The sequence below is a fragment of the Chenopodium quinoa genome, unplaced genomic scaffold (assembly GCF_001683475.1).
Source record: "Chenopodium quinoa cultivar QQ74 unplaced genomic scaffold, ASM168347v1, whole genome shotgun sequence".
NCBI lineage: Eukaryota > Viridiplantae > Streptophyta > Magnoliopsida > Caryophyllales > Amaranthaceae > Chenopodium > Chenopodium quinoa.
In genome coordinates, this window is record NW_018742589.1 from 201,075 (window position 1) to 335,625 (window position 134,551).

General features: G+C 36.1%; 3 protein-coding genes and 1 pseudogene across 8 annotated transcripts; 2 read left to right on the forward strand and 2 right to left on the reverse strand.

Annotated features, from left to right (window-relative positions):
* Nucleotides 1-69,482: 69,482 nt before the first annotated feature.
* Nucleotides 69,483-72,074, reverse strand: LOC110721065 (annotated as a pseudogene).
* A 1,436-nt stretch (nt 72,075-73,510) lies between these two features.
* Nucleotides 73,511-79,223, reverse strand: LOC110721078. Of its 5 annotated transcripts, none has more exons than XM_021900195.1 (11): nt 78,928-79,223; nt 78,634-78,765; nt 78,353-78,470; nt 78,187-78,273; nt 77,950-78,074; nt 76,524-76,620; nt 76,338-76,415; nt 76,041-76,260; nt 75,433-75,656; nt 74,966-75,026; nt 73,511-73,697 (listed from the first exon to the last, which is right to left on the reverse strand). In XM_021900195.1, exons 2-10 carry the CDS (start codon nt 78,744-78,746, stop codon nt 75,003-75,005), a joined length of 1,086 nt encoding a protein of 361 aa, XP_021755887.1. In that variant the 5' UTR covers nt 78,747-78,765; nt 78,928-79,223; the 3' UTR covers nt 73,511-73,697; nt 74,966-75,002. The 5 variants fall into 5 exon arrangements, with proteins under 5 accessions (XP_021755887.1, XP_021755888.1, XP_021755886.1 ...); XM_021900196.1 differs by lacking the exon at nt 73,511-73,697 and adding an exon at nt 74,234-74,750 and having other exon boundaries at nt 78,353-78,467; XM_021900194.1 differs by lacking the exon at nt 73,511-73,697 and adding an exon at nt 74,235-74,750.
* Nucleotides 79,224-80,197: 974 nt separating this feature from the next.
* LOC110721079 lies at nt 80,198-90,552 on the forward strand. Of its 2 annotated transcripts, XR_002511392.1 has the most exons (10): nt 80,198-80,323; nt 80,403-80,527; nt 81,310-81,410; nt 81,747-81,942; nt 82,051-82,143; nt 82,574-82,633; nt 82,742-82,816; nt 83,676-83,756; nt 83,859-89,197; nt 90,035-90,172. XR_002511392.1 is itself a non-coding variant. In XM_021900199.1 (9 exons), the coding sequence occupies exons 1-9, from the start codon at nt 80,248-80,250 to the stop codon at nt 90,404-90,406; spliced, it is 1,179 nt and encodes a 392-aa protein (XP_021755891.1). In that variant the 5' UTR covers nt 80,198-80,247; the 3' UTR covers nt 90,407-90,552. The 2 variants fall into 2 exon arrangements, 1 of the variants encoding a protein (XP_021755891.1); XM_021900199.1 differs by lacking the exon at nt 83,859-89,197 and having other exon boundaries at nt 90,035-90,552.
* Nucleotides 90,553-99,796: 9,244 nt separating this feature from the next.
* Nucleotides 99,797-110,904, forward strand: LOC110721080 (diacylglycerol kinase 4-like). Its single transcript, XM_021900200.1, has 12 exons — nt 99,797-100,470; nt 102,531-102,653; nt 103,374-103,511; nt 103,696-103,781; nt 104,934-105,021; nt 105,260-105,335; nt 106,025-106,107; nt 106,819-106,889; nt 107,322-107,399; nt 107,572-107,659; nt 108,639-108,755; nt 109,949-110,904. The coding sequence occupies exons 1-12, from the start codon at nt 100,057-100,059 to the stop codon at nt 110,105-110,107; spliced, it is 1,521 nt and encodes a 506-aa protein (XP_021755892.1). The 5' UTR covers nt 99,797-100,056; the 3' UTR covers nt 110,108-110,904.
* Nucleotides 110,905-134,551: the final 23,647 nt, after the last annotated feature.

The following is a 134,551-nucleotide window of genomic DNA, read 5'->3' on the forward strand; positions in this document are numbered from 1 at the left end:
TTAAATACTTATTGACCCAAATATAAATACTTGCTTTATCTATAATTCAATAATTAAAATAGTTTGACCCAAAATATATTTTATAATTAAATAAATAATTTATAAAATACATTAAAAATACGGGGTATTACAGTCTACCCCCTTAAAAGAAGTTTCGTCCCCGAAACTTAGGTACGAAAACAAGAAAAAGCTCGCTTAAAAGAAGTTTCGTCCCCGAAACTTAGGTACGAAAACAAGAAAAAGCTCGCTTGAAAACGAATAAATGTTTGTAAAATCTGAAAATTTCCGATACTTCCTTTCTACCTCATCTATTCATTCACACACAAACTAGTGTGTAAAGTAACCAACTTGCTAACCTACTTACACAAAATAATGTATAAGATAACAACTTTACTAACAAACTTACACGAAATAATGTGTAAACTATTAGACTATCTAACAAACTCACACTAGCATTAGTGTAAGAATCAACTTTGGTAATAAATTTACACATCTTAGTGTGTAAAATAATCAAACTTATCAACTAAATCAGTGTAAAACTGACGGAAAAGCATTTTAAAATGCCGAAATTAAGGAAAAAGCGCGTAATTCTATCGCACTCTACCCCCCTTAAAGAAAACGAGTTACGCCCCCGTAACTCCACTTAACTCAACTTTAGAATCATGTTGATCTTTTCTCATTCCATCTTTGGTAAGGTCATAACACTCCTCTGTATGCATCCTTTGTTACGAACCAAAATTCTTATTAATTCTTACTCATTATACCAAAAATAATAAATTTCCATCTATACTATCTTTCACCCATCCTCTAGTAAAATTATGAAGCACTTTGATATTCAAAACTTTGATTTGTCTAGCTTTTTCATGATCAAATTGGTTGAACTCAATAGATCTCTTTGCAACTCATACCTGTAGTTAATGTTCTTTCACAATGACTTATGAAAATTGTCTTATACTTTACCAAGGTCCGATAATATGCCAAGTTCTTTGCCACTTTACCAATTCTATGCAAATTCATATATATTTCTATATACTTTGGCTCAAATTTTCTTTCATACCAAAATTCATCTTTTGTCTTATGGGTTACACTTTCAATAACACTTGTGCCTTGTCCGTTGTTTAACTTGCACTACTCAGATCAAATCCATTCATGTATACTTTTCTTGCTTCGGTCACTAATGTTTCCCAACATAGTGAACTTTCATGGTTCTTCTATTCCAACCTCAAAATGTTGCCATATCAATGCTGGCTTGTATGGTGACTTTGTTACATCCTTTTCTGAAATTGAATACGCTTGTTTTCTGCATAAATTCCCCTGTCAAATATTATTTCGCTATTATACCAATGGTGGAGGTTGTAATCGTCTCCAATGTATTACCAAAGTTCTCATGTATACCTTTTTCTAGGATTTTGAAAGAAACTAGGAATTTTTATTTGACATGATATTTTCAGGAGCTCCATGTAATCTCACAACTAATTTTATGTAAGCCTTCGCAAGTTACTCCATCTTCGAAGTCTCCTTCGTCGGGTTTTAAACATTGCGGACTTAGACAATCTATCCACCACAATCCGAATAAATTAATCACTCTAAACCCTGAATACACCCTCACCAAATTATTTTTGCAGCTTGTCCTTTCCTGGTTGTATTTCACTTTCCTTCTGTTATATTTCCTTTAAACTTCGTACTCTTACAAAGTATACTCAATCTTTTATCTCCATGAATATTTAAATGACATATCCTCTTACAAATTCGATCAAATTCACACTCTCTACTTGATTTTTTTTTTTCACTTCCTCGAATATTGTTGGTCTCATGCTGTAGTTACCCCAACATTTTTTTTAACTTTCCTTTTCCAACACTTTCGAGGAGATTAATTTCCTTATTTTCCCTTAAATTTAACATTATTATCAACGTATTTGCCCAATACATTACTTCCCCTTTCAATGACATTGAATGTCTCTTCCACGGCCCTTTATCAACTCCAATAATTTCTTGTTACATATTTAAATCCTTATGTGTGAGAGTCTATCTCAAACTTTAAACTTTAAAATTCATTCGCAAATAATCATTAATTTATACAAAGTTATTTCACACTTATTACTTTCCATGAACTTCCAATTACTCTTCGCCAGGGCATTCACTTGTTAATAATCCTTTCGAATCTATCAAAATCTTCCACACCGTTGTCCAACTTAAACCTCAAGTACAATTGTTTTATCACGGAGTCCATAATTCACCGCTTCTATCCCTGTTACATCAACTTTTCCTCTTATTGTGAGGTTTCCCAAAATGGTCCTTTCTTAATCACAACTCACACTCGTGAAAAACTTGCGTGCATTTGCTTCTCTCTAAGAATCAACACGTTTTATTACAGATGTTCACATCGTCCTTTCCTTCCCATTCTTAGAATTCACAAAAATACTTTCAACGAAAATACTGAATTCCATAAGTCCATGGAAATTTTTATAATCCCAAAAGGCAAAAATGAAAACTCGAATCGTCCAAACCTTGTCATAAGCGCCAAATTCTAAATATCCTCTTTCGAATATTTTTACTGAGTAGTTCTATCCTTAAGTCTAATCTCGAAATTATATTTGCTCCTTTCATTTGATCAAACAAATCGTCGCTTTACAACAAAGGATAATTATACTTCTTAGTCACATTGATCAATCCCCCATAGGCACTTTACAGACACTTCAATCCCTTTCTTTAACAATTACATGCGCTCTCCAGGGTGATGTAACCTTCTTTCAATGACTTCAATAGTATCTTTCAACCCCCTTTAAGCAACGCAACATTAACCCTTTATCTACACGCAAATATGTCCATATAATACCTCCAACTTCACTTAACCTTTATATCCTTGCTTATATTTCCCATGCTTACATCTTTCCTCCAATTAAATCCATAATCTTTCTTCTAGCATCCCTTGAATAAATCTCGTGACCCCTAAATAATCTCAACTTCAATCACCTCATATACAATCCTTACTCAAGTTATTTCAAGACATCTCAATCAAATTCATAAATCTTGTCATAAACTCTTTCTCCTTTATGACATTTTTACATCCATAGTTCAATATTCTCGACACTTTCAAGTATACATCGTCTTCATAATTCAAATTTCCTTAAGTTTCAAGAGTTACTCATGCCGCCTTTAAACTTTTTATCATTTCCAAAATATTCCTTTAAAGCTCTTTAGCCATTTTGTTGAACTTTCGCCTACTACCTTCTTTCTTGATTTGATTCCTTATCTTTATTTTTGATCTCACCTTTCTTTTAGCTAATATATGAATTGATTATTTATAATTCAATTCAATCAAACTCCCAAAGACTTTATGTCTTGAAAAACACCCTTAAACTCATAGTTCACCATCCTTCAACTCATTCCCTTAAGTTTAAAGCAATATCATTTCCTTGAATACCGAGATATCTTAACAACTTAGAGTACTTCTCGAAACCAAGTAATCTTTTCATTTCCACTTAATTAAACCTCACTATCTTTTCTTTCTATCTGCATGAAAAACTGGTAAAACTTATTTCGGGTTTGTTATCTCAAACATCTCCAAATAAGATCGGATGTTTTTATAACTTGTTCGTTCCCACTGACATGGTAAAAATTAACTCTCTCCAGTACTTACCATACAAACTTTATTCACTCTCAAATTCTCAAGACACAAATTGTTTTTAAACAACTTGTATAACTCTTTAACTCAACCGCCAAAACTTCAGGAATTGATCTCCCTTTGGTATATATATAGTTTTCACTTCTTAACACCATCTTGTTTCACCCTTTTCCCACTATGGGATTGTTGGTGGTTATATCATCCTTGCCTCCTTGGCATTCTGTCAAGCTTGCCTTACTACCTTGTTCAAATAATTCCATTACTAAAATTGCTTCTTGTTACCATACTTTCTTGATGATAAAACTGGTTGCTATATAGGTTGGGTTGAAACACTTAGCTTCCTCTTATTCTAATCAACTAACACCAACCACTAAATTAAACTCAATCAAGAAACAATTATCATTTAATTCGAATTAAGGTTTGAGGTAAAAAAAAAAAAAATTTATGTCCTCATTCCCAATAATTCGAATACATAAAATCTTGATTGATAAACAACCAAAATCCATATACTTAAACAATAAAAAAAATAAAAAAATATCCCCATTAAATGCTACTCACAAAGGGAAGAAAGAAATGAGTAGCACTTGGAAAACAATAGAAATCATAAGGTTGTTGAACAACTCTATAAGATTAGGTGAATAAATTCAAGAATTTTCTCCAAAATGATAGCATTGCTACCCATAATGACTCCTTGAAGTAAAATAATTATCCTCATATCCCAAGTGAAATAATAAATACTCATAACTCCTAAATAACATATGTCAATATTCTCAAGGTTGAAATGTGACAATGTATTTAAGGTCCAACATAACAAGAGTCCTCAATATTCCAACAAGATCATAACTTCTCAAAACTCCAACCATATATTAAAATGTATATGCTCAATTCTCCATCCCAAATTAAATAACTTTAATCATAAGAAATGATAAGTCACTAAGCATAAAATGTCAAACTTCAATTGATCCGCATTAATTGAGTATCCCTCAACTCGTATAATAAATTTCATCATTACTCATCTCTAATCAATTCCTATGCTCACCTCATTTGGGCTCTTGTTCAATTTCGATTCCAATTCAAACTCATACTCAAAGACAAAACATATTCCTCAAAATAGATAATATCCCAAATGATTTCATCCTTAAGCTCCTTAACCATATGCATTAAAATCAATCTCTTTATCCTTATAACTTGGTGTCTCCATACACAAGTGTACAAAACTCAAATTACTCATTTTTAATACCTAGACAATGTATCTTAACAACAAATTATCCCAAAAACAATACTCACATCCATGTGATGATGTGCATCCAAAATTTCTTCGAAAATATATCTCAAATAAGACCATCGAAGCGAACCATCCTAACATAAGCAATTGAACTCTCAAAATCCTTAACATTCCTCAAAATTCTCATCATAGAAACTCACAGGGTATAGGTTTAGGGATCCTACAAGAAAACGGGATTAAATACCAATAGCAAACCCTTCCCATAACCATATAATATAGTTCTTGCAGAAAATTAAGTTCGATATTCAATCAAACAATCTTGATAGCTCACATATAATGATTCACATATTACATGTTGTCATCAATAAACATTTAGTCATACAACATGCTTGAACACCTCTTAAAAATATATATATATATATGCACATAGGAAAGAAATTAAATTCTAGCCTATATGCCCTTTCTTCTCCTACCCAATCTCACCAACATGCTTACAAAAGCTTTTAACACATATTTCTTACCTCAATCTTTGCTTTCCTGCAACATGAACAAACTAAAAATATTTTGACTCCTTTTTTTTTCTTTTAAAGAAATTCAAAAATAAGCTTTGAAAAAGACCGAAAAATTTTCGGCTTTCTTAAAAAAAAATTCGGACATCCTTAATAAAAAAAAAATTTGGTCATTCCTAAAATAAAAACAAAAATAAAATTCAAAACAATTTAGTTTAACACCGTTTAATTAAATAAGCACTTGGCCAAGTTTTAAAACAAAACACTTTAAAATACCTTTTTTTTTTTTTTGCTTTAGTGGTAATAAAATCTCAACCAAAGCTCCCAGATACCACTTTGTAACACCCTAGAAATTCCTTTATTTTAAAATACCTGTTTTGCCCTGTATAAAACTTTGAATAGGAATATCTAAGACATTACCGCCACCGTGAAAACGGTTAAGGCAAATATCAAAGATACACAGCGGAAGACTAATTTTAAAAACCTTTCCAAAACAAACCAACTTGAAAAGCTAACCAAACGAAAGTAAAGTTAAAACCAAAATGAGCGAAGTAAAATGAAAATCAACCTACAAGTTGGAACCATTAAAGGCCCTTATTAAAAACCAAACCAAATCCAAACTTGATGTTAGCTTCACATATAAATATTAGCATAAATAATTAAAGTAGAAACACATTGTAACTAATATAAACTAGCATGATTTGCTCTTCACTCGTTCCCCATCATGAATATGCCTCAATACCTGAAAAGCTTATCTCTACTTGTCTCCACTACTCTCCATTAAAAATGGGTCATAATAGGGCCAAGATAAAGACATGGCCAAAACACACAAACACACACAATCAGCAAAGCTGAGTACATAAGCGTAATTAAACACACTAACATGTTTTCACCTATCAACACACAATTACCTCATTGCACCTGTTCACAAGCACACACACCAATCAACAAGACACAATGACTAGACACTAATTAATTCATTTTGCATTGATTACGCATCGAACGGGTTTCCACCTATTAACCTCCCCCAAATAAATTTGAGGTTAACTGACACGGGAGCTAACCGTGCCAGCGACAAAACCACACAAAGGTGGCGGAATTCCTGCGCATAATAATAAATAATAAAAAAAGAATATACAGCGTCCTGTACTCTAGTAGAAGTTATGGTTAAATATAAAACCCCATAACTCCCCCCATTGTTCAAACTCAAGGTATATACGTTCCAAGAGTTTTGGTGCGTAATCTCTTTCACTTTACGTTATTTACATATTATTAGACTTGGTGATGACTCTCAAAGCATAATAAGTCAATCAACAATAATTATACAATCAAACAAACATACCTATTTAATTCTTGAATAATTAGTGACCACATATTATTTATTGTTGAACCCTTTTAAATTCTACCTCAGTGTCAAAGACACCTTAAACGCATAATGCGCCAAAAATCCTATCCCTCGGTGTTAAAAACACCTTAAGTGCACAAAGGCACCAACATACAATTTATTCCTTGTGTACATAGACACTTATATAGCTCCTTCCTCATGCTTAAAGCATCAATAAAAATTATTTGAACCATAATAAAATTCCTTTTCAATATTCCAAACATAATTAAACATGTAGTTTAATTAATCATGCCTTCTAACATGCCATAAATAAAAATGTGGTTCAAACACAACATGCCCAAAATATAATCTTCCAATCTATAACCATCACAAATAATTCATGCTTCCCAATTCAACCACAAACATCATAAATTCACAATTCCATACATAAACCTTAGCATGATACTACTTGTAATTAATTGAAATCAAGCCTAGCATGATTCGACATCATCAAAATATGCTAAGTACGCGAACATACCTCAAATAAGCTCTTAAAATAATCGAGTACTCTGTAACAATTCTCGATCCAAGTCTCCTACATAAAGGGACAATAATACTATATTAATTACCCTTGTATACACAATTTCCAGCAACTTAAACTCACTTTAAATAACTTATAATAATCTGAAAATTATTTAAAAACCCCTAATTAAACTCCTTTTTAATGGATAATCACAACCTTTTATTAAAAATCACAATTATACTATTTTAAATAAAATTCCAACATTTTAAACTAATCAAAAATCCTTTAAAACTTCATCAAAATATATCTTTATACTTAAATTATCCACAGAAACAATAAATTATCTCTTACCCCTTTTAAACTCAAAGATAAAATTTAAAGCATAAAAAAAAACTTCATTAAAAATCAAAAACTGCTCGAAAATCGTATTTAGAGGCTGAATTTGGCCACGAGAGGGTAGTGAGTCTTTCTCAAAACGTTATTTCCACTCGAAAAACACTATTTTTTTTTATCAAAATCGGAGGAGTTTAGAACCTGATCGGGATTAAAATGAGATTAATATTTAACGAACGGAAATCTAATTATTAAAACATGAATTTGCGTGTTCAAAATAAATCTGGAATTAAGTTAAACTAATAAGTAGTTATAATCACCAAAATTTCAAAACATCATTACTATAAAAGCCCTAAATCAATTATTCATAAAAACCCTAAAATCATGATTTTCAATAAATAAAAACCCTAGGTTATAAAATTTACAAAATCTGAAAATTATAAAGTTTAATCATCAAAATACAATTTGATACTAATTAAATTAATTTCAAACAATAAAATTAAAACCAATAAATCAATAATTATAATTACACAAATTAATAAAACAAAGGAGAGAGAAAATAAGACTAACCTTTTTGTGTGGGAAATTTTTGGGGATTCATGGGGTATTTCTAGGGTAGAGTAGGTTAGGGTAGGTTTGGGTTTCATAAAAATAATGGACTTAAATGATGAAGTAGTTGGCCCAAAAGTAAAAATAAGATGGGCTACGTTTGGATTAAATACTTATTGACCCAAATATAAATACTTGCTTTATCTATAATTCAATAATTAAAATAGTTTGACCCAAAATATATTTTATGACTAAATAATAATTTATAAAATACATTAAAAATACGGGGTATTACATAAAAGGTGTGATCAAGCAATAAATATAAATATCGTCAAGCAACATAATAATCATAATAATTAAAACAATCATAATTAACATAATCATGTTAAAGCATAATATTAATAGCAAGATCCTAGGCATGATACTAACAAGATTAATAACAAACCCTAGCATGTCACTAAACATTTAAGATCAAATGTTAACCCTAACATGAATATTAGGAAAGAAATAGGAAGCATCGCAGGAATCATAATAAGCATATTTAATATTATAATCTTTTCCCTAAACATGATACTAGGAAGATCAAAACACCCTAACATGACATTAGGAATCATAATAACAACCTAGACATGATTTCTATATCATAATAACAATGCAAACAATTAAAGCACTTACTTGGATGTCTCGTACCTCTTTCTAATAACAAAAGACACACGTTAGTAACTTCAAGGAAAATAATAAAATCAAACAATTAAATAAAATAAAGATTAAGAAAGTTTAGACTAGATTTGGGACCAAACCCTCAGAAATCAAAACCTTTCAAGTCTAGGGTGAAGGCAACTTCGAATTATGCTAGGTGTTTCTTGGTCTTGTGATTGCAGAATTTTGTATGTAAAAAAGTTGGTTTAGAAAAGAGAGAGAGAGAAAGCTTTAGCTTAGAGAGAGAAGATCATTAGAGAGTTGTTGATGAAAAACAGAGGTTTTAGGAGGCTATTTATAGAGAAAAATCAGCCAAACGGATAGAAAATCAAAACCGAGTTTCGACGAGGATAAAAGAAGTTAGCGCCAGAAGCTGAACATTAGTGCCAGGCGCCAAAGCTAGCGCCAGGCGCTAATGTCTGTTGTCAGGCGCTAATCATTATTTTCACGCGTTTTCTTAATTCAAATAATATTTAGCCATACAGGAGGGCAAAATCGTATTTTCTATAAAAACACTCTTTTATTCTGATTAAAACTCTAAAAAGTCAACCAAAGTCAATTTTTCAATGCTAATTGAATAAGGAATGAAAATAACCTTCTAGAAGACTAAAATCAATTCTAATTGCATTAGGAATGATAAATCCATATTAGGCCCTCCTCTAGATCATTGGGCCGCATATAAGGATCAAACCGGGCCCAATTTAGTAATTTAACCATAACTTCCTCATTATTCATCGGAATTGAGCTTATAATATATCGTTGGAAAGTTCTTCTCAAGTCCCATCCAACTACACCATTATTGGACCCATACTTTGGACCAAACCAAACTGGACTGGCTGTTTTCAAAAAATAGGGTAACAAAAGAAATATTTTCAAAAACAGAAAGAAAAGATATTTTAATAAAAACATCCTCATCACTAGACTTTTCACACTTTCTCTTTATTCGATAATTAAATGACGTGAAAGGTATTCATCACTGGGTTTGGTTTTGGGGAGACACATTTGGGTGTCTACATAAGCCCCCACTTTGACTAAGATTGGAGAAGCGAGAGTTTCGAAAACGAAAGTCAAAGTAGCGATAGGGACAGATGGTTCCACCCACCTAATTGGACTCCGTTGTAAGGCAAATAGGATGGTTCCACCCACCTAATTGGACTCCCGAAGGGTATTAGGGACCATGGTAAATATCTCGGTAATTTTTATTTCTAGGCAAAAAAAGGTCAAAAAATTCCAAAATTGAAGACTATTATCCACGTTTTTCGAGGAATTTTTGAGGTTATTGGGGCCGGTGGCGAAAAGTGTTGAGACCCTAGGGGATACATCTTAGGGTCATATAATGCTGTTTGGAACCATATATGACCATTAAATGATGTCATAAATGTCCGTGGTATGCTTGAGTTCACAAAATCGGTGCAAGTTGCAAATTGGTAAATTGAACGTTTTAAGGCAAATTGGATGGTTCAACCCACATAATTGGACTACCAGAGGGTATAAGAGACCATGGTAAAAATCTCGACAATTTTTATTTCCGGGCAAAAAAAGGTCAAAAAATTCCAAAATTGAAGGCTATTATCCACGCTTTTTGAGAAATTTTTGATGTTACAGGGCCCGGTGGCGAAAAGTGTTGAGACTCTAGGGAGTACATATTAGGGTCATATAATGTCGTTTGAAACCATATATGACCATTAAATGATGTCTTAAATGTCCTTGGTAGGCTTAAGTTCACAAAATCGGTGCAAGTTGCGAATTGGTAAATTGACTGTTTTAAGGCAAATTGGATGGTTCCACCCACCTAATTTAACTCCTGGAGGGTATTAGGGACCATGGTAAACATCTCAGCAATTTTTGATTCCGGGCGAAAAGAGTCAAAAAATTCCAAAATTGAAGGGAATAATTTCAAGCTTTTAATCCAATTTGCCTTAAAACAGTTTTTGACGTTACGGGCCCTGTGGCAAAAAGTTTTGAGACCCTATGGGATACATCATTGGCTCATGTAATTCCGTTTGGAACAATATATGACCATTAATGTAGGGAATAATTTCAAGCTTTTAATCTCACTAGCTCGAACCCCATTGTGATCATACACTAAAGTACGGTGGCGTCCAAAAGGGAAGAAGATAGAGAAAAAGAGTCGCCAACAAGTTTTTTAGGAACTTGTAAACCATTCACGAGGAGAAGGTTACACCCTTTAACGATCCAAGAGATCGTCAACTCCATAAGGTCATGAACCAAATAAGGGTTCGGGGATGAAGGTACAAATCCAACCTAAAAGAGATTGAACCTTCCCTAATAATAGGTCTCTACTTTATTCTGATCGTATTCATGTGCGCTTTCTAACTAACATGCAATCAATAGGATTAACCCTAAACCTGTTTAATCTATGTTGGTTGAATTTAATGCACAAACAAACTATTATTGGCGATCACTTGAATTATAATCATAATTAACCCTAAACAAGATTATTAATTATCTTATTAAGCATGATTACAAGTACCAATTCCCTTTAAACATGCAATAAAAGGTGTGATCAAGCAATAACAATATAAATATCAAGCAACATAATAATAACCATAACAACAATCATATTAACCATAATAATAATCATGTTAATATTAAAGCATAATGATAGCAAGATCCTAGGCATGATACTAACAAGATTAATAACAAACCCTAGCATGTCACTAAGCAATAAAAATCAAATCTTTAGCCCTAACATGATACTAACAATCATAAATATTAGGAAGAACATAGGAAGCATCATAACAATCATATTTAATATTAAAACTACCCTAGACATGATACTAGGAATATCATAATAGCAATATAAACATGATTTCTACATCATAACATCAATAAAACAATAAAAACACTTACTTTGATGCCTCGTACCTCTTTCTAATAACAAAATACACACGTTAGTAACTTCAAGGAAAATAATAAACAAAACAATTAAATTAAATAATTGAAATAGAGATTTGGGACCAAACCCTCAGAAATTAAAACCTTTCACGTCTAGGGCGAAGGCAACTTCGAATATGGCTAGGTGTTTCTAGATCTTGTGAATGCAGAATTTTGTATGAAAAAGCAAAGTAAGAAGAAAGAATTGAAAGATTAAAGAATGCTAATTAAAACTGATTGTAGATGAATGTAGATGTAGATGATCGTGAGAATTAATGAATGAATGTAGATGATGGTAATTGGTGATGAATGGTGTATGAAAACGGAGTTTTTAATATGATATTTATAGAGAAAATTAGCCAAAAAAGATAAATTAACAAAACAGAGTCTGACGCTCAGGAAACAGAGCTGGCGCCAACCCTGGCTAGCTGGCGCCAGGCACCAGCACTAGCGCCAGGCGCCAAGGTCTGGGGTTGGACGCCAAGCTTGATTTCAACGCGTTTTCGAAAATCCGATAAGTTCACCGTACTGGAGGATAAAATAATATAATTTCTTCGAAAATGCTATTTGATCTTGATTAAAACTCTGAAAAGTCAACAAAGTTAACTTATTAATGCTAATTGAATTAGGAATGAAAAGAATCTTCTAGAAGAATCTAGAAGACTAAAACCATTCCTAATTGTATTAGGAATGATAAATCATATTAGGCCCTCCCCAAGATCAATTGGCCGTACATAAAGCTCAAACCGGGCCCAGTTTAGTAAATTGGCCATAACTTCCTCAATATTCATCGGAATCGGGCTTATAATATATCGTTGGAAAGGTCTTTGCAAGCCCCATCCAACTACACTACTATTGGACCCATATCATGGACCAACCAAACTTGATTGGCTGTTTTATTAAAATAAGCTTTCAAAAAACAGAGAGAAGAGAAAAGAAATAAAAAAAACTATCCGCAACACTAGACCTTTCCACACTTTCGTTTCATTCGATTATGATTCGACGTGAAAGGTACTCATCATTGGGTTTGTTTTTGGGGAGACACAAATGGGTGTCTACAGAAGCCCCCACTTTGACTGAGTTTGGAGAAACGCAAGTTTCGAAAACAAAAGTCAAAGTATCGATAGGGACGGAGAATGATTCAGAACGTTCTGCGATCCTAAATTAATCTTGTAACGCCGATACCTGCAAAACTAGCGTTAGTTAAACAGATAAAAGAGTTAAGAAACGCGTATCTTGCACCGTCGAGCACACGTCTCTGAAAGTAACCGATTGTTTTGATGACCTCCTGCAAGCTAGAGAATGCCATCCCGCTTGAAAACTGCTACGCCCGTAACTGCTTCCGAATTTGGAAGATTGCTTCTCCTGAAACGATCCTCCTCCGCATTGATAATACTCCACATCCTAGGGAATACCATCGAAGATTATTTCTCTTGAAACAATCCTCATCCGCATTGATAATATTCCACATCCTAGGGAATACCATCAAAGATTATTTCTCTTGAAACAATCCTCATCCGCATTGATAATATTCCACATCCTAGGGAACACTATCGAAAATTATTTCTCTTGAAACAATCTCCAGTTGTTCGTGACAACTCTCCGCAAGCTAGGGAATGATGTCGAAGACATCTTCTCTTGAAGTCATCCTCATTTGATGCGACAATTTCCCAAAGAAAATTACCGAAGATCCACGCCTGTCGATCTTTAAAAGTTCTCCTGAACTTTGCTCCCGCTATGCCTGTACATCGGCGTTTCCGTTGCTTTGAACCTGTATGTTGGTGCTCTCTTGCTCTTGAACCTATATGTCGGTGCCTCTTGCGCTTTTGAACCTATATGTCGGTGCTTTTTGCTAATGAGCCAATGCCTAGGCGCTTTAAGTTAAGTGAGACGATCTCTTATCAGGTCGATCACTTTATGTAATCAAGCCGATTACTAAATCATGTCAAATCGCTTAGAGGGGCTAATTGGCGTACCAAGGAACCAAAAATTATGTTGTAGAAGGCTAGCTCAACCTCATCAGATGGCTGGTGCTTTGGCGTCGCTGAAAAACCATCAGCGCCACACAGCTGACCTTAGCGTCAGGCGCTGAAATTGGCGTCAGGCGCCAAGCCTAACTTGTGACGCCAATGCATAGGGACTGGCGCCAGCACGGGAATTTCTTTAAATACCCATTTTCTCTTCATTTCGCTGCTTTGTTCCTCGCGAAACTGCTCGAGGAAACCGAAAGCTTCAATTACTCATTGCTTGCTCGTTTCTCAACCAATTCGCTCAAATTTCATGCAAATCAAAGATCTTTTCATCTATTTTCCTGATCTATGTAAGTTTTCTTCAAACTCACATTAGTTTTTATGAATTCTTGGCATGAATATTCACGAATTTCATGAAAATTCTAAATTTATAATGCTCAATTTGCTTTGTTTATCACGTTTTATGCCATGAAATTGCTTGATTATGTTTGTATATTGCCTTAGGAAAAATTTGAGACTTGTTTGACTCAATTTGGTGAAGAAATTAGCAATTTGCCATTGTTGGACCTCTTAAGATCGTGAAGAACAATGTGACTTGTTCTTGATGTTTTTTGCTAGAAATTCTTGTCCAATTTGTCACAATAATCACTATAGTGTTGCAAGAAATTGTTTGATTGCTTGAAAATGCTGTCATGCTCAATTTGAATTTGTGCTCTGTTTTAGTACTACGTACTCTGTTTTTACGAACATAGTATCATGCGGCTAGGCGAACCTTAGATACTATATAACCTTAATTTATGATGATTCTGCACAATGTAGCATGGCTAGACGACGAGGCTCGGGTTCACGGTCCCGAAACACTAGACGGGAGCATGAGCCCGTAGAGGACGACGCCACGCCGTCCACTTCGCTTGGTCGACTTCCGGAGTGGGATGAGCGGACCTTGTTTTTCGCCCCTGTCCACCACATTTCTGAGAGGGTAAGACAGGGCACCGAGCCTAGGAGGACGCGGCATCACCGCTCTGGCTGTGACGGTTTAGATGATTCGTACAGGATGTACATCGCTAGGGATCTTGAGACGAGACTCCTATGGGAGTCTTGCGGGCTTGCTACTCTGTTTGAGACCTCCGAGGCTATGATTGCCTCCAGCGGGGGTCATCACGTAGTACGCACTTTGGTGGAGTTTTTCTGGGACACGACCAACACTTTTCATTTCCCCTAGGGTGAGATGATGGTCACCCCTACGGACTTCAGTCTCATCACAGGACTGGAGTTCACCTCTGTGCCACTGCCGTTTGACGGTGGGATCGACGTCTTTTCTTCGGAGGTCGAGGAGCTATTGGAGCCGATTGCTATTCGGGCCCGAGCTGAGGTCGAGACGACTCAGTTCAGTGCTAGAGGAATTCGCCGCTCGACGCTGGCAGCGGCTCTTGATGACGATGCGACCACCCGAGAGCAATGGGTGCGCATCTTTGTGCTGATGTTGTTTTCAGGGACATTCTCCCCTGACAGAGGTAGTAGAGCGTTGCTTTACTATCTTCCTGCCGTCCGTGATCTCCATCGGATCGGGACTTACGACTGGGCCAGCTTGGCCTATGCTGACTTCGTTCGTGCGCTGAGGGACTCGTGGCGCCACCGGTCTTTCGGGACGAACGTTGCTTTGTCTACCTTTTGGAAGGTCGTAGAGTTAAACATTTAATCCCTATAAAGTTTAGCTCTGTATATTAGTTAGCATTTGCTCACACTTTTAGCTCCTTGTAGATTTGGTTCTACGAGTACTTTCCTTTCGTTGCGCCGGCAAGACCATCGCCGCGGGGATTTCCAGTGATCGCCTCTTGGGGAGGCCACCATGTGGACATGTCGACCAAAATGACTTAATTAAAGGGTTCAGCAAGTCCTGTTGTCCAACTTTAGCCCTCAAATGCCCTTACGGGGACATCGGGCTCGCTCGAACCCCCCTCCCCACTCCCCCGAGAGGCCCAACGAGCAACATCGTACCACGAGTTGCGTCCGTCCTCGTCATCCGACGCACGGCACACAATGGAAGATATTAAAGAGTTGAGGAAGAAAAAAAAATTATCAATTGGGTCACAACTGGCTATTCCACTTAGGATTTTCCCATCAGTAAGGAATCACCTTGTTAGAGACAAGGTAATAACCCAGGTTATTACCTTTTATAGTCAGTCGGGAATTTGCAAACACATTGGAGGAAAATTGAGTTTGATCTTATAGCTGGGATCACCATCTAAAGTGAAAAATTTAGGAAGGTTTCGAGGAAGAGTACCTAAGCTGAAGTTCCAAACTCTGCCAGATTGTCTCCCCAGTAGCATTTGAAAGAAGAATAAGATTTCCAATATCTAAAAGCTGAGCTACTATGCACATCAACGTGCATTGATGGCAACAATGAGTGTGAAGGATGTTCCAAACTCTGCTAGATTGTCTCCCCAATAGCATTTGAAAGCAGAATATCTAAAAGCTGTGTGAAGGATGTTCCAAACTCTGCTAGATTGTCTCCCCAATAGCATTTGAAAGCATAATATCTAAAAGTTGAGCTACTAAATTATCTGCCTGATCATTAGATATAGTTGATGACAAAAAGATATTGTTCTGTTCATTAAGGGCATGAAGATTACTATCCTCGAAAACTTTGAGCACCCCAAAAGAAGTATTGCGTAGGGTCCCTCTATGAGCGTGGGGTCCCTCTATCAGCGTGGGGTTTCCTTGGGCGTTGACCCCGCCCCTATATAAGCGTGGTGTCCCTCGGGCATGGGGTCCTCCCTAAGGCGTGGGGCTTATTAGTTGGGCGTGGGGTTGGTCTAAGGGCGTGGGGTTGGTTCGTTTAGGGTTTCTCCTTAGGCGTAAGGTTCTTCCTTGGGCGTGGGGTTTCAAGATGGGCGTGGGGTTTCTTCCTTGGGAGTGGGGTTCTTCCTTGGTCGTGAGGTCCCTCTCTAAGCGTGGGTTTTGAGCTTAGGCGTGGGTTTCAGGATGGGCGTAGGGTTGATACATTAGGCGTGGGGTATCAGGATGGGCGTGGGGTTATTCCTTGGGCGTGGGGGTTTGAGTTTAGGCGTGGGTTTCTTCCTTGGGCGTGGGGTCCTCTCTTTAGGCTTGGGGTTTGAGTAACGGCGTAGGGTTTCTTCCCAGAGCGTGGGGTATGAGATTAGGCGTGGGGTTGGAGTTTGGGTGTGGGGTTTCATCTTGGGCGTGGGGTTTGACCTTGGGCGTGGAGTTTCTTCATTGGGCGTGGGGTTTCTTTCTAGGGCGTGGTGTTCTTCATTGGGTGTGGGGTTGATACAGTAGGTGTTGGGTTTGAGTTTTGGGCGTAGGGTTGATACAGTAGGCGTAGGGTTTCTCCTAGGGTGTGGGGTTTCATGATGGGCGTGGGGTTCTTCCTTGGGCGTGGGGTTTGAGCTTTGGCGTGGGGTTTCTTCCTATGGCGTGGGGTTTGAGCTTTGGCGTGGGGTTTCTTCCTATGGCGTGGGGTGAGCTTCGGCGTGGGGTTCTAGTTTTGGGCGTAGGGTTAATACATTAGGTGTGGGGTTTCATGATGGGCCGTGAAAGCTTATAGCCAATACTGGAGGAGTGTACGAAAACATGTAAATTGATCGTTTTAAGGCAAATTGGATGGTCCACCCTCCCAATTGGATTCCCAGAAGGTGTTAGGGACCATTATAAACATCTCAGTAATTTTTATTTTCAGGCAAAAAAATGTCAAAAATTTTCAAAATTGAAAGCTATTATCCACTTTTTTAAGGAATTTTTAAGGTTACGGGCCCGGTGTCAAAAAGTGTTGAGACCCTAGGGGATACATCTTAGGGTCATATAATGGCGTTTGGGACCATATATAACCATTAAATGATGTAATAAATGTCCGTGGTAGGCTTGAGTTCACAAAATCGGTGCAAGTTGCGAATTAATAAATTGATCGTTTTAAAGCAAATTGGATGGTTCCACCCACTAAATTGGACTCCCAGAGAGTATTAGGGACCATGGTAAATAACTCGGAAATTTTTATTTCCGGGCAAAAAAAGGTCAAAAAATTCCAAAATTGAAGGCTCCACGCTTTTTGAGGAATTTTTGAGGTTACGGGGCCCGGTGGCGAAAAGTATTAAGATCCTAGACAATACATCTTAGGATCATATAATGCCGTTTGGAATCATATATGACCATTATATAATGTCATAAATGTCCGTGGTAGGCTTGAGTTCACAAAATCAGTGCAAGTTGCGAATTAGTAAAATTGATCGTTTTAAGGCAAATTGGATGGTTCCACCCACTCAATTGGAATCCCGGAGAATACTATAAACCATGGTAAACATCTCGGCAATTTTTATTTTTAGGCGAAAAATGGTCAAAAATCCCAAAATTGAAGGCTATTACCCATGCTTTTTGAGGAATTTTTAAGGTTACGGGGCCCAGTGGCGAAAAGTGTTGAGACCCTAGCAGATACATCTTAGGGTCATATAATGCCGTTTGGAACCATATATGACCATTAATTGTGTCATAAATGTCTGTAGTAGGCTTGAGTTCACAAAATTGGTGCAAGTTGCGGATTAGTAAATTAATCGTTTTAAGGCAAATTGGATGGTTCCGCCCACCTAATTGGACTCCCGGAGGGTATTAGGGACCATGGTAAAAATCTCGGAAATTTTTATTTCCGGGCAAAAAAAAGTTAAAAAATTCCAAAATTGTAGGCTATTATCCACGCTTTTTGAGGAATTTTTGAGGTTAAGGGGCCTGGTGGCGAAAAGTGTTAAGACCCTAGGGGATACATCTTAGGGACATATAATGCCAATTGGAACCATATATGACCATTATATGATGTCTTAAATGTCCGTGGTAGGCTTGAATTGAGTTCACAAAATTGGTGAGAGTTGCGAATTAGTAAATTAATCGTTTTAAGGAAAATTGGATGGTTCCACCCACTCAATTGGACTCCCATAGGATATTAGGGACCATAGTAAACATTTCGACAATTTTAATTTCAGGGCTTATTCATTGTATTTATTACAAACAAATTGACTTACAAGAGAAAAATATGATGTCGTCTAGTAACAACTAGTAAGTCAATTTGTTTTAAAAAGCAACAAATCAAAAATATGTAGCCATTGTTTATTAAAAACTAAAGCATAAAATGTCGCTTTTAATTAGGCAATGAAAAAATTTAGATTCATTTGCTATTTAGTAACATTTTAAAAATCTGTTACCAAACTTAGTTGCTAAAAAGCTTTTACTTTTGTAGTGGTTGCGAATTGGTAAATTGACCGTTTAAAGGCAAATTGGATGGTTCCACCCACCTAATTGGAGTCCCGGAGGGTATTAGGGACCATGATAAACATCTCGGCAATTTTTATTTCCAAGCAAAAAAAGGTCAAAAAATTCCAAAATTGAAAGTTTATTATCCACGCTTTTTGAGGAATTTTTGAGGTTTCGGGGGCCAGTGGCGAAAAGTGTTGAGACTCTAGGGAATACATGTTAGGATCATATAATGTCGTTTGGAACCATATATGACCATTAAATGATGTCATAAATGTCCATGTAAGCTTGAGTTCACAAAATCAGTGCAAGTTGTGAATTGGTAAATTGACTGTTTTAAGGCAAATTGGATGGTTTCACCCACCTAATTGGACTCTCGGAGGGTATTAGGGACCATCGTAAACATCTCAGCAATTTTTTATTCCAGGCGAAAAAAGTCAAAAAATTCCAAAATTGAAAGCTATTATCCACGTTTTTTGTGGAATTTTTGACGTTACGGGCCTGGTGGCGAAAAGTTTTGAGACCCTATGGGATACATCATTGGGTCATGTAATGTCGTTTGGAACCATATATGACCATTAATTAATATCATAAATGTCCGTGGTAGGCTTGAGTTCACAAAATCGGTGCAAGTTGCGAATTGGTAAATGATCGTTTTAAGGAAAATTGGATGGTTCCACCCACCCAATTGGACTCCCGGAGGGTATTAGGGACCATGTTAACATCTCGGCAATTTTTATTTCCCGGCGAAAAAAAAGTCAAAAAATTCCAAAATTGAAGGCTATCAACCCTTTTTGAAAAAATTTTGAGGTTACGGGCCCGGTGGCGAAAAGTGTTGAGACCCTATGGGATACATTTTAGGGTCATATATGTTGTTTGGAACCATATATGACCATTAAATGATCTCATAAATGTCCGTGGTAGGCTTGAGTTCACAAAATCGGTACAAGTTGCGAATTGGTAAATTGACCGTTTCAAGGCAAATTGGATTATTCCACCCACCCAATTGGACTCCCCGAGGGTATTAAGGACCATGGTAAACATCTAGGCAATTTTTATTTCCGAAAGAAAAAAGTCAAAAAAATTCCAAAATTGAAGGCTATTATCAAGCTTTTTGAGGAATTTTTGAAGTAACGGCGTCTGGTGGCAAAAAGTGTTGAGACCCTAGGGGATACATCTTTTAGGGTCATATAATGTCGTTTGGAACCTTATATGACCATTAAATGATGTCATAATTGTCTGTGGTAGGCTTGAGTTCACAAATTCGGTGTAGGTTGCGGATTGGTAAATTGACCATTTTAAGGCAAATTGGATGGTTCCACCCACCCAATTGGACTCCCGGTGGGTATTAGGGACCATGGTAAACATCTTGACAATTCTGATTTTCGGGCGAAAAAAAGTCAAAAAGTTTTAAAATTGAAGGCTATTATCGACGCTTTTTGAGGAATTTGTGAGGTTACCGGGCCTGGTGGCGAAAAGTGTTGAGACCCTAAGGTATACTCTTAGGGTCATATAATGCCGTTTGAAACCATATATGACCATTATATGATGTCTTAAATGTCCATGGTAGGCTTGAGTTCACAAAATCGTTGCAAGTTGCAAATTGGTAAATTGATCGTTTTAAGGCCAATTGTGTGGTTCCACCCACCTAATTGGACTCCCACAGGGTATTAGGGACCATGGTTAACATCTCGATAATTTTTTATTCCAGGCGAAAAAAGTAAAAAAATTCCAAAATTGAAGGCTATTATATATCCACGTTTTTTTTTTTGGAAATTTTGACGTTACGGGCCTGGTGGGGAAAAGTTTTGAGATCTTAAGGGATACATCATTGGGTCATATAATGTCGTTTGGAACCGTATATGACCATTTATTGATTTCATAAATCAAGCTAATTAATTTTTTTTTACTATAATATATTTGGTAATATACTAGGGAACTATAATTTATAATTTAGGAAGACAATTATCTCCTTTAACGATACAACAAATATATACTATATTTAACTCTTAAATTTGAAGATGATGCTCCTTTCTTTTGCTGGCCTAGACTGACTTAGTCTCCCTAGACAAAATGCTTTGATCAACAATAATAAGGTGGTCTAAATTGCATTTAAGGTGGTTTGAAATCAGATTTGGAACAATTTGGGTTAAATTTATGTCGGGTCAATAACAAGTCGTGTTGATTTTGAGTCGAGTTAGTAACAAATCGGGTTGAATTTTTGGGTCGGGTTAGTAATAGGTCTGGTAAAATTTGAGTCGGGTCAATAACAAGTCGAGTTGAATTCGAGTCTATAACAAGTCGGGTTGATTTCGGGTCAGGTTTGTAACAGGTTGGGTTAAATTCGTGTCGGGTTAGGAACAGGTCGGATTGAATTCAGGTCAGCTTAGTAACAAGTCGAGTATAATTCGGGTTTTGACGGGTTAAAAGGGGTTTGGGACAATTTTGGTTCAAGTTGGGTTCGGTTCAGGTCAATAATTTACGGGTTACATTCGGGTCGGATTATCTCCAGGTCAGTTCATGTTCGGGTTCGGGTCTCACATACTCGGGTCAAATCGGGTCTAGGGTTCGTTTCAGGTTGGGTTTAGGTCACCATTTTTTCGGGTTCTGATGGGTCGGTTCGAATTTGAGTCGGGTCAACTTTTGACAGCTCTATATAAGGACACAAATAAATATTCTAATAGAGAACAATAAATTGCTAAAGAAACACTGCCAATTCAAACATGCCTATATTAGAAAATAACACCCATGACAAGATTTTTTTTTTTTTTTGACAGGCATGACAAGGTGATTTTAGAATCCATAAATATTTCCTAGTAATAGGTCGTGATTTCTTCAAATTATATACTCGTATATAATTAAAAAAAAAAAACATCTACATTCTCTACAAAGTTTACTATGTGTATCTAATTATATTAGTAACTAGGGTATCCTGCGCGCGCGATGCGCGTCAAAGAGTTAGCTTTTGCATAGAAGTTGTATTAGTGAGTAATTACACCTTTGGTTTGGGTGGTAGATCTGGTAGTTTTAATACGTACTATTTGGTTTATGTGCCTATATAGTGATTTTGTAGAAATATAAAAAAGCCACCAAAATCTTTAATGATAATTATTTTTTAAAACCCTCAAAGTTTGACAGTGTTATTTCAAAATTATTATTAAATAATATTTAATTTATTTGCATCCCTTCATATCTTAAGCTAGTTTATAACACTTAATTGATTTGCATGATTCAATAATACTTAACATATTTTTCTTCAAACGAATTTTTGTGATCTTTGTCATACGGAGTAATAATATGTGAAATGTTCGTTGTAGCTAAAAACTTAATAATATAAGTTCAATGTTCTACGACCATCTAATATTTATATCTATATCTAATACTAAAGCAATAACCACTTAGGGTCTGTTCTCTTACGTTGAAATTCAATTCAGTTCAGTTCAGCTCAGTTCAGCTCAGTTCAGTTCACTTCAGTTCAGTTCAGTTCAGCTCCTAATTTCCTTCTCTTATAAAATATTCAATTCATTTCAGTTCAGTTCAATTCAGTTTAGCTCAGTTCAGTTTAGTTCAGTTCAGTTAGCTCCTGCTGTACCGGCAGGAGAGGCTACCTCGTCTTTCAGAGGTGGTGGGATGTACGAGGTCGGCTCGTCATCGCAGCAGCCTCCGCGGCCTCAGCCTCAGGTTGATCCTGGCTGGATTGGTCCTATCTTGAGTCTTCCTCCTCCCACGGAGATTGGAGCTGGAGCTGGTGGAGAGGTAACTCCTCGTACGGCGCAATTTTATGACATGATGGGGCTACGTCCTACGGCACCGTAGCTTGTTCCTGTGTATATTTTATTTTGACTTTTTTTTTTAGAACTTTGCCTTTGACTCATCATTTAGAGACACATCTTGTATATTTATGCCATTATGAGTTTATTCGATTGTTATTATTATGTGTGTGTTAGTGTGTGCAAGAAAAGTGTGACAACAATTTTGCGCAAAAATTCCGTCATTTTTATTATTGATGGAGGATATTATCCGACTCTCTACCCCAAAAAAGAGAAAACAAAAATCAAATGAAATGTCGGGTGTTTGGAAATTAAAATAAAGTCCAAAAGGAATAATATAAATTAAAAATAATAGCTATATTTAATTAATTAAGAAAAAAGGATAGAAAAGATGTTTAGGAGAATTAAACGGAGCCATAAAATCATTAACCGACTCAAGTCTAATAATAAAAACATAAGTTGAGCACACGCGGTTGGTCTGGCAACTTGGCGCCAGCTGGCGTCACATTATGGCGCGTGGCGCCAGGCGCTACACTTAGCGTGTAGCGCCAAGCGCTGGCGGTTGGCGCCAATCACGGGGTTTTGACGCCAATTGACGCTGACTCCGTGTTTTATTCTGATTAAAATTCTTCGCAATTTGCGTATAAATAGCCCCCTGCCCAGCCGATTCTTCTCATAATTCCAACGAATAAACAATTCTCTTCTTTAGAAAAAATAATAATAATGTATTTAGTCACCAAGACCTTCACCCAATACACTCATGAATGGTGTCGATCTCTTAATGCGAGGGAGAGAAAAGAATTAGATTTATTTCACCTGAGGGGAATTTATGGCATCAAAGGGGTAGATCTTGACCTAGACTTCATACATACCGCTTTAGAATTTTGGAATGTTGATACTCATTGTTTCAGAATAGGGTATGATGGGATTAGCCCTTTGCCGGAGGAATTTGGTGCTATCTTAGGCTTCCCTGCGATAGACCTTATAGAAATTCCTAGAATAGATGCATACTATTATAAGGATTTTGAGCGCTTCTTTAATTTAAAGGAAAGGGATTTATCAAAAATAGTAGATGGCAATATAGTGAGTTTGAAAGAATTTGCGCGCTATTATTTTGATAAACCTCTTTCTGAATCTTTTCATATATATAGAAGAAGGTCGTTCTTATTTTGCATGCTTAACCAATTTTTTCTTAGTAGTGGTAAAAATAACGAGGGTCAATCAATTATAACCACTGTACTAGAACAAATTGAATCAAGGAGAAATCCAATGCCATTAATAGTTGGAGAGACTATGATTAGTCTAGACGAATTGAAAAGGGACCCAAAAGCGCCTCTTCGCGGCTCTCCAATTTTATTACAGGTAGAAAAATAATATTTTTAATTACAGAAATCAAAAAATATATTTTTGTATTGTAATAATAATTTATTTGCATTGCAATTTTTTACAAATGTGGCTAATGGAGAGGCTAGGATTAATTAGCCCTCCGGATAGCATTGAAAAATATACTCCTAATTGCTTCGTGAGAAGGAAGAAGCGCATCCCTAAAATTGGGCGTCATGGGTGGAGAAAAGTATTTGAATCACGTGATTTTGCTATCAAGTGGGTCATCCCATGGTGGAAAAATAGAAAGGGTGGTTGGTGTTAACAAGCAACCTTTCTGCCGTCTTCCAAGCTTGTCTCGTGTAACCTATTATTATCCCTGCAGGGTAAAAAGACAATACGGCTTGCTTCAGAATATTCCTCCCGGAGATCTTCGTCCTCCCTTTGAATACCCTATTTCTCAAGAAGTAGAGATTCGATGCTTACTAGGGCGCTAGACCTTTATGGGAAGTGATTACCCAAAAGGTTCCTCCTTCTTTGCCTAATGATGTAAAGAAGTGGTTGCTGGAGAAATCTTCGATAAATCAGGGTAGAACCGACGTGAAGAATCGTCTAGGTGACAGGGTGACTCCTGCCAAAGAACGCTTAGGTGCAAGAATTGAATTCAAAACACCTACAATGCCTAGGAAGAAAAATACTACCAAAGACAAAGAAAAAAGGAAAGCTAACACCACAGACAAAAAAGTTTGGGTGGAAAAGAAGCATGGAGTGCTAGCTGAAGGGGAGACTATCTACTCCAAAATTGAATGTAGGTCCTCTAAAGGATGCCTACTAGATAAATTAATGGATGAAGAGGAGGAAGAAGAAAAGAATTGGAAAAGGGCTAAAAAAGAAAAGAAAGATTAAGAGCATTGCTTAGCTTTAGATTTATTAGACTTAGATTGTTATTTCATTTAAAGTTAATTTATTTCAGCTTTTATTTAAATTCCATCAATAATGTAATTTTATTTTATTAATGAAATTTCAGCTTTCAGTGAAATTGTTTACTTTAAATTTATTTTATTAAAGCAATGAAAATCGAAAAAAATTAATTTTCCAGAAATTCTTCGAGTACGGAAGTCGAAAATTTTCCGAAAAACACCGAAATTCGCCCAGATTTTTATTCCCAAATTGGCGCCAGTAATTGGCGTTTGGCGCCAGCTATTGAGGTCTGGCGCCAGGCGCCAATTCCATCGGCTGGCGCTGATGACTTCTGGCTGGCGCCAGGCTCTGTTCTGCGACGCCAACAATTCGCCGATTTTCTGTTGAATTTTTAATTAAATCTGGAACGCGGAGATGTCGAAAAATAAAGTGGCCGCACCCGTAAAGAGTTGCCTACGTATCCTTTCTTAAGGAATCAGGCCGAACGTAGCTCTCTTGAGTATCCTACTCAAGTAATTATGGGTAGTATTTCTTAAGTTGGTCAAGATTTGTCATGTTTGAGAATTCATTGCCATCCATATCAGTTAGTTTTGCTGCACCTCCTGATAGGATTGTCTTGACAATGTAGGGTCCAGACCAGTTAGGTCTAAATTTTCTCCTTGGGTCTAAAACATTTTTCTTTAGTGCTTTTAATACCAAATCTCCTACTTTGATATTTCTTGCCTTGACCTTCTTATTAAAATGCCTAGCCATACGAGTTTCATAACACTGAGTGTGATGTAGAGCCTCTAGTCGTTTTTCGTCGAGTAGAATTAATTCTTCATATCTTGCCCTAGTCCATTCAACTTCATCGATTTTACTCTCTAACGCGATGCGAAGAGATGGTATTTCTAGTTCGACAGGTTGTACGGCATCCATTCCATATACCAAGGAAAATGGCGTTTTTCCTGTTGATGTACGGATTGACGTGCGATAACCCCACAATGCGAAGTGAAGCTTGTCAGGCCAATCTTTATAATTTTCAGTCATTTTCTCGATGATAGTCTTTAAATTTTTATTAGCTGCCTCGACTGCTCCGTTTGCTTGAGGTCTATATGGGGAATAATGATGATGTTGAATGCCGTATTTTTGTAGCAATTCTTCACATTCGGCTTGAAAGTGAGTTCCATTGTCACTTATCATCTCATGTGGGACTCCATATCGACAGATAATATTTCTTTCGATAAAGAGTGCGACATGTTTTGCAGTGAGTTTAACGTATGATTGCGCTTCGACCCACTTTGTAAAGTAATCGATTGCTACTAGAATAAATTCGTGGCCTCCCGTTCCTAGGGGAGTGATTTTGCCGATTATGTCAATTCCCCATGTAGAGAATGGCCATGGCGATGTGTAGGTGTAGAGAAAAGATGGAGGGACATGTTGTAAGTTGGCGTAAATTTGGCACTTAGGGCATCTTTTTACGTATTGATGGAAATCCCTATTCATTGTAGTCCAATAATATCCTTTTTGCATGATTTTCTGGACTAACATTTTGCCGTTTACATTAGTGCCACAGATTCCTTCGTGAACTATTCTCATTACTCTTTTCGCATCCACTTTTCCTACACATAGGAGAGCTCGACCTTTAGGTACCCTTTTATGTAGCTCGTCGTCTATGAGTACATATTGAGAAGCCAAAAGTCTCAACGCTCGCTTTGCTCTTTTGTCAGCATAAGGAGGGTATTCTCCATTGGTGACATAATTGAGTATGTCCGTGTACCACGGTTCTTCTTCTTCTTCTTCTTGGACTAAGTCGTCGTCTTCTATAGCTTGGATGTATACTGGTTTGTGCCTTTTTCTATAGTTAGAGGCATTTGCTCAATCTCCGTGGCAATCCTAACCATTGAAGCTAATCTTGCCAAGGAATCAGCAAATTGGTTTTCTTCTCTGGGTACATATGTATATTCTACCTTCTCTAACTGATCGGTAAGAGTTTCCAGATAGGATTGGTAAGGGGCTAAGCTTTCGGTCCTTACTTTCCACCTTTTAGATATCTGATTGATGATCAAAGAAGAGTCTCTGAATATTCTTAACTTCTTTACTCCCAATGCCAAAGCCGTTTCAAGGCCTACTACGCATGCTTCATATTCAGCAGCGTTGTTGGTAACATCGAAATCAAGCTTTATTGAGATTGGAACGTGTTCTTCTTTAGGTGATACTAGTAGCACTCCGACGCCACATCCCTTTTGGTTTGAGGATCCGTCGAAATACAAGGTCCACGTATCATCTTCAGTGACCATTAGGTCTTCATCTGGAAATTCATTGTCTTGTATTGGCGTCGAGTCTTCTATTGGAAAATTTGCTAGGAAGTCTGACACCACGGATCCTTTAATAGCTTTTTGTGGCATAAACCGTACATCAAACTGGGCTAAATTGACTATCCATCTTGATATGCGTCCATTGAGTGTAGATTTTTCGAATAGATATTTGAGTGGATCTAATCGGGAGACTATGAAAACGGTATGCACCAACATGTAATGTCTTAACTTAGTTGTGGCCCACACCAAGGCGAGGCACAATTTCTCGAGCGGTGTATAGTGTGTTTCATATTCGAGCATCTTTTTACTTAAGTAATAGATTGCGTTCTCTTTTCTTTCTACTTCTTGTGCTAGCATGGCTCCCATTGTCTCTTTGGTAACCGTCAAATATATAGCCTAAGAGGTATTCCGGGGAGTGCTGGTGCTAATACGGGAGGATTTGCGAGATAGGCTTTGATCTTTTCAAAGGCTTTTTGACACTCGTCATCCCATGTTACTGGTACATTCTTTTTTAGCTTATTGAAGATTGGTACACATATCGTCGTCAGTTTTGATATGAACCTACTTATGTATTGCAACCGGCCAATAAATCCTCGAATCTGTTTCTCAGTCTTGGGCGGTGGCATTGACATGATTTCTTTAATCTTAGTTGGATCTACCTCTATTCCTCTAGAGCTTATGACGTATCCCAAGAGCTTGCCTGAGGTGACTCCAAAAGCACATTTCGGTGGGTTCAACCTCATGTTATACTTTCTTAGCCTTTCGAAAAATTTCCTTAAGGCTACTTGATGGCCTGGACGGTCTTTTGATTTTACAATCATGTCGTCGACATATACTTCGACTTCTTTGTGCATCATGTCATGGAGTAAGGCAGTTGCTGCACGTTGGTAAGTAGCACCCGCGTTTTTCAACCCGAATGGCATTACCGTGTAGCAGTAAGTGCCCCATGGTGTTATAAAGGTTGTTTTCTCCATGTCTTCTTCTGCCATGAGAATCTGATTGTACCCTGCGTATCCATCCATGAATGAGAGAAGCGCGTGATTTGCCGTGTTGTCTACCAGAATATCGATGTGTGGAAAAGGGAAGTCGTCCTTTGGACTTGCCTTATTTAGATCTCAATAGTCGACACACATCCTTACCCTTCCGTCTTTCTTTGGAACTGGGACGACGTTGGCGACCCATTCGGGTATTTGGATACCTTGATGAAACCTGCAGTTATTTATTTTTGAACTTCTTCTTTTATTTTAAGTGCTACGTCGGGTTTCATTCGACGCAACTTTTGTTTTACAGGTTTCATTCCTGGAATTAGTGGTATAGTGTGTTGAGCTATTTCTCTGTTAATGCCTGGCATATCTTCATATGACCAAGCAAATACATCGATAAATTCTGTAAGTAAGTTAATTAAATCGGTTCTTTCTTGTTTATTCAATGTTAATCCAATTTTAACTTCTCTTTTATGGGTTGAATCATTCGAGATGTCAACTGTTTCATTTTCTTCGATTACTGGTGTTTTCTTTTCGAGTGTTTCCATTGCTTTAATAATTTCTTTGCCTTTTTCATCGTTAGCTAAGCAATGCTCGTCATCTTGGGTTAGAGAAGAACATAAGAAGTAAGGAGACTGAGAAATATTATTATACTTTGAGATCATTACATCAAAGGGTGATATGTCCTCAGGGAATGGATCACTAACTATCCTAGGAGAAGAAGTAGGAGGAGGAGGTGCTACTACTAAAGACTTAGAAGACTCTAAAGGGAAAGACTCTGACTCAGATGACTCTTCAAACATCGGTCCCTGCCCTATCGTGATTGATATCTTCCTTCCGCTTGGAGTAGTCACTTTTTTAGTCTTGCGCCATCCATGTAGTGATCCTTCTGCTGGAGTAATTAGCTTCGAGGGGTCGAAGCTTTCACTTTATAGGAGCATTTGAATGAGCGAGGAGTTATCTTCTTCATAAGTTGGCTCATTCTTCTCTCGCCCAAACAGTAATCCCATGACGTTAAAGTCAAAGCATGGGGGTGCTTTCTCCTTATGGACGGGAGTTGGGATTTCATCAGTGAAGTAGCAATCCAAGAAAATCTCGAATCCCGGTTGTCTTATGCCGTTTACAACAAATGGCTCGGGAAATTCATGGCATGGATAGTCCTCTCCTTCTTTTATGAACTGACCATTAAGTGTAAGAGGGTACTGATCCATTGGAATTGCTTTCTTTTGAATGTGAGCGTCCCTACGTGCTTTCAACTTGTCCTGGGCTCGCTTGAGATCTTTCCGAGTTGGTTTGAAACCAAGTCCAAAAGTATCTAATTTAGGGAGGCCAGGTGACTCCAGCGATTTCGCTATTCCTTTCTTCTTTCCTAAAGTCATTCCAGGAAAGTGTCCTTGTTTCTTCAACATGGTGTTGACAATCATGTTGGAATGGGGTTCGTAGCAAAGAGATGTCCTTTCATCCTCTTGGATTAAGGAGACTTCTTTGTTAAAGCCCCATAGGTCTTCATCATCCTCGTCGTGCTCCACATTAATGATTGGATTCTCTATGGATTTGATTCTCATAGGCGAAGCATCGATGGTGATTGGAATCCTCCAACTATGGCTTTCACTTGTTGGTGGAGAGATGAAGGGACGGCCTTTAGATCATGAAGCCAAGGGCGTCCCAACAACAAGTTGAATGAGGCTTTGATGTCTACTACTTGAAAAGTAGTAGCATATTCTATTGCCCCTGCTGTTACACTTAGGGTTATTTTTCCAAGAGCTTGAAGACGAGTATTATCATAGGCTCTTATTCCTTGTGTGGACGGAGTTAAATCTTCGTCCTTTATGCCGAGCATCCTCGCAGTTCTAAGTGGACAAACATTGATAGCCGATCCGTTGTCTACAAGAGTCATAGGAACATTCATCCTTTTGCAGACTACCGTGAGGTTTAATGCTTTGTAATGTTTGTCACCTTCTGGGGGTAAATATTTGTCAGAAAAGGTGATCAAATTAATCGGACTAGGAAGGTCACTTGTGAGGAAGTTGGCTAGTCCCTCAGGAGTAGTGTCAGAATCTATCCCGATTTTATCCAAGGCATTCATTACCGCCAACCTATGCTCTTGAGATGTTGCCAGAAGTTTCCACACATTCATCTCAACTTTTGTCTTCTTAAACTGTTTAACAATATCATTGTCTTCGATGATAGGTATGGGAATTTGTTGTACGGTGGGCATAGGTTGCGATGAAACGGGAGGTTGCATTCTCCCAGATCTTGTGAGGACATCTATTGATGAATCTTCTTCAGCCCAAATGTCATCTGTGGTGTATGATACAGAAGGTGAAGGTCCTACTATGTCCTTTAGGTAGACATCTTCTTCATCACTGTCCCAAACTCCATTGATGGTTATATCCTCTTCTTGTTGGGTTTGGACTAGTTTCTTTTCATCAATCATTTTCTGTACCAAATCCTTGAATTTGAAACAGATTTCTATAGTGTGACCCCCTGATTGATGATACTGACAGTAATACCTATCTGTCCTTTTCAATGAATCGAATGGTCTCGATTCGAGAGGTTTGACCTCACCACTCTCGGAGAGAATTTCGAACATTTGCGCATATGGGATCCCAATTGGAGTGTAGATTCTATTGCTCTTCTTGGGTTTTTCAGTGACTTGTAAGGGAAAATACTTTGCCTCATAAGTCGTTCTCACTAGCGTGAATTCTCTTTTAGGTTCTTCTTTTGGAAGTGGAAGCTCATCGTATTTCTTATGGAGTTCGTTCATAACCTTGAGAGCTTCACGTAGTAATTGCGATGCCTCCTTCATAGACAGTGTGAGCAATTGTATATCTTCCTTATTTTCTGGTTCTGGAAGACTATCTTTGACATCAAAAAAGATCTCCTCTTCTTTTTCTATGGCATTGATTTCTTTGATAGGTTTAATGAGAGAGGAGGGGTCAACCTCGCTTTCCTCATCGGAGATAGCTAGAGTATGAGCTAGAGATGCATTGTCGATGCTTGGCTTCTTACTGGCAGGGGGCAATGGCAGTTTGTTATTGTCGATTAGGTCTTGGATAGCCTCTTTAAGCTTCCAACAGCTTTCAGTGGAATGGCCCCTACCTTGGTGATACTTGCAGTGTGCATTGGGGTTCCAGTTAATCGACCTCTTCTCAACTGGTGGGTCCCCAAATGGTCCAATGGGAGTTATAAGACCTTTTGCATTTAATCGATCAAATGCAGTGTCATAACTCATGCCAATAGGAGTGAAGTTCCTCCTAAATGGTTTAAACTGTCCTTGGTTGTTCATGGCAAGAAATTCTCCTAAATTAAAGGTGCTAACATTATTTGAGTGGGCGGTTTTGGAAGAAGAAGGATTGTCGTTCTTCTTTCCTTTCCAGCCACTGTTGGAGTTATTGTTGGCAGCTTTTGACTTAGCCAAGTCATCTTCAATATTGATCCCAATGTCATAAACAGCCTTAAAGGTATGGAGGTTATTTTGATATTTAAGATGCTTGGAATATTTTTCTTGGAGATTCTTGATAAACAGTCTCACAGACTCTTTTTCACTTGGCACCTCAATCATTTTAGCTGAGGTTTCTCTCCACTAGTTAAAGAAAGAGGTGAAGCCTTCATTCTCTTTCTATTTGAGGATTTCAAGTTCTCTATGGTCAGTATCGACTTGAATGTTGCACTTGTACCTATCAACGAAAGCGTTTGCTATAGACTCCCAGGTAGAGGTCTTTTCTTTTTCGAGAGAAAAGAACCATTGTTGGAAAACGGTCTCGAGAGATAGTGAGAAAAGAGAAGGGAAGACCTTCTTATCAATACCCTTGATACTCATTATTGTTTCGAATGCTCTTAAATGGAAGTAAGGGTTGTCAATTGCTCTTAATTTTGGGATGTCGTTGGCGTTAAACTTCTGCGGAAGAAGATCTTTGTCCACCGAGACCCCTTGTGATGTAAGCTCTTGAAACTTGTAGTCACTAGACAACTTGCTTAAACTCTCTTGCATGAGGTCCATTTGTTGTTTCTTCACGGGATCGTCGATCCTAAGTGCGAGAAGCTTCAGTGTCTCAGTCACAGTAGCCAGTTGGTTCTTAAGATCATTGACTTCTTCTTGAGTTTCCATTATAACCCTAGCTTTTCTCTTGCGAGCTATAGGTTTATCGAAAAGTTGGACTTGTACGAAGAGGTTATCTTTGATTAATCGTCCTTCTTTTCTTGACCACGCGCTGTAAATTAAACCATTTTACGTTTTAATTACTTGACTCGAATCATCTTGACTTTATGGTTTATTTTAAGGGAAAAAAGAAAAAAGAAAAAGGGTGCATATTTTAGGCAAAAATAATGTACATATTTTTAGGGAATTAGGTATTATTATTTTTGTTGGAGGATTAATATCCGACTTACCCCCTTAAAAAAAATGACAGAAAAACGCGCACACAAGACTCTCTTAATCATGGTCAAAGTATGTGTATTGGTGTGTGCGTTGAGTGTAAGTGACATGTTTGGACTCTTGTGTAAGACCATGGGACTTAGTGCCTAAACTCGATCATTAATTCAATTAAACATTATTGACAGCAAAATTAACCGAATTAAACAAAAAACTGATTAATTAGACCTTAGGTGATGACTCGACAAATAATCTGAACTGTCGGCCAAGCAAAGGACTGGCGTCACACTGTGGTGCTTGGCGCCAGACAACATAGCTGTCGTCAGGCGCTACACTCCACCGTGTGGCACTACAGTTCATACCTTGGCGCCAATATTGGAACTTCGGTCTAGGACTGTTTTCGGTGTTATTAGTCAACTGGGGTATGCCTAAAGTCGTACTAGGTCAATTCCGATTAAAATATTAGACTTTATAGACTCAAATTAATTAATTAATTAAATAATCAATTAGGCAAAGTTCTTTAAGTCATTAATTTATTTAATCTCAACACAAGTCAACAAACGGTTAAGAGAAACATAGAATATATATGCACAACAAATAATGCACGATTAGTTAAGTAGGCACGATATGATGCAATGCGTTCGCAACCTAACCATGGCTCTAGTTCTCTAAAGTTCGGGATATGGTTTAGTCAAAGAGGGTCCATGGTTAATTGTCCGAATGCACCGCGCGGAAGCCTAACCGTGAAGGGTTGGCGCGAGTGGATGGGACACCGCAAGCTTTAGAAAAAACTCCCTTCCATGGTTTGGTGAATTCAACATCTCGGATGGAGCATGAATTCCCAGAGGGTTATGTCCATATGTAGAACACATATGGGTTTCAGAAAAGTGAGAAAAAATTCAATCAGGAAGTAGGATCGAGCAAACAATACGAAAAACCGGTCGAAATTAGAACGCATATTTCTGGCTCGGTATTGGGGGAAATTGGCGCCAGCAATCAGAGACTGGCCTCAGTTTTTAACTGTAGCGCCTGGCGCCAATACTAGCGTCTGGCGCTACGGCTAAAAGTCTGGCGCCAAGCTCTGGCCCCTGACGCTACTTCCCACAGGCCTCAACAGCTTTCTGTGCTCGATAAAATTTTCCAGTTTCGCGCGGTGTTATTTCAGTCCTAGTTGTGAAAGACGTTTCTCAAATTTCCTACGTGTAAAATCCTATGTTTTTAACTCATTACGGATGGTCTTTCCAATGAGATCTTTTTTATGCATATGACAATAATGTTAATCAAAATTACGCACATGAAATACTTAGAACTTTTCGAGTCTCATCCACTCATTCTAAATCATTGGCGAAACAAATTAAGGAATTAAAATAGAAATCGTCCCCAGTGGAGTCGCCAAAAACTGTAGGGAATAATTTCAAGCTTTTAATCCCACTAGCTTGAACCCCACTGTGATCATACACTAAAGTACGGTGGCGTCCAAAAGGGAAGAAGATAGAGCAAAAGAGTTGCCAATAAGTTTTTTAGGAACTTGTAAACCGTTCACGAGGTGAAGTTTACACCCTTTAACGATCCAAGAGATCGTCAACTCCATAAGGTCATGACCCAAATAAGTGTTCGGGGATGAAGGTACAAATCCAACCTAAACGAGATTGAACCTGCCCTAATAATAGGCCTCTACTTTATTCTGATCGTATTCATGTGCGCTTTCTAACTAACATGCAATCAATAGGATTAACCCTAAACCTGTTAAATCTATGTTGGTTGAATTTAATGCACAAACAAACTATTATTGGCGATCACTTGAATTATAATCACAATTAACCCTAAACAAGATTATTAATTATCTTATTAAGCATGATTACAAGTACCAATTCCCTTTAAACATGCAATAAAAGGTGTGATCAAGCAATAACAATATAAATATCAAGCAACATAATAATAATCATAACAACAATCATATTAACCATAATAATAATCATGTTAATATTAAAGCATAATGATAGCAAGATCCTAGGCATGATACTAACAAGATTAATAACAAACCCTAGCATGTCACTAAGCAATAAAAATCAAATCTTTAGCCCTAACATGATACTAACAATCATAAATATTAGGAAGAACATAGGAAGCATCATAACAATCATATTTAATATTAAAACTACCCTAGACATGATACTAGGAATATCATAATAACAATATAAACATGATTTCTACATCATAACAGCAATAAAACAATAAAAACACTTACTTTGATGCCTCGTACCTCTTTCTAATAACAAAATACACACGTTAGTAACTTCAAGGAAAATAATAAACAAAACAATTAAATTAAATAATTGAAATAGAGATTTGGGACCAAACCCTCAGAAATTAAAACCTTTCACGTCTAGGGCGAAGGCAACTTCGAATATGGATAGGTGTTTCTAGATCTTGTGAATGCGGAATTTTGTATGAAAAAGCAAAGTAAGAAGAAAGAATTGAAAGACTAAAGAATGCTAATTGAAACTGATTGTAGATGAATGTAGATGTAGATGATTGTGAGAATTGGTGAATGAATGTAGATGATGATAACTGGTGATAAATGGTGTATGAAAACGGAGTTTTTAATACGATTTTATAGAGAAAATCAGCCAAAAAAGATAAATTAACAAAACAGAGTCTGACGCTCAGGAAACAGAGCTGGCGCCAACCCTGGCTAGCTGGCGCCAGGCACCAGCACTAGCGTCAGGCGCCAAGCCTGGTTCTAGGCGCCAAGGCCTGGGGTTGGACGCCAAGCTTTATTTCAACGCGTTTTTGAAAATCCGATAAGTTTACCGTACTGGAGGATAAAATAATATAATTTCTTCGAAAATGCTATTTGATCTTGATTAAAACTCTGAAAAGTCAACAAAGTCAACTTATCAATGCTAATTGAACTAGGAATGAAAAGAACCTTCTAGAAGAATCTAGAAGACTAAAATCATTCCTAATTGTATTAGGAATGATAAATCATATTAGGCCCTCCCCAAGATCATTGGGCCGTACATAAAGCTCAAACCGGGCCCAGTTTAGTAAATTGGCTATAACTTCCTCAATATTCATCGGAATCGGGCTTATAATATATCGTTGGAAAGGTCTTTGCAAGCCCCATCCAACTAAACTACTATTGGACCCATATCATGGACCAACCAAACTGGATTGGCTGTTTTCTTAAAATAAGTTTTCAAAAAACAGAGAGAAGGGAAAAGAAATAAAAAAAAACTATCCGTAACACTAGACCTTTCCACACTTTCGTTTCATTCGATTATGATTCGTCGTGAAAGGTACTCATCACTGGGTTTGGTTTTGGTGAGACACAAATGGGTGTCTACAAGTAAATGATGTCATAAATGTCCGTGGTAGGCTTGAGTTCACAAAATCGGTGCAAGTTGCGAATTGGTAAATTGATCGTTTTAAGGCTAATTGGATGGTTCCACCCACCCAATTGGACTCCCGGAGGATATTAGGGACCATGTTAAACATCTCGGAAATTTTTATTTCCGGGCAAAAATAAAGTCAAAAAATTCCAAAATTGAAGGCTATCTACCCTTTTTGAGGAATTTTTTAGGTTACGGGGCCAGGTGGCGAAAAGTGTTGAGACCCTAAGGGATACATTTTAGGGTCAAATAATGTTGTTTGGAACTTTATATGACCATTAAATGATCTAATAAACGGTCGTGGTAGGCTTGATTTCACAAAATCGATGCAAGTTAAGAATTGATAAATTGAACGTTTCAAGTTGCGAATTGATAAATTGACCGTTTCAGGTCTAATTCTAACACATAAAACATCATATAATTAGGAGTACTATGATTTTTGTTTAGATTATAGGTTAGAAATCATCATTAGGATCCTCGTTAGGGTCAATTTTGATTTTTGTTTATAATTCTTATGTCTGATTTTTTGTGAAATATATGATGTTTTATGTGTTAGAAATTACAAAATGTTGTTGGTCATGTTTGATTAATGAAAACTAAGTGAGACTTCAGGAACCAAAATCACTCAAACACATGTTTAGAAAAGAACCACAAGCTGCATAATTGCTTCCACCGTAGCACAACATCAAAACAAGCATCACATAAAGCATGACAGTAAACCGGAGCTCAACTGCAGACCTGAAATTCAAAAGAAAGCCCACAAGGCTCTGAAAGCTTAACATTTCAAAAACCCACAGCTAATTGAACCTGGATCAACATCAAAATCCAAGCTGCTATAGTCTAACTCACCTCCACCAATCTGACCACAACCTGTGTAGCACCTGCCAACACAACCACTTTAGCTCAACCACTGATGCCATTAGCTTGATGCCTACCCCTGCTGCTGCTACACCACCTAGCAGCAGAAAACAACAACCCCATCTGCAGATTTAAACCCCAGTCTGCACACCCCCCCCCCCCAAAAAAAAAAAAAAAAAAAAAAAACTACCTGCTGCAGGTCATTAGACCACAACAAAAAACACAGGCATCAGTTGAATCCACTGACTTGACCAGCAGCCCCCTACATAAAGAAACCAACCCCCTTTGGGAACCCTGTTTATGACTCCCAAGGGCCTTTGGGAACCCAAGGAAGTACTTAGATGCATAATCTCGCCGGGTGGAAAAATGATGTACGGATGCATCCCGGAGATGATATTATTTCGACAAATATATGACCATTATTCGACTACGTACAAGCCCCGTGAAAGCTTATAGCCAATATAGGAGGAGTGTACGAAAACTTGTAAATTGATCGTTTTAAGGAAAATTGGATGGTTCCACCCACCCAATTGGACTCCCGGGGGGTATTAGGGACCGTAGTAAACATTTCGACAATTTTTATTTCCATGCGAAAAAAGGTCAAAAAATTCCAAAATTGAAGGCTATTTATCCATGCTTTTTGAGGAATTTTTTAGGTTATTGGGACTGGTGGCGAAAAGTGTGGAGACCCAAGGGGATACATCTTAGGGCCATATAATGCCGTTTGGAACCATATATGACCATTAAATGAAGTCATAAATGTCTGTGGTAGGCTTGAGTTCACAAAATCGGTGCAAGTTGCGAATTGGTAAATTGATCGTTAAAAGGAAAATTGGATTGTTCCACCCACCCAGTTGGACTCCTGGAGGGTATTAGGGACCATGTTAAACACCTCGGCAATTTTTATTTCCAGGCGAAAAAAAAGTCAAAAAATTCCAAAATTGAAGGCTATCTACCCTTTTTGAGGAATTTTTGAGGTTACGGGGCCCGGTGGCGAAAAGTTTTGAGACCCTAAGGGATACATTTTAGGGTCATATAATGCTGTTTGGAACCATATATTACCATTAAATGATCTCATAAATGTCCGTGGTAGGCTTGAGTTCACAAAATCGGTGCAAGATGTGAATTGGTAAATTGACCGTTTCAAGGCAAATTGGATGATTCCACCCACCCAACTGGACTCCCGTAGGGTATTAGGGCCCATGGTAAACATCTTGGCAATTTTTATTTCCGAAAGAAAAAAGTCAAAAAAAATTCCAAAATTGAAGGCTATTATCCATGCTTTTTTAGGAATTTTTGAAGTAATGGTACCCGGTGGCGAAAAGTGTTGAGACCCTAGGGGATACATCTTAGGGTCATATAATGCCATTTGGAACCATATATTACCATTAAATTAAGTCATAAATGTCCGTGGTAGGCTGGAGTTCACAAAATCGGTGCAAGTTGCGAATTGGTAAATTGACCGTTTTAAGGAAAATTGGATGGTTCCACCCACCCAATTGGACTCCCAGTGGATAATAGGGACCATGGTAAACATCTCGGGACTTTTTATTTTCGGACGAAAAAAGTCAAAAAAATTCCAAAATTGAAGGTTATTATCCAAGCTTTTTGAGGAATTTTTGAGGTTACGGGGCCCGGTGGCGAAAAGTGTGGAGACCTTAGCAGATACATCTTAAGGTCATATAATGTCGTTTGGAACCATATGTGACCATTAATTGATGTCATAAATGTTTGTGGTAGGCTTGAGTTCACAAATTCGGTGTAGGTTGCGAATTGGTAAATTGACCGTTTTAAGGCAAATTGGAGGGTTCCACCCACCCAGTTGGACTCTCGGTGGGTATTGGAGACCATGGTAAACTTCTTGGCAATTTTTATTTCCGGACGAAAAAAAGTCAAAAAATTTTAAAATTGAAAGCTATTATCCACGCTTTTTGAGGAATTTTTGAGGTTACGGGGCCTGGTGGTGAAAAGTGTTGAGACGCTAGGGTATACATCTTAAGGTCATATAATGCCGTTTGAAACCATATATGACCATTATATGATGTCATAAATATCCATGGTAGGCTTGGGTTCAAAAAAATCGGTGCAAGTTGCGAATCGGTAAATTGATCGTTTTAAGGCCAATTGGGTGGTTCCACCCACCTAATTGGAGTCCCGGAGGGTATTAAGAGTACTATGGTTTTTGTTTAGATTATAGGTTAGAAATCATTATAAGGGTCCTCGTTAGGGTCAATATTGATTTTTGTTTATGATTCTTATGTCTGATTTTATGTGAAATATATGATGTTTTATGTGTTAGAAATTACAAAATGTTGATGGTCATATTTGATTAATGAAAACTAAGTGAGACTTCAGGAACCAAAATCACTCAAACACATGTTTAGAAAAGAACCACAGGCTACATAATTGCTTCCACTGTAGCACAACATCAAAACAAGCATCACATCAAGCATGACAGTAAACCGGAGCTCAACTGCAAACCTGAAATTCAAAAGAAATCCCACAAGGCTCTGAAATTCCGAACCTTTCAAAAACCCACAGCTAATTGAACCTGGATCAACAGCCAAATCCAAGCTGCTATAGTCTAACTCACCTCCACCAAGCTGACCACAACCTGTGTAGCACCTGCCAACACAACCACTGCAGCTCAACCACTGATGCCATTAGCATCATGCCTACCCCTTCTGCTGCTGCTACACTACCCAGCAGCAGAAAACAATAAGCCCATCTGCAGATTTAAACCCCAGTCTGCAGACCCCCCAAAAAAAACACCTATTGCAGGTCATTAGACCACAACCAAAACCACAGGCATCAGTTGAATCCACTGACTTGACCAGTAGTCCCCTGCATAGAGAAACCAAACCTCTTTGATTTGGAATAGAAGAAGCAAGCAAGGTCCAAACAAAGTATGGACCCAACTCTCTACATTTCATGATTCTTTTGAGCACCCAACTGTTATTTCTAGGTGCCTTATTGTTCCACCAATCTTCTCCATGGCACATTAGGGGATTGAGGTCTCATGTGATTATACAGGGATTTGATACTCCATTTGCAGATCCATTTGTTACATTTCATTCATAACCCACAATAATTTGTTTTTAAAGTTCTAAATTGTTTGAAATTGAGGATCAATTAATCTTGATTAACGTTCTTGTAAGCCTGAATTCTTAGGCATCATGGTTATCATAACTAATCATGATCATGGTTATTTTAAGATGATGATGCTTGCTGAGGATGCTGTTGCTGATGATGATGACGATAATGATGTATGATGATGGTGATGTATGGATTTTATAGCGGATACTTTTTTTTAAAAAAAAATGTTTTATGTGGATATCTTGTTATGTTTTATGCGCAAAATGGATCAAATTATTTTCAGGGAAATTGGATCAATTTATTTTATGAAAATTGGAACAAGTTGTTTCTTACAACTTTGCCTGGCCTCTTTAACTTTGTCTCTCACTAAGTAATGGCTTTTCAAGTTGAGGTTTTGAACACATAACTTTTTCATTTTTTTTAGAAATAAAATACGGTATGTTAATTGGAGTGTTTAATAATGTAATGATATAGTTTCATAACCAATGGCGCCAAGTAAGTTTAGAATGAACGCTTAAGTAAAATAGTTTTTGAATGTGTGTTTGTATATGTCATTAACAATTAATAGTTTTCTATTCATAAATTTTCCGAAAAACACCGAAATTCGCCCAGATTTTTATTCCCAAATTGGCGCCAGTAATTGGCGTTTGGCGCCAGCTATTGAGGTCTGGCGCCAGGCGCCAATTCCATCGGCTGGTGCTGATGACTTCTGGCTGGCGCCAGGCTCTGTTCTGCGACGCCAACAATTCGCCGATTTTCTGTTGAATTTTTAATTAAATCTGGAACGCGGAGATGTCGAAAAATAAAGTGGCCGCACCCGTAAAGAGTTGCCTACGTATCCTTTCTTAAGGAATCAGGCCGAACGTAGCTCTCTTGAGTATCCTACTCAAGTAATTATGGGTAGTATTTCTTAAGTTGGTCAAGATTTGTCATGTTTGAGAATTCATTGCCATCCATATCAGTTAGTTTTGTTGCACCTCCTGATAGGATTGTCTTGACAATGTAGGGTCCAGACCAGTTAGGTCTAAATTTTCCCCTTGGGTCTAAAACATTTTTCTTTAGTGCTTTTAATACCAAATCTCCTACTTTGATATTTCTTGCCTTGACCTTCTTATTAAAATGCCTAGCCATACGAGTTTCATAACACTGAGTGTGATGTAGAGCCTCTAGTCGTTTTTCGTCGAGTAGAATTAATTCTTCATATCTTGCCCTAGTCCATTCAACTTCATCGATTTTACTCTCTAACGCGATGCGAAGAGATGGTATTTCTAGTTCGACAGGTTGTACGGCATCCATTCCATATACCAAGGAAAATGGCGTTTTTCCTGTTGATGTACGGATTGACGTGCGATAACCCCACAATGCGAAGTGAAGCTTGTCAGGCCAATCTTTATAATTTTCAGTCATTTTCTCGATGATAGTCTTTAAATTTTTATTAGCTGCCTCGACTGCTCCGTTTGCTTGAGGTCTATATGGGGAATAATGATGATGTTGAATGCCGTATTTTTGTAGCAATTCTTCACATTCGGCTTGAAAGTGAGTTCCATTGTCACTTATCATCTCATGTGGGACTCCATATCGACAGATAATATTTCTTTCGATAAAGAGTGCGACATGTTTTGCAGTGAGTTTAACGTATGATTGCGCTTCGACCCACTTTGTAAAGTAATCGATTGCTACTAGAATAAATTCGTGGCCTCCCGTTCCTAGGGGAGTGATTTTGCCGATTATGTCAATTCCCCATGTAGAGAATGGCCATGGCGATGTGTAGGTGTAGAGAAAAGATGGAGGGACATGTTGTAAGTTGGCGTAAATTTGGCACTTAGGGCATCTTTTTACGTATTGATGGAAATCCCTATTCATTGTAGTCCAATAATATCCTTTTTGCATGATTTTCTGGACTAACATTTTGCCGTTTACATTAGTGCCACAGATTCCTTCGTGAACTATTCTCATTACTCTTTTCGCATCCACTTTTCCTACACATAGGAGAGCTCGACCTTTAGGTACCCTTTTATGTAGCTCGTCGTCTATGAGTACATATTGAGAAGCCAAAAGTCTCAACGCTCGCTTTGCTCTTTTGTCAGCATAAGGAGGGTATTCTCCATTGGTGACATAATTGAGTATGTCCGTGTACCACGGTTCTTCTTCTTCTTCTTCTTGGACTAAGTCGTCGTCTTCTATAGCTTGGATGTATACTGGTTTGTGCCTTTTTCTATAGTTAGAGGCATTTGCTCAATCTCCGTGGCAATCCTAACCATTGAAGCTAATCTTGCCAAGGAATCAGCAAATTGGTTTTCTTCTCTGGGTAGATATGTATATTCTACCTTCTCTAACTGATCGGTAAGAGTTTCCAGATAGGATTGGTAAGGGGCTAAGCTTTCGGTCCTTACTTTCCACCTTTTAGATATCTGATTGATGATCAAAGAAGAGTCTCTGAATATTCTTAACTTCTTTACTCCCAATGCCAAAGCCGTTTCAAGGCCTACTACGCATGCTTCATATTCAGCAGCGTTGTTGGTAACATCGAAATCAAGCTTTATTGAGATTGGAACGTGTTCTTCTTTAGGTGATACTAGTAGCACTCCGACGCCACATCCCTTTTGGTTTGAGGATCCGTCGAAATACAAGGTCCACGTATCATCTTCAGTGACCATTAGGTCTTCATCTGGAAATTCATTGTCTTGTATTGGCGTCGAGTCTTCTATTGGAAAATTTGCTAGGAAGTCTGACACCACGGATCCTTTAATAGCTTTTTGTGGCATAAACCGTACATCAAACTGGGCTAAATTGACTATCCATCTTGATATGCGTCCATTGAGTGTAGATTTTTCGAATAGATATTTGAGTGGATCTAATCGGGAGACTATGAAAACGGTATGCACCAACATGTAATGTCTTAACTTAGTTGTGGCCCACACCAAGGCGAGGCACAATTTCTCGAGCGGTGTATAGTGTGTTTCATATTCGAGCATCTTTTTACTTAGGTAATAGATTGCGTTCTCTTTTCTTTCTACTTCTTGTGCTAGCATGGCTCCCATTGTCTCTTTGGTAACCGTCAAATATATAGCCTAAGAGGTATTCCGGGGAGTGCTGGTGCTAATACGGGAGGATTTGCGAGATAGGCTTTGATCTTTTCAAAGGCTTTTTGACACTCGTCATCCCATGTTACTGGTACATTCTTTTTTAGCTTATTGAAGATTGGTACACATATCGTCGTCAGTTTTGATATGAACCTACTTATGTATTGCAACCGGCCAATAAATCCTCGAATCTGTTTCTCAGTCTTGGGCGGTGGCATTGACATGATTTCTTTAATCTTAGTTGGATCTACCTCTATTCCTCTAGAGCTTATGACGTATCCCAAGAGCTTGCCTGAGGTGACTCCAAAAGCACATTTCGGTGGGTTCAACCTCATGTTATACTTTCTTAGCCTTTCGAAAAATTTCCTTAAGGCTACTTGATGGCCTGGACGGTCTTTTGATTTTACAATCATGTCGTCGACATATACTTCGACTTCTTTGTGCATCATGTCATGGAGTAAGGCAGTTGCTGCACGTTGGTAAGTAGCACCCGCGTTTTTCAACCCGAATGGCATTACCGTGTAGCAGTAAGTGCCCCATGGTGTTATAAAGGTTGTTTTCTCCATGTCTTCTTCTGCCATGAGAATCTGATTGTACCCTGCGTATCCATCCATGAATGAGAGAAGCGCGTGATTTGCCGTGTTGTCTACCAGAATATCGATGTGTGGAAAAGGGAAGTCGTCCTTTGGACTTGCCTTATTTAGATCTCAATAGTCGACACACATCCTTACCCTTCCGTCTTTCTTTGGAACTGGGACGACGTTGGCGACCCATTCGGGTATTTGGATACCTTGATGAAACCTGCAGTTATTTATTTTTGAACTTCTTCTTTTATTTTAAGTGCTACGTCGGGTTTCATTCGACGCAACTTTTGTTTTACAGGTTTCATTCCTGGAATTAGTGGTATAGTGTGTTGAGCTATTTCTCTGTTAATGCCTGGCATATCTTCATATGACCAAGCAAATACATCGATAAATTCTGTAAGTAAGTTAATTAAATCGGTTCTTTCTTGTTTATTCAATGTTAATCCAATTTTAACTTCTCTTTTATGGGTTGAATCATTCGAGATGTCAACTGTTTCATTTTCTTCGATTACTGGTGTTTTCTTTTCGAGTGTTTCCATTGCTTTAATAATTTCTTTGCCTTTTTCATCGTTAGCTAAGCAATGCTCGTCATCTTGGGTTAGAGAAGAACATAAGAAGTAAGGAGACTGAGAAATATTATTATACTTTGAGATCATTACATCAAAGGGTGATATGTCCTCAGGGACTGGATCACTAACTATCCTAGGAGAAGAAGTAGGAGGAGGAGGTGCTACTACTAAAGACTTAGAAGACTCTAAAGGGAAAGACTCTGACTCAGATGACTCTTCAAACATCGGTCCCTGCCCTATCGTGATTGATATCTTCCTTCCGCTTGGAGTAGTCACTTTTTTAGTCTTGCGCCATCCATGTAGTGATCCTTCTGCTGGAGTAATTAGCTTCGAGGGGTCGAAGCTTTCACTTTATAGGAGCATTTGAATGAGCGAGGAGTTATCTTCTTCATAAGTTGGCTCATTCTTCTCTCGCCCAAACAGTAATCCCATGACGTTAAAGTCAAAGCATGGGGGTGCTTTCTCCTTATGGACGGGAGTTGGGATTTCATCAGTGAAGTAGCAATCCAAGAAAATCTCGAATCCCGGTTGTCTTATGCCGTTTACAACAAATGGCTCGGGAAATTCATGGCATGGATAGTCCTCTCCTTCTTTTATGAACTGACCATTAAGTGTAAGAGGGTACTGATCCATTGGAATTGCTTTCTTTTGAATGTGAGCGTCCCTACGTGCTTTCAACTTGTCCTGGGCTCGCTTGAGATCTTTCCGAGTTGGTTTGAAACCAAGTCCAAAAGTATCTAATTTAGGGAGGCCAGGTGACTCCAGCGATTTCGCTATTCCTTTCTTCTTTCCTAAAGTCATTCCAGGAAAGTGTCCTTGTTTCTTCAACATGGTGTTGACAATCATGTTGGAATGGGGTTCGTAGCAAAGAGATGTCCTTTCATCCTCTTGGATTAAGGAGACTTCTTTGTTAAAGCCCCATAGGTCTTCATCATCCTCGTCGTGCTCCACATTAATGATTGGATTCTCTATGGATTTGATTCTCATAGGCGAAGCATCGATGGTGATTGGAATCCTCCAACTATGGCTTTCACTTGTTGGTGGAGAGATGAAGGGACGGCCTTTAGATCATGAAGCCAAGGGCGTCCCAACAACAAGTTGAATGAGGCTTTGATGTCTACTACTTGAAAAGTAGTAGCATATTCTATTGCCCCTGCTGTTACACTTAGGGTTATTTTTCCAAGAGCTTGAAGACGAGTATTATCATAGGCTCTTATTCCTTGTGTGGACGGAGTTAAATCTTCGTCCTTTATGCCGAGCATCCTCGCAGTTCTAAGTGGACAAACATTGATAGCCGATCCGTTGTCTACAAGAGTCATAGGAACATTCATCCTTTTGCAGACTACCGTGAGGTTTAATGCTTTGTAATGTTTGTCACCTTCTGGGGGTAAATATTTGTCAGAAAAGGTGATCAAATTAATCGGACTAGGAAGGTCACTTGTGAGGAAGTTGGCTAGTCCCTCAGGAGTAGTGTCAGAATCTATCCCGATTTTATCCAAGGCATTCATTACCGCCAACCTATGCTCTTGAGATGTTGCCAGAAGTTTCCACACATTCATCTCAACTTTTGTCTTCTTAAACTGTTTAACAATATCATTGTCTTCGATGATAGGTATGGGAATTTGTTGTACGGTGGGCATAGGTTGCGATGAAACGGGAGGTTGCATTCTCCCAGATCTTGTGAGGACATCTATTGATGAATCTTCTTCAGCCCAAATGTCATCTGTGGTGTATGATACAGAAGGTGAAGGTCCTACTATGTCCTTTAGGTAGACATCTTCTTCATCACTGTCCCAAACTCCATTGATGGTTATATCCTCTTCTTGTTGGGTTTGGACTAGTTTCTTTTCATCAATCATTTTCTGTACCAAATCCTTGAATTTGAAACAGATTTCTATAGTGTGACCCCCTGATTGATGATACTGACAGTAATACCTATCTGTCCTTTTCAATGAATCGAATGGTCTCGATTCGAGAGGTTTGACCTCACCACTCTCGGAGAGAATTTCGAACATTTGCGCATATGGGATCCCAATTGGAGTGTAGATTCTATTGCTCTTCTTGGGTTTTTCAGTGACTTGTAAGGGAAAATACTTTGCCTCATAAGTCGTTCTCACTAGCGTGAATTCTCTTTTAGGTTCTTCTTTTGGAAGTGGAAGCTCATCGTATTTCTTATGGAGTTCGTTCATAACCTTGAGAGCTTCACGTAGTAATTGCGATGCCTCCTTCATAGACAGTGTGAGCAATTGTATATCTTCCTTATTTTCTGGTTCTGGAAGACTATCTTTGACATCAAAAAAGATCTCCTCTTCTTTTTCTATGGAATTGATTTCTTTGATAGGTTTAATGAGAGAGGAGGGGTCAACCTCGCTTTCCTCATCGGAGATAGCTAGAGTATGAGCTAGAGATGCATTGTCGATGCTTGGCTTCTTACTGGCAGGGGGCAATGGCAGTTTGTTATTGTCGATTAGGTCTTGGATAGCCTCTTTAAGCTTCCAACAGCTTTCAGTGGAATGGCCCCTACCTTGGTGATACTTGCAGTGTGCATTGGGGTTCCAGTTAATCGACCTCTTCTCAACTGGTGGGTCCCCAAATGGTCCAATGGGAGTTATAAGACCTTTTGCATTTAATCGATCAAATGCAGTGTCATAACTCATGCCAATAGGAGTGAAGTTCCTCCTAAATGGTTTAAACTGTCCTTGGTTGTTCATGGCAAGAAATTCTCCTAAATTAAAGGTGCTAACATTATTTGAGTGGGCGGTTTTGGAAGAAGAAGGATTGTCGTTCTTCTTTCCTTTCCAGCCACTGTTGGAGTTATTGTTGGCAGCTTTTGACTTAGCCAAGTCATCTTCAATATTGATCCCAATGTCATAAACAGCCTTAAAGGTATGGAGGTTATTTTGATATTTAAGATGCTTGGAATATTTTTCTTGGAGATTCTTGATAAACAGTCTCACAGACTCTTTTTCACTTGGCACCTCAATCATTTTAGCTGAGGTTTCTCTCCACTAGTTAAAGAAAGAGGTGAAGCCTTCATTCTCTTTCTATTTGAGGATTTCAAGTTCTCTATGGTCAGTATCGACTTGAATGTTGCACTTGTACCTATCAACGAAAGCGTTTGCTATAGACTCCCAGGTAGAGGTCTTTTCTTTTTCGAGAGAAAAGAACCATTGTTGGAAAACGGTCTCGAGAGATAGTGAGAAAAGAGAAGGGAAGACCTTCTTATCAATACCCTTGATACTCATTATTGTTTCGAATGCTCTTAAATGGAAGTAAGGGTTGTCAATTGCTCTTAATTTTGGGATGTCGTTGGCGTTAAACTTCTGCGGAAGAAGATCTTTGTCCACCGAGACCCCTTGTGATGTAAGCTCTTGAAACTTGTAGTCACTAGACAACTTGCTTAAACTCTCTTGCATGAGGTCCATTTGTTGTTTCTTCACGGGATCGTCGATCCTAAGTGCGAGAAGCTTCAGTGTCTCAGTCACAGTAGCCAGTTGGTTCTTAAGATCATTGACTTCTTCTTGAGTTTCCATTATAACCCTAGCTTTTCTCTTGCGAGCTATAGGTTTATCGAAAAGTTGGACTTGTACGAAGAGGTTATCTTTGATTAATCGTCCTTCTTTTCTTGACCACGCGCTGTAAATTAAACCATTTTACGTTTTAATTACTTGACTCGAATCATCTTGACTTTATGGTTTATTTTAAGGGAAAAAAGAAAAAAGAAAAAGGGTGCATATTTTAGGCAAAAATAATGTACATATTTTTAGGGAATTAGGTATTATTATTTTTGTTGGAGGATTAATATCCGACTTACCCCCTTAAAAAAAAATGACAGAAAAACGCGCACACAAGACTCTCTTAATCATGGTCAAAGTATGTGTATTGGTGTGTGCGTTGAGTGTAAGTGACATGTTTGGACTCTTGTGTAAGACCATGGGACTTAGTGCCTAAACTCGATCATTAATTCAATTAAACATTATTGACAGCAAAATTAACCGAATTAAACAAAAAACTGATTAATTAGACCTTAGGTGATGACTCGACAAATAATCTGAACTGTCGGCCAAGCAAAGGACTGGCGTCACACTGTGGTGCTTGGCGCCAGACAACATAGCTGTCGTCAGGCGCTACACTCCACCGTGTGGCACTACAGTTCATACCTTGGCGCCAATATTGGAACTTCGGTCTAGGACTGTTTTCGGTGTTATTAGTCAACTGGGGTATGCCTAAAGTCGTACTAGGTCAATTCCGATTAAAATATTAGACTTTATAGACTCAAATTAATTAATTAATTAATTAATCAATTAGGCAAAGTTCTTTAAGTCATTAATTTATTTAATCTCAACACAAGTCAACAAACGGTTAAGAGAAACATAGAATATATATGCACAACAAATAATGCACGATTAGTCAAGTAGGCACGATATGATGCAATGCGTTCGCAACCTAACCATGGCTCTAGTTCTCTAAAGTTCGGGATATGGTTTAGTCAAAGAGGGTCCATGGTTAATTGTCCGAATGCACCGCGCGGAAGCCTAACCGTGAAGGGTTGGCGCGAGTGGATGGGACACCGCAAGCTTTAGAAAAAACTCCCTTCCATGGTTTGGTGAATTCAACATCTCGGATGGAGCATGAATTCCCAGAGGGTTATGTCCATATGTAGAACACATATGGGTTTCAGAAAAGTGAGAAAAAATTCAATCAGGAAGTAGGATCGAGCAAACAATACGAAAAACCGGTCGAAATTAGAACGCATATTTCTGGCTCGGTATTGGGGGAAATTGGCGCCAGCAATCAGAGACTGGCCTCAGTTTTTAACTGTAGCGCCTGGCGCCAATACTAGCGTCTGGCGCTACGGCTAAAAGTCTGGCGCCAAGCTCTGGCCCCTGACGCTACTTCCCACAGGCCTCAGCAGCTTTCTGTGCTCGATAAAATTTTCCAGTTTCGCGCGGTGTTATTTCAGTCCTAGTTGTGAAAGACGTTTCTCAAATTTCCTACGTGTAAAATCCTATGTTTTTAACTCATTACGGATGGTCTTTCCAATGAGATCTTTTTTATGCATATGACAATAATGTTAATCAAAATTACGCACATGAAATACTTAGAACTTTTCGAGTCTCATCCACTCATTCTAAATCATTGGCGAAACAAATTAAGGAATTAAAATAGAAATCGTCCCCAGTGGAGTCGCCAAAAACTGTAGGGAATAATTTCAAGCTTTTAATCCCACTAGCTTGAACCCCACTGTGATCATACACTAAAGTACGGTGGCGTCCAAAAGGGAAGAAGATAGAGCAAAAGAGTTGCCAATAAGTTTTTTAGGAACTTGTAAACCGTTCACGAGGTGAAGTTTACACCCTTTAACGATCCAAGAGATCGTCAACTCCATAAGGTCATGACCCAAATAAGTGTTCGGGGATGAAGGTACAAATCCAACCTAAAAGAGATTGTACCTGCCCTAATAATAGGCCTCTACTTTATTCTCATCGTATTCATGTGCGCTTTCTAACTAACATGCAATCAATAGGATTAACCCTAAACCTGTTAAATCTATGTTGGTTGAATTTAATGCACAAACAAACTATTATTGGCGATCACTTGAATTATAATCACAATTAACCCTAAACAAGATTATTAATTATCTTATTAAGCATGATTACAAGTACCAATTCCCTTTAAACATGCAATAAAAGGTGTGATCAAGCAATAACAATATAAATATCAAGCAACATAATAATAATCATAACAACAATCATATTAACCATAATAATAATCATGTTAATATTAAAGCATAATGATAGCAAGATCCTAGGCATGATACTAACAAGATTAATAACAAACCCTAGCATGTCACTAAGCAATAAAAATCAAATCTTTAGCCCTAACATGATACTAACAATCATAAATATTAGGAAGAACATAGGAAGCATCATAACAATCATATTTAATATTAAAACTACCCTAGACATGATACTAGGAATATCATAATAACAATATAAACATGATTTCTACATCATAACAGCAATAAAACAATAAAAACACTTACTTTGATGCCTCGTACCTCTTTCTAATAACAAAATACACACGTTAGTAACTTCAAGGAAAATAATAAACAAAACAATTAAATTAAATAATTGAAATAGAGATTTGGGACCAAACCCTCAGAAATTAAAACCTTTCACGTCTAGGGCGAAGGCAACTTCGAATATGGATAGGTGTTTCTAGATCTTGTGAATGCGGAATTTTGTATGAAAAAGCAAAGTAAGAAGAAAGAATTGAAAGACTAAAGAATGCTAATTGAAACTGATTGTAGATGAATGTAGATGTAGATGATTGTGAGAATTGGTGAATGAATGTAGATGATGATAACTGGTGATAAATGGTGTATGAAAACGGAGTTTTTAATACGATTTTATAGAGAAAATCAGCCAAAAAAGATAAATTAACAAAACAGAGTCTGACGCTCAGGAAACAGAGCTGGCGCCAACCCTGGCTAGCTGGCGCCAGGCACCAGCACTAGCGCCAGGCGCCAAGCCTGGTTCTAGGCGCCAAGGCCTGGGGTTGGACGCCAAGCTTTATTTCAACGCGTTTTTGAAAATCCGATAAGTTTACCGTACTGGAGGATAAAATAATATAATTTCTTCGAAAATGCTATTTGATCTTGATTAAAACTCTGAAAAGTCAACAAAGTCAACTTATCAATGCTAATTGAACTAGGAATGAAAAGAACCTTCTAGAAGAATCTAGAAGACTAAAATCATTCCTAATTGTATTAGGAATGATAAATCATATTAGGCCCTCCCCAAGATCATTGGGCCGTACATAAAGCTCAAACCGGGCCCAGTTTAGTAAATTGGCTATAACTTCCTCAATATTCATCGGAATCGGGCTTATAATATATCGTTGGAAAGGTCTTTGCAAGCCCCATCCAACTAAACTACTATTGGACCCATATCATGGACCAACCAAACTGGATTGGCTGTTTTCTTAAAATAAGTTTTCAAAAAACAGAGAGAAGGGAAAAGAAATAAAAAAAAACTATCCGTAACACTAGACCTTTCCACACTTTCGTTTCATTCGATTATGATTCGTCGTGAAAGGTACTCATCACTGGGTTTGGTTTTGGCGAGACACAAATGGGGGTCTACAAGTAAATGATGTCATAAATGTCCGTGGTAGGCTTGAGTTCACAAAATCGGTGCAAGTTGCGAATTGGTAAATTGATCGTTTTAAGGCTAATTGGATGGTTCCACCCACCCAATTGGACTCCCGGAGGATATTAGGGACCATGTTAAACATCTCGGAAATTTTTATTTCCGGGCAAAAATAAAGTCAAAAAATTCCAAAATTGAAGGCTATCTACCCTTTTTGAGGAATTTTTTAGGTTACGGGGCCAGGTGGCGAAAAGTGTTGAGACCCTAAGGGATACATTTTAGGGTCAAATAATGCTGTTTGGAACTTTATATGACCATTAAATGATCTAATAAACGGTCGTGGTAGGCTTGATTTCACAAAATCGATGCAAGTTAAGAATTGATAAATTGAACGTTTCAAGTTGCGAATTGATAAATTGACCGTTTCAGGTCTAATTCTAACACATAAAACATCATATAATTAGGAGTACTATGATTTTTGTTTAGATTATAGGTTAGAAATCATCATTAGGATCCTCGTTAGGGTCAATTTTGATTTTTGTTTATAATTCTTATGTCTGATTTTTTGTGAAATATATGATGTTTTATGTGTTAGAAATTACAAAATGTTGTTGGTCATGTTTGATTAATGAAAACTAAGTGAGACTTCAGGAACCAAAATCACTCAAACACATGTTTAGAAAAGAACCACAAGCTGCATAATTGCTTCCACCGTAGCACAACATCAAAACAAGCATCACATAAAGCATGACAGTAAACCGGAGCTCAACTGCAGACCTGAAATTCAAAAGAAAGCCCACAAGGCTCTGAAAGCTTAACATTTCAAAAACCCACAGCTAATTGAACCTGGATCAACATCAAAATCCAAGCTGCTATAGTCTAACTCACCTCCACCAATCTGACCACAACCTGTGTAGCACCTGCCAACACAACCACTTTAGCTCAACCACTGATGCCATTAGCTTGATGCCTACCCCTGCTGCTGCTACACCACCTAGCAGCAGAAAACAACAACCCCATCTGCAGATTTAAACCCCAGTCTGCACACCCCCCCCCCCAAAAAAAAAAAAAAAAAAAAAAAAAAACTACCTGCTGCAGGTCATTAGACCACAACAAAAAACACAGGCATCAGTTGAATCCACTGACTTGACCAGCAGCCCCCTACATAAAGAAACCAACCCCCTTTGGGAACCCTGTTTATGACTCCCAAGGGCCTTTGGGAACCCAAGGAAGTACTTAGATGCATAATCTCGCCGGGTGGAAAAATGATGTACGGATGCATCCCGGAGATGATATTATTTCGACAAATATATGACCATTATTCGACTACGTACAAGCCCCGTGAAAGCTTATAGCCAATATAGGAGGAGTGTACGAAAACTTGTAAATTGATCGTTTTAAGGAAAATTGGATGGTTCCACCCACCCAATTGGACTCCCGGGGGGTATTAGGGACCGTAGTAAACATTTCGACAATTTTTATTTCCATGCGAAAAAAGGTCAAAAAATTCCAAAATTGAAGGCTATTTATCCATGCTTTTTGAGGAATTTTTTAGGTTATTGGGACTGGTGGCGAAAAGTGTGGAGACCCAAGGGGATACATCTTAGGGCCATATAATGCCGTTTGGAACCATATATGACCATTAAATGAAGTCATAAATGTCTGTGGTAGGCTTGAGTTCACAAAATCGGTGCAAGTTGCGAATTGGTAAATTGATCGTTAAAAGGAAAATTGGATTGTTCCACCCACCCAGTTGGACTCCTGGAGGGTATTAGGGACCATGTTAAACACCTCGGCAATTTTTATTTCCAGGCGAAAAAAAAGTCAAAAAATTCCAAAATTGAAGGCTATCTACCCTTTTTGAGGAATTTTTGAGGTTACGGGGCCCGGTGGCGAAAAGTTTTGAGACCCTAAGGGATACATTTTAGGGTCATATAATGCTGTTTGGAACCATATATTACCATTAAATGATCTCATAAATGTCCGTGGTAGGCTTGAGTTCACAAAATCGGTGCAAGATGTGAATTGGTAAATTGACCGTTTCAAGGCAAATTGGATGATTCCACCCACCCAACTGGACTCCCGTAGGGTATTAGGGCCCATGGTAAACATCTTGGCAATTTTTATTTCCGAAAGAAAAAAGTCAAAAAAAATTCCAAAATTGAAGGCTATTATCCATGCTTTTTTAGGAATTTTTGAAGTAATGGTACCCGGTGGCGAAAAGTGTTGAGACCCTAGGGGATACATCTTAGGGTCATATAATGCCATTTGGAACCATATATTACCATTAAATTAAGTCATAAATGTCCGTGGTAGGCTGGAGTTCACAAAATCGGTGCAAGTTGCGAATTGGTAAATTGACCGTTTTAAGGAAAATTGGATGGTTCCACCCACCCAATTGGACTCCCAGTGGATAATAGGGACCATGGTAAACATCTCGGGACTTTTTATTTTCGGACGAAAAAAGTCAAAAAAATTCCAAAATTGAAGGTTATTATCCAAGCTTTTTGAGGAATTTTTGAGGTTACGGGGCCCGGTGGCGAAAAGTGTGGAGACCTTAGCAGATACATCTTAAGGTCATATAATGTCGTTTGGAACCATATGTGACCATTAATTGATGTCATAAATGTTTGTGGTAGGCTTGAGTTCACAAATTCGGTGTAGGTTGCGAATTGGTAAATTGACCGTTTTAAGGCAAATTGGAGGGTTCCACCCACCCAGTTGGACTCTCGGTGGGTATTGGAGACCATGGTAAACTTCTTGGCAATTTTTATTTCCGGACGAAAAAAAGTCAAAAAATTTTAAAATTGAAAGCTATTATCCACGCTTTTTGAGGAATTTTTGAGGTTACGGGGCCTGGTGGTGAAAAGTGTTGAGACGCTAGGGTATACATCTTAAGGTCATATAATGCCGTTTGAAACCATATATGACCATTATATGATGTCATAAATATCCATGGTAGGCTTGGGTTCAAAAAAATCGGTGCAAGTTGCGAATCGGTAAATTGATCGTTTTAAGGCCAATTGGGTGGTTCCACCCACCTAATTGGAGTCCCGGAGGGTATTAAGAGTACTATGGTTTTTGTTTAGATTATAGGTTAGAAATCATTATAAGGGTCCTCGTTAGGGTCAATATTGATTTTTGTTTATGATTCTTATGTCTGATTTTATGTGAAATATATGATGTTTTATGTGTTAGAAATTACAAAATGTTGATGGTCATATTTGATTAATGAAAACTAAGTGAGACTTCAGGAACCAAAATCACTCAAACACATGTTTAGAAAAGAACCACAGGCTACATAATTGCTTCCACTGTAGCACAACATCAAAACAAGCATCACATCAAGCATGACAGTAAACCGGAGCTCAACTGCAAACCTGAAATTCAAAAGAAATCCCACAAGGCTCTGAAATTCCGAACCTTTCAAAAACCCACAGCTAATTGAACCTGGATCAACAGCCAAATCCAAGCTGCTATAGTCTAACTCACCTCCACCAAGCTGACCACAACCTGTGTAGCACCTGCCAACACAACCACTGCAGCTCAACCACTGATGCCATTAGCATCATGCCTACCCCTTCTGCTGCTGCTACACTACCCAGCAGCAGAAAACAATAAGCCCATCTGCAGATTTAAACCCCAGTCTGCAGACCCCCCAAAAAAAAACACCTATTGCAGGTCATTAGACCACAACCAAAACCACAGGCATCAGTTGAATCCACTGACTTGACCAGTAGTCCCCTGCATAGAGAAACCAAACCTCTTTGATTTGGAATAGAAGAAGCAAGCAAGGTCCAAACAAAGTATGGACCCAACTCTCTACATTTCATGATTCTTTTGAGCACCCAACTGTTATTTCTAGGTGCCTTATTGTTCCACCAATCTTCTCCATGGCACATTAGGGGATTGAGGTCTCATGTGATTATACAGGGATTTGATACTCCATTTGCAGATCCATTTGTTACATTTCATTCATAACCCACAATAATTTGTTTTTAAAGTTCTAAATTGTTTGAAATTGAGGATCAATTAATCTTGATTAACGTTCTTGTAAGCCTGAATTCTTAGGCATCATGGTTATCATAACTAATCATGATCATGGTTATTTTAAGATGATGATGCTTGCTGAGGATGCTGTTGCTGATGATGATGACGATAATGATGTATGATGATGGTGATGTATGATGATGATGATGTATGGATTTTATAGCGGATACTTTTTTTTTAAAAAAAATGTTTTATGTGGATATCTTGTTATGTTTTATGCGCAAAATGGATCAAATTATTTTCAGGGAAATTGGATCAATTTATTTTATGAAAATTGGAACAAGTTGTTTCTTACAACTTTGCCTGGCCTCTTTAACTTTGTCTCTCACTAAGTAATGGCTTTTCACGTTGAGGTTTTGAACACATAACTTTTTCATTTTTTTTTAGAAATAAAATACGGTATGTTAATTGGAGTGTTTAATAATGTAATGATAAAGTTTCATAACCAATGGCGCCAAGTAAGTTTAGAATGAACGCTTAAGTAAAATAGTTTTTGAATGTGTGTTTGTATATGTCATTAACAATTAATAGTTTTCTATTCATAAAGAAGTTTATTAGGACCAAGTAGCTTTCCATTATAGTGCTTCAAAATGAATCAGGCCCATTTAGTGTTTATTAATTTTATAGCTATGATGTCTCAAATTCCCAAAATATAAGCCAATGTATTATGCACATTATATATTGTGGCATTTACATTTTACTACTTGAATGCAGTGCGAGGATTAGACATGTGAGACACCCATAATGTGGGTGAAGACTTTGGCGAGCGGGTGGCAACAATAATATTATAGTGTGTTGGACAGGCGAGCGGCAGTGCGAGGTCCGCACCGACAAGTTCGGGACCTCGTGAACGGCTGCCAAAGCCAACGACAAGGGACCGAGGGTTAGACATGTAAGACACCTTCTCGGGACTTAGGCTAGTTGATCACAAGGGATCCTCGAGCACCTATCCTCGAAATTTGCCCAATCAGAGTCTCCGTCATTCAACGAGTACCCGCACACTCAAAAGGATTCATCGACCAAAATGACTTAATTAAAGGGTTCAGCAAGTCCTGTTGTCCAACGTTAGCCCTCAAATGCCCTTACGGGGACATCGGGCTCGCTCGAACCCCCCTCCCCACTCCCCCGAGAGGCCCAACGAGCAACATCGTACCACGAGTTGCGTCCGTCCTCGTCATCCGACGCACGGCACACAATGGAAGATATTAAAGAGTTGAGGAAGAAAAAAAATTATCAATTGGGTCACAACTGGCTATTCCACTTAGGATTTTCCCATCAGTAAGGAATCACCTTGTTAGAGACAAGGTAATAACCTAGGTTATTGCCTTTTATAGTCAGTCAGGATTTTGCAGACACATTGGAGGAAAATTGAGTTTGATCTTATAGCTGGGATCACCATCTAAAGTGAAAAATTTAGGAAGGTTTCGAGGAAGAGTACCTAAGCTGAAGTTCCAAACTCTGCCAGATTGTCTCCCCAGTAGCATTTGAAAGAAGAATAAGATTTCCAATATCTAAAAGCTGAGCTACTATGCACATCAACGTGCATTGATGGCAACAATGAGTGTGAAGGATGTTCCAAACTCTGATAGATTGTCTCCCCAATAGCATTTGAAAGCAGAATATCTAAAAGCTGTGTGAAGGATGTTCCAAACTCTGCTAGATTGTCTCCCCAATAGCATTTGAAAGCATAATATCTAAAAGTTGAGCTACTAAATTATCTGCCTGATCATTAAATATAGTTGATGACAAAAAGATATTGTTCTGTTCATTAAGGGCATGAAGATTACTATCCTCGAAAACTTTGAGCACCCCAAAAGAAGTAATGCGTAGGGTCCCTCTATGAGCGTGGGGTTTCCTTAGGCGTGGGGTCCCTCTATCAGCGTGGGGTTTCCTTGGGCGTTGACCCCGCCCCTATATAAGCGTGGTGTCCCTCGGGCATGGGGTCCTCCCTAAGGCGTGGGGCTTATTAGTTGGGCGTGGGGTTGGTCCAAGGGCGTGGGGTTGGTTCGTTTAGGGTTTCTCCTTAGGCGTAAGGTTCTTCCTTGGGCGTGGGGTTTCAAGATGGGCGTGGGGTTTCTTCCTTGGGAGTGGGGTTCTTCCTTGGTCGTGAGGTCCCTCTCTAAGCGTGGGTTTTGAGCTTAGGCGTGGGTTTCAGGATGGGCGTAGGGTTGATACATTAGGCGTGGGGTATCAGGATGGGCGTGGGGTTATTCCTTGGGCGTGGGGGTTTGAGATTAGGCGTGGGTTTCTTCCTTGGGCGTGGGGTCCTCTCTTTAGGCTTGGGGTTTGAGTAACGGCGTAGGGTTTCTTCCCAGAGCGTGGGGTATGAGATTAGGCGTGGGGTTGGAGTTTGGGTGTGGGGTTTCATCTTGGGCGTGGGGTTTGACCTTGGGCGTGGAGTTTCTTCATTGGGCGTGGGGTTTCTTTCTAGGGCGTGGTGTTCTTCATTGGGTGTGGGGTTGATACAGTAGGTGTTGGGTTTGAGTTTTGGGCGTAGGGTTGATACAGTAGGCGTAGGGTTTCTCCTAGGGTGTGGGGTTTCATGATGGGCGTGGGGTTCTTCCTTGGGCGTGGGGTTTGAGCTTTGGCGTGGGGTTTCTTCCTATGGCGTGGGGTTTGAGCTTTGGCGTGGGGTTTCTTCCTATGGCGTGGGGTGAGCTTCGGCGTGGGGTTCTAGTTTTGGGCGTAGGGTTAATACATTAGGTGTGGGGTTTCATGATGGGCCGTGAAAGCTTATAGCCAATACTGGAGGAGTGTACGAAAACATGTAAATTGATCGTTTTAAGGCAAATTGGATGGTCCACCCTCCCAATTGGATTCCCAGAAGGTGTTAGGGACCATTATAAACATCTCAGTAATTTTTATTTTCAGGCAAAAAAATGTCAAAAATTTTCAAAATTGAAAGCTATTATCCACTTTTTTAATTAATTTTTAAGGTTACGGGCCCGGTGTCAAAAAGTGTTGAGACCCTAGGGGATACATCTTAGGGTCATATAATGGCGTTTGGGACCATATATAACCATTAAATGATGTAATAAATGTCCGTGGTAGGCTTGAGTTCACAAAATCGGTGCAAGTTGCGAATTAATAAATTGATCGTTTTAAAGCAAATTGGATGGTTCCACCCACTAAATTGGACTCCCAGAGAGTATTAGGGACCATGGTAAATAACTCGGAAATTTTTATTTCCGGGCAAAAAAAGGTCAAAAAATTCCAAAATTGAAGGCTCCACGCTTTTTGAGGAATTTTTGAGGTTACGGGGCCCGGTGGCGAAAAGTATTAAGATCCTAGACAATACATCTTAGGATCATATAATGCCGTTTGGAATCATATATGACCATTATATAATGTCATAAATGTCCGTGGTAGGCTTGAGTTCACAAAATCAGTGCAAGTTGCGAATTAGTAAAATTGATCGTTTTAAGGCAAATTGGATGGTTCCACCCACTCAATTGGAATCCCGGAGAATACTATAAACCATGGTAAACATCTCGGCAATTTTTATTTTTAGGCGAAAAATGGTCAAAAATCCCAAAATTGAAGGCTATTACCCATGCTTTTTGAGGAATTTTTAAGGTTACGGGGCCCAGTGGCGAAAAGTGTTGAGACCCTAGCAGATACATCTTAGGGTCATATGATGCCGTTTGGAATCATATATGACCATTAATTGATGTCATAAATGTATGTAGTAGGCTTGAGTTCACAAAATTGGTGCAAGTTGCGGATTGGTAAATTAATTGTTTTAAGGCAAATTGGATGGTTCCGCCCACCTAATTGGACTCCCGGAGGGTATTAGGGACCATGGTAAAAATCTCGGAAATTTTTATTTCCGGGCAAAAAAAAGTTAAAAAATTCCAAAATTGTAGGCTATTATCCACGCTTTTTGAGGAATTTTTGAGGTTAAGGGGCCTGATGGCGAAAAGTGTTAAGACCCTAGGGGATACATCTTAGGGACATATAATGCCAATTGGAACCATATATGACCATTATATGATGTCTTAAATGTCCGTGGTAGGCTTGAATTGAGTTCACAAAATTGGTGAGAGTTGCGAATTAGTAAATTGATCGTTTTAAGGAAAATTGGATGGTTCCACCCACTCAATTGGACTCCCATAGGATATTAGGGACCATAGTAAACATTTCGACAATTTTTATTTCAGGGCTTATTCATTGTATTTATTACAAACAAATTGACTTACAAGAGAAAAATATGATGTCGTCTAGTAACAACTAGTAAGTCAATTTGTTTTAAAAAGCAACAAATCAAAAATATGTAGCCATTGTTTATTAAAAACTAAAGCATAAAATGTCGCTTTTAATTAGGCAATGAAAAAATTTAGATTCATTGCTATTTAGTAACATTTTAAAAATCTGTTACCAAACTTAGTTGTTAAAAAGCTTTTATTTTTGTAGTGGTTGCGAATTGGTAAATTGACCGTTTAAAGGCAAATTGGATGGTTTCACCCACCTAATTGGAGTCCCGGAGGGTATTAGGGACCATGATAAACATCTCGGCAATTTTTATTTCCGAGCAAAAAAAGGTCAAAAAATTCCAAAATTGAAAGTTTATTATCCACGCTTTTTGAGGAATTTTTGAGGTTTCGGGGGCCAGTGGCGAAAAGTGTTGAGACTCTAGGGAATACATGTTAGGATCATATAATGTCGTTTGGAACCATATATGACCATTAAATGATGTCATAAATGTCCATGTAAGCTTGAGTTCACAAAATCAGTGCAAGTTGTGAATTGGTAAATTGACTGTTTTAAGGCAAATTGGATGGTTCCACCCACCTAATTGGACTCTCGGAGGGTATTAGGGACCATCGTAAACATCTCAGCAATTTTTTATTCCAGGCGAAAAAAGTCAAAAAATTCCAAAATTGAAAGCTATTATCCACGTTTTTTGTGGAATTTTTGACGTTACGGGCCTGGTGGCGAAAAGTTTTGAGACCCTATGGGATACATCATTGGGTCATGTAATGCCGTTTGGAACCATATATGACCATTAATTAATATCATAAATGTCCGTGGTAGGCTTGAGTTCACAAAATCGGTGCAAGTTGCGAATTGGTAAATGATCGTTTTAAGGAAAATTGGATGGTTCCACCCACCCAATTGGACTCCCGGAGGGTATTAGGGACCATGTTAACATCTCGGCAATTTTTATTTCCCGGCGAAAAAAAAGTCAAAAAATTCCAAAATTGAAGGCTATCAACCTTTTTTGAAAAAATTTTGAGGTTACGGGCCCGGTGGCGAAAAGTGTTGAGACCCTAAGGGATACATTTTAGGGTCATATATGTTGTTTGGAACCATATATGACCATTAAATGATCTCATAAATGTCCGTGGTAGGCTTGAGTTCACAAAATCGGTACAAGTTGCGAATTGGTAAATTGACCGTTTCAAGGCAAATTGGATTATTCCACCCACCCAATTGGACTCCCCGGGGGTATTAAGGACCATGGTAAACATCTAGGCAATTTTTATTTCCGAAAGAAAAAAGTCAAAAAAATTCCAAAATTGAAGGCTATTATCCAGCTTTTTGAGGAATTTTTGAAGTAACGGCGCCTGGTGGCAAAAAGTGTTGAGACCCTAGGGGATACATCTTTTAGGGTCATATAATGTCGTTTGGAACCTTATATGACCATTAAATGATGTCATAATTGTCTGTGGTAGGCTTGAGTTCACAAATTCGGTGTAGGTTGCGGATTGGTAAATTGACCATTTTAAGGCAAATTGGATGGTTCCACCCACCCAATTGGACTCCCGGTGGGTATTAGGGACCATGGTAAACATCTTGACAATTCTGATTTTCGGGCGAAAAAAAGTCAAAAAGTTTTAAAATTGAAGGCTATTATCCACGCTTTTTGAGGAATTTGTGAGGTTACTGGGCCTGGTGGCGAAAAGTGTTGAGACCCTAAGGTATACTCTTAGGGTCATATAATGCCGTTTGAAACCATATATGACCATTATATGATGTCTTAAATGTCCATGGTAGGCTTGAATTCACAAAATCGTTGCAAGTTGCAAATTGGTAAATTGATCGTTTTAAGGCTAATTGGGTGGTTCCACCCACCTAATTGGACTCCCACAGGGTATTAGGGACCATGGTTAACATCTCGATAATTTTTTATTCCAGGCGAAAAAAGTAAAAAAATTCCAAAATTGAAGGCTATTATATATCCACGTTTTTTTTTGGAAATTTTGACGTTACGGGCCTGGTGGAGAAAAGTTTTGAGATCTTAAGGGATACATCATTGGGTCATATAATGCCGTTTGGAACCGTATATGACCATTTATTGATTTCATAAATCAAGCTAATTATTTTTTTTTTACTATAATATATTTGGTAATATACTAGGGAACTATAATTTATAATTTAGGAAGACAATTATCTCCTTTAACGATACAACAAATATATACTATATTTAACTCTTAAATTTGAGGATGATGCTCCTTTCTTTTGCTGGCCTAGACTGACTTAGTCTCCCTAGACAAAATGCTTTGATCAACAATAATAAGGTGGTCTAAATTGCATTTAAGGTGGTTTGAAATCAGATTTGGAACAATTTGGGTTAAATTTATGTCGGGTCAATAACAAGTCGTGTTGATTTTGAGTCGAGTTAGTAACAAATCGGGTTGAATTTTTGGGTCGGGTTAGTAATAGGTCTGGTAAAATTCGAGTCGGGTCAATAACAAGTCGAGTTGAATTCGAGTCAGGTCTATAACAAGTCGGGTTGATTTCGGGTCAGGTTTGTAACAGGTTGGATTAAATTCGTGTCGGGTTAGGAACAAGTCGGATTGAATTCAGGTCAGCTTAGTAACAAGTCGAGTATAATTCGGGTTTTGACGGGTTAAAAGGGGTTTGGGATAATTTTGGTTCAAGTTGGGTTCGGTTCAGGTCAATAATTTACGGGTTACATTCGGGTCGGATTATCTCCAGGTCAGTTCATGTTCGGGTTCGGGTCTCACATACTCGGGTCAAATCAGGTCTAGGGTTCGTTTCAGGTTGGGTTTAGGTCACCATTTTTTCGGGTTTTGATGGGTCGGTTCGAATTTGAGTCGGGTCAACTTTTGACAGCTCTATATAAGGACACAAATAAATATTCTAATAGAGAACAATAAATTGCTAAAGAAACACTGCCAATTCAAACATGCCTATATTAGAAAATAACACCCATGACAAGATTTTTTTTTTTTTGACAGGCATGACAAGGTGATTTTAGAATCCATAAATATTTCCTAGTAATAGGTCGTGATTTCTTCAAATTATATACTCGTATATAATTAAAAAAAAAACATCTACATTCTCTACAAAGTTTACTATGTGTATCTAATTATATTAGTAACTAGGGTATCCTGCGCGCGCGATGCGCGTCAAAGAGTTAGCTTTTGCATAGAAGTTGTATTAATGAGTAATTACACCTTTGGTTTGGGTGGTAGATCTGATAGTTTTAATACGTACTATTTGGTTTATGTGCCTATATAGTGATTTTGTAGAAATATAAAAAAGCCACCAAAATCTTTAATGATAATTATTTTTTAAAACCCTCAAAGTTTGACAGTGTTATTTCAAAATTATTATTAAATAATATTTAATTAATTTGCATCCCTTCATATCTTAAGCTAGTTTAGAACACTTAATTGATTTGCATGATTCAATAATACTTAACATATTTTTTTTCAAACGGATTTTTTGTGATCTTTGTCATAAGGAGTAATAATATGTGAAATGTTCGCTGTAGCTAAAAACTTAATAATGTAAGTTCAATGTTCTACGACCATCTAATATCTATATCTATATCTAATACTAAAGCAATAACCACTTAGGGTTTGTTCTCTTACGTTGAAATTCAATTCAGTTCAGTTCAGCTCAGTTCAGCTCAGTTCAGTTCACTTCAGTTCAGTTCAGTTCAGCTCCTAATTTCCTTCTCTTATAAAATATTCAATTCATTTCAGTTCAGTTCAATTCAGTTTAGCTCAGTTCAGTTTAGTTCAGTTCAGTTTAGTTCAGTTCAGTCAATGAGAACAGACCCTTAGTTATATTTTTCCTCTTAAATTCTCTCCATATTTAATACATTTTTTTTTCTATCATCGATTTCCTTCGATTTTAGGATTTTAAAGTTATTTATACTTCTTGATAACATCTGCTCAAATATCATTGTTTAATATGAATGTCATTTAAATTCCACGGTGTTTATGTGTGTGCCATCAAATAATGTACAATTAAAAAGCTAATAAACCTTAACAATATTTGTAATAATTAAAGGACAACAAAATTGTAAATAAGAAGAGAAACCACGAAGGAGTAAAAATAAATCATCTCGTGATAATAAACAAAGTCTTCGTACATACATTTTTTTTTCCTTTTTAAATAACGATAATAACATATGAAGTACAAAACATTATAATTTTTTTATTTAAAAAAAAGGCATTACAAGTTTTTGTTAAAAAAAATTTGTATTAATTGATGGTATGTTTAATGAAAAAAAAAAACCCAATTAAATATATTAATGAGAGTAAACATATTAATGAGGATAAAAAAGTAAATATACATTTTTGTACACGATTTTGTACATATTTTTGAGGGTATAGTTGGTAGCACGCTATTCCTAAGAGTTATTTTATACTTTTTATAAGGTAGGGAAGCTAGCCAACTTGATCGATATAAGCAGATTTTGCGAAGTATATATACATAACTAAATTACTTGCCATCTAATGTCAATTTTGAACAATTTAAATCAATAGCTATTAATAAAAAAATATTTTTAATCATTAATTTTTTATTCACTATATACAATCAAAATAAGTTGATGATAAACAATTGATAGATCATGTTCTTTAAAGAACTGACTAGAGCAGGTGTCAGTAAAAAATAGCAACTTATTTATGCTTAGAAATAGACCAGACTACAGCAGCTTAAAAGAACAAGACTTAGGGTCTGTTTACATTTAGTGAACTAATTGGAGCTGAACTGAAATAATTGAAGCTAAACTGAATAGAGCTAATATGAATATTTTATAAGAGAAGCAAATTACAAGCTAAAATGAACTGAATGGAGTGAAGCTCAAGTAAAAAGGCCACTAAACTACTGTGTCATCAAAAAATAAAGTTGTACCAATTCATAAAAGGAAACACACAAAGGAAAATAGTGGAGCACAAAAGAAGAGAAATGCAACAAATTACAAATAGATAGAAGTGAGTGCACAATAACCTAAACAGAAAAAGCTGGTCTGCCTTCAGAGATTCCTACTGAAAGTTTCATATACTGAACCAAAAAACATTTAGCATGCCAACAACAACATGCCCATGCAAAGGTAAGAATGAAAATCTACCCTCAGATTTAGACATAGAAAGAGAAAGATACTACTCACTCACTTTTTTAAACTTTGCTTTTAATGAAAAAAGTAATCACTTTGCATTGATATTTGTGCCTTAGGCTTACCAAAAAGCCTGTCTCATCCACAAACTTTCATTCACATCATAAAAACATCAAAACAAAAAACAAAATTTGCCCACTATTTCTAAATTTACTTGCATTAACCGTATTACTCCCGAGTCTCGGCTATGGTGACTGGTGAGGACGGGCTAAGCCTTTAGTGCAGGCGTGACTCGTGTTTAAGTGGATCATATTTAAAATTGGTTAAATAAGTACTCGTATTTCATTATGATTAGAATTGTGTCAATCATAAAAAATCAGAATCTATGTATCAACCGATTATGTATACTTTGTTATGTTGGGTTGGGTTGTGCTAGCATGGTGCCTGCCTGACCAGTCGTTTAGGCGTTTAGTAATATCTTAAATTTATATATTTGGGAATAAATCAGTACTCGTATGTTATAAAAGCAGGCCAACATGAAAGTCGTCTCATTGTGAATTGTGATCATGTCAATTTTTAAAAATGATATTTATACGCCATTTATATCCTATTGGTATGCCTCTCATACTGCATAGTTTGCATTAGATTTTTGGTAGGTTGCTTGGCTCAGACCATTCTCATATCGGCTTGCTTGACCCTTATATATGTTGGCCTAAATTTTATTTTAAAATGGCACACACAGTCAAATAGAGTCAAATGTAATATTAACCGAAAATAATTAAAATAGAAAACTGCAATCATTATTTTAAAATGTAAAACATCCAACAACCAACTACTTACATAGTTACATACAATGAATAACCAACAACAACCAATTGTTAATCAAGAACTTAAATCCTAGGGCTATCAATAATTCAATATCGTATATAGTATAGCAAAACGGGGAATATTTATTAAAAAGTAATAATTTCTTTAAATATAAAAAGTTATTGAAAGAAGGGAAGTAGAAGTACACCCAAAAGAAAGCTTTAAGTTGGAAAACAATAAACAAAAAACACCCATATTTGTGTATCTGTAACAACTTTATGGCAGAATAAAGAAGGGTTTATTGACCTGTTACTTGTCCTTGTTACCTTTTGAAATGAATGTCATCACCAAACAAAAAACCAATACAATACCATTTTGCAGACTCACTACTTCTCATTTAATGCTAAAAGTTGAACCTTGTGTGCCCATTTTTCACTACCAACTTGCAAAAGTTGCGCACATTCTTTTTTACTCATTTTTTTTAAATAATAATAATAAGAAGAAGAAATTCTTATACGTGGCTGATGGTAGTGTGTGGCCAGCTAAGCAATTATCAGGGTTATTTTGTTAGTGTTGGTACTTGATTAGTTTTAGATGGATTACTTTGTCAATGTTACAGACTTACAGGGGTTAGATCCTGTTCTTTTGAGCTGTTTGCTCTACTCTTCTTTGCTGACTCAATCTACTTTGCTTTGCTTTGCTGGCATCTGTTCTGCTTTGCTGAAATCTGTTTTACTTGCCCATAAGCTCACAAGAATAGGGCCTCATAGATCACTCTGCTTTCCTAAAAGCTCAAAAGAACAACGCCTTAATCTGTTAAGTGTTACAGGGATTACTCGATCGGTATTATAAGAGTTACTCGTCCAGTGTTATAGGGATTACTTTATTTATTTTACAAGCGGTCACATAATTTGACCAGGTGCACAAACGTGCTTATAGAAATAATGTTACCGAATTGTTTTGATTTTAAGAAATAGAATTAATGTTATGCGGACTGATTTTTTTAATGTTGAATGTGCTGTTCTATATAGTTTTTGTTAAGTATGACTTTTTGCAAAAGCCTCTAATCACTCCCACAAATTTATAATGAAGCAACATCAACCCTTTTAAAAGTCATGCATTATTGCATTGTAAAGAGACTAACCTGGTTTTAAAGGTAGTCAAAGCATCCCCCTTTTATTTTCGGGTTATAAGACTTCCATACTTCTTAAATTTAATCTTTAAAAAGGATGCTAAATATTAATCTGAAAGAAAAAAAAAAAAAAAAACTAAGTTTAGACAGTGTTTAAACTTAGCGCCTGTTCTCATATATTGAACTCAGCTGAACTGAACTGAAATGAATGTTTTATAAGAGAAGGAAATTAGGAGCTAAATTGAACTAAACTGAATTGAGCTGAACTGAACTGAACTGAACTAAAAATAAACATATGAGAACATGCCCTTAGCTTGTAAAAAGCGAAATTCCTTTGTTCATTTTTACATTTTTTAAATGAATGTCTCAATCTATCGATCCTTTATCTTATTTATTCCCTCTATTTTGGTAAAAAGTGTTACACTGTGTTCAACATATAATTTCATGTAATTTAGCTGACTTTAATGTATTAAGATAAAATATGTACTTTGTATCAACTAATCAGGTTATTAATCAAAGTTACTCCATCCGTTTCATAATGTTAGTCCCATATGGAATCTATCACATAAAATAAGAAAACAAATATATTTGGAATCTAACATTAAAGTACAACATATTTCATAATTACTTTACCTTATTTAACTTTTTTTTTTATTTTTCATTAGGAAAGCACAAGTCATAATTGCACAATTTAAGGTAAAAATTTTCTTACTTAGAGTCATGTCATCAATCCACAATCAATAAATTAAAAAAAAATCAAGTCATAAATGAAATATATTCAATATGGATAGAACTTTTTGAAACTCTCAAAATAGTATATGGGACTAACATTATGAAACGGAGGGAGTATAATTTATTAATCAAGAAATCATAAAAATATAAACATTTGAAAATCAAGAAATCAGGGCCACATATAAGCATTAAATTTACACTTAAAAATAGTAAAAAGTTAATAAATCATAAAAATATAACAATTACTTTTGTATACACCCGTTTTTCAGTAATTTACTGTACATCAAGTTCACTTTTGTCAAATTTAGTGTCACTTTTGTCAAATTTAGTATCACTTTTGTCAAATTTATCAATGAATCATAAATAACTCTTATATATGTCACAGTAACCTTTGTGCGTTTTAGTGTAACTTTTGCGCCTTTTATAGTCACTTTATAACGGATGTTCAGTAATTTACTGAACATCCGTTTTATTTACAAGTTTGTGAAAACCTAAACACTAATTACACTGATTTACTCGTGTGTTTTGTCATGAATTTCTAATTTTATATAATTTTCAAGAATGTATTTAATGCTTATTTTTTTCTTTCAAAAACACTACCCGTCTTGTAAAATAAACTTAAAACACCCTTTAACAAAAAAAGAATAGAAAAGGGAAGAAAATTTCTAAAAATATTGAACTCAAAATATAAATCAAAAGTGAAGCCCAAAGAAAAAACGAACAAAAGCCTCATATTACAGTCTTACTGTACTGGGCCACTTCTTGGAGTAAAGCCAATCAAAGTACAATTTCACACACTACCCATGAATCCATGATACGAAGTATATCATATCCCATTTATGGCCTTAATAGTTGTACTAATTTATAGTTTTATACAAGTCTTATTAGCTGAATTTATTTGAGTTAATTAGTTCCTATCCTTCTTAATCAAAATTGATATAGAGTAAAACATAGTCTTGTGTCTCAATTCTCAACCGTCCGCTTAAGTTTTTTATTAATTTAATTTTTTGTTTTTTTTTTTTTTTTTTGAACGGTAATTTTTTTTTATTTGATCCTTTAATATGATACCTCTCAAATCTAGTTGTTGTAGATAAACATGAGAGCTCCATGAACCATGCTTAAAGAAGTTTAAGCTTATCAAATTAAATGTAAAAGCCAGAAATCATAAATTCTCAAACCGACAATATATTTTCCTCTTTAATCACAACATTTCGCAACATTTTTATTAAGTGGCTAATTTTCTCTCCATCTATTGTATCATTACACAGGTCATTTTTTTAATCTATAATCTCTTCCTAAAATAAATTTGGATTTCCACATCGCAATTAAACGAACTTGAAATAGGTACATTATCATATAATGTATTATGGTGTTTATTAGGGCTTGTTCTCATACATTGAAATTCAGTTCAGTTTAGTTTAGTTCAATTCAGTTCAGTTCAGTTTAGTTTAGTTCAATTCAGTTCAGTTCACTTCAGCTCTTAATTTCCTTCTCTTATAAAATATTCATTTCAGCTCAACTCAGTTCAGCTCAGCTCAGTTCAGTTCAGTTCAGCTGAGTTCAGTCAATAAGAACATGCCCTTAGTTATTATTCATGCAATCAAAAAAAGAAACTAAAAGTTAAATGCAACAAACAAGTTCCAAATGCCAACTTTTTGGGGGATGTGTGTCACCTAAAAACAAAGTTCAACTACTCATTTTATTTTCATTCAATTCTTAGGGCTTATTCTCATAGGCTGAACTGAACTGAACTGAAAATAAACGTATGAGAACAGGTCTTTAATCTACACAATCAAACAATTGAATCAGGGCCTGTTCTCATACGTTTATTTTCAATTCAGTTCATTTCAGCTCCTAATTTCCTTCTCTTATAAAATATTCATTTCAGTTGAGTTCAGTCTATGAGAACATACCCTTACTTTTTCTTTCTATTTTTGTTAAAATTTGTGTCGATTATTAAGTGCTGCAATTATTATGAATCATAAACAATTTCTACCTTTTAAGCTCAAACTAAGGTAGATGACCAAACACAATATAAAAGACCGATTTATTATAAAGATTTATGTATTCACCTTAATAGATCTCGACATGGTACCAATTATTAATAATTATCGATCGTCAAATATTAGATATCACGTATTCATGTGAGATCCATCATTAAAGTCAAACACTTTTGAATATAAAATGTACTTGATCATCAAATACCCAAGACTATATACAAATAATTGTTACATAATTAAACAAGAATATAACATACATTTTGTGCATAATAAATTATGCCTTTTATCCTCATCAGTCATCACAATACAAGTGTCGAGGGTCCTCAAGGCTGAAGAACAACATGCTGCAAGAAAAATCACCTTAATTTGTCCTTTTATCAATAGAAATTAATTTGTATAAATTGATTGACAAAATTAACTAAATGAAAAGCAAAAGTTACCTTAATTTGTGTCCTCTTGTAAGTGTAAGTAATGTGAATTAGTCCATTGTTGGCTTGAATAATGGCTGGGTATGAGAATTCCATTCCTTGAGTGTCTTCAAGTGTCAAGACTTCAAGCCATGAATCGCCATCATTGTAAGAGATGGCAACCTTGAGAATTCCCCTTGAAGTTGTGTTGTAAACGATCACTAGACACCCATCACGTAACTTGATTGCATCGATTGCTGATCATGGAAGTAAATCAAGTCAGTAAGAAACTATATATCCCAAGATATAATTATAGAGCATTTTTTGTAATTTGGCAGCAAAATTGTCGAACAGAAATTATATGGCGTTCGTAGAGGTTAGCATGTGCCTATAGACACACCTTAGACAAACTGTACCACTTAATTTATGACTAAGAGTCAAAATTCGATCTCAAAATTGAATACGAATCAATTTTGCTAAAGTGCTAATAGTAAAGTCTTTAGCCAGTACACTAGTACCTGAATTAGGATCTGGGAGTTAAGTAGGCACAGCATCGCTCCAAGTACGACCGCCATCTCAAGATTCAGCTAGGCAAACTCTACCAATGCTCGAGTGAGATTTCATAAGAATGCGTATATGTCCCTTCTTTGTGAGATAAGGTACTGGTTGAAGCACACTCATATTATGATTTGGAACCACTATGGGTCCATATTTCTTCCATGTTGTTCCCAAATCCGGAGTCACCTAAAAGTGCATATTAAATTTAAAGCCATAACGCATTCTCTCAAAGACAAACCATAACGTAAGTTCACTGGTGTATGTAAGAAAGTCACAAAGTTATGATTATAAACAAAATTCGATCCCGTGTCTTTAGGATACCGTCTCAAAAACTTCACGAAGTAAACAATATTTGATCCATGAACGTAATTACCTCCACCCAAGATGCCCAAGCATTCCATGTTTGCACAGAGGATCCACAAATCAATTCTCCATTTTCCATTAAAAGAGGCTGAATATGTATGAAGAAACAAAAGTACATGTACATTAAGAACCTTGCATTACAAATTCAAATTACACAACTATAACGTAACATTAATGAAATTAGGAAGATGAATTAATAGTAAGAATTTATCATAATATGATCCTAACCTTAACTTTGACTGGTCCGATTATACCAGCAGGGAGCTGTACTCGCGATGACCAAGTGACTCCTCCATCAATTGAACGCCTCATAGCTCCGGTCCAACTGCACAAATAACAAAGACTCTTATTACTCCGTACTAATATATTCACAAAGTTAAGACATAACTAAACTTTCATATGTCAGATTGTTTATTATTAGTTGAAATAAAATAAGTTAAGTTGATATTCTATTGATGATTGGTATGTCTGAGTTCATTTTAATTGTCCTTCGATCTCCTAGGTAAGGAGGAGGGGGGTGCAACGATGGAGTATTGCGCAAATTTTTATTAGAATGTACAACAGAACAGAACAGAACAAATTACGAAAGTTTGAAAGGTTGGACCAACTCTGAAAAACAGGAGCAACTCATCAAGTGCTTTAACCAACACAGGACTCCAGACTGAAGCTTCAGGTTCTTGTTCGATAGCGATAGGAGAGCTCCATAAACCATCCTGCACAATAACATGCTCTATGTCTCAATTTATGTATGTAACTACAATAATATGTAGTTCAAATGATAAGAACATATTTGTTTCAATGAATAAATTCATTGGACTGTATTATTACCCTCACTTACCTTATATCTTTGTGTATAAATTTTAACATCAGGTGCACCCTCACCGGAGCCTCCAAAATAAGCAACCAAAAAATGACCCTTTTCAACCTACAAAAGCTAATAAACATATATAAATCTTGCAGAGATGATGAATGAGCAAGTTACACACAATTATTTCTCACAAGTACCTCGACGATTGTAGAAGCATGGCACATGTTGAAAGAGCGCGAAAGTTCAGCAAATGTGAACTCCTCTTGTACTACCTTTAACATGGAAGATTCTGTTTTGCCTCCCTCAATCAAAAGAAAGAAAAGGATAAGTAATACAATGGTGAAGATGCAACTCTTTTTACCATCCCAAAGCCTAATAACGAACTGCATACTGTATGTAAGTTCAAACCAAATATCTGCAAGACTGCAATGGCCGAACTATATTAGAAAATGAACATGCATTTCATATAAAAAAAATCGATAAAATCATCAAAACGAATCGAATGGACACACAAAAGAACAGCCATTAGTTCATCATTACCTTAATAATGCAGTAATCTAGGTGCAAATGATAAAAGAAGCTAAGACAAGCTGTTCTTCTAACTTGATCTAAAACTTCTTCATTTATTTGGCAAATGGAGTGTATTAAATGTGTAAACATGGCAAACATTATTATCTTTGACTTTGTGATTAGTCAGGCCAAATTTCATTATAAAAAGCCTCCATCTCTTAGTTTTATATATATTTTTGGTAACAAATTGTAATATAATACTCTTATACCATGTTGCTAATCACAAAACAATTGCAGATTAGCTAATTAATTATAGTAATTTAGTGGCATAAATTGCAGCAATTTTATCACAACATAGAATCTTTTTTAAATAGCAAAAGGTATTGAGTATGGTATCTAAACTTCAAGAACCATCAATAAACTTTGAAATTCCAAATTCTTAAGCTTTACTCTTTGTTTAACTTACAAATTTATAATTTCTATCTATTTGTAATTGATTTATACAATTCAGAAATTTGTGAACGGTGTAAACCCGAATATTAGCCATTGGGTTAATGCTATTTACAGGTAAGGTAACTTCTCTTAAAATGTTATAGTATATAGTTGTGTTACATAGTATATATCTAAGGAAAAATTAACATAAATAATCCCAACTTCTTTTGTCCTCATTTTAACCCATACATTTATTTAACTCAGTATGTCATATTCTCAAAGCACAAACTGTGTAACATTACAACCAACCACAATATGGTTTAACTAAAATGACAGCAATATACTAGGAACTTTAACAATAACACTTAGGGCATGTTCTCTTCCGTTGAAATTCAGTTCAGTTCAGTTCAACTCTTAATTTATGTCTAATGATATTGCTAATGATATAAAGTCAAATTTCATTCAGCAGCAGCAGCAGCAGCAGCAGGCAAGCAGCAGCAGCAGCAGCAGGCAAGCAGCAGGCAAGCAGCAGCAGCAGCAGCAGCAAGCAGCAGCAGGCAAGCAGCAAGCAGCAGCAGGCAAGCAGCAAGCAGCAGCAGCAGCAAGCAGCAGCAGCAGCAGCAGCAAGCAGCAGCAGGCAAGCAGCAAGCAGCAGCAGCAGCAGCAGCAGCAGGCAAGTAGCAAGCAGCAGCAGCAGGCAAGCAGCAAGCAGCAGCAACAACAACAACAATAATAATATTAACAATAATAATAATAATCAATAAGTAATAAATAATAATAATAATAATAATCATCAATAAATAATAACAATAATAATTGAAATAATAATACTAATAATAATAATCAATAAATAATAATAATAATAACAATAATAATAATGCTAATAATAATAATAATCAATAAATAATAATAATAATAATCATCAATAATTAATAATAATAATAATAATAATAATGATACAATTCATTGTTATAGTATATTTTCGTAAATATTTTAATATGTACATTTGTATATACACATATGTATAGTAATAAATAATCAATAAATAATCAAAGATCACTAATCCGTAGTTAAAAAAACACTAATTAATAAGTTCAGTTCAGTTCAGCTCAGTTCAGTCAATCGGAACAGGCCCTTACTGGGAACTTTCTAATTGCGTAGAACCTCTTCCCTGTATACGCTCCACCATTGTCGAGTTATCGACAACCCTCAATCTAGCATCAACATATCACCTTAGCTTCAAATTTCCCTTGATTGCCACTGGAAGCCATGAAAATTTGTTAGATAAAGAGATGAGCTTCACAGTTCTTACTCTACCCACTACAATATTATACTTCCCTTGAAACAGAACAATGGAACAAGTTATGCCACGTGATGGGTCATGTTAGGTGAGAGTTATAGTCATCCTCAGACTAATTTGAGAATGTGACATAAATAATTAGGATTGAACCGAGTTATTATTAAAATAAAAGTAAAAATTAAAATGAAATCTGCAAACAAAGTTGAGATTATTTATGCTAATTTTTTCCTATTTCTAATAGTTAACTACTTAACACTGTTATTTAAGGGTGAAAATATAACAATGAGATCTTAGTCTAATGGTTAAAATAGACGGCTTGTATGTGATAGGTCATACGAAGTACATAATAAGTTCAAATATCTCAACTTGCCCTTGTAGCTCATTCGGATTTCGGACCAACAAAAAGACCAAATTATTCTAATACAATGTTCAAGCCTGTTATTTCGTTTATTACTTCAAATTTCAGATGTCAACCTCAAACATTATTTTCAGATAATATCTTACATGCACAGGTTGTTTGCCTCAGGCCACTTCAACATCATCGAAGAGTCGGTTAATTGAGTACTTAATTGGCAGAATATACTGGGAGGCCCTTAAGGCCTTAACAAAACCTTGACACAGCTACAATAACCGCGACTTCAAACTTAGCTTACGACATAGAGTACAGACATGTCTACTCGTTCAGAGTGACAATCCACTGGTGTGATACAAGCTACAGCGCTACATTGCTGCTACAGCTTAGGTATATAATAAGATCATGAAGACCTTAAACCACACATTAATGTCACAAGTATCATACTCAAACACCAATACACATAGCCGATGTAGGATGTATAGAAGCATAAATAATACGTAACTAGTTTATTTCTGAATAGTTAGTTTATTACACATTATTATTGAATTCCTGCTAGTATCTATGTCCATTTGTGTGTCAATGCAACACAGCTTAAAATCAGCAACAATCCAGCAGTCTGAGTAGAGGGAGAAGTCTACAAGCACTCACTGAGCATCAACTGTCAAGAAAAAGAATAGTTTCTTAACAGAATAAGATGTCACTCGACCTCAACTTATTACATATTTGGATATGAAATGCCAGAGGAAAACAAAAAAAAAAAACAAACAAACAAAAAAAACAAAAAACAAAAACAAAAACACACAAGCTGCAGTTAAAACCATTAGAACCTGAGAAGCAAAAATATCAGATCTATCAAGCAAACACTATTCATACCTCAGCAGGCTTGCCACGGAATTTAAGGTTCACCGTGTCAATTGAGCTGTAGTACAACATGCTGGACCAAAAGCAAGACAAAGGTTTAGCTAAATGCCCAATCAAGAGACTTCACACTAATGTGTGATAATTTTCATATAGTTATTGCAATTTTTAATCAGGCATCTGACAAACAAGAATGAATGCAACACTTCTAAAAGGATAGATCGGATATTTGGTTGATGAGGAAGTCAAGAACAAATTGTTATAGTCAAAACTTGAAAGTGACAGTTATAAAAAATTATGACAGTTATTATTAGATATTGAGCAATCAATCAATCCATCAAAGCCTTAATCCCATATTAGATACACTTCAATCGATCATTCACTGTAAACCCAACATTATGACAGTTTTTATTAGATATTGAGCACAATAGTTAATTAGCTAGAAGTCCATATAGAGGGCGTGGGGAGAAAGTTGAATGCACCTTAATTTGTTCCCTTTTGTAAGTGTAAGTGATGTGCACTGATCCATCGCTGGCCTGGATGACAGCTGGATAAGAGAATTCCATGTCTGAAGTATCCTCAAGTGTCAAAGCATCAATCCACGAGTCACCATCATCACACGACACAGCAACCTTGAGTAATCCCCGCGTTTCAATGTTGTAAGCAAGCACAAGACGGCCATCCTTTAACTTCACCCCATCAATTCCTAATTAAAAACAATTTGTGGTTTAAGTTAGTGGACTGTAAACCAAAAATTCTTAACGAAAGAGTTGGGGAAATGGGGAATCTGGCCAAAGAAGTAACAATTTACAAGTGCAAAAATAGATAGAAATCAAGTTAAGATGTAAATGTATAGTTTGATGTGTGCAACCAAACTTAATATCTTCTATTACTAAATGCAAGGTGTAATCTTAGTAAGTTAGTATATATTTTTTTATCAAGGGTTGAGCAATTGCAGCCCTTGCAGGTATAGCTTTGTCACTCAAGTACACATTAGGTTGAAATGACGACAATAATTCACACTGTCCACATAAACTACTGCTAAAAGATTTAATAAAAATCACTACTTGAAATGTGTCCTGGCAAAAACCTGAATTAGGATTGGGGAGTGCAGTCGGCTGTGCGTAGCTCCAGGTGTGACCACCATCTAAGGATTCGGACATACAAACTCTACCAATAGCAGACCTTAGAAGGACCCGTAACCTCCCATTTGCTGTCTGGTAAGGTACGGGTTGAATCACACTCAGACCTTCGCCAGGGATGTATATTGGTCCATTTTTTCTCCAAGTTTTACCTAAATCTGACGTTACCTAGAAAAGGGAAAAGGAGTCAAAATCAAAGCAGAGCAAGGACGATCAAATTTTTTTATGATCTTAGAATGCCATACCTCCACCCAAGCCCCCCAAGAGTTCCAGCTTTCAACAGAAGACCCACAGATCATCTGCCCATTGTCCAACAGAATAGGCTGAACAGGAACAAAACACAATATTCGAGTGTGAATGTATGATTGGCAAACTAATGATTACAAAATAGAAAAGGTGAAAAAATATAAGGGCAATCTGAAGTTCTGAACCTTATTTTTTATAGGACCTAATACACCAGGAGGAAGTTGTTCTCTATTTGTCCAAGTATGACCTCCATCAAATGAACGCATCATGCATCCGGTCCAACTGAAGTTCATTGACCAAACAATGAGAACAAGTAAACACTAACAATAAGCAATTATCCAGCTGATTTCTACAGCCCTTGACTCCATTAAAATTAAAGTACTCAACATTATTATTCACAGTGCAGAAAGCCAGATAACACGTGATAGACGCTTTCCACCAGCTTAGGTTAGGTAATTTAGTACTCATGCTGGATCCTCCATTATTATTTAAGAAGCCAACAAAAAAAATATGTCAAGGGAACAATCCTTGGTCAGAAAGAGCTGTAGCTATCGAAGTTAGCTTAGATGCTAAAGGAAGCCGAAAGCGCTGGGTTAAACTGTTAAAGCTATGCAGTAGTAATGACAATTTGTGTCTTCTATCAGAAGTTATGACACTCACTTATCTATACAAAAGACATTTAGAAAAATGACAATCTATGTCAAATGAAATAGGTGAGCAAGTCTTGCACAAGATAGGTGTACAATGAGTCAATGTGAGTATGAGACTTAAGTAGATTTGTAAAGGGAATGGGGATGCATACCCCGGTCATTATATAGCCTGTTTAGAGATGAGTCTTAAGTAAAATCTTTCAAAATAAACATAAGGATAGAAATAATCTATAGGAACACCTTACAGGAATTTTAATTCAACTCTATGCGAAAAAAGGATCAACGATAAATTTCGAATTATTTGAATGAATGTTTTTTGGTTAAGTTGGTTGTATTCAGGTATGTTAACTATCCTCTAGGAATGATCTAGCCTATTACTTTTTGAGCTATAAGTTTTTCACTTAGAAGTGAATAAAGCAAGGATATTAAAACAAATAAGATTCTGAGAACTCTGATCTACTACTTCAAAATAATTATAGGAGAGGAAAGAGTAACTGAACATTTGAAAACAAATTTGATTTTGAAACACATAAAACGATATTTTTCCAAAGTTTAATGTGTGTGCGTGTAGCAAAGAAAACATTTAGGCTGTTTGATGGAAAAACATTCCAGCTCAAGAGCTAAACACAGAGAAACAGCTACTTCATTGCAGCATTGTCGATAATTTCAACTCATCCATCACATTATTGAGAATAACCAAGCTTAAGGCTGTCAGAACACCAGAATACATTAACAAATTAATTCAAAAATTACCAACTGCTCTGTACATACCAGACCTTACAGCTGAGCAAGACATTTAAGTTACATTAAGTTTTCTTCAAACATTCTACTAAATTACTTGGGTTAAGATAGACTTAATTCACTTAAGATTTCCATGAATCAAAGAAGTTCTAACATTTTCATTCCAAGCAAGAACAATAAGGATCCAACAAGAGGTCAAGAGCAAAGATATAGAATTTACTTCTGAACGCCTTGACCAACCCTATAAAACAGAAGCAGCTGATCACATGCCTTAAACAGTACAGGATTCCACATTGGAATCAAAGGTTCTTCATCGGCAACAATAGGTGAACTCCAAGAGCCATCCTACATACAACAGATGAAATTGCTCGCAGCAATCAAACTTATGCCCTACGCAATAAAAATTGAAACAAATTCACAATGTATAAGTTCACATTGCTGACTACAATTATACTACCTTATATCTTTGCAACCATATCTTAACATCCGGCGCGCCTTCCTCAGTTCCCCCAAAATAAGCAACCAAAAAATGATCCTTCTCAACCTACAAAACTCTAATCTTCAGCTACAAACACTACAACAATGCCAAGTAACCAAATCATTAATTCATCTAAATTAGTCACCTCAACAATGGTAGAAGCATGACAGTTTTTAAATGGGGGCGAATCGACAGGAAATGTGAACTCCTCTTTCAAAACTGTTAACATGGTATCGTTTCTTAGTGCTTCAACTTCTTTCCTGCTGTAATTACTATTAATTAGTGCATATATGATGAGCATATCATAAACCACCACACCAAAATTTTAATCACTCACATTTAATTCAAAACAGTCAATTCCCATAAACCCTAAACCCTAGAAAACCAAAAATAAATGCTGAAATAATTGAAACTAAAAATACCCACCTGCTAAAATTGGAATGCAAATATAAATGGGCATTGATAGAATCAACATCAACCTCAGAGAAGTAAAAAGAAAACAAAATGTATGGAAGTAGAAATTGAGCTGATTTCAACATTCTTTTTTATGTGATAAATCTGCATTAAAATCAAAAGGGAATACACATGTATATCAGATGAACAGATATATTGTATGTGCTAACTAATCAATTAACACCCACATTATTGAAAGAGCTATAAATTGATATGTTTGAAACAAAAAATTGAATCTTGAAAATAGCAGAACATCTCTTCTCTTACCTTCAATTCTGTGACTTCAGGTGTACTTTAATTTCTGAAGAAAAGAGTAATTGGATAAAGAGTTGAATTTTTTATCTATTTCCCATTTGTTTATGTTTGATGCATTATTTTAATTGGTTTGTCGTGTGCTGCTTAATTAAATCAAATTAATCAGTTACGAAGTACAACTTGTAATTAGTTTACTAATGTGTTTTGCACTTTTGTTTATCGTTCTATCCTTTTTTAAAAAAAAAAATTAAAAATAAAAGAAAATTGATCAGTTATGGTGAACTTTCCAATCTCCTACTACCTTGGACTTTCATTGAACATTTGAACTATGAACTGATAAGAAGGCATGGATTTAAAATGTTAACCATCTCAATATGATTTGTCTCTTCATTTTCAATTGAAATTCAGGTTAACTCTATAATTTACACTACTTGTCGTCTATACAAATTGCCCAATTTCTAATTGTGATGCTTTTATAAAATTTATTAAAAGTCAACTTGGTAAATGTACACTTTTCACTCATTTTGATACCACATAACTACGTAAGTTTAGCTTAGTATTAAGAAAACTTACTTTTAGTACCCTATACAACCTTTTTTTTTTTTTTAACAATATAACAGTTTTGTTAATATCAACAAAATTTTAAGGAGTATGTCATTTGGTATCATGTAAGGTTTACTTTGGTACCAAATAATCGGCGTTTTAGTATTGCACGACTTTGTTAATACCAAATAGAATTTGTTGTTACAAAAAGTTCTTGCTTTCAACTAGGAATGAGGAATTTCCCTCTTAGTATGTATCACAACAATTAGCTTAACCATTGATTTTGACTTAACATCACCAATCCTGGTGGCAAAACCCGAATAACAAAGTGAAAATAAAGGACATGTTTAATCCTAAAAGGGAGTCGTAGTGAAAAGGTGTACTTTCCACCATTGAAATTGAAGGTTGAAGGAGAAGAGAGAAAGTTAAGGAAAGAGAGAAAATAGTAGTTAACTAAAGTTAGCTATAATTTACGTATGTACTTCTTGTTGTTCATCAGTTTTAAACTTGTATTTTCTCGTAGTCAAGTTGTTACTTTTTAATTGACAATCTTACACCAATAAAGTATTGGTTCACTTAATAAGACTCTTACCTCGTATCCCTTGTGTGTAGAAATTCCCTTATTGTCCCTTCTATTCTCAATGTTCCAAGTACCAGACCCGCAAATACTAGAACAAACAAGCCACGAGTGTTGAGGCTCTCTAAACACATATGGCCATATAACATAACTTACATAAGTACATAACTATTCTCTTTACGCAAAACCCTGAACCCACTTTTCTTAAGTTCATGGGCGACTCCACAGCAACATCACAATGGCTACCCACCACCTTCACCTTAACTTTCTCTGTTGCAGCCATTACTGGTGCTTCTCTATCTTACTCTCTTTCAAGATTGCATCTTTAATGTCTTCTTATATGTATTTGTTTTTATATTTTGAGCAGCTTTTTTTATACTGGGAAAAAAATGGAGAGCCATGGAATCAAATGTCAAAGAATTGGAGGCATCTCTTAAATCTTCTGTTGATAAATGTGCTGCTGAACGACAAGGCCGAATTAGAGCTCAACAGGTTGATCTTACATTGAAGTTTTGATTGATAATTTCAATTATGAATATTTTGATTATAAATTTCTTGTCTTTTTGAGGTTTTGATTGATAATTTCAATTATGAATGTATTGATGGGTTTGAAAACTTTGAATGATATTGTTTATGATTGCATACGAGACCGAACCGGAATCCGAATCCGAACCCCACATTTTGAACTGATACATAGGGTCTGACTGTCTGAGAAGTTCATTTATATTTGCAGCTACCCATTTGAATGCTCTTGGATGGTTTTTTTTTTTTTTTTGTACTCCCTTCGTCCCTAAATTACATTCCTACTCCTCTCTATTGTGTGAGGAATAAATGCTAGAAGTAGGAATGTAATTTAGGGACGGAGGGAGTAGTTTTACAAGTGACTTGTGAATGAAAAACAAGAAAAGAAAGCTACTGAATGAACTGATTTTATGTACAATGATGACTCCAATGATACAGTTGTTCAATTCAATGGGATGTAATGTAAATAGTCTAATGGAAGAGGGCAAACCAATTTGTATGATATGGCCCCTTTCATTCTTGAGTTGAATTCTTGCTGAAGAACATTGACTCATTTAATTAATGTTTCTGGTACTCAGAAATCCGTAGCATATGTTTTTGAAGTGTAATGATTAGAAATGTTGGCTTGTATCATTGATATTTGCATTATAATATGACATTGTTGTATGATGGTTGATGCATAGAATGTTGACGATTTCTTTTGGTTTTATTGATTCGTGAGGCCCCTGATGTTTCATTGGATATTTCTCTAGGAATTGAGGAAGGCACTTCTGCAACAGAAGACAGAGAATATGGATCCAACATCTTATCCCATGATTCCGATTGGTACAGTCCAATCTTGCTTCTCAACCAGGTACTTAATGATTTTGTGGGCCAGAACTTGAAGCAATTTTGAGGAGGTGATAAGTGTAAAGTAAATGTTAATATTCAACTAGCTTATGGCTAAAAACTAAATATTGGATGAGTGCAAATGATAAGGGATTGTGTAACCAGGCTTGCCTAATTATTTCCTTGTAATAACTGCTGTAGAAACTATTAAGTTGCAAGTATGAGTTATGCGTAGGATTTGGTGATCAAGTATCGGCAAAACTCAAATGATCTTTTAAGGTGTACTGGTGTAGCGAAATTGTGAGATATGCTTCTAGTTTACCATTAACTTAAATAACAGTACCAATCATATTTACTGTAGGAATGGTACGCCTAGACAACCTTTGCTGGTGCCACTTGCTCGAGCATGTTTGATGTTTGACCCAATGAGGGTTCCTCCGGCATCTTTGGAAGGTCTTGAAGAGTATTCTCATATTTGGATTATATATGTGTTCCACTTAAATACTGATTTGGATAAGTTGTGGTTAGAGCCTTCCAGATCGAAGATCAAAGCCAAGGTTCGCACTATATATATTACCAGCACCACGTTAGTTATGGCTCCAACCCCCCCCCCTCCCCCCCCCCCCCCTCTCTCAGTATTTAACAATTGTTATATGAACGATTAGGTGAGGGTGCCACGATTAAAAGGAGGCAAAAAAGGAGTATATGCAACAAGAACCCCCCATCGTCCCAGTCCAATTGGTCTAACTGTTGCTAAGGCAAGTATCCTCCCTTTTTAATGTAGTTCTTTTTGTTTAAGAGGAACATTTAGGATAGATGCATGAATAATGTTCAAAGAGAGTATCTACAAAATTGTTAGGGAACAAAACATATAGGGATTGGTTGCAAACTATTTTAAGAGTATAAGTTTCATTAGCCAAAGAGGTGTCAAAGACATTGTGAAGGAAATTTGAATGATTGTATCCTCCCTGAGGAAAATGTTACATAGTCTCTGCATCCCCTGCTAGGTCCAAGAACTTTCTAAATGTTCTAGAAACATTAAGCAAGTCAACAAACATGATTTTATTGGTAGAGTGAGAAGGATAGGTTAAATATTTATGTCCTTAGGCCTTAATACGATTCAATTCTGCAAGTAACTGAACTGAGTAGCACATGCTAACTTAGGTAGCAATTGTTTTCATTCTCCAGATCGAGGCTGTACAAGGACACATGATTTTACTTTCTGGTGTTGATTTGGTAGATGGAACAGTAAGTGCTACAATCCTTGCATTTTCTGCTAGGGCTGAGGGCCTGAGGTGGTGGTTAAAGTTTTTGGTGGCTTTAAGTGGCATTTGAGTTTATGTAAAATTGTGACAGCCAGTACTGGATGTGAAGCCCTATCTTCCATATTGTGACAGCATCCAAGATTCAATGGTGCCAGAATGGGTTAAGGTAAATTTTCTCTGATGGTTTACTTACATATTTTTGAAAATGTTAATCTTCTTGACTCTCAGAGAGGAATTAGAAATTTTATATATGATCATCTGGTCCTGCTTTGGTTCTTTGTTTGGTTTCAAGGCTAAATCTTGAAAGACAATATTTCTGTCCTTAGTCACTGTCGGATTTTATCTTTAGACCTAAGTGAGGATAGTTATCTTATAGGCTGATTAGTCTGGAAGGAGTTTTTAGGAATTGAGGCATTTTAATATTAGTTAAACTGACAGGTCTGACAATCTCTCTTCTCCTGGTGCCCCTGAAATGAGATTACTGTTTTCATCTCTCAAGTTTCAACCCTGCTACTCCATGCTAATTGTTATGCTTGTTGACTGTTCATGAGTTCAAGCTACACATGGCTGGCATGCAAGATATGAGATTCTTGACTCCTGAAAATTTTCTGGTTTACATAGAAAGGCTACCATCCCCTTTACTAGTCCCTTATTGGTTCCTTTTATGTCCTAGTCATTCTTCTGATTATAAGCGTGCTAGAGAGTAAACAATTGAATTTTGCATGTTACCAATTAGCTGGATGAATGTTATAATCTTTTTCCAAAGTTTGCTGTCACTAGTTCTCCTTGTTTTAGATTAAATGTGCTTTGGTTACTAAAATGTTGGCATTGCATCTATGAGATCCTTGACTGTATTGATGTAAGCACCTTTTCTCTGACTGTAATCTCTGATATGACTTTGAGATATCAGAGGCATACTGAAAATATGAGTTTATTTTGTTTAAGTTGTGTGTCCTTCCATCTTCATAATATATATGTCAATGATTTGAATTAAAACCATCCTAATTCTCTCCTTGATCTTGCAGGAAGACAGCTTATTAGCTGTGGCTTCTGTTATTTTCTCTGAGAGCTTCCACTCTGCTCTTGCAGATTGTTGGGAATCAGTGGTATGTATATCCATCATCTCTACAAAAATACTATTTCTATGCTGGTAACCTTGTCAGCTTTATATGTTGGTAAAATACCTGTCGATTCCAATAACAAAATAGAGAAGATGAAAGGGAAAAAATACTTGATTGAAGATCTCAACTCACAGTCGCGTCGTGGAACAATAATCCACTGCCTTAGAAGAGAAATACGCCACCACCGGTACAAGTTTCCTAGTGACGCACACCCCCCAAGTTTAACGCAACTCTCCCCGTAATTCGTGCACCCGAACCCGAAGAGTGGAATTGCTCAAGAACTGTTCAGATCTCAAAGGGTAGGTTTTTTGTTTATGTGTTAAGGGTTCAATAATATTAAAATTATGAATACAGGAAAGGCAATGCTCGTATTTATATGTGTCCCAAAATTAGGAAACAAATAAACAAATCGACCTAAGGAAAAAAGGCGGGTCCGATCGGGCAACCAGCCGCCCAATCGGGCGCGAGATGAAGTTTTCCAGACCTGGTGTCGCGCCCGGTCGGGCGAACCACTGCCCGATCGGGCGATCTAGAAAACCCACCTCGGGCGAGCCATTCGGGCGAGAGCCGCCCGATCGGGCTCTTCATAAACTCGAGTCCGTCGCCTGGTCGGCCGAGGGCCGCCTGATCGGGCGCGAGAGTTCTCCTATTTTCCTTAGCCACCTCCGCCCGGTCAGGCGAACCACCGCCCGATCGGGTGCGAGAATCCGTTTGCATTACCTATTTCCAACAATCCCCCACTAATGCGAGCGGATCTTCAACATGAAATCTGAACAGTAAATGAAAGTCTTAGTACTTAAATGCTAGTATCCAAAGGTTTGAACTAACACATCAGTGCACAAGGTTTTCAACACTTCCCTAGTGAGTATCTTAAGATTTGAACTCCTAGGAGCGAGGAAGGGACCTTGAATACACATACCTTGACTTTAGAGCTTAAGCAACTCCGCCAATCTTGGCCTACACCTTGGGCTCTCATGAGTAATTCAGGAAAACTACACCACAATTTTCCTTTGAAGGAGGCCACCCCTCGTACTCACGTAGGTGTTCTGTCTGTGTATAAATACACATTCCCAGCACATCTAGGGTCTTTCCTTGCAGGCTTAAAACACATTCAAGCACCTTGCAAACCCAAGATTTTTCTGTGCAATAGAATAAGAACATTAAGAACGAAAAGTTCAACCCTATCAACTCGACGGTGCATCTATCAATCCACTGCTCAATGAGCTCTTAGGCTAGATGCATTAAGGGATACTCCCAACCTCAGTCATTCGGTACCACTATCGTTCCCTACTCGAGAAGTATCAGGGCTAGTGATTCTAATGCATTTAAGGATCACTGTCGTTTCCTACTCTCAAGCAACTGGGCTAGTAGTATTAAGAGCAAGCAATGCTCAACCTTCCACCTTCGGTGTCATTTTCAATCCTACTCTAAGAGCCACTGGGCAAATAAATTAAGAGCCAGACTCAACCTTACTAAATAGAAAAAAAAATTATAGATTCAATAAACATAAATGGTGTAAATCCAACAATGAGTTAACCAAAACAAGGCTCTAGACCCATTCAGAACAAAAGTTCAATAAATTACAACACTTCGGTGTGTCCATGTAAGCCGTCTCAATTGACCACCCAACCTGGGTTATGGACATATTAAGAGCACTTAAAGCTCAACCTGTAAACATCAAGCAAAAAGTCTATCAAAGTATCTCATAACCATATAAATTAGAGGGTTATCAAGATAACTTCCAAACGTAGACTCATCTTTTAAACTTCGTCACTAGAATAATTTAAAATACCCCACAGGTTCTTAAATATATTCTCTTAGACAATCAAGCACTTACCTGTGCTTCATCCTAGTATAAGGACCTGCTTGATTCTTCTTTACTTTCACGTACTCTAACATGAGTATCACCTCCACAAGATCTGTCTAATTTTGTCACTACATCTGTAGTTCCTGACAACATACATAGACACTTGTGAAAAATAATGTAGAGAACATGAGGATCACCTTACCCCCACAATGGACAAACTTCCAGAGATTAATTTTATCAACAATCATCTTCTTGACACACGTCATCCAATCTAATGAACCTTTGCTTCATAGTGGATAGTGTACAACAATTTGTTTTGCAGCTCACTCGAAACAGAGCACTGCCCTTCATCATGTAAAAGCCATACACTGAAGAGGTTCAACTAATCATCGTTGTTCATTCAATCATTGTCTCTTAGAATTTACTGGATAGGTACTTGAGAAACTTTCTCACTTTAACCTTCATCCCTAAACTATCTGAAACTCAGACAATAATTGAGTAATTCTCTCTTAACAAACAGAATGAACAATATAGTTCACAACAAAAACACTACACGTCAAGAATAGTTTGTTCATCATTTAGATTGCAAAACATTAACACATTTGTATTAAACACCAAGGCCAAATAATAAAAATAAAAATAACTCTGGCTTAGGCATGATAAATATAAATTACCAAACCACTTTCTCTACATCACAATAATGAGATTGATGCGTATCTTTATTAGTTCATTGGTATACTGCCTAGAACTATTCTGCTCATCTCATTATCTTGTACTTGTTTCTTGGCTTAGAGACACATATACATCTTTATCTCAATAAACAACATGCATGTGAAGTTAGTAACTTATGATCATTCTAGCAAATGAACTCTATCAATGCGAACCATAGTAACATCACACATGCATCGAGAATTTCAACTCACATGCCAAGAAAAACTTAACATAACAAGTTAGAGTACTCAAATCTAACCCCCACTCACCATACATATCACAAAGGATATAACATCATGAGCAAAAATACCTCATCTTCTAAGTTGTCACCTGTGTATGCGTTTTAAATACACACCCTTGATTTACAATCAATCATGCTAGGAAGCTTAAGCAACCTTACTGCAAATCAAACAAGCTTAGAACAAACCAGGTGAGTAATAAGAGCTGAAGCACCAAACTTACAAAATAAATCCTAAAAACATAGTATCTTACCTTTAGCCCATTTCCAATCAACCACCTTTCAACTCACCTTGAAAGATACTTACAACAGATGGATTTCTAATAGCAAGGAAAGATATACTCTTCTCAAACATATCAGACTCAAAGAGAGTGCACAACTCGCGTTTACATGCTTCTTTCCACAACTAGTCAATCAGGTTTATCCATATGGTTCAGAATTTTTCCATTCACCACTACATGAATATATACCACACAACAAACATCTACATACAACTCGATTAAGAAAGTAAAACCAAGATGATATAACACTAGTTTAAGCTTTAATCCAATACACCTTAGATGATGAACTCATCAACTTTACTGGCAGAATAAAGCTTAGGAAGCAAGAACAAATCCTATGAACGAGCAAAACTAACATGTCATGTCACAGGAAAACATATAACTTGAGACATTTCAAGGATTTAACATAACAAGCTCGTACATGATAAACGTAGCAGATATTCAGCATACATATCACCCACAGTCCCACAAGCCTTCATACTTTACGTGAAACATATCTAGAAGTCAATTCTTTATTATTGGAAACCCCCACATCACAGATACCACATGAAAATAATCATAAATCAGGTAACAAATTAGGGAGTATAAACCAAATTCTTGGGTGAAATACTTACTAAACAAATAAACAACTGATACATATCTGCAACCCCCACAATACTAACATTCACAAAAGATTAATAGTTTGTAAAGACATAGAATGTTAATTCCCATCCTTACCTCATGTGGGGCACTTACACTTCAAACTTGCACGACCATTCTAGCTTTACTTAGTCAAGCCTTTTTTATTCTGCTAATAAGTACGGAAATCAACTTGGTCTCATCTAGACCATCAACAAGAAAAATAATTGCTACACCTCTAGCAAATTAAATACATTTCAAGTTCGTGAACAAAATTAAGATCACAAGAATTAAAAGAAACAATAATTCTAAATCCCTTTTTAATCTAAAAAGGGACACTTACAAGCTTATCACATACTCTGTGCTCAACAAAACATTGTCCATGATTGGGAATAAGGTCAACAAAACACTATCGTAAGATTAAACACATGTCATCCCTAATCTACTAGGACAAAACATACATTAGCAGAAATAAATTACTTGCAAACCAACAAGCAAAAAGCTATAGATAAATGTCACTTTCGGAGACCTTCCTCCTCAATACCACTCATCAACAAGAGTACAAACTAACTTACTAGTTAGTCACAAAAATCTAACTCAAAACACCCCCACATTGCTAAACAATAGCTCATAATAATTAAATTATGCATATATAACAGAGGCACATAATAATAGACACAAATATTATATGGAGTTAGAAATTACTTAAATAAATTGAGAAGGATAACTTATCTGATATCTTGATTATAATCATATGCCATAATATCTCGCCACTAGCTGCGTCACTGATGAATTGTCATCGAGGCTTTATCTCAAACAATATTGAAATCAATCCACTTTATTGCAATTTTGATTATAGATTTATATAGCAAATAAATCTCCCATAACCGACTTGATCGCAACAAATTAATCATGACATTAAACCTTGAGGAGATTAAGCCCAACTTGACAGCAACTTTACCAAATCATGGTATATGATTTTGACGACAGATGCGCATAGCATGATCATAATCGCACACTTTAATTATATTCCAAATTAAAACCTTTAGAATTCCATTACTTCCACCGATACTCTTCAATGGAAATTGCATCCTTTCCATTTTATTTTTTCTTTAATTCTTTAGAGAATTATGGTCCAAAATGGAGACAAGACTTGATGATACCACATGGAGAATTTTTTATTCATTTTTTGATTAGGAGTACAGCAAAATCAAAAGATTATGATTCCCAAATTCGCAATACAACGTTACGGAAATTCGACAATAAACCTTTGCCGATCCCGAAATTAATTGCTCTTGTGAATTTCTCACTCCGAATCCATTATCTGATCACTAATTAAATATTCCCTAAAAAATTAGGGTTCTTTGAACTTCAAATAATATGAACGTTGACTTAACAATCCCAAATTAATTTCGAAAAAATAATGATCATCTGAATCGTAAATATCCCGATCATACTAGTTATAATTGAAAAATCTAGGAATCAACAGTATAATAAATTAATACTATTTCGCTTCTAAATTGTTGGTAAAATACCTGTCGATTCCAATAACAAAATAGAGAAGATGAAAGGGAAAAAATACTTGATTGAAGATCTCAACTCACAGTCGCGCCGTGGAACAATAATCCACTGCCTTAGAAGCGAAATACGCCACCACCGGTACAAGTTTCCTAGTGACGCACGCCCCTCAAGTTTAACGCAACTCTCCCCGTAATTCGTGCACCCGAACCCGAAGAGTGGAATTGCTCAAGAACTGTTCAGATCTCAAAGGGTAGGTTTTTTGTTTATGTGTTTAGGGTTCAATAATATTAAAATTATGAATACAGGAAAGGCAATGCTCGTATTTATATGTGTCCCAAAATTAGGAAACAAATAAACAAACCGATCTAAGGAAAAAAGGCGGGCCCGATCGGGCAACCAGCCGCCCGATCGGGCACGAGATGAAGTTTTCCAGACTTGGTGTCGCGCCCGGTCGGGCGAACCACCGCCCGATCGGGCGATCTAGAAAACCCACCTCGGGCGAGCCATTCGGGCGAGAGCCGCCCGATCGGGCTCGTCAAAAACTCGAGTCCGTCGCCCGGTGGGCGAGGGCCGCCCGATCGTGCGCGAGAGTTCTCCTATTTTCCTTAGCCACCTCCGCCCGGTCGGGCGAACCACCGCCCGATCGGGCGCGAGAATCCGTTTGCATTACCTATTTCCAACATTATAGTCCTAAAAGATAAGAAAAGCTTCTTGCATTATGAGAACAGCTTAGTTGATTACAACTTTACAAGTACTTAATATAAAAGATGTTGATTATTTTAAATATTCCTGGGGTTTCTCCATTTATGAACTCGCAAAATGGATTACGAGTATTAGATTATCTCCAAAATTGCTCTTAGGTACCTCGTGTTTATTGGGATTAGAATGTGCCTGTCTTTATTTTGGCAACGCTGTAGGCCCAACGGAAACTGAGTGTTGACAACTTTTTGCCTTTTCGGAAACTGAGTAATTTACTCCAGTTATAGATAAGAGTGCTTGTCAATGCCAGAATTGTAATGTTCTTGTCTGCATGATCTTGAGTTGCATAGTCTTCCAATGTAATTGACTTTTTCTAATCTATTTTCAGAAGAGAAGCAGTTTGTATTCATCACAAAGTGAGATGAAGAAATTGATTGAGCAGGTTCTTTCATGGGACATACGATCATCATCACAGAGACACCGACCTCATAAATCCATATTGACAGTAGGAAACGTAGAACCAGCCAAAATTTCTCCAAATGGAGAAGACGGTGAAGGTGAAGAAACCCCCAATCCTGTAAGCGAAATATGTGATCCTAGTCTTATTGTTTATCATCTTAATTTGGAAAGCTTAGAAATATCCTATACGATAGACTGTGAGGGCAATGTTCTAGTAGACAGTGTGGCGCCTGCATCCAATGTTCCTAGAAGTAATCAAAACCGGTGCAATTATACAATGTGGAAGGACAAACTTGGATAATTAGTCATGCTTTCCAGTCTTCATTAGTTTTTCCTATTATACTAACACAATGGTTGGACAACTTTGCAAGGATACTGCAGAAACAGGTCGTAGGCTGTTGTTTATCCTTTAGTCTGTTTTCCTATAAATTGTTGTGATGTTGGAAATATTATGATATTTTGATTGCAGGTCTGGACAGTATAAGATTCTCGAGAAAGATTTTCCCTTGCTCTGGACCATCTTACCGAAAATATATATATATATATATATATATATATATATATATATATATATATATATATATATATATACGAAAAAAAAAAAGAAATTCAACCATACCTTTCTTAGATAAAATTAAAATGCACACAAATAATAGGATAAAAAATTAGAAATATGAGAAAAGATAAGAAACATGGTTTTTTTTTTTTTTTTTTTTTAGGGAAGATAAGAAACATGCTTAACGTTTCATATTTAGATTATGAGAAATTAAAAACATGAGAAAAGATAAAAAGGGGGAGAAAGAATTAATTTAGTCAAAAGTGATAAAAAAAACATATATACATACTAGTGGGTTCTTGATATGCCTTTTGCCCCAAATTAACAGTAACTTTGATAGGATTTATTTGTCAGAAGAAATTTTGATGGAATGTTGATTGATGTCCATTAATGGAATTTTATGTTTGACAAGACCATATAATGGAAACTGAAGGGATGCAAAATTTTAATAGAATATGGCGCCAAATTTTCCCCCTTTTTATTAGCCAAAACTTAGTGTTATTAAATATTTTATTTGGAATCATAAAATTAGTTAATTGAGAACTGTATTTATATTATTGGAAATATAAGGGCATCTTATATCTAATTAATGCTTATATGCAGCCCTAAGGGCTGCATATAGCATTTGCCTAATAAGAAAAAGAGCCTTTTTAATTAATAAGCTCAAAATGAATGATGTTTGTTAATCTTTCTACTTGGGCCGCTGGAGGAAAAATTGGCATCTTTTCTGAAAGAAAGAAATGCACTTTTAACCTCTTGCTTGTTCCTCTCTTTGATGATAGATACACCGCAACTTCTTTATTGTTTATGACAATTGAGCAAAAAAGTAGTCTTTGTAATAGAAAGATTTACACCAAATTTGTAGTCATTGAATAACTTATGCATACACAATCCTTTCCTAAGGCGACGGTTAGATAAACTCTTAGGAAAGAATCAACTACAATTTCCTTGTCTTTCATCAGGATTGAAAACTCGTCGAGAAGCAGTTACTCCTACCCTGATCTAGTGTGGAAGAGGTTGAAGCATCACAAGTTGATTGTGTTTGAAAGCTTCGAGATGGCTGCTTCTTTCTAATACCGAAAGGCTAAGCCAAACATAGTAAGGGTCGGGGATAAGTTTCAGTCTTAGATCAAAATCAATCAGTATACTAAATTTCAAGGTTGAATTTCATAGTAAATCGATACAAAGTTATTAACCAAACATATCTATACGTCTCTTAAAAGTATCTACAAGTTAGCCGGGTAGAATAATGTTCTCATAAGTGATGTGTCTCATTTTGTGAATTGTTTTACTTCTCCCCTTATTTTTGATGAATCAAAAGTTACTTCGCAATCTAGTTTAGAATTTTTCCTATATTCTAGAAATTTAGCTTGCTAAAACTAGAGATATAAAACACCTATTGTCAATTGCCTTCTAAGTTCCAAGTCTTCTAACCCCTGCCCCCAAGTTAGGAAAAATATTATTTTCAAAGTCTTAAAGAAAAAAATCAAGTACAAAAAGGGAGAGGAAAATGGCATTAGAAATATATAACTAGATTACAAAAATGTAATACAAATTATCTTGAAATGAACAAGAATATTCTTTTGGCCCCTTTTTTTAAGGTGGCCATATTCTTTGTCAAGAAAACATCAAGTCATTAACTTATTATTTCAATAGCCAGCCAACTATGATGACCAACTGCAAATTTTGTTTTATTTAATTACAAGACTAATCATGATTGCGAAATAATAATCTCTCTGTTCTAAATTACTTGTCTTTACATAATGATAGAGCAACTTAATTACTATTCCGTAATTTAGAGTTAAAACTCTTTGTGTGAAAATACTAGTCATCACAAAATTATGGTACTCGATGATTTAAATTACTAATTGTGAACCAATACTCTTTTTTTTTCGAGAGTTAAAACTCTTTATTTGAAAATACTTATCATCACAAAAGTATGGTACTAGTATGATTTAAATTACTGATTGTGAACCAATGCTCTCTTTTTTTGAGAGTTAAAACTCTTTGTTTGAAAATTCTTGTCATTACAAAATTATGGTACTCGTATGATTTAGGGTCTGTTCTCTTCAGTTTATTTTCAGTTCAATTCAGTTCTTAATTTTCTTCTCTCATAAAATATTTAGTTCTGTTCAGTTCTTAAAAATTCAGTTTAGTTCAGTTCAGTTCAGCTCAATTCAGTTAATCGAAATAGGCCCTAAAACTACTGATTATGAACCAATACTCTCTTTTTCCGAGAGTTAAAACTCTTTGTTTGAAAATAATTGTCATCACAAAATTATGGTACTCGTATGATTTAAACTATTCATTGTGAACCAATACTCCTTTTTTTTTCGAAAATACTTATCATCACACAATGATAGTGTAATCTAAACTACTAGTACTAATTTAGTCTGCAAGTCGGTTGGATCTGGCTGAAGGTTGTAATTAATAAAGCTAAACTTTGAGGAATTTCAAAGAAAGAATCATACTGCTATACTCCGAATTTATTTTTGCGTACCATCATCAAGTCATCAACCATACAATGTTGTAACTTGTACCTGTTTCACTGTTTGTGACAATATTAAGTGATCTTTTCAAGTTTCAACACATTTGATCATGTGCCCTATTATCATCTTTTTTTAGGAAAATTTGCAAATTGCAGCCATTTAAATTTTTTTTTGCAAATTGCAGCCCAAAAGTTCGTATAAATTGTAAATTGCAACCCGATTTAATTTTTTCATCGGTTTACATGTTGAAAAATCTTTGGCTAAGGTTTTAGGGGTCATTTTAGCCCTTAAGGGCCCGAATTGAGCTCGGAATTAGCAAAAAAATAACGTAAGTATCTCGTTTTGCGTAACAAAAATGTATCGATTTGTGGGAAACTATAAATATGAGACACTTACGTTATTTTTTTGCTGATTCCGAGCTCAATTCGGTTCACTAAGACCTAAAATGACCCCTAAAACCTTAACCGAAGATTTTTCAACATGTAAACCGATGAAAAAATTGAATCGGGCTGCAATTTACAATTTATACGAATTTTTGGGCTGCAATTTGAAAAAAAAAATTTAATGGCTGCAATTTGCAAAATACGAACTTTAAATAACTGCAATTTACAAATTTTCCCTCTTTTTATGATGTTTCTTTTTCTTAAGTATTGAGTTTCCACAATGCACTTCATTAGGTAGATTTTATCAAAGTTGTGGAGTAATAATTATGCGTTAGTTGTTTGCTAAAAAGAGTTTTGATCAATTTAGTTGGTTAACTACATGCAATTACACTGCAAAACAATTATTTATTTTGAACGTTTATCGGACGTTTGGTTTGCAGAGTGGTATGAGTATGTAATCAGGAACGAGGTTAAGATTGTATTGCAAAATGAGTATTTTATGTAGGTCGAGATCAAGAATTGAATATTTAATTCAAGGAAATTTGAAAGATTGTAAATGTTGAGAAGACTAGGTGGGTAAGGTATCAAATGCAATGGTATCAAAATTGAAAACCCGAGATACGGTTGCCGGGCATGCTATTATGCTACTACCCACCCAACTTCTCACGTGGGACCAAAAATTAATTTTTATTTTATTTTTTTAAAACCCATATTGCACTCTATTGCATTATGCCTCCATATTTATCAATGGAGTAAGACCCTGTTTGATTTACCTTAATTTTGCTGAACTGAAATTATTTTTACTGTACTGATCTTATTTTTACTGAACTGAAATTATTTTTACTGAACTGAAATTATTTTTACTGAAATTAAATTATTTTTACTGATTTTCTATTATAATTCTTCTTTAAGAAAACTGAATTTTGCTGAACTGAACTTATTTTTACTGAACTGAAATTAATTTTACTGAACTGAACTTATTTTTACTGAACTGAAATTATTTTTACTTAATATTATTTTTTTAAGATGAAGAGAACATGGCCTAAATAATATACAAAGTGGTCTTAAATGTACTAACAAACCACATGGCGGCTTCATCATTGGTCAAGTCAATAATAATAGCCAAAGTTGATCCTAATTCCTCATAAGGCCAACATAATTTATTTTAAATGGTCATTTTGATAATTGTTTTAAATCTTCTAGACTAAATTAGTCGTTTTTTGTCAAAAAAAAAGGACTAAATTAGTCGTTAATGATGACACTAATTTAGTCTAAAATACAAGTATTAAAGAACAATTGGGTAGTTATATAGTACTAATTACATCATTTGGCCTCGTGGGACCCCAAGCTAATCTCCGATGACACAAAGGGTCACCTTAAAATACATATACTTGCTGTACAGGGAAAGACGTCCCACAAGTAATACGAGTACCAATTACTACAACTCATTATATTAGGCATAAAATGCATGAAATGCTGAATAACTGTATTATATTAATAATGAAAATATAATAAGTAATAAAAAATCAAGATAAACGTGAATAATTAACAATAAAATCACTATCATTGGAGTAATAATTTTGGCTATTTGGGACCAATATAATAGGCCAATAGCTGCAAATTGCAATGCTCCATTTAAACCGTCACTGTCCTTAATAGGGACCTTCGAGAAGAAAAGGGAATTCATGCAACAAAGACTATTCTAAAATTCCCTCAAAAAAAAAAAAAAAAAAAAAAAAAAAAAAAAAATGTCTCTTTTTTGTAAACACAAAATTTCCAATATTCAACATGGGAAACATGTTGTAAGTAGTCCCTTATTACGAATTGTTCGTGATTACACCATAAAGGATACAAGTATAGATCATTAAGACTATTAGAATATTAGATGTACGTATGATAAAATAAATGTGAAAAATATTGTCTCATACATGAAATAGTTTAAAGTATAAAGAAAATATTTGTAATTATCCAATCAATTAATGGAGAATTGAATGTAATTGGAGATAATAAGTGTTTGGACGCCCTTGTGGGCCCATGCCCATAAAATACAGAAATTCCCGAAATACCCTTACTAAACCCTAAACGAGAACACTCCATAATCATGCACAACATGCACCCCGAGAAACCCTAATATAGCCCAACAGAGCGTAATACAGCCCACAACGGCCAGAAACCCTAATCCTAACCCTAATCAAGTTAGTTAATCATCTCCTATAAATACTAATCTTCACAAATTAGCGAGGTAATTAATTTTATCGACTCTCTCTACAAACTTTCTCTCTAAATACCGTTGACTGACTTGAACGTCAGAGGGGCTTTCTCGGGAACACCCCCCGAGGCAATTGACTTTCATTGTTTTGCAGGACTCAGTTTGACCAGGCGAGCAGGCTCCCCCACAACTCAGATCCCGTAATTATATAGTTGAACAAAAATCGACAATAATTAAGTTGAATAAAATAAAAGTGCGTATAGTAAAATTGCTCATACGCTTATTATCATAATATACAAGAAAAATTGGTTTTAATAATCCCAATTTTAATCGATTTTCTTCAAATGATCCCAACTTTTGATTATTTTGGAATAATCTCAACTTATAGGTATCTTCCTTAAATAATCCGAAATGTTATTTTTGTTGCTTTTATTAATTTCTTTTGGGACTATTAACATTATGTATAACAAAAATAAATGTTCGGAGTATTATAAGAAGATATCTATAATTTATAGAGTTGAGATTATTCCAGAATAATCAGCAAAAGTTGGGTCCATTTAAAGAAAATCAGTCAAAATTAAAATTATTAAAATCAATTTTTCCTATAAACAATTACGTGGTACTCTGTATTGTTTATACATTATCACTAGTATTGTATGGGAAATACATCATTTCCCAAAATATACCAAAATTATATTGCATAGAATATTTATGATGTATATATATTCATATTCTAAGTTGTCTTCACATTAAATGTTTTAGGTAAAATCTAATTAAATGTAGCTAATGATACACACTAGTGACACCACACTAGAATTTGTTATTGAAGTAAGAGTGATATATAGTAGATGATGATGTAGATACACTCTAAATAAGCCGTCTTTTTTTAGTATATTTGTAGTTAAATTTCAATTATAAGGTAGATTCACTCTAAATAAGTTGTCCTTGTTGAGTATTTGTAGCTAAACTTCAAGTATTAATGTCTCGAGTTATCCTTTTAGATTGATCACTTCACAATAATAGTACCGAGTACTAAATTAAAGTACTCTACTTTGTAATGTACATGATTTGACACTTACAAGACAGATCTAACCTTTCATTAGATACCACCTTGTTATGACAAAATATTATTTTTCCAAGCAATATCTCACACAAATCTAATATACTACCTCCGTTACAGGTTATGTGCAACGATTAGACATTTTTCCTCTCTGCTTTATGTCAAATCGTTACACATAACCTGTAACGGAGATAATATATATATATATATATATATATATATATATATATATATATATATATAGAGAGAGAGTTTTTCCTGAGTTTTTAAAAAGGCAAGTATTTACGTAGTAGATTCTTTTGTATGGGAGACTCATAGCATCATCATTATATATAACCAAATAAAACAGCATATTGATTATCTTATGTTGATCCACAACTCTTAATTTTCTAACATGATACACCATTGTTCCTCTCCAGAAAAGGACCTCTTAAATCCTACGGACTAATTGTATAATTTATCCGTTCTATTAATATTGCAACAACAAGAATTTAGATGGAAAGAGAGATAGAGAGAATTAAAGATAGAGGCTAGGGGTGCTACCGGACTTGGTCAACGCTCGGTCAAAACTCGACTCGAATTTGCTCGTGCTCGCTCGAATCTGCTTGAAACTCGGTAAGTGTACAAAAAATTCAATATTCTTCTATTCTCTTATCTTTTAAAAACAAAAATTTATCTTAACACTTTATAATTTTAAAATAATATGCTTAAGTAGGAAAAATTATATAAATATAATAATATATAATCCAAAAATATTTGAAATTCAAGAGACCTAAACCTTAAAACAAGCAACTCGTGATCGATTCAGCTGGACCCATGAGTTGAGCTGAACATGAGTTGAGCAACCCTCTACTCATGATTGACTCACCGAATTAGCACTCTTAAAGGAATTAGGAAGTAAGGATCCATGTGGGAAGGAGAGAGATACACATGTGCATATATATAAACATATATACTACCCCCGTTTTTATTTAGTTGACACGTATTGACTTTTGCACTATTCACACACCTCTCTTTGACTGTGTTTTGTGCTTTATACATAATGAAAAATATAGTCAAGTGTGATCTTGTTAGATTCGTCACGTTATGTACTTTTAAAATATCAACTTTTAATAATTTTTGTTTATCGATAATTAAAGATATTAATGATTGAATAAGTATATTGACAAACGTGACTAAAGAAACGTGTCAACTAAAAAGAAACAGAGGAAGTATATTAGTATTGTTGAATTGTACTCCCTCCGTTTTTTAAATTCTTGCTCCATTTCTCTTGGACACACATGCCGATGCTAATCTTTGATCACTAGCTAATATCTTTAATCATCAATAAGTATAAATTCTAACAATTGAAAATTAATAATCTATTCATTGAGATGATTCCAACTAGTACCCACAAGACTATATCTTTTCTTACGTATAAATCGCAAACATTAGGGCCTGTTCCGATTGACTGAACTGAACTTATTAATTAGTGATTTTTAACTACGTATTAATGATCTTTGATTATTTATTGATAATTTATTACTATACATATGTGTATATACAAATGTACATATTAAAATATTTACGAAAAATATACTATATAATTATAAAATTTATGGAAAATATATTAAAAATATACTATAGAACCATTTGAACAATGAATTGTATCAATATTATTATTATTAATAATAATATTATTATTATTAATGTTTATTATTATTATTATTATTATTATTTATTATTTATTGATTATTATTATTAGTATTATTATTATTGTTATTATTATTTATTGATTATTATTATTATTATTATTATTTATCGATGATTATTATTATTATTTATTGATGATTATTATTATTATTATTAATAATTACTTATTGATTATTATTATTATTATTATTATTGTTGTTGTTGTTGTTGTTGTTGTTATTATTATTATTTTTATTGTTGTTGTCGTCGTCGTCGTTGTAATAAGAGCTTAAAAGAATGAAATTTGACTTTATATCATTAGCAATATCATTAGACATAAATTAAGAGATGAATTGAACTGAACTGATCTGAGTTTCAACGGAAGAGAACATACCCTTAGTCAAAGTAGGACAAATAAATAGTGTAAAAAATAGAAATGAAACAAGTATTTAAAAACGGAGGGATAGGGATGTCAATGGGGCGGGGCGGGGCGGATGTTGGCATTTCCATCCCCATCCCCATCCCCATCCCCACCTAATAATTTCATCCCCATCCCCGCGGCGGGTCCAATTTTCATCCCCATCCCCGCCCCACCGGGTACAACTCCAAAACCATCCCCGCCCCACCCCCCACTTGGATATCCATTCCACCTAATCCCCACCAAAGACCCGCCTAATCCCCACCCAAGATCCACCTAATATCCGTACCTCAAATACACAATCTTACATAATTAATACGAATTATAAAATAACATTCTATACACATTTTTGTGTTATAATATAAGTGTCGTACAAAGTATTATAATTAATATTGTATTTCATGTAATTATTTTATAAATAGAATAAAAGTATGTAATTTTGCTTTAAAAGATATATAGATGTGGGTATGAGGTGGGGATGGGGCGGGTACGAAGTGGGGCGGGTGGGGCGGGGCGGAGATGGGGCGGGTACAACTTAAAATCCACCTCCGCCCCATCACCTATGGCGGGTATGGTTTTTATCCCAATCCCCGCCCCACCACCCGCCAAACCGAAACCCATCCCCGCCCCAATGGGGCGGGTCTCCTACTTGATCCGCCCCACTGACATCCCTACAGAGGGAGTAATATTTGTAAAACTTTGTTAAATAGTACGAGTAACTATTACAATATCAAGGGGAATGTGAAAGTATTTCTCAAAAAATTTAAAAAATAAATATGAATCGAATTATTTTTAAATCAAAGAATTTTAAGCAAAAATGGCCCCACAAGCCACAACCACACCACACTGTAGCTGGATTCGCTTCCATATAAATGTTCAACGGTACTAATCAATTTTCCATTGTAATAACTTCCAACTACCAAGGGCAAAACAGTAAATTCATCACCAAAAACATTAAATATAACTTCTAAAATTATAGATTATAATAATAATATCCATAAAAAAAAAAAACTGAAAGTGAAAACCACCATTACCATCTTCATCCCCTCTCTCTCTCACCGGGCTGTCACCAATCCTCCATCACAACCCAATCAAAAACCCCATTTCAACCCCCCATTTTCTCTCTCCTCATTCCCCCAAAACGACGACGTTTGGAGGAGAGAGAATGGACCCCACAACCACCACCACCACCTCCTCCTCCGCCACCAACTCAGTGGTTTCCGGCGAAGGTGGGTCAGTAACAGATTCAAGCGGCAAAACATCATCATCATCATCATCAACAACAACAACCGCAGCAAGATCATCAATGATTGATTCATTAAGAGGTTGCGGATTATCTGGAATTAGAATTGATAAAGAGGAGCTTCGTTGTCGGATTTTGATCCCCGAATATATAAGGTTAGCAATGCGTCGTGCGATTAATTCGAAGGATGTTTCTGCTGGGGTTGAATCAGCGGCGGCGCAAGAAGTTCATACGCCGCCGGTTGCTCCGATGGTTGTGTTTATCAATTCCAGAAGTGGTGGGAGACATGGTCCTGAACTTATGTTACGGCTTCAACAATTAATGAGTGAAGAACAGGTCTAATTTTCTCTCTCCTCACTTTTTTTTTTAATTTTTTTTTTGTGGGGTTTTGATTAAGTTTTGATTTTTTGAGTTGGGTTTTGTTTAAATTTGGTTTTTGTGTTGGTTTTGATAAATGAGTGAATTGGGTTGGTTTTTTTTTTTTTTTTTTTTTTTTTTTAAAAAATAAAATAAAATAAAATTTGATTGAATTACTTGTACATCGTGTTCCAATTATTCTGGGATGAAGGGAGTATTTCTTGTTTGTTTTCCAATTATAATGGGACAGAGGGAGTATATTTTTAATAGGGGTATTAAGTATGGATTGGACTTTGGAGTTGATATGTGGAGAAAGAGAGGGAAGTAAGGTTTTTTGAAGTGTGATTGAAATTTTAAGATTGGAGGGAAGAGAAAGTTTTAATTTTTAATTTTTTTTTTAAACTACTGGTATTTGGTTGGTGGGTGTCGGTGGTGCTGTAAGATGATGGTTGATGACATGTGTGAATTTATGGATTAATTTTGATATGATATGAAGTGTTTTTCATGAGCTTTTCGGTGTTCATGTGTTGTGTTATCAGTGAGTAATATTGGTTTTTGTAATTTTTCCTTTTTTTTTTTTTTTTTTTTGAGAGGTTTATTTTATAATGCTTTTTTTTTTGAGAGAAAACTACTGGTATTTTTGTAATGATTTAATTCTTGGATTCCTATAGATTTATGAGTTTGTAAAGTTTGTGGGGGGTCTTTGTGAGTCTTCTTGGGAGGAAGTTGCTGCAAGTTGGATCAGGTTTTCGAGGTGAATGGAACTATGATCATGGGTTTTATCAGAGGATTATATAGTGTTTTTATGGTTAGATTCCTGGAAGAGTTTAGTTGGTGAACCACTAGCTACCTAACTTGACATGGATTTGTGGGTTTTTGATTGATGAATTTGTTACTCCTTTGTGAATGAGATACATTCATCCATTATGTTTGGCATTCAGAGTGCATATTTTGGGTTTCAAAGGAACCAATTAGATCTTACTAATTAGGTGAAAGAGATGATCGGACACTACGTCGACTTACAATTTTGTTTTGAGTTGGCATTTAAGATAACCTGTAAAGAGTATGCAGTACATAGAAGTCAAGATCTTGGAGATTGGATAGTTATATGGTTCTGCAGGCTAGTGGAGAATCTGTGGTTATGTTGGATAGTTATCGTCTCTACCTGTTACCTTTAACCCTGGTTCAGGTTGAAGTTAATCTATCTGAATCATTTAATCACTGTGCCTCTTTCAAGGCTGTAAAGCAGCTCACTGTGATATATTGTGGTGCACCATGGTTCTTGAGAATTAATGGAGCCTGAAAGGTTTGTTTTTCTGAAAAGATACTGGCTAGGTTTGTGTTGTATTAGTGGATATATGTTTGCTTGAAGTTAAGATATCATATTTGATGAATTGATGCTTTATTATCTTACTCTTTCCGTCCCTTAATTAGATTCCTACTTCTCTCTATTATGTGAGGAATAAATGCTAGAAGTAGGAATCTAATCAAGGGGCGGATATCTATCACTTTGAGTGCCTAGAAAAAAAGTTTCATTATGACAACATTTATTAGGTTTTGTTGGATTTATCTGCAACGCTGTAAGATTTGAGTGGCTGATGAAATGCTGAAGTCAGGCTGTAACGACTGATATTGTAATGATTTGCCTCTAAACTGTGCTGGCAAGATTACTAAAAAGCTCAACAATTCGTAGTTTTGTTCATCAGAATGTTAGATTTTTAGATTTTATTTACTACGTAATTCTCTAGATTACCCAGCTAGATTTTGAGCAGACAAAGTTATCTATTGGTTTGATGTACTTGTTGGCACTATTTACTCTTTGGCCTTTTGTGCTGTATACTTGTTTGGATTTGCTAGCTAAGAATATACTTGGTAAGTGATTGTCGTGAATTGTGATGGTTTTAAGCATCTTTTTTTTATTTTTTATTTTTTAAAAAAAGTACATATATATGGAGGTGCTTTTGGTTGGCTCTTTTGGTGATTAAGATTGTTTCTATAATAGTAACCTTTTTCTATTTGTTGGTTATTGGTTATTTCAGGTATTTGACCTTTCAGATGTTAAGCCTAACGAGTTCGTGCGGTATGGATTGGCTTGTCTTGAGCAATTGGCCAGCGTGGGTGATTCCTGTGTGAAAGAGATTCGTGATAGGTTGAGAGTCGTGGTATGTTTACCTTTGAAGCTTTCCAGCTGTTCTCAAATCATCAATCTATGTTTCTTTTGTGGAAGAATGTATACGCTTTTTTTTTTTTTTTTTTTTTGAGGCAAGAATGTATACTCTTTTGTTATCTGCACATAGTGGCTAAGATGTGGCTCACAGGTTTTAGCTGCACAGGCAGAAATTCAAACGTGTGACTGTGATGTGAGAGTGTGTATGTGTGTCAGGGAGAATGGTTAACATTAAAGTGTCTTACCAAGTTACCATATGGTGTTAATTAGTTACAAGTTGACTGATTGATGCAAATTAGGATTCTCAAAAGACATATGACTCCTCACATGTATCTGATTTTGGTAATAAGAGCTTCGTCTATAGTCCTAATAATTTTGGGTTACATAGTAGTTTATGTGTTAGCTTCTTATCTGGTTTCAAATTTTCCATTTTCTGAGGATGACTTGTCTAGATAATTAAAGAGACATGCTCAGTGAGTGACATGTCTCAATTTTCACTGAAACCTGGTTCTTGTTGTGAAATAGCTGAAGCAAGTAAATGATAAGCAAAGGGTATAAGAGAGATTGCTTTAAGTGGTTTGCATTTTACACTATTTTGGGATGTTGTTTCCATGGATGCATTGATCATTGATTCCTCATTTCTATTGTAAACAATGATGCATTAATGGCACCTGTCTGTATTACGGTAACTAATTTGGCTTTGTTTGTTCGGCAGGTTGCTGGGGGAGATGGTTCAGTTGGTTGGGTACTTGGATGCCTGGGTGAACTTCACAAAGAGTCTAGAACTCCGGTTCCTCCAGTGGCAGTCATTCCCCTTGGCACAGGGAATGATCTGTCCAGAAGTTTTGGCTGGGTAAATCCTCTTTTCTTTCCCATCTTCCAGTTCATGATGGAGCCTTTTTTTTTTTTTTTTTAATTTTTATTATTATTATTTTTTTAATAAATTTTATCCTTTTTATAAAAGTTGTTTAATAATATTAAGAAGAGCATCTTGTTGATTGTGCCCCCTATTTTGGTTTCGGATCAATTATTAACAGGGTGGTTCATTTCCATTTGCTTGGAAGTCAGCTGTCAAAAGGTCTCTTCAAAAGGCTAGCATTGGCACTGTTTCTCGTTTAGACAGGTAATTGTTTTCCACTTTGAATTTCTTGCTTACGGTTTGATTTATATTTATTATGCAATTTCTCGCCTATGTTTGGAATCAACTTGTAAGTTGTAACTATGGTTGTGCTTGGCTGCAACTCAGTTAGAAATGAAAATTTAACTTCCTTATGAGTGTGACACCGTCATTGGGTCTATTGTTTGGTTTGTTAGTGGACATGCACATTTCGGAAGTTAATAAAATTTTCTAACATTGCTCTGTATGAATCATACATTATAGTTTGACCTTTTGTAACTACTGCCGGTGTCCTTGGAATGCCAGTAGCTGTTCTATTGAAATAATCATTTCATTCTTACCAAACATTTGTCATGCTATTGAAAGTCATAGCAAGCTTGTAGAATCATGAGGACCAGACATCATGGCTTTGTTCTCTTCACCCAGAAATAAAATATTAAAGCTTAAATCAGCAAGTAAAAGTTTTTATATGTATTCATCAGTAAAAATAAATTTTATTTAGTGAAATTTAGTTTTATTAAGTAGAAAATAAGTAACTTCAAAGAGCAAAGTCAACAGTGAATCAGTAAAATTTCAGTTCTAGCCAGTAAATTACAAGTTAAGGCCAGTACTATAAAAGTTCAGTATTAATAAGATGAAGAGAATAGGACCTAATTGCCAAATTGCATCTTGATTTCTTACTTTCTTCGCAGTTATGCTTGAGGTATAGTGATTGATTAACGCCTGATAGTATTGGTATGTCTGCCGCTGTTCAGTACTAGAGGATGTATCTGTCCTTGTTGATTACTGGTTAATACTTGATGACTTATTGGTATACCTGAAATAAGAGATTAACTCGCTGGCTGTCTTTGTGCTTGATTACTTGGAAATATACTGTTAAAGGAACATGGGTGATCTTAGGGTTGTGAGAGAGAGAGAGGGCAACAGAGAAGAGAGAGGAGGGTGGGGGGGGGGGGGTTTGAATTGGTTGGCATTGTACCCTTGTAACCTTTAAGATGCAATGATTTGTGACGAAGGTATGGCTGTTTTGGTTATATTAATGCTTGCAAATAAGGAAGGTCCAATGGACTTATGTTACAAGTGATCAGCATTTTTGTTTATCTCCTGCTATCATTTTATGTATGTGTGTATTTATTATTATTTTTTATTATTCTGCAGTTGGCATGTGTCAATAACAATGCCTGCTGGAGAAGCTATGGAGCTTCCTCATTCGTTGAAGTCAACAGGAGAATGCACTCTGGATCAGGTTTTAAATCCAGCTATCTTTGCATTATTAGTCTCTTGCACACTTCTTTTTTCATTTCCATGACTTTCCTGTCTCTTCAATACACTTCAATGTCTTAAGTGCTGCCTACCTTGAAGAAAAAAATAAATAATGGAAAGCCCAAAAAGCAATGGACTACATGCATAGATTCCTATTGTAATAATTGGGCCTGTTGGAGTGTTTTCATATTCTTCCCGAGTTGAAGTTTGGGATTTTGCAGGGTTTTTTGCTTGCTGGCCGTCTTCCTGAGAAAGTGACTTGTTATGATGGAGTGTTCTACAACTATTTTAGCATTGGTAAATTCCTTTAGCTATAATTTGTGCAGTTATTAGTTGTTTTTCATTAGCATTTATGTAGTCATTTTAAGCTGTTCATAGAACCACTGTACCCCAATTTGTTCAAGCTTGCTGCTTGGTTTTATATTCCTCTTTAGTTTCATTTTGCCAATAATGCAACAATTGTTCCCAATTTGACAGTTGAGTACAAGCCTACTTGATCAATTATGCTGTGAATCTTTGTAATTTCTGTTAATGAAGCACTTTTAGTTAGAATTCTTAATTACTAGTGAAATTGCAGAAAGTGGCAATGAAATGTGAAAGATATTTCAAAAATCATGAAATTAGTTTCTTAGTATGTAAAAATAGAAAAGTGATAGGATAAATTTACAAAAAAGTTGTAGCATTATCTGGATTAGTGGATTGGTCTGCTTGCTTGACAGACTGAAATATTCTCTTTTAACTAAATTTGTAATGAAATAGAATGTTTCACAAGATAGTTATAAAGGATTAATCACTCTTTTTTTTAGTTTGCTTCCAACATTATACTTACTAGGGTTGCTGAAATTTATCAATTATGGATCACCTTGCATAAACTTGTCTGCTACTTGGAAAAAAGGCTTTTAGATTCTATCAAGTGTTGTGCATTTTTGGATAAATTTTGTGAAAAATTTTCGGCAGATCTTAGTTACTCTTGTTTGTCTTTACAGGTATGGATGCACAAGTTGCTTATGGTTTCCATACCTTGCGTAATGAAAAGCCGTATCTTGCACAGGGTCCGGTTGCAAATAAGGTATGACTAATATATTGATGTCGTATCAACTGTTTTCTTTCTCAATTTCTCTTTATTGTGTTTTGATCATCATGTTTAAAATAAATGGTTTCTCTAATTGCTTAGGCACATATCCTGTCTGCCTGTCATATCTGTATAACTCAATTTCTGAACCCAGTTCTGTGATTTTAGATCTTGTTGTTTCATCATAAAGAAAGAGGAGAATAAGTTCTTTTATAAGATATGTCTGCAAACTTTCTGAAATCTGAAGAGTATCATGAAAGTAATTGCATTCTTGGTTCCTCGTCATTATTGCAAACAGTAGTAATTTTTTTTCCCCCCCTGGACTCATGGCTCATTTTTTGTTGCTATTGATAATATATACCTACCTGGCTTGCATACAGCATAGCCTTACATGTGTCTGACGTGGGTGTAATGATTCAAAACTAGGAATAATTTGAAAATACATGAAAACCTTAGAAAAACTAGACGTCACAAACAATTGTTGGTCCAATTTGATCATGCTGAAACATCAGTTCACCTTTGGTTTGAAATTTGGTATCTACAAAACTGAAAATATACAGACATTATCGCAGTTTAATCTTTGTAGTTGATGTATCACCCACAACTTAAATAATTATTAGTTGAAGTATTCTTGATTGCCTTAATGTAGATTGATGTTGACACTGTCTTCTTTTGTCTTTTGTTTAATTAAATTTCATCATGTTGCAGCTGATATATTCTGGATACAGCTGTACCCAGGGCTGGTTCTTCACACCATGTGTTAGTGATCCAAGCTTAAGGTACGACTTTCTTTGTATTGCTGATTTTCATTATCAGTATGCTGATGTTAGTCTGCTGCTGTTTTTTTAGTTTAGCCCTTCCTATCTGTAGTGCACACTATCCTTGACTTTTACCATGCCTTTTGAATGCTTTAGATATTTTGTAAGCTACTATAAGCTATATACTTTCTACTGCTGCCTTTGAATGTCATTTCAACTCAAGTTATCTGACACAGTCTTCAAGTTTATATTATATGCTTTTGATAGGTCCGCTTTCAAAGTGTGGCTTTGCCTTAAATGCCAAGTTTTTTTTGGAATTTTTCTCTGATTAATTTTGTTTCTGAAGTTGTATTTTACCATTGCTGATATTAGATCATAAATATACGAGGTGGCATCATATCATGCTTTTTCCATGTAGACTTTTCTTATGTGGGAGTACTTGTATGTTTGCAGGGGACTCAATAACATCTTGAGGATTCATATAAAAAAGATCAACAGTTCAGAATGGGAGCAAATTCGGGTTCCATCAAAGTAATTATCTGAGATATTGTAACCTTGACTGGTTTATATGACTCTTTTGTTTGTCAAGCTATTTAGTTTACAGTATGTTTCAATCTGCCGTGTTAGTCGTTTAGTGATAGCATGTGGCTTGTTTGTGTCTAAAGGTTCTATTTTGTGCTCATATTTGTCCTCTATTTTCCAGTGTAAGGTCAATAGTTGCATTGAATCTTCATAGTTATGCAAGTGGAAGACATCCATGGGGTAATTTGAGACCAGAATACTTGGAAAAGGTAATTTCCCCTCTTCCTTTATCCTTCATTTCTCCTTGGTTAAAAAAAAGGTAATAATAGTTATATCATTAGCATGGCTGACACGAGTTGGTCAGTTGCATATTAAGACACGTAGTTAGATTATAGGATAATCTTGATATGTTACAAAATCAATAAAAATAAATAAATTTGAATTCATCATATGCCATTGTTGCTGTGATGCTTTTTCTTTATGGCTAAATATTAATTACTTTCTCCTTTTGGAATAATTTGTTAGTCTCCTAAACCCTATAGTATTAGGACTCACATGATATCACCTTTATGTCCTACATAGTAATCATTTCATTCGCATTTTCTCTCCACATTAGCAGGGTTACCTAATATGTAGTACGCTTTAATGCGCAGAACGAGTTTGAATTCGCAATATGCTAGGTGGGAGTATTGTAATACGTTTGAGGTTTTTTTGTAATACGCTTTTTGGGGTTATAATACGATATAAATAATACGCCCTAATAAATATTAAGGTTTATTGAAATCGGGAGTTCACGGATGGGAGGGGAGTATTAGCCTATTAGGTAACCCTGCAAAGAAGCAAACTCAAAAAGGGAAGCAAATGAACGAAACCCCCAAGCCAAGCCGCTATGGTGTTTGGTTGGAGTAATGGTGACAAATAAAGAAACCCCACCCTTGCTGATCTATTCTTACTCTCCACTACCCCTCCTTGTTAATGTATTTTTGGGAGTATTAATATGCAAAACGGCTAAAGTATCGAGTATTGGAACAAAAATATTAATAAGTTAATACAGAATAGGTAACCCTGACTATTAGAAAATATGATCGTTTTTCTGGACTTTCTGAAACAGTATGTGACTGACTGTTAATTTCTGGACTGACTGTTAATTTCTAACAGTATGATGACTGAATGTTTTTTTTTTCTACATTGTAATTTATGTCTTATTCTAATATGTGGCCACTTGCGAATGCTTTCTTAATTCTGCAGAAAGGATTTGTTGAGGCCAATGCTGATGATGGTCTTCTTGAAATATTTGGTTTAAAACATGGATGGCATGCTTCTTTTGTTATGGTAGAACTAATATCTGCCAAGCACATTGCCCAGGTTAGTGTTTTTTTTTTTTTTTTTTTTGAAATTTTATTATTATTATTATTGTTATTGTTATTATTATTATTATTGTTATTGTTATTATTGTTATTGTTATTGTTATTGTTATTATTATTATTATTATTATTATTATTATTGTTGTTGTTATTGTTATTGTTATTGTATTATTGTTATTATTATTATTGTTGTTGTTATTGTTATTGTTATTGTTATTGTTATTGTTATTATTATTGTTATTATTATTGTTATTATTATTATTATTATTATTGTTATTGTTATTGTTATTGTTATTGTTATTGTTATTGTTATTGTTATTGTTATTGTTATTGTTATTGTTATTGTTATTGTTATTGTTATTGTTATTGTTATTATTATTATTATTTAAATTTTTTTTTCTTTTTTTATAATTTTTTTAAAATGAATCTTAACTTATTTTTTGTTGAAGAACTAGTGGGGCGACTCATGTAAATGAATTTAGCTTAGCCTGACCAAAATAGCTGCTGAAAGCTTATCGAACTAAGCTCAGGCTTCCCTTGAGGCTCAATTTTGTTTTTTCAATTTTTTGGTTGGAACAAATAGGGCTCCTAGGATTATTTATGTTCCATGTGTCACTGTTTAAGCGCTATAAACATGTCATGTAAACCATTTAGTAACATGTATTACCTATGACAGTAATATAACATTTATACAAAGACCTGAACTTGAGGTCAAGTAATATTGAATAAGCCTTGCCATTTTAGTTACCTATTCTTTGTGTCAGTAGTTATGATTTAAATTTAATAGCTTTAGAACATTTTTGGATCATAGCTTACAAGAAATTGAGCATTCCAAAATACGAAGTATAAACAACCCGAAAACAAAGAGAACATAATTACTCAAAAGATGCACCAGATAAGTATTTTTTTTCCTGACATATGACACTTTCAAGCTAATTAGTAATTACCGAAACAAGAGTTGAGGCCACTTATTCTTGTTAAAACACCGTACTTAAAGAATTAAAAAGTAGTTGAGCAGAAAAATACTATCAAAAGGATTGGAAAAGGCATATAGGCTTGGTCCAAGACTGGTGATTTCCGAATGCCTAGCTTTTGTTCTTTTGGCGGAGACAGTGCTGTTGACTAATTGAGGTGTTTAAGTTGCCTGAGAAGAAATTACAACAATGTGTTAAAAATTTTATTGTTGTATCTCAGGCTGCTGCGATTAGATTTGAAGTTAGAGGTGGTGAGTGGAAACAATCGTTTATGCAGACAGATGGGGAGCCATGGAGACAGCCACTAGACAAAGAGTATTCAACATTTGTGGAGATTAAGCGGGTGCCATTTCAGTCCCTAATGATACGAGGCGAATAATACTTTTTATCCACTGAAGCTAGTGATTGATCTTCAATTTTTTTTCTCTTGCAAATCAGTTCTTTGTAAAGTGTTAGTAGTTGTAATTTATATGAGAGATGTGATAGTTGTACCCTGTAACGATTGTTGTAAATGTAAATTACTTTGCCAGTGTAGTTCTCAATTGACGTGGGGAGCCAGAGTATAAAACCAAGCGTGATATTCAGCATCAGATGTTGAGGAATTTGAATGAAAAGTTGTAAAAACACTATGAAGGAGGCATATATATATGGGTGACAATAAATGGATTGATTCTAGCTTCATTTCTGCCTGTTGAGCTTGAATCTTTGAGTGTAGATCATCGGCTTGGAGAAAATCTGAACTATGTTTTGTTATAATGCAGTCATTGAAAGAATGTAGAAATGGTGGGCATTGCTTGGAGAAAATCTGAAGTGTGTTTTGTTGTAATGCAGTCATTGAAAGAACGTAGATATGGTGGATGAGTTGGGATGCAATTGACTTTATAATGCAGTCCACGGAATGGCACCAATGGTGGATGAGATGGGCGTCCTAGCCGTGCAGCCTGCCAACCCCGGCACGACAGGTGATCTGCATGGATTGTTGCGGGGATTGTCATCTAAAGGCCGTGACACACTATCATGGCTCATTGGACTCATGGCTTGATGTGCAAAGACTGGCATTGTGATCCTAGATTCCTATCTGGACTTGACTTCGGTAATTAAGAAGACAATTAGTATGGTCTTGTATGTGCTTCAAAAAAAAAGTATGATCTTGTATGTCATTGTATTACTTGTTTAGGTCCTGTGCCTGCACGGTTATTTTAAAGTTATTCGTAATTAATTTAGATAACATTTAACAACACATACTCCCACAATTTTAAGTGCACCACTTTAACCGCCATATTTGCTAAATACACAACTTTGACCATCAATAATATCTTCTAAATTCATTAGTAAAAACATGAATAAAAAAAATGATTTTTTTTATAAAAGAAATTGACTAATACAATAGCATTTACATAATTAAATCATATTTATATGTTATTAATGTTACTTAATCAAAGTTAGTACAATTATATCTATATTGCGAAAGTCAAAGTAATGCACTTTCCAAAAAAAGGAATATTATTTATATTAAAGCTGTCAATTCGGGTAAATGGGTTAGGTTTGGGTTGGGTAAGAGTGGGTCGGGTCAACTCGGGTCGGGTCAATTCAGATTAATTTAGAACTGGCAATCATGTCCAGACCCGATGACCCGACCCGAATAACCCGACCCATGACCCGAAATCGACCCGAAATTAGTGACCCGAAATTGACCCAAAACCCGAATTAACCCGACCCGAAGTGGAAATGACCCGACCTTGACCCAAAACCCGAAATGACCCAACCCGAAGTTGACCCGAGACCCGAAACGACCCGACCCGAAGTTGACCCGAGACCCGAAGTTGATCCGACCCGAAAATGACTCGACCTTTAACTTCTTTTAGTAAATAATTGTATAAGTTATAAAAAGTTTATATTAGAAAATTATACATTAAAATAGACCCAACAAAATCTTACATGACTGCATTGACTTTCATATAATAGCTAAAAAGATGGTCAAAGTGAGATGTGTAAATAGTGCAAAATGTCAAATCGTTATGAGTAATTTGAGACGGAGAGAGTATAAGAATAATTCAAAGAAATTATTACAACAATGACAATGATAATAAGAGTACGTATTAAAACTAAGATCAATAAGAGAGTGAGTTATAACTCAATTAGTTAGAGCATCCCTCATAGTTTCAGGAGATCCTGAAAGTGATTCTCAATCTAAACACACACAAAAAAAAAAAAAAGGTTAATATAAATCAATCAATTACTATATTCCATGAAAAAAAAGCTTTAATAAATATAGTGAGTTTTTTGTCAATAAATAAATAAATATATATATATATATATAGAGTTGAATTTAGCCCAATGAATCACCCGAATATGACTCGACTCGAAGTTGACCCGACCCAAAGCTAACCTGAAAATTGACCCGACCCTAACTGACCCGACCCGAAAATTGACCCGACCCAAACTGACCCGACCCGAAAATTGACTCGACCCGAAGTCTTGACCCGATACCCGACCGACCCGATTATTAGTCGACCCAAAATCAACCCGAAATGACCCGATCCGACCCGAACTTGACCCGAAAACCTTTTGACCCGAAATGACCCATTTACCAGGTCTAGATTAATTCCATAACCTATGCGGGTCGGGTTTGGGTTGGGTCATGCTTGAGTCGGGTCAAGTCGGGTAATACTTCTTATCATGTTTGGGTTGAGTTAATAACAGGTCGGGTTACATTCGGGTTGGGTGAACAATAGGTCGGGTTTAATTCGGGTTTTCAGGGGTTAAAACGGGTTAGGGTAATTCTCAGGTGAGATTCGGGTTCGGTTAAAGATAATTATTTTCTTTGACTATAATATATATGGCAATAAACTACGGAACTATAGTCTATAATTTAGGAAGATAGTTATCTCCTTTGACCATACAACAAATATATATACTATATCTAACTCTTAAATTTGAGAATGATGCTCCTTTCTTTTGCTGGCCTGGACCGACTTGGTCCCCCAAGAAAAAATGCTATGACCAATAATAATAATGTGGTCTAAATTACATTTAAGGTGATTTAAAATCGGGTCAGGAACAATTTGGGTTGAATTTAGGTCGGGTCAATAACAAGTCGTGTTAATTTCGAGTTGGGTTAGTAACAGATCGGGTTGAATTTTTGGGTTGGGTAAGTAATATGTATGGAAAAATTTGGGTCGGGTAAATAATAAGTCGGGTTGAATTTGGGTCAGGTCAATAACAAGTCGGGTTGATTTCAGGTCGGGTTTGAAACAGGTTGGGTTAAATTTGGGTCGGGTTAGGAACGTGTCAGGTTGAATTCAGATCAGATTAGTAACAACTCGGGTAAAATTTGGGTTTTGACGGGTTAAAACGGGTTAGGGTCAATATTGGTTCAAGTCGGGATCCGTACAAGTTAATTAAATTGGCCGTTGTAAACCGGTAAATCGGTGCAAGTTGTAAACAAGTAAATTGGTAGTTTAAAAGAAAATTAAATAGCTCCACACACCCAATTGGACTCCCGGAGGATATTAGGGAGCATGGTAAACATTTCGACATTTTTTAAAAACGGGCGAAAAAAAAGTCAAAAAATTCCAAAAATGAAGGCTAATATCCATGTTTTTGAGAAATTTTTTATGTTTCGGGGCCTGGTGTAGAAAAATATTAATATTTTTGAGGATACATCTCGGGGTCATATAATGCTGTTTGGAACCATATAAGATCATTATATGTTGTCATAAATGTTCGTAGTAGGCTTGAGTTAACGAAATCCGTACAAGTTGTAAACCGGTAATTGAATTGGCCGTTTAAAGGAAAATAGGATGGTTCCACAAACCCAATTGGAATCCCGGAAGGTATTAGAGACCATGATAAACATTTCGAAAATTTTTATTTTCGGGCGAAAAAAAGTCAAAAAATTCCAAAATTGGAGACTAATAGCCTCACTCTTTGAGAAATTTTTGAGGTTTCGGGGTCTAAAAAATTTATGGGATACATCTCAGGCTCATATAATAATGCTGCTTGGAACCATATATGATCATTATTTGTTGTCATCAATGTTCGTGGTAGGCTTGAATTAATGAAATCGATGCACGTTGTAAATCGGTAAATTGGTAGTTTAAAGGAAAATTGAATGGTTCCACCCATTCAATGGGACTCCCGGACGACATTAGGGACAATGATAAACATTTTGGAAATTTTTATTTTCGGGCGAAAAAATTGTCAAAACTTTTAAAATTGAAGGCTAATATCCACGCTTTTTGAGAAATTTAGGAGGATTGGGGTCCGGTGTCGAAAAATCTTGAAATTCTGGGGGATACATCTCGGGGTCATTTAATTCCGGTTTGGAACCATATATATTCATTATTTGTTGTCATAAATGTTCGTGGAAGGCTTGAGTTAATGAAATCGATGCAAGTTGTAAACCAGTAAATTGGTCGTTTAAAAGCAAATTAAATGGCTCCACACATCCAATTGGACTCCCGGAGGATATTAGGGAGCATAGTAAACATTTCATCATTTTTAATATCGGGTGAAAAAAATTCAAAAAATTCCAAAATTGAAGGCATATCCACGCTTTTTGAGAAATTTTAGAGGTTTCGGGCCCGGTGTCGAAAAATCTTGAAATTATATGGGATACATCTCGGGGTCATATAATGTTGTTTTGAACCATATATGATCATTATTTGTTGTTATAAATGTTCGTGGTAGGCTTGAATTAATGAAAATCGGTGCAATTTGTAAACCGATAAATTGGTCGCTTAAAGGAAAATTGGATGGTTCCACCCACGTAATTGGACTCTCGGAGGGAATTAGGGACCATGGTAAATATTTCGGCAATTTTATTTCCGGGCGAAAAAAAAAATCAAAAAATTTCAAAATTGAAAGCTAATATCCACGCTTTTTAAGAAATTTTGGAGGTTTCGGGGCCTGGTGTAGAAAAGTATTAATATTTTTGGGGATACTTATCAGGGTCATATAATGCTGTTTGGAACTATATATGATCATTATATGTTGTCATAAATGTTAGTAGTAGGCTTGAATTAATGAAATCCGTACAAGTTATAAACAGGTAATTAAATTGGTCTTTTAAAGGCAAATAAGATAGTTCCACCAACCCAATTGGACTCCGCGAGGGTATTAGAGATCATGGCAAACATTTTGGAAATTTTTATTTTCGTAAGAAAAAAAGTCAAAAAAATTCCAAAATTGGAGACTAATAGCCACGCTCTTTGAGAAATTTTAGAGGTTTCGGGACCCGGTGTCGAAAATACTAAAATTTTTGGGGATACATATCAGGGTCATATAATGCTGCTTTGAATCATATATGATCATTATATGTTGTCATAAATGTTCGTGGTAGGCTTGAGTTAATGAAATCGGTGCACGTTGTAAATTGGTAAATTGGTCGTTTAAAGACAAATTGTATGGTTCCACCCATTCAATGGGATTCCCGAATGGTATTAGGGGACCATGGTAAACTTTTCGGATATTTTTTTTCGGGCAAAAAAAAGTCAAAACTATCTAAATTGAAGGCTAATATCCACGCTTTTGAGAAATTTTAGAGGATTATATTCGGGGTCTGGTGTGGAAAAGTCTTGAAATTTCGGGGGATACATCTCGGGGTCATTTAATTCCGTTTGGAACCATATATGATCATTATTGTTGTCATTAATGTTTGTGGAAGTCTTGAGTTAATGAAATCGGTGCAAGTTGTAAATCAGTAAATTTGTTGTTTAAAGGCAAATTGGATGGTTCCACCCACCTAATTGGTCTCTTAGAAGGTATAAGGGACCATGGTAAACATTTCGACAATTTTTATTTCAGGGCGAAAAAAGTCAAAATATTCCAAAAGTGAAGGCTAATATCCACGCTTTTTGAGAAATTTTGGAGGTTTCGTGGCCCGATGTCAAAAAGTCTTCAAATTCTATGGGATATATCTCAGGGTCATATAATGCCGTTTGGAACCATATATGATCATTATTTATTTGTTGTCATAAATGTTCGTTGTAGGCTTGAGTTAATGAGATCGGTGCACGTTGTAAACCGGTAAATTGGTCGTTTAAAGGCAAATTGTATGGTTCCACCCATTCAATGGGACTCCCGAATGGTATTAGCGACCCTAGTAAACATTTTGGATATTTTTATTTGCGGGCCAAAAAAAAGTCAAAACTTTCAAAATTGAATGCTAATATCCACGCTTTTTGAGAAATTTTAGAGGATTCGGAGTTTGGTGTCGAAAAATCTTGAAATTCTGAGGGATACATCTCGGGATCATTTAATTCTGTTTTGAACCATATATGATCATTATTGTTGTCATAAATGTTTGTGGAAAGCTTGAGTTAATGAAATTGTTGCAAGTTGTAAATCAATAAATTTTTCGTTTAAAGGAAAATTGGATCCCACCTAATTGATCTCTTAGAAGGTACTAGGGACCATGGTAAACATTTCGGCAATTTTTATTTCCGGTAGAAAAAATGTCAAAAAATTCCATTATTGAAGGCTAATATCCACGCTTTTTGAGAAATTTTGGAGGTTTCGGGGCCCGATTTCGAAAAGACTTGAAATTATATGGGATACATCTCGAGGTCATATAATGCCGTTTGGAACCATATATGGTCATTATTTGTTGTCATAAATGTTCGTTGTAGGTTTGAATTAATGAAATTAGTGCAAAATGTAAACCGGGAAATAAGTCGTTTTAAGGCAAATTAAATGGCTCCACACACCCAATTGGAATCCTGGAGGGTATTAGGGAGCATGGTAAACATTTCAGCATTTTTTAAATCCGGGCGAAAAAAATTAAAAAATTAAAAATTTGAAGGCTACTATCCACGCTTTTTTAGAAATTTTGGAGGTTTCGCGGTCCGGTGTCGAAAAGTCTTGAAATTATATGGGATACATCTCGGGGTCATATAATGCCGTTTTGATCCATGTATGATCATTATTTTTTATTACAAATGTTCGTTGTAGGCTCTAATTAATGAAATCGGTACAATTTGTAAACCGGTAGATTGGTCGTTTAAAGGAAAATTGGATGGTTCCACCCACCTAATTGGACTCCTTGAGGGAATTAGGGACCATGGTAAATATTTCGACAATTTTTATTTCCGTGCGAAAAAAAAATCAAAAAATTCCAAAATTGAAGGCTAATATCCATGCTTTTTAAGAAATTTTAGAGGTTTCGGGGTCTGGTGTAGAAAAGTATTAATATTTTTGGGGATACATCTCGGGGTCATATAATGCTATTTGGAACCATATATGATCAATATATGTTGTCATAAATGTTCGTAGTAGGCTTGAGTTAATGAAATTCGTACAAGTTATAAACCGGTAATTAAATTGGCCGTTTAAAGACAAATAGGATAGTTCCACCAACCCAATTTGACTCCCTGAGGGTATTAGAGACCATAGTAAACATTTTGAAAATTTTTATTTTTGGGAGAAAAAAAATCAAAAAATTCCAAAATTGGAGACTAATTGCCATGCTCTTTGATAAATTTTGGAGGTTTCGGAGCCCGGTGTCGAAAATAATTTAATTTTTGGGGATACATCTCAAGGTCATATAATGCTGCTTTAAACCATATATGATCATTATATGTTGTCATAAATGTTCGAGGTAGGCTTGAGTTAATGAAATCGGTGCACGTCGTAAACCGGTAAATTGATCGTTTGAAGGCAAATTGTATGGTTCCCACCCATTCAATGGGACTCCCGAATGATATTTTAATTTTCGGGCAAAAAAAAGTCAAAACTTTCAAAATTGAAGCCTAATATCCACGCTTTTTGAGAAATTTTAGAGGATAAAGAGCCTGGTGTCGATAAGTGTTGATATTCTGGGGGATACATCTCGGGGTCATTTAATTCTGTTTGGAAACATATATGATCATTATTGTTGTCATATATGTTTGTGGAAGGCTTGAATTAATGAAATCGGTGCAAGTTGTAAATCAGTAAATTTTTCGTTTAAAGGCAAATTGGATGGTTCCACCCACCTAATTGGTTTCTTAGAAGGTATTAGGCACCTTGGTAAACATTTCGGAAATTTTTATTTCCGGGCGAAAAAAAGTCAAAAAATTCCAAAATTGAAGGCTAATATCCACGCTTTTTGAAGAATTTTGGAGGTTTCGGGGCCCGATGACGAAAAGTCTTGAAATTCTATGGAATACATCTCAGGATCATATAATGCCGTTTGGAACCATATATGATCATTATTTATTTGTTGTCATAAATGTTCGTTGTAGGCTTGAATTAATAAAATTAGTGCAAGTTGTAAACCGGGAAATTAGTCGTTTTAAGGCAAATTAAATGGATCCACACACCCAATTGGACTCCTGGAGGGTATTAGGGAGCATGATAAACATTTCGGCATTTTTTAAATCCGGGCGAAAAAAATAAAAAATTCCAAAGTTGAAGGCTAATATCCACGCTTTTTGAGAAATTTTGGAGATTTTGGGGTCCGGTGTCGAAAATCTTGAAATTATATGGGATACATCTCAGGGTCATATAATGTCGTTTTGAACCATATATGATCATTATTATTTGTTAAAAATGTTCGTGGTAGGCTTGAATTAATGAAATCGGTACAATTTGTAAACCGGTAAATTGGTCGTTTAAAGGAAAATTAGATGGTTCCACCCTCCTATTTGGACTCCCAGAGGGAATTAGGGACCATGGTAAATATTTAGGCAATTTTTATTTCCGTGCGAAAAAAAAAATTCCAAAATTGAAGGCTAATATCCACGCTTTTTATGAAATTTAGAGGTTTCGGGGCCTGGTATAGAAAAGTATTAATATTTTTGGGGATACATCTCGGGGTCATATAATGCTTTTTGGAACCATGTATGATCATTATATGTTTTCATAAATGTTCGTAGTAGGCTTGATTTAATGAAATCCGTACAAGTTATAAACCAGTATTTAAATTGGCCATTTAAAGAAAGGCAAATAGGATAGTTCCACCAACCAATTTGACTCCTCGAGGGTATTAGAGACCATGTTAAATGTTTTGAAAATTTTTATTTTCGGGAGAAAAAAAGTCAAAAAATTCCAAAATTGGAGACTAATAGCCACGCTCGTTGAGAAATTTTGGAGGTTTCGGCGCCCGGTGTCGAAAATACTTTAATTTATGGGGATACGTCTCAAGGTCATATAATGCTGCTTTGAACCATATATGATCATTATATGTTGTCATAAATGTTCGTGGTAGACTTGAGTTAATGAAATCGGTGCACGTTGTATACCGGTAAATTGGTCGTTTAAAGGCAAATTGTATGGTTCCACCCATTCAATGGGAATCCCGAATGGTATTAGGGACCATGGTAAACATTCCGGATAATTTAATTTCCGGGCCAAAAAAAGTCAAAACTTTCAAAATTGAAGGCTAATATCCACGCTTTTTGAGAAATTTTAGAGAATTCAGAGCCTGGTGTCGAAAAGTCTTGAAATTTTAAGGGATACATCTCAGGGTCATTTAATTCCGTTTGGAACTATATAGGATCATTATTGTTGTCATAAATGTTTGTGGAAGGCTTGAGTTAGTGAAATCAGTGCAAGTTGTAAATCGGTAAATTTGTCGTTTAAAGGCAAATTGGATGGTTCCACCCACCTAATTGGAATCTTATAAGGTATTAGTGACCATGGTAAACATTTTGGCAATTTTTTTTCTTCGAGCGAAATAAAGTCAAAAAATTCCGAAATTGAAGGCTAAGATCAACGCTTTTTGAGCAATTTTTGAGGTTTCGGGGCCCGATGTCGAAAAGTCTTGAAATTCTATGGGATACATCTCGGGGTCATATAATGTCGTTTGGAACCATATATGATCATTATTTGTTGTCATAAATGTTCGTGGTAGGCTTGAATTAATGAAATCAGTGCAAGTTGTAAACCGGGAAATTAGTTGTTTTACGGCAAATTAAATGACTCCACACACTCAGTTGGACTCTCGGAGGGTATTAGGGAGCATCGTAATCATTTCGGCATTTTTTAATTCCGGGAGAAAAAAAAAGTTAAAAAATTCCAAAGTTGAAGGCTAATAATATCTAAGCTTTTTGAGTAATTTTGGAGGTTTTAGGTTCGGTTTCGAAAAAATCTTGAAATTATATGGGATACATCTCAGGGTCATATAATGCCGTTTTGAACCATATATGAACATTATTTGTTGTTATAAATGTTCGTGGTAGGCTTGAATTAATAAAATCGGTACAATTTGTAAACCGGTAATTGGTTGTTTAAAGGAAAATTGAATGATTCCACCCACCTTATTGGACTCCCGGAGGGAATTAGGGACCATGGTAAATATTTCTGCAATTTGTAATTCCGGGAAAAAAAATAAAAATAAAAAAATTCAAAAATTGTTGTCATAAATGTTTGTGGAAGGCTTGAATTAATGAAATCGGTGCAAGTTGTAAATCGGTAAATTTGTCGTTTAAAGGAAAATTGGATGGTTCCACCCACCTAATTGGTCTCTTAGAAGGTATTAGGGACCATGGTAAACATTTCGACAATTTTTATTTCCGGGCGAAAAAAGTCAAAAAATTCCAAAATTGAAGGCTCATAATATCTACGCTTTTTGAGAAATTTTAGAGGATTCGGGGTCAGGTGTCGAAAAGTCTTGAAATTTTGGGGGATACATCTCAGGGTCATTTAATTCCGTTTGGAACCATAAATGATCATTATTTGTTGTCATAAATGTTTGGGGAAGGCTTGAGTTAATGAAATCGGTGCAAGTTGTAAATCGGTAAATTTGTCGTTTAAAGGCAAATTGGATGGTTCCACCCACCTAATTGGTCTCTTAGAAGGTATTAGGGACCATGGTAAACATTTCGGCAATTTTTATTTTCGGACGAAAAAGTCAAAAAAATTCCAAAATTGAAGGCTAATATCCACACTTTTTGAGAAAATTTGGAGGTTTCGGGGCCTGATGTCGAAAAGTTTTGAAATTCTATGGGATACATCTCGGGAGGTCATATAATGTTGTTTGGAACCATATATGATCATTATTTGTTATCATAAATGTTCGTGGTAGGCTTGAATTAATGAAATCAGCGCAAGTTGTTAACCGGGAAATTAATTGTTTTAAGGCAAATCGGATGGTTCCACCCACCTAATTGGACTCCCGGAGAGAATTAGGGACCATGGTTAACATTTCGGTAATTTTTATTTCAGGGCGAAAAAAAATCAAAAATTTCAAAATTGCAGGCTAATATCTACGCTTTTTGAGAAATTCTGGAGGTTTTGGGGCCTGATGTAAAATAGTGTTAATATATTTGGGGATACATCTCGGGATTCTATAATGTCGTTTTGAACCATATATGATCATTTTATATTGTCATAAATGTTTGTAGTAGGCTTGAGTTAATGAAATCCGTACAAGTTGTATACCGATAATTAAATTGGTCGTTTAAAGGCAAGTAGAATGGTTCCACCAACCCAATTTCATTCCCAAGGGTATTAGAGACCATGGTTAACATTTCGGAAATTTTTATTTTCGGTCGATAAAAAAGTCAAAAAATTCTAAAATTGGAGACTTATATCCACACTTTTTGAGAAGTTTTGGAAGTTTCGGAGCCTGGTGTCAAAAAGTTTTGAAATTCTATGGTATACATCTCAGGGTGATATAATGCCGTTTGGAACTATATATGATCATTATTTGTTGTCATAAATTTTCATGGTAGTCTTGAGTTCATGAAATCGGTGCATGTTGTAAACCGGTAAATTGGTCGTTTAAAGACAAATTGGATGATTCCACCCATTCAATAGGACTCGAACGGTGTTAGGGATCATGGTAAACATTTCAAAAAATTTTATTTTTGGGCGAAAAAAATTCAGAACTTTTAAAATTGAAGGCTAATTTCCACACTTTTTGAGAAATTTTTGAGGATTCGGGGTCTGGTGTCGAAAAGTCTTGAAATTATGAGGGATACATCTCGGGGTCATTTAATTCCGTTAGGAACCATATATGATCATTGTTTGTTGTCATAAATGTTAGTGGAATGTTTGAGTTAATGAAATCGGTGCAAGTTGTAAATCGGTAAATTTGTAGTCTAAAGGCAAATTAAATGGTTCCACCCACCCAATGGGACTCCTGGAGGATATTAGCAACCATGGTAAATATTTTGTAAATTTTTATTTCCAGGCGAAAAAAGTAAAAAAAATTTAAAAATTGATGGCTAATATCCACGCTTTTTCCAAAATTTTGGAGGTTTCGGAGCCCGTTTTGGAAAAGCCTTAAGATTTTAGGGGATACATCTCGGGTTCATATAATGTCGTTTGGAACCATATATGATCATTATATGTTGTCATAGATGTTCGTGGTAGGCTTGAATTAATGAAATCGGTGCAAGTTGTAAATCGATAAATTAGTCGTTTAAAGGCAAATTGGATGGTTCTACCTACCAAATTGAATTCGAGAGGAAATTATGGACCAGGATAATTATTTCGGAAATTTTTATTTTCGGGGGAAAAAAGTAAAAAAATTCAAAAATTGAAGACGAACATCCACGCTTTTTGTGAAAATTTAAGTCTTCGGGGCCCAGTGTCTAAAAGTTTTGAAATTCTAAGGAATACATCTCGAGGTCATATAATGTTGTTTGGAACCATATATGATCATTACTATTTGTTGTCATAAATGTTTGTTATAGGCTTAAGTTAATGAAATCGGTACAAGTTGTAAACCGGTAAATTAGTCGTTTAAAGGAAAATTGGATGGTTCCACCCACCCAATTGGACTCCTGGGGGGTATTAGGGATCATGGTAAACATTTCGGCAATTTTTATTTCCAGGCGAATAAAAGTTAAAAAATTTCAAAATTGAAGGCTAATATCCACGTGTTTTTTAGAAATTTCGAAGTTTTCGAGCTCGGTGTCGAAAAGAAATGAGATTTTATTGGATACATCTCGGGGTCATATAATGTCGTTTGGAACCATAAATAATTATTATATGTTGTCATAAATGTTCGTGGTAGGCTTGAGTTATTGAATTCAGTGTAAGTTTTAAACTGGTAAATTGGTCGTTTAAAGACAAATTGGATGGTTCCACCCACCTAATTGGACTCCCCGAGGATACTAGGGACCATGATAATCATTTCGGCAATTTTTATTGCCGGACGTAAAAAAACTCAAATTCCAAAATTGAAGGTTAATTATCCACGCTTTTTGAGAAATTTCGGAGGTTTCGGGGACTGTCGTCTAAAAGACTTGAGAGTTTAGGAAATACATTTAGGGGTCATATAATGTCATTTAGAACCATATATGTAGTCAAAAAATTCACTAATTTATTGTTAATATCCACGCTTTTTGAGAAATTTTGGAGGTTTCGGGACCAGGTGTCGAAAAGACTTGATATTTTAGGAGATACATTTCGGGGTCATATAATTTCGTTTGGAACCATATATGATCATTGTATGTTGTCATAAACGTTCTTGGTAGGCTTGAATTATATTAATGAAATCGGTGCAAGTTGTAAATCGGTAAATTGGCCGTTTGAAGGCAAATCGGATGGTTCCACCCAACCAATTGCACTCCCAGGGGATATTAGGGACCATAGTTAACATTTCGACAATTTTTATTTCTGGGCAAAAATAAGTCAAAAAATTCCAAAATTAAAGGTTAATATCCACACTTTTTGTGATATTTTAGAGGTTTTGGGGCCCGGTGTCAAAAAGTCTTGAAATTCTAGGTGATATATCTCGGGGTCATATAATGCCGTTTGGAACCATATATGATCATTTTTCGTTGTTATAAATTTTCGTGGTAGGCTTGAGTTAATGAAATTGGTGCAAGTTGTATACCTGTAAATTGGTCGTTTACAGGAAAATTGGATGGTTTCACCCACCCAATTGGACTTCCGGCGGGTATTAGGAACCATGGTAAACATTTCGGCAATTTTTATTTCCGGGCGAAAAAAGGTAAAATAATACCAAAATTGAACTCCACGCTTTTTGAAAAATTTGGGATGTTTCGAGGCCCAATGTCGAAAAGTTTTGACATTTTAGGGGATACATCTCGGGGTCATGTAATGTTGTTTCGAACCACATATGATCATTATATGTTGTCATATATGTTCGTAGTAGACTTGAGTTAATTAGATTGGTGCAAGTTGTAAACCAGTAAATTGGTCGTTTAAAGGCAAATAGGATGGTTCCACCCACCCAATTGGTCTCTTAGAGGGTATTAGGGACCATAGTAAACAATTAGGCAATTTTTATTTCCGGGCGAAAAAAAAATCCAAAATTGAAGGCTAATGTTCATGCTTTTTGACAAATTTCGAAGGTTTCGGGGCTAGTGTCGAAAAGGAATGAGACTTTAGGGGATACATATCGGGTTCACATAATGACGTTTGGAAACATAAATGATCATTAAATGTTGTCATAAATGTTCGTGGTACACTTTAATTAATGAAATCGGTGCGAGTTGTAAATCGGTAAATTGGTCGTTTAAAGGCAAATTGGTTGGTTCCACCCACCCAATTGGACTTCTAAAGGGTATTAGGGAATAGGGACCATGGTAAACATTTTGTCAATTTTTATTTTCGGGTGAAAAAAAGTCAAAAAATTTCAAAATTGAAATCCACGCATTTTGATAAATATGGGCTGTTTCGGGTCATACTTCTTATTGGGTTTGGGTCAGGTTTAGGTCGGGGTAATAACATGTCGAGTTACATTCGAGTCGGGTGAACAATAGGTCGGGTTTAATTCGGGTTTTTATATATGTCCATTTTATATAGTATTTTACCCCCGTCCCTTGGTCATAATTAGTAGTATTTTTGGCTCTTTGGAGCCACTTTTATTACTAATTGGTGTTTTCTAGTGTTTTCGTAGATTTGGTTGACTTTAGTAGGGATTTGCACTTTTGGAGAATTTTCCCGGGATTTTAGGGAGTATCTACGAGCATTAGAGATGCACGACCATCCTTCATAGCCCAGGGCCGGTTAGAGCCATCGAACCGGTGATTAAGGGCTCGATATATGTGATACTGGGGCATTTGGACCAAGTATTCAAGACCCGAAGAGGAAATCCGGATTGGCCCAAAGAATTGGAGCCCAATCGAAGTCCAAAGAATAGCCCAAGAGTGGGCTGGGCGCAAGAGACGTACCTTAGAGTAAAAAATGCGGGCCCGATCGGGCGGTGCCTCGCCCGATTGGGCGCATGTCATTATTAGGAGGTTTAATCGTCATTTAAGTTTGTTTTAGTTTAGGTTTCTTGCTGAATATAAATATTTTTTTCGTTAAGCGAGTTTATCATCTTCTTTTACTCTTTCTTAATTCTTCTCCTATATTTTCTCTCTCTACTTAGCTTTTAGATTAATTTCTCTCTCTAATACTTTATTCTTAACTCTACTCTTAATTTCAGATTACTTTGGTAACGATTTCTTTTTTCTTAATCTCAGTTATTAATTTATTCCTTTGATCATGTCTTGTTTTATTACTTTTATTAGTTTAGACTTAATTATGTGCGAGTAGTTTTATTTCTAGGGTTTGTGGGGATCCATAAATAATATGAAGGGGTAATTTATTGTTGTTAATTATCAATGGTAGATTAATTTCCTATTGATTGATTTAATGCTCTGTGACTAGATTAGGCCTGATCTTTTATGCATGAGTTTGACAATATTGATTCGAGATTCGAGAGATGAGAATTGATGTTAAGGTCTAGTTTCAATAGGCAGGTTAATTTATAAATGGTTAAGTCGAGATTCGAGAGATGAGATTTAATACCGGTAGATTAATTGTGTGATTGTAATACGTAGCGAAAGCCCTTTATGATCTAATTAATTGATGCATGGATGTTTGATTATTATGCTTTACCCTGGAATGTTATTTATTGGTGAACCTATGCCCTAGGTATTTTATTCATTGATTTACTCTATTCTTATTCTTCCCTACTTTTACTCTTATAGTTTAGTTATCCTTTGATTATAATATATTGGTTACTTTATAATTTAGATTGCTTGAATTAATTAGGAATAGAAAGACCAGTTTCCCTATGGATTCGACCCTACTTCCCTATCTGCATTAGTTAGAGGATTTAGGAATTACTTTTGATTGGGTGATATGACTTTAGCCTGTCAGTTTTCACGACCTAAAACGGGTTAGGGTAATTCTCAGGTTCGAGTCGGGTTCAGTTCAAGTAAATAATTTTCGGATTAGAATCAAGTCGGGTCATTCTTGGGTTTGATTCGGGCTCGGTTCAAGTCAATAATTTGCGGATTATAATCAGGTCGGGTCATTTTCAAATCGGGTCATTCTAAGGTTCAAGTCGGGTTCGATTTAAGTCAATAATCTGCGGGTTATAATTAGGTTGGTTCATTTCCAAGTCGGGTCATTCTCGAATTCAAGTCGGGTTATATTCAAGTCAATAATTTGTAGGTTACAATCAGGTCGGGTCATTTGCAAGTCAGGTCATATTCGAGTTCAACTAACTAAAAATAGATAATTATCATTTTATCAAGCTAATTATTTTCTTTGACTATAATATAAATGGGAATATACTACGGAACTATAGTTTATAATTTAGGAAGATAATTATCTCCTTTGACCATACAACAAATATATACTATATTTACCTCTTAAATTTAAGTATGATGCTCCTTTCTTTTGCTGGCCTGGACCGACTTGATCTCCCAAGACAAAATGCTTTGATCAATAATAATAAAGTGGTCTGAATTACATTTAAGGTGATTTGAAATAGGGTCTGGAACAATTTAGGTTGAATTTAGGTCGGGTCAATGACAAGTCATGTTAATTTCAAGTCGGGTTAGTAACATATCAGGTTGATTTTTTGGGTTGGGTAAGTAATACGTATGGAAAAATTCGGGTCGGATAAATAACAAGTCGAGTTGAATTTGGGTTTGGTCAATAACAAGTCGGGTTGATTTGGGGTTGGGTTTGTAACAGGTTTGGTTAAATTCGGGTCGGGTTAGGAACGGGTCGGGTTGAATTCAGGTCAGGTTAGTAACAAGTCGGGTTAAATTTAGGTTCCGTGAGAATTAATTAAATTGGCCGTTGTAAACCGGTAAATCAGTGCAAGTTGTAAACCGGTAAATTGATCGTTTAAAAGCAAATTAAATGGCTCCACGCATCCAATTGGACTGCCGGAGAGTATTAGGGAGCATGGTAAACATGTTGGCATTTTTTAATTCCGGGCCAAAAAAGTCAGAAAATTCAAAAATTGAAGGCTGATATCCACGCTTTTTGAGAAATTTTGGAGGTTTCGGGGCCTTGTATAGAAAAATCCTGAAATTTTAAGGGATACATATCAGGCTCATATAAAGCTACTTGGAACCATATATGATCATTATATGTTGTCATAAATGTTCGTTGTAGGCTTGATTTAATGAAATCGGTGCACATTGTAAACCGGTAAATTGGTCATTTAAATGCAAATTGGATGGTTCCACCCATTCAATCGGACTCCCGGATGGTATCCACGCTTTTTGAGAAATTTTGGAGGATTCGGGGTCTGGTGTCGAAAAGTCTTGAAATTCTATGGGATACACCTCAGGGTCATATAATGCCGTTTGGAACCATATATGATCATTATTTATTGTAAAAATGTTCTTGGTAGGCTTGAATTAATGAAAACGGTGCAAGTTGTAAACCGGTAAATTAGTCGTTTAAAGACAAATCGGATGGTTCCACCCACATAATTGGACTCCCGGAGGGAAATAGGGACTATAGTAAACATTTCGTTAATTTTTATTTCGGGGTGAAAAAAAATCAGAAAATTTCAAAATTGAAAGCTAATATCTACGCTTTTTAAGAATTTTTGGAGGTTTTGGAACCTGGTGTAAAATAGTATTAACATGTTTGAGGATACATCTCGGGGTCCTATAATGTTGTTTGGAATCATATATGATCATTTTATGTTGTCATAAATGTTCGTAGTAGGCTTTTGTTAATGAAATTCGTACAAGTTGTAAACCGAAAATTAAATTGGCCGTTTAAAGGCAAATAAGATGGTTCCACCAACCTAATTGGACTCCCGGAGGGTATTAGAGACCATAGTAAACATTTCGGAAATTTTTATTTTCGGGCGAAAAAAAGTCAAAAAATTCCAAAATTGGAGACTAATATCCACGCTTTTTGAGAAATTTTGGAGGTTTCAGGACCCGGTGTCGAAAAGTCTTGAAATTCTATGGGATACATCTCAGGGTGATATAATGCCGTTTGGAACCATATATGATCATTATTTGTTATCATAAATGTTCGTGGTAGGATTGAGTTAATGAAATCAATGCACGTTGTAAACCGGTAAATTTGTCTTTTAAAGGCAAATTGGATGGTTCCACCCATTCAATGGGACTCCGGACGTTATTAGAGATCATGGTAAACATTTCGAAATTTTTTATTTTCGGGCGAAAAAAAAGTCAAAACTTTCAAAATTAAAGGCTAATATCTATGCTTTTTGAGAAATTTTTGAGGATTCGGGATCCGGTGTCGAAAAGTATTGAAATTCTGGGGGATATATCTCGGGGTCATTTAATTCCATTTGGAACCATATATGATCATTATTTGTTGTCATAAATGTTCGTGGAAGACTTGAGTTAATGAAATCGATGCAAGTTGTAAGTCGGTAAATTTGTCGTCTAAAGGCAAATTGGATGGTTCCACCCACCCAATGGGACTCACGGAGGGTATTAGGGACCATGTAAATATTTTGTTAATTTTTATTTACAGTCGAAAAAAGTAAAAAAATTCAAAAATTAAAGACTAATATCCACACTTTTCCAAAATTTTGGAGGTTTCGGGGCCCGTTTTCGAAAAGCCTTAGGATTTTAGGGGATACATCTCGGGGTCATATAATGTCATTTGGAACCATATATGATCATTATATGTTGTCATAAATGTTCGTAGTAGGCTTGAGTTAATTTAATCGGTGCAAGTTGTAAACTGGTAAATTTGCCGTTTAAAGGAAAATAGGATGGTTTCACCTACCCAATTGGACTCCCGAAGATTTTAGGGACCATGGTTGATATTTCGGCAATTTTTATTTCAGGGTGAAGAAAAGTAAAAAAAAAAATCAAAATTGAAATCCACGCTTTTTGAGAAATTTGGGATGTTTCGAGGATCGGTATCGAAAAGCCTTTAGATTTAAGAGGATACATCTCGGGGTCATATAATGACGTTTGGAACCATATATGATCATTTTATGTTGTCATAAATGTTTGTGGTAGGATTGAGGAGGATCGGTATCGAAAAGCCTTTAAATTTAAGAGGATACATCTCGGGGTCATATAATGCCGTTTGGAACCATATATGATCATTTTATGTTGTCATAAATGTTTGTGGTAGGATTGAGTTAATGAAATCGGCACAAGTTGTAAACCGGTAAATTGGTCGTTTAAAGGAAAATTGGATTGTTCCATCCACCCAATTGGACTCTCGGAGTGTATTAGAGACCATGATAAACATTTCGGGAATTTTTATTTCCGGTTGAAAAAAAGTCAAAAAATTCCAAAATTGATGCCTTATATCCACGCATTTTGAGAAATTTCGAATGTTTCGGGGCCTGGTGTCGAAAAACATTGAGATTTTAAGGGATACATCTCGGGGTCATATAATGTCGTTTGGATCCATATATGATCATTATACGTTGCCATAAATGTTCGTGGTAAGCTTGAGTTAATGAAATCTGTGCAAGTTGTAAACCGATAAATTGGTCGTTTAAAGGCGAATTGGATGGTCTACCTAGCCAATTGGACTCCCAGAGGGTATTAGGTACCATGGTAAACATTTCAGCAATTTTTATTTATGGGTGAAAAAAAGTCAAAAATTTTCAAAATTGAAGGCTAATATCCACACTTTTTGAGAAATTTTGGAGGTTTCGGGTAGAGCTGCCAATTTGAGTAAACAGGTCGGGTTTTGGTTGGTAAGAGTGGGACGGGTTAAATCGGGTCGGGTTAATTCGGATTAATTTCATAACCTATGCAGGTCGGGTTTGGGTTGGGTCATGCTTGAGTCGGGTCACGTCGGGTAATACTTTTTATCGGAGTTGAGTTGGGTTTAGGTCTGGTTAATAACAGGTCGGGTTACATTCGGGTCGGGTGAACAATAGAACGGGTTTAATTTGGGTTTTTACGGGTTAAAACGAGTTAGAGTAATACTTGGGTTCGAGTCGGGTTCGGTTCAAGTCAATAATTTGTGGGTTAGAATAAGGTCGGGTCATTATCGGGTTTGAGTCGGGTTTGGTTCAAGTCAATAATTTGCGGGTTGTAATCAAGTCGGGTCATTTTCAAATCGGGTCATTCTCGGGTTCAAGTAAATAATTTGCGGGTTATAATCAGGTTGGGTCATTTTCTAGTCGGGTCATTCTCGAAGTCAATAATTTGCAGGTTACAATCAGGTCGGGTCATTTCCAAGTCAGGCCATACTCGGGTTCAACTAATTATTAATAGATAATTATCATTTTTATCAAGATAATTATTTCCTTTGACTATAATATATATGGAAATATACTAGGGAACTATAGTTTATAATTTAGGAAGATAATTATCTCCTTTGACCATACAACAAATATATACTATATTTAACTCTTAAATTTGAGGATGATCCTCCTTTCTTTTGCCTGGGCCGACTTGGTCTCCCTAGACGAAATGCTTTGATCAACAATAATAAGGTGGTCTAAATTGCATTAAAGGTGATTTGAAATCGGTTTAGGAACAATTTGGGTTGAATTTAGGTTGGGTCAATAACAAGTCGTGTTAATTTCGAGTCGAGTTAGTAACAGATCGTGTTGAATTTTTTAGTTAGGTAAGTAATAGATATGGTAAAATTCAGGTCGGGTCAATACCAAGCTGGGTTGTATTTGGGTCAGCTCAATAACAAGTCGGGTTGATTTCGGGTCGGTTTTGTAACAGGTTGGGTTAGGAACGGGTCCGGTTGAATTCAGGTCAGGTTAGTAACAAGTCGGGTTAAATTCGGGTTTTGACGGGTTAAAATGGGTTTGGGTCACTTTCGGTTCAAGTCGAGTTCGGTTCAGGTCAATAATTTACAGGATACATTCGGGTTGGGTCATCTGATCTCCAGGTCAGTTCATGTTTGGGTTCAGGTCTCACATACTCAGGTCAACTCGGGTCTAGGGTTGGTTTCGGGTTGGGTTTGGGTTACCATTTTTTCAGGTTCAGATGGGTCGGTTAATCATCGGGTTTGAGTCGGTATTTCGGATCGGGTCAACTTTTAACAGCTTTAATTTATATTACTCCTTACAAATAATATCTCTTTTTTTTTAGGCCATATTCCATCTTCTTATAATAAGTAGTAAGATATTATATGAAAATATTATGTTTTCCTTACAATTTAAAATGGTATTATTAAGTTAACTCATTTATTGTCTTGAAAGTTAAAATTTTATTTATAGATATTAAAAAAAAAAAAAAAAAAATTACATGTGACATTGCTGGTGTGTCTTATAGTATATACTGTAGTTATTGATTGATTATTGTTTGTAATGAATCATATTGACCCTGAATATATTGTTTCGTGTTAATAATTGTCAAATGTAGCAATTAGCAACCATTACTGCATCATCCATATTCTATCATGATGATTCATGAATGTACTATTTTTTATAATGTTATTGTAAAGTTGATACTCTCTTGTAATTGGAGTTTATTTTTAGCATATAAAAATTCACAAATAACAATAACAGAGACAGGATTTGATATCAGATTTTATTTACACTTAGGGCCTGTTCTCATTGACTGAACTCAGCTGAACTGAACTGAACTGAATTGAACTGAACTGAACTGAATTGAATATTTTGTAAGAGAAGGAAATTAGGAGCTGAGCTGAACTGAACTGAACTGAATTGAATTGAGCCGAACTGAGCTGAACTGAATTTCAACGTAAGAGAACAGACCCTTACTTTGATCATTCATAAGTTTTAACAGTACTCTTATATTATGTTGAATCGTAACAATTAAATTTTTATAGTTTTTAAAAAGTTTTTCATATTATTGTTTTCGTGTTAAGCTACTAGTTTTAATTGAAAGATTAAGAAAATCTAAGAAAGGAAAAAAGAAAAGGACATTTATCCACTAAAGAGGAGTCAAGTGGAAGAAAGCCATTATATTGTAGGTGGTATAAACTAGAAAGAGTGTAGACAGCACAAAGCAAAGGCCCCAGGTTGTTTTTATCTGAAAATGACTTGTTATTTTTTGAATGTTTTAGGGCCCCCCTTATTTATTTTCAACTTGTGGAATGGGTTTCATCATTGATGGACTAATGCCCATGGGACCATAAAGAATGATGAAATTCTTGCTCAAATCCCAAGTGAGTTTCTCATCTAGATTTAAGGATTGAGCAATTACTTTCTAATTTCCTAATTAAACTCTTATATGACATCTAATCATTACTTACTCGTATCTCGTCTTGTCTTGGCTCCTGGTGAGATTTGAATTCAGTACCCCGACTGTGGAAGGAATGATTGTAAATGAAAGATGGATCCGAGTGTGTATTCGCTTGTAAAAGCACCTTGCACCTAGCAAAAGAGTGCTTCATGCATATGAATGAAGATAAGTTGCTATTAGATATAGGCCTTGTTCTTTTAGATTGAATGAATCTGATTTGAATAAAATTATAAGAAGAAACTGGTCAAACTAAATTGAGAAACTGAATATCAAGTCCACAAATTATCTATTTTAAAACCAACTAATACGTAGGCCATTGTTAACAATTTGCAAGGATTCTAAATCTCAAGAGTAGTGTTAGTTAATTAAGTGGAAAACTAAGCTAGTGTGTACTATTAGTCTACTACAAGTACTTGCACTATACTTACCCCACAATCACATAATGTTCCGTTTGATTAATAAGAAGACTAAGGGCCGTTTGATTCGCACGAGGGAATCGGAATGGAATGAATAAAGGGAAAGGAGAAGAATGGAATGAAAATACCCTTTTTTTGCTTTGTTGTTTGTTTTTAAAACAAGGGAATCAATCCCACCACCACAGCCGCCACACCACCACACAATTCATATGGTTTTCATCATTCCCAGCCACGAAATCCCTCGCCGGCCCTCCCCCTCCCCTCGCCGGCTCTCCCCCTCCCCTCGTCGCCCTTAGCAAACTCTCCCCCACCACTCGCTAGGCCCAAAACGATGAATCTCACCCTCGAAAAACCTCCCTTAGGGTTTTCGGAGGTTTTTCGGGGGAGGGGAGGGGTTTTTGGGCGGGGAGGGGGTTTTGAGTGGCGCGCGTTTATCGGTGGGCGGCGAGGGGAGGGGAAGGGGTGGCTAGGGTTTTGCGGGTGGTGGGAGAGAGATCGGGGCTAGGGGTGGTTTTTGCGTGGGAGGGGAGGGCGGCGAGGCTTTGGGTAGTGGCGGCGATGGTCGGGGTAGGGGAGGCGGTGGTCGGGCTGGTTTTCCGATGGTGTTGGTAGGTGTGAAAGTGATGATGGGGTGGTGTGAAGGTGGGTAGGGAAAGGGAATGGGAAAGTCTAGGGGGGGTGGGGAATGAAGTTGGAAGGATTTGGGGTAATGAGGAGGGTAATGGGAATGATTAAAAGTGCTAAACAAACATCAACAAAGGGAATGGGGCCAGTTGATTCCTGTTCCCTTTCCTGATTACCCCCAACCAAACGGCCCCTAAGAGTAATTGAGGGGTGACTCATTTTCCATAAAAAGATCAAGTTTTTTTTGAGTAATCTCAACTAATCTTTATTCAATAGTGCTAATCATGGCAAGTATGTTTAGTTTTAATCCAAAATAGTTACATCAATTCCAATCATTGAATTAATTTATGTTGACGTTTGCCATATTTATTGTTTGGTTGTGGAGTCCTAGAATATGATTGCAATTATTATTATTCATTAATGGTCCACTTGAATCTTTGATTGGATAATTAAATGATTACTTGGGTTGATTTTAGACAATTTGGTTGCATCATATCAAGTGTCTCCATAGTGGGACAACAACTTTTACTCCACTTCCATTTTATTCATAATAGTTCGATGTTTCTTCACTTATGTAAGTTGAGAATGAATATCATCGATGTAATACATGCAAGAGTAAACAACAAAGATGCATGTGACATAGTAGTCCTAGTTAATCATATGTTGTGAACTCAGATTTGATACTCTACTCGATATATGAGATGATTAGTAGTAGAGTACGGGGCACCACTGTATTGAAAGATCTATTGTAAACTCGAGTTGAGACTCTACGTACTCTACTATACAATTAACTTTGAGAATTCTTAGTTTATACACTATATACATGCACTCTGTATGTGTTCTTGTGTAAGGAACTAGTGATCAGGTATCACACTTGGAATACATCATTTTGTAAAATAATATCTTTATCTCATCTTTACATACTTTGTACTCCGTATTATGTTAGTTACATCCATTTACATTATCTTACGCTAGCTACACAATCCGACCTTTTGCTTACACTTTGAGGCTCCCACATCCTCCTTGCAATTCATCCAATCTTATAATCAATAATGTCATACAATTGTCTAATTGTCCTTTGAATCTAGGGTTGCATGACCTTCAGTTTATAGAGGGATGGATAGTAATAGGAGTGAAATGATCGAATTCACTAAAGAGAGTTGTCTAGCTTACCGCTTAGGCAGTACTATACCTCCTAAGAAGAAAGTTATTTGTAGGTTAATTGGGAGGCAAGGAGGGATAATTATTGAGCCTAGCATGCTAGATTGCTAGCTAGAGTGAAATCTTTTTAACCTAGACCAATTGTTTAATAATTCAAACTTTTCATTGAATCAATCTTGTAATTTAGCTCGAAAGAGATTGTTATATACTTCCAGGTGTACCGTACAGCCAACTAATCCAAGGTTAGTTTTTGCTTTTCATATGATAATTAAATAAAAACAATCATCAAAATGA

Bases quoted from the DNA above. Each gene is read 5' to 3' on its own strand.
- LOC110721078 (XM_021900195.1), bottom strand. From the start codon at position 78,746: ATGTTGAAATCAGCTCAATTTCTACTTCCATACATTTTGTTTTCTTTT. The intron at 76,416-76,523 runs GTTCAGAACTTC...GTTCCTGTTCAG, and splicing joins TAGGTCCTATAAAAAATAAG to CCTATTCTGTTGGACAATGG. The intron at 76,261-76,337 runs GTATGGCATTCT...TCCCTTTTCTAG, and splicing joins CTTGGGGGGCTTGGGTGGAG to GTAACGTCAGATTTAGGTAA.
- LOC110721079 (XM_021900199.1), top strand. From the start codon at position 80,248: ATGGGCGACTCCACAGCAACATCACAATGGCTACCCACCACCTTCACC. The intron at 80,528-81,309 runs GTTGATCTTACA...ATATTTCTCTAG, and splicing joins GCCGAATTAGAGCTCAACAG to GAATTGAGGAAGGCACTTCT. The intron at 83,757-90,034 runs GTATGTATATCC...ATCTATTTTCAG, and splicing joins CAGATTGTTGGGAATCAGTG to AAGAGAAGCAGTTTGTATTC.
- LOC110721080 (XM_021900200.1), top strand. From the start codon at position 100,057: ATGGACCCCACAACCACCACCACCACCTCCTCCTCCGCCACCAACTCA. The intron at 103,782-104,933 runs GTAATTGTTTTC...ATTATTCTGCAG, and splicing joins ACTGTTTCTCGTTTAGACAG to TTGGCATGTGTCAATAACAA. The intron at 108,756-109,948 runs GTTAGTGTTTTT...GTTGTATCTCAG, and splicing joins CTGCCAAGCACATTGCCCAG to GCTGCTGCGATTAGATTTGA.